Raw genomic sequence first — 138,709 nt, 5'->3', positions numbered from 1 at the left:
CTGAACCAATCCATTGTGAAAGAGATCATAGACCGTTCTTGGATCTGCTCCTGGGACTACGATTGCTCTTGGTCCATACTTGGTCATTCTAGGATAGAAGCCATAAGTAGTATGGATTTCTTGATAGTTCATCAAGACTTCCCAGTAAAACTGAAATTTTTCCAGTGATACCGATAAGTCTTCATCTTCTATTTCTTTCTTTACTTTGGTCTTATTCCTTCCAGTGATAGGAATTTTTCCAATGTTTACAAGCTTTGGATTTTCTCTTTTTTCTCCTGCTCGTGCTGGGTTTAGGGCTAAAACCTTCCCCCATGTCTGATGGTATGCCTTGAGAGCATCAACCTTCTTGTCAAAGGATTCATATTTTACATCGTCTTTGATGTGCTGACTAGCAATATGCCAATCTGCATATAATCCTTTGAATGGACCTGAAAAGATAACAAACCATTTTTTGTTAATTGACTTATTATCTTTTTCTTTTTCTTTCTCGTTTTTTGATGACGAGATTTCTTCTTCTTTCCTGACTATTGGAATAGCCTTAGGAACCTGTTCTTCACTTTTGATTACCGCTGTAGTAACCTTAGGAGTTTCACCGTTCCTAACAGTTGCTGAAACTGTCTTAGGAATAGAAGTTATTTCCTTTGAAGTCTGGACCTTCTCAGGAACAACCTCTTGTTCTTGTTTTCCAGAGATAAGAGAAATAGCGGTTTTAATGCTATCCCTCTCCCCCTTGAAAATAATTAATTGTTGCTCTGTAGCATCAATTAATCGTTGTTTTTCCTCCAGCTGCTGCTGAAGCTGATTCAAGATTGCCTCCATTCTCGTGTGAGAGTGTCAGCAAACGGATTATTCTCCGATTTGATGAATTTCAAGTATGGCTGAAACTGATGAAGCTGCAACTGCCACCTAATCAGTCTTCCACTCTTGTGATCTTCAGATAATTTATATCTCCAGAATCCTGTGAGATATTTTGAATCTGTTCGTAGCTCGAACCTTGTTGAAAGAAGTTCAAGTTTCCATTTCTTTAGCGTTCTGAGGCACGCTAAAGTTTCCTTTTCCTGGATGGGATAATTCAGCTCCGCTCCAGTGAAAGTACCTGATATGTACCTGCACAAAACAAACTTTAGCTTCTCCGTAGAAGGAAGCTGGTTAGTTTTGGCACTTGAGTCAGACCTCAAGTTTTTGACTTCTGTTTCCAAAAGCCTTCGGGATTCATTACGTTCAGATTGTAATGTCCTAGTATTTTCAGATTTAAGCCTCTGAATAGGCTGATTAGAACTTTGCAGTTCCAATGTATTCTTATTGTCTATAAGCGGATTGCCCCAACAATCCAGACCCAGAATTTGTTTTCCATTTTGTATGGCAAGCATACAACCTGTCCATGTACTATCTGATGCATCTGTTTCGATGATCAGAAAGTCCTTATCAGTTGGGTTGTAAAGTTTTGGTAAAACTTTACAATTAGCTTTGATCTTTCGAACAATAGCTGTATCAGCATCTGTCCAGTTCCATCGAACTTTTTCTGATATCTTCTTTTGCAAAACTCGTCGTTCACCTGCAAGATTAGCAAGAAAACCTTGTTCTGCAATTCAAGAATAATCCTGCATTTCAGGAGGAATATATTCTTGGAAAGGCACAGCCAAGTAAAGGATATGTTATGAATGGAAATGAACATGTCTGTTCACATGGAGACAGATATGGAAGTGATTTTCCACACATATTTCATTCCTTTCATCCACAGCTTAACAATATCTCAGATATGTTAATGGAGTTAGTTGACCACTGTATCGACAAAAAGAAACAGAGGATAACTAATGACTTAGCTAAATCAAGTGAGTTAATCACTGAGATTATTGAACGGCTAAGAAAGGATAAAAAACCAGAAGAAGAGAATTATGCTTCAACTATAAAAGACATAATTACTCAACTTCAAGCAATTCTTGTTTCTCAAGAACAGGAAAGATGTGTTACTGTAGCTGACCTCAAAAAACATTTTCAGAGGGGGGAGGATGCTACTAGTTCTACACAAATTGTTCCAAGAACAATAAATAGATTTGAATTCAGACCCTCACCATTCTCTCAAACTCAATGGAGATGAAATGGAGGAGTTAGGAAATCAAATCGAACAGTTATCCACTTTGTTGGCTGCCTTGGATATCCCACAGGATAATGAAGAGGAAGTCTACGAAAGTGACGATAACAATGAAATCATTTTTGATTATGAAACTGAGGATAAAAACCCTTATGATCAACCCTGTTTTCCTAATCAGGAGTTAGCACCATTCCAAGCCAATGAGGATCCAAATCCTTTTGGTGATGAAGAAATGGTTGACCCACCAAGGTCACAAGAGCAAGGAGAAAGCAGCAATCCTGCTAATATCTACCCTGCTCATAGAACTCCAATTAGAGGAAGACTAAATGACGAGGTAATTACTGGAGACAGTAATAATATGCCTTATCATCCCTCAAACTTAGGATATATTGAAGTGGCTGGAAAATGGCAAAAAATCCCACCTCAATACATCCCAAAGTCTGATGTAATTCTAGGACGTTCTCAAAATCAGCTTAATGTTGATTGCGAAAAAGACGTCTATAGAACAATTGTAGATTGGGGTAATCGTATGGGTATGCTTATCCATATGAACACTGAACTACAAAAAACCACTCCAAATGGTATTTTCAACTGGATGTCATACAACTGCACAGGTAATGCATTCACCTATCTTAACTCCCTTTCGGATGAAAGAAAGGCCTTGCTTTATGGTGAAGATGTTTGGCAGACATACATGAAAATATTAAATCGTCTCATAGAGATATTTTCTGGTAGAAAAGCTTTTGATCCAAAAGCAAATGAAGTCTACAACAAAGAAAGCATGTGGAAAATACAGAACTTAAAAATCTGTAACATGTGCTATGTTGATAATTTCATTTGTGAATTCTCAAGCTACTATCACAAACTATCATGGAACGATAAACCAATAGCTGAAGAAATGTTTTACAGAAAACTTCCCTATGAAATAGGAGAAGAAATGGTAAACATGTTTCAATCAGCTGTAAACGAAGGAACAATTGCTAACACCCTTGGTGGCCGCATTGAAATCCTCCGTTCATATCTTAGGCAAAAATGCATTGAACGAACTATTCGGAAACGAGTAGAATTCGGAATATGCTGTGAAGCCCAAGATAAAATTGGCAACTATGGTTGTAAGACTGACAGACGTTTGAAAAAACGAAGGAAGTTAGTCAAAAGGAAATTTGTTAAAATACCCTATAAAAAATATAGGAAGTATAAAAACAAATATCCAAAGAGATACTTCAGGAACAGAAAGCAATTCAGGCAGAAGTTCTTGAAGAAGGATGGTGCAAAATACTGTCCAAAAGGGAAGAAAACTTGCAGGTGCTGGTCTTGCCAGGAGATTGGACACTATGCAAGCGAATGCCCAAAAAGAACTACTGAGAAAACTCAGGTTTTAAGACTTGCATGGAACGCAGGGTTTGAACCTATTGAAGATTCAGACGTGGATTCCGATATAGAAATATATGGATACATTACTGAAGAATCAGAAGGATCAGACTCTTCGTAAAAGAAAAGTCTTGAAAACTGGTAATCCAGTGGCAACCTTCATCAAGGTAAGTATAGGTACAAAAAGAATTTTGGCCTACATTGATACAGGTGCATCTTTATGCTTTGCTAAGAAATCTATACTTAGTAATTGGGTAAAAACACCAGTATCAAAAAAGATTGTTATTGCTGATAAGTCTGTTCATGAGATATATTATGTGTCTGTAAATGTTAGACTTATCATAGAAAATAAAATCTTTATTGCTAGAACTGTTTATCAATATGATGCAGGAGTTGACATGATTATAGGAAACAACTTCCTAAAACTATATCAACCCTTCATTCAAAGGATAAACACAATATCAATAACTTGTCCAGAATTGCAGGGACAAAAGAAGCAAGTTGTAACAACTCGCATCATCTCTAGGAATGAAGTTCTTCATGCTCTTAGAGATAAGATTCAATGTAGATTAACTTGTTTATTATTTGCAGTAAATGAGTTGGACAATCTACTGGATCAGGTATGTTCAGATCACCCACTAGATAGTATTAAAAATACTAACAAAGAGTTGGTTGTGATCAAGCTGAAGGATCCAAATCAAGAAGTCAATGTCCCTAACAGGATACCATATGGACTTCGCGATGTTGAAGAATTTCAGCAGGAATGTGCAGAACTCCTTGAAAAAGGAATTATAAGGGAAAGCACATCACCACATAGCGCACCCGCTTTTTACGTTGAAAATAACAACGAGATTAAGCGTGGAAAACGGCGTATGGTAATCAACTATAAGGCTTTGAACGATGCTACCATCGGAGATAGTTACAAACTACCTCGGAAGGATTACATCTTAGAACGCCTTAAAGGTAACACTTGGTTTAGTACTTTAGATGCTAAGTCAGGGTATTGGCAGCTTAGGTTATCTGAAGAAACTAAGCCACTAACAGCTTTTAGTTGTCCGCCACAAAAGCAATATGAATGGAATGTCATGCCATTTGGCCTAAAACAGGCTCCATCCATTTATCAAAGATTTATGGATAAAAATCTTGCAGGTTTGGAAGATTATTGTCTTGCTTATATAGATGATATAATTATCTTTTCTGCAGGAACAGAAGCTGAACATATTCAGCTAATTACAAATTTTTTAAACAGATGTAAAGAAAAAGGCTTAATAATTTCTAAAAAGAAATCAAAGCTTTTACAAAAACAAGTTGAATACTTGGGGTTAAAGATAACCAGCAATGGTGAAATCGAATTAACTCCAAATGTTCAAGAAAAACTTGAAAGTTTTCCAGATGTTTTAACTGACAGAAAACAAATTCAAAGATTTTTAGGATGTTTGAATTATATTGCAGAACAAGGTTTTCTTGCTAATCTTGCAGGTGAACGACGAGTTTTGCAAAAGAAGATATCAGAAAAAGTTCGATGGAACTGGACAGATGCTGATACAGCTATTGTTCGAAAGATCAAAGCTAATTGTAAAGTTTTACCAAAACTTTACAACCCAACTGATAAGGACTTTCTGATCATCGAAACAGATGCATCAGATAGTACATGGACAGGTTGTATGCTTGCCATACAAAATGGAAAACAAATTCTGGGTCTGGATTGTTGGGGCAATCCGCTTATAGACAATAAGAATACATTGGAACTGCAAAGTTCTAATCAGCCTATTCAGAGGCTTAAATCTGAAAATACTAGGACATTACAATCTGAACGTAATGAATCCCGAAGGCTTTTGGAAACAGAAGTCAAAAACTTGAGGTCTGACTCAAGTGCCAAAACTAACCAGCTTCCTTCTACGGAGAAGCTAAAGTTTGTTTTGTGCAGGTACATATCAGGTACTTTCACTGGAGCGGAGCTGAATTATCCCATCCAGGAAAAGGAAACTTTAGCGTGCCTCAGAACGCTAAAGAAATGGAAACTTGAACTTCTTTCAACAAGGTTCGAGCTACGAACAGATTCAAAATATCTCACAGGATTCTGGAGATATAAATTATCTGAAGATCACAAGCGTGGAAGACTGATTAGGTGGCAGTTGCAGCTTCATCAGTTTCAGCCATACTTGAAATTCATCAAATCGGAGAATAATCCGTTTGCTGACACTCTCACACGAGAATGGAGGCAATCTTGAATCAGCTTCAGCAGCAGCTGGAGGAAAAACAACGATTAATTGATGCTACAGAGCAACAATTAATTATTTTCAAGGGGGAGAGGGATAGCATTAAAACCGCTATTTCTCTTATCTCTGGAAAACAAGAACAAGAGGTTGTTCCTGAGAAGGTCCAGACTTCAAAGGAAATAACTTCTATTCCTAAGACAGTTTCAGCAACTGTTAGGAACGGTGAAACTCCTAAGGTTACTACAGCGGTAATCAAAAGTGAAGAACAGGTTCCTAAGGCTATTCCAATAGTCAGGAAAGAAGAAGAAATCTCGTCATCAAAAAACGAGAAAGAAAAAGAAAAAGATAATAAGTCAATTAACAAAAAATGGTTTGTTATCTTTTCAGGTCCATTCAAAGGATTATATGCAGATTGGCATATTGCTAGTCAGCACATCAAAGACGATGTAAAATATGAATCCTTTGACAAGAAGGTTGATGCTCTCAAGGCATACCATCAGACATGGGGGAAGGTTTTAGCCCTAAACCCAGCACGAGCAGGAGAAAAAAGAGAAAATCCAAAGCTTGTAAACATTGGAAAAATTCCTATCACTGGAAGGAATAAGACCAAAGTAAAGAAAGAAATAGAAGATGAAGACTTATCGGTATCACTGGAAAAATTTCAGTTTTACTGGGAAGTCTTGATGAACTATCAAGAAATCCATACTACTTATGGCTTCTATCCTAGAATGACCAAGTATGGACCAAGAGCAATCGTAGTCCCAGGAGCAGATCCAAGAACGGTCTATGATCTCTTTCACAATGGATTGGTTCAGACAATCTATTGTAATGATTCAAAAATGTTTGAGCTATTCCCTAACAAGTTCAAACAAATGATAAAGAAATTCATTAATGTCATCATTGTTAAAGATTCAATGATGACAGTTAAATGTTTTCAGTCATTTCCTTTGTTCAAAGGAGAAGAAGGCAAGGAAGTGCAGTTTCCGGTCATGACAGTGATCAGCTTGGGAAAGAACAACAAAGGTTCATACCCAACTAGAGACATTATTCCTGAGGGTTTCAAACTCAAGGATAATATCAAAATGAAACTTCTCTCAGAAGTGTTCAAAAAATCACAGGAAATAAATGCTACCAATTGCAAGGTAAATTATTCCAGTGATTACACTATTGCAACTTCTTGGTTTGCTAAGAAAATGTCCCAGGAAGAAATTGCAGCAGTCATAAAGTTCGAGGAATCCTTCTATTCCATGGAAGGAAAGCTTGAGGAGCTTCGTGAAGAAGAAAGAAGAGAACTGTGCTCATTAATCAGATCTTCCAAAGATCACATGTGTGAGCACTGTTTCGAGGTCCCAGCACATGTGGACACTACTGAGTATCCTTCTCTTTCTGAGTCGACAAAGTCACCAGCCAGCCAGGATGAAAATGACTTGACGAAGAAAAAGGAGTGATAGAGAGTAGGACACGTCTGTGTCTTATCGCTTCACGCGATAAGAAAATGTAGACGTTTTTGTATATTTTGTCGTTTGTAATAATGACAGAGTAGGTGGGAATCTACTTTATTATCCTACCCCACTCTGTCTCTTTAGACTTTTTTAGCTTTTTGTGCTTTTGATTATAGTCGTCCACGTATATGAGACGTGTTATAATCTTGTGGTCCGTGTCAGGAGCAATAATGTAGAGGCCGCTCCTCCTCATCTATATAATGAGGCCTTCATAGAAGGTATTACTCAGAGTTTAATAAAGAAGTTTTCTTTTATTCTCTCCCAAATTCCTGACTGTAAGGTTTTGGTCGCCGAAAGGCAAGAACCCTAGGGGGTTTATACCCTAGATTTGTGCTTGAGTAGCCACTGCTACTCTGGAGGTGCATACCCGTCGGGGATACGACAAGCTCGGAGGAGCCATACTCGCCGGACAAGGACGCCGGAACAGAAAACACTTGGAGAAGTTATACTCAACATCAGGTATAATTCAGTACGTGTCTACACATGTATAATTATGTCAGATTCAATAGAATACCTCGAATAGGTTGAAGGTTCATCAGGATTCTTTACAGAAGCCTTAATAGATCTTAACAAAGTTAGACAAACTGATTTTGATCTAAAATCTGAACACAATTTTAAACAGCAACTGTTTGAAAAATTCAGAAATATATTTTCCCATAAAAATATTATAAAATATGGGTTAATGTATGGAGAAATCCCAGTTCCAATTGAGAAGACACAAGGGAATGTTGAAATCCCAGTCGTGTCTATTGATCAGCTGGAAAGAGTTATAAACTCAATAAAAAATCGTGAAGAAAGAAGTAAGCTTGCTTACATTCACGTAAGTACTATTCAAATCATTTTGAAAAGTACATTCATGGAAGGAATTGATTCACCAATTGAATTAATTGTTTCTGATAATAGACTTATAGATCCTGTAGAATCTATAATCACCAGAGGTCAGGGTAACCTGAAATATGGTAAAATCAAGTTTGATATTAATCTACAACAGAGTATGAGTCTCAGAGATTCAGATCTAAGTAGATCTATAACCATAGGTTATAATTTTAAAAGGAAAGATTTCATGAAAACTGCTAATCATCCTTTTTCAATTACTTATAAGGTCAATTATGCTTTGACTAACAGTCATCACATTCTGACGTTTTTACAAGACGATCGGATATGTATAGACAAACTCTTTAAGCCTTTTTTGCAGCTTGAAGATCCATCTAGATCTTTATCTAGAAAAATAATAGATCGGAGCAGATCTCTAAGAATAGAAGCACCCAGTGTTTCTACTCAGCAACCCCTACTAGAGTTGAAAGATACTCTAAAAAGAATAGGAGGTCATATATCAAAATAAAGGTATATCGACTGGAAACCAGTTTTGTCAGACGAAAGGATCCTTCAGGAGATCCGTAAATCTGGTGTAACAATGCCACGTATCCTTAAGATTGATATGTGATCAAATATTTCCGCACCATTTCCCCTTGGTATCAGAGCCTAGTCAACGGTTCAAAATGGAGAGTCAAGAAGAAGATATTCTTCTAGATGGTCCCATAGGAGATGTACAACTTCTATTCGAAGGTACGCATTTAGTTATGTATCATACTACATATACTAGACGAAGGTGTTTCTGCTACCAACTTCGTCCTCAGATCAAATCTTGGATAAGATGTTTTGAACTCATAGAAATTCTACGAGCATTAAAACATCTACCAATTGATCTAAGAGAAAAAATAGTATATCAATTAATTGATACATACATCATTGAACTCTACGATGCAGAGGAAGAGTTCAATAATTTAGATTTTCATGATTTAAATTATGATTATGAATATGATTGGACTGATATAGGATCCGATTAAAAATGGAGAAGAAAGTTTTGCCTCTTGTTGAACAACAAGGGTTTGCAAGAATTCCTTCTCTAGCATATAAGCAGAATGCTGTAGAAATACCACAGAATCTACTGCCAGGAACCCAGTACTCGCTAGGTTCTAACCAGTATGAACTTGGTATTCCTCAGACCATTTCTACTTTGAAAGGTATGATGAACAATATGACAGAAGCTCTGTCTTATCTCATATTGTATCAACAACCTGAAAGATTTGATGAACTCAGTACTACTACTGATTCTATTAAATCTTTAGTTGAAACACATTTTTCTGAAGTAGTCAATCTTGTTCGAACTACCGAAGAAAAATATGTTGAAATAATTAATAATCAGACGCAAATTATTAATCTTTTGAAAAATGAATCAACAAATTCTCAATTTCAGAATCAACAAACTATTCTAGAATTGGTGAAGAAAGATCTTGAGGTAACTAAGGTGCAAGCCAAGGAAACCCAAGATATGTTGAAACATGAGTTTTTTAAATTAAAAAACTGGCAAGAGAAGTATTTTGGTAAAGATGACTAGTGATTTACCAAACACTCTCAAAAGTATCCAAGAAAGGCTGGATAAAATTGAATTGAAGATAATTGAGTCAACCGCATGGGAGACAAAAAATTATCTAAGGACATTCAAAGAGCAATTCAAGAATAATCCTGCATTTCAGGAGGAATATATTCTTGGAAAGGCACAGCCAAGTAAAGGATATGTTATGAATGGAAATGAACATGTCTGTTCACATGGAGACAGATATGGAAGTGATTTTCCACACATATTTCATTCCTTTCATCCACAGCTTAACAATATCTCAGATATGTTAATGGAGTTAGTTGACCACTGTATCGACAAAAAGAAACAGAGGATAACTAATGACTTAGCTAAATCAAGTGAGTTAATCACTGAGATTATTGAACGGCTAAGAAAGGATAAAAAACCAGAAGAAGAGAATTATGCTTCAACTATAAAAGACATAATTACTCAACTTCAAGCAATTCTTGTTTCTCAAGAACAGGAAAGATGTGTTACTGTAGCTGACCTCAAAAAACATTTTCAGAGGGGGGAGGATGCTACTAGTTCTACACAAATTGTTCCAAGAACAATAAATAGATTTGAATTCAGACCCTCACCATTCTCTCAAACTCAATGGAGATGAAATGGAGGAGTTAGGAAATCAAATCGAACAGTTATCCACTTTGTTGGCTGCCTTGGATATCCCACAGGATAATGAAGAGGAAGTCTACGAAAGTGACGATAACAATGAAATCATTTTTGATTATGAAACTGAGGATAAAAACCCTTATGATCAACCCTGTTTTCCTAATCAGGAGTTAGCACCATTCCAAGCCAATGAGGATCCAAATCCTTTTGGTGATGAAGAAATGGTTGACCCACCAAGGTCACAAGAGCAAGGAGAAAGCAGCAATCCTGCTAATATCTACCCTGCTCATAGAACTCCAATTAGAGGAAGACTAAATGACGAGGTAATTACTGGAGACAGTAATAATATGCCTTATCATCCCTCAAACTTAGGATATATTGAAGTGGCTGGAAAATGGCAAAAAATCCCACCTCAATACATCCCAAAGTCTGATGTAATTCTAGGACGTTCTCAAAATCAGCTTAATGTTGATTGCGAAAAAGACGTCTATAGAACAATTGTAGATTGGGGTAATCGTATGGGTATGCTTATCCATATGAACACTGAACTACAAAAAACCACTCCAAATGGTATTTTCAACTGGATGTCATACAACTGCACAGGTAATGCCTCCACATAATCTCAATAATTAAAATTGACAATTGTTTTTTCTATGGGATGTGTGTATTGAGAATCTTTAAGGGTACTTAAACCTCATTCTTCTGATAAAATAAGTTTTTTGATAATAATCTTGGAGTAATTAAAATAAGATTTATTAGAGCCTCCAGTATTGTTGTGGGTAATCTCCACTGACCGTGTAGATGTTAAAATCATCTCAAAATGTAATTTAGTTTTATACGTTTGCATTGGAAATAATGCATTACTTAAATATCTTTTCATAACAACCCATGAATTGGTTTTCCATAGCAAATCTTTGGGTTATATGTATAAAATTATTTCCTTTTTGGAGTTTGTGTCAAAAATCTCTTTGTCTGTTTTGCCAATAACTGAGGCAAATGAATCTTCTTCAGTAATATCCTCAACAGGGGTGGGTAGAATGGTAACATTGTTACCCCAGTAGTTCCAGCATTGCTGGCATTAATAAAATTCAGGTAATTTTGATAAACTTCATAAGAGGGTCGAATACTGACATTGCCAGCTGTTGAAGACTCTACTCCTAGAGTAGAAATAGCTCTGATTAATCGATTTGGGCTTGGGATCTAGCCCAATAATTGAAATCTGTTCTGGTTGCCTTGGGCTCTTCCTCTATTAGAGGACCCGGACCAATTTGGGTGCATCCTGTACATAAAATAGTTAATTTAAATATTTTCTGGTAAGAAAATCAGGTAAACTGCTTTCAATTCTTTTTTTATATTCAATATTAAAATCAAAAGGGGATAATAAAGCTTGCGATCTTGCAAACATTTGTTTAGAAACATTATGTTTACAATCTTTATTAAACATAAATTTAGCAGCTTGACAATCAGTTTTAATTAAAAACTTTTGGTTATATAAATCTGTTTGAAATTGTAAAACACACTTAACAATAGCTAAAATTTCTTTTGCAACAGTCGCATAATTCTTTTGACTGTTATTTCATTTACCAGAATAAAATGGAATAATAAAATCTTTTTTATCAATAGGTGAATATTGAGTTAAAATTCCTCCATAACCAATATCCGAAGCATCAGTTTGAACAGTTCTTACCCAATTAGGATTAGCTAAAGTTAAATAAGGTAGTTCTTTTAACTTTTATCTTAATATTCCTAACAGCATTGGTATGTAATTCACTCTATGCTTTGGGATTCTTTTTTAATATGTACGTGTTTTGCAAAATGATGATTTATATTCAAATTCTGATCGATCTTTTTCTGATGATGAATATGTGCCCTGTCAAAAGGGTCTGCCTTGTAAAAAAGATGATAATCTGTTTACTTTCAAGATTTAACTGTGATTGTTATAGATGATGATAAAATGTTTGATATTTTAAAAACTGTTAAAAATAACAATTTGAGGATTAAGATTTTTGATACTATTTTTTATGAAGATTCTAGTAGTAAACTAGAAGAAAAGTCTGTTGTTATTATAAGTCAACCTGCTTGTTATTTTATGTCTGATTTAAAACAGATTTTGAACCAAAGGAATTTTATTACAAAAGAAATTACTATTTTTGATTTGCAACAAGAAATTAATGTTTTAAAAGAAGAAATCATTCAGTTAAAAAATCAAGATAAGATTTGTGACAAAAGAATTTCTAATTTAGAAGATAATAAAATTTTTGATTTACTTTTACAGGCTAATCAATCTGAAGAAAAAAATAAAGCAATTTTAGACCCCAATCTGAAAAATCAAGATGAGGATTTTTTTGACAAATATCAGATTTGATGATAACAGTGAATTTTTGTAGAAACCGAATATTATTACCTCGCAGGAATTTTACACTAATATTACTTTGCAAATAGATTATAATTTTCGCAAAGAATTTGTTGTTTTATTTGATAGTGGTGCTGATGTTAACTATGTGCAAAAAGAGATTATTCCTTCTCGATATTTTTATAAAACTACCCATTGTTTACGATCTGCTAATGATAGCAGAATGAAATTACGTTATAAACTATCTGAAGCATTTCTGTGTAATAATGGTGTTTGTTTACCGCAAAGTTTTATAATTGTTGAAGATATTTCTTGCCCTATTATTTTAGGTGTACCTTTTATAAATGTTATTTTTCCTTTAAAATATTGGGATAATCGTAAATTAATTGGTACATATAAAAATAATGATTTTCAGTTAACTTTTATTACTCGGTTGTTTACCAAAACTATTAATCAGATTGTTGATAAATTAATTTTAAAAAATCAACAAATCAATTTTATTAAAAAAGAGATTTCCCTAATGGAAATAGATATTATTTTGAAAAATTCTAAATTACAGGAAAAAATAAATTTATTAAAAAATCAGTTTATTCTAAATATTTGTTGTGATCATCCTAGTGCTTTTTAGAATAGAAAAAAACATGTTGTTACTTTACCTTATGAAGATTCTTTTGATGAATTAAATATTCCGACGAAGGCTAGACCTTGTCAAATGAATTTTGATTATTTAGAACTATGCAAGACTGAGATTAATAATTTGTTAAAAAAGAATTTAATTAGACATTCTAGTTCTGCATGGTCTTGTATTTCCTTTTATGTTAATAAACATGATGAACAGGAAAGAGGTGTTCCCAGATTAGTTATTAATTATAATTCTCTTAACAAAGTTTTAAAATGGATTAGATATCTCATTCCAAATGAAAAAGATTTATTAGATAGATTGCATGATGTTATTATCTTTTTTAAATTTGATTTAAAATCTAGTTATTGGCAGATACATATTTCTTAGTCTGATAAATATAAAACTGCTTTTAATGTGCCTATGGTACAGTTTGAATGGAATGTTATGCCATTTGGTTTAAAAAATGCTCCTTCTGAATTTCAGAAAATTATGAACAATATTTTTATTCCATATACTAATTTTATTATTGTCTACATTGATGATATTCTTGTATTCTCTAAAAATATTGAGTCACATTTTAGATATCTTGAATTATTTTAAAAAATTGTAATTCAAAATGGATTCGTTATTTCTAAACCAAAGATGTTTATTTTTCAAACAAATGTTAGATTTCTAGGTCATAATATTGAAAAGGATAAGATTAGTCCTATAAATAGGAGTATTGAATTTTCTTCTAAATTTTCTGATGTTTTGACTGATAAAACACAGTTACAAAGATTTTTAGGAAGTTTAAATTATATTTCTCCTTTTGTTAAAGATTTGGCTACAGATACTGCTATTTTGTATGACAGATTGAAAATGGATCCCAAAGCATGGAGTGAATTACATACCAATGCTGTTAGGAATATTAAGTTAAAAGTTAAAGAATTACCTTGTTTAACTTTAGCTAATTCTAATTGGGTAAAAACTGATGCTTCGGATATTGGTTATTGAGGAATTTTAACTCAATATTCACCTATTGATAAAAAAGATTTTATTATTCCATTTTATTCTGGTAAATGAAATAACAGTCAAAAAAATTATGCGACTGTTGCAAAAGAAATTTTAGCTATTGTTAAGTGTGTTTTACAATTTCAAACTGATTTATATAACCAAAAGTTTTTAATTAAAACTGATTGTCAAGCAGCTAAATTTATGTTTAATAAAGATTGTAAACATAATGTTTCTAAACAAATGTTTGCAAGATCGCAAGCTTTATTACCCCCTTTTGATTTTAATATTGAATATAAAAAAAGAATTGAAAGCAGTTTACCTGATTTTCTTACCAGGAAATATTTAAATTAACTATTTTATGTACAGGATGCACCCAAATTGATCCGGGTCCTCTAATAGAGGAAGAGCCCAAGGCAACCAGAACAGATTTCAATTATTGGGCTAGATTCCAAGCCCAAATCGATTAATCGGAGCTATTTCTACTTCAGGAGCGTCGTCTTCAACAGCTGGCAATGTCAGTATTCGACCCTCTTATGAAGATTATCAAAATTACCTGAATTTTATTAATGCCAGCAATGCTGGAACTACTGGGGTAACAATGTTACCATTCTACCCACCTCTGTTGAGGATATTACTGAAGAAGATTCATTTGCCTCAGTTATTGGCAAAACAGACAAAGAGATTTTTGACACAAACTCCAAAAAGGAAATAATTTTATACATATAACTCAAAGATTTGCTATGGAAAACCAATTCATGGGTTGTTATGAAAAGATATTTAAGTAATGCATTATTTCCAATGCAAACGTATAAAACTAAATTACATTTTGAGATGATTTTAACATCTACACGGTCAGTGGAGATTACCCACAACAATATTGGAGGCTCTAATAAATCTTATTTTAATTACTCCAAGATTATTATCAAAAAACTTATTTTATCAGAAGAATGAGGTTTAAGTACCCTTAAAGATTCTCAATACACACATCCCATAGAAAAAACAATTGTCAATTTTAATTATTGAGATTATGTGGAGGCATTTACTAAAACTCTTTACTATGAAAATGATGACAATAAACACTCATGGTTCATCAAAATTTTGCCCCCAGATTTTTAAAAATACAACAATCCCTACTTGGTTTGTGAAATGGTGGTTTTTTTTTGGACCCTCCAGCACAATTCTACCAACATTATTTTTAGATCAATTCTCCCTGTGGATTGAAGCAACTCCTAAGATTTTGGAATTAGAAAAAGAAGATAGATTATTTTCAGGAAGTCCACTAATGAATTTTTTCATGGAATTTTCTATCCCTTAGATTTTCAAATGGACCATTGAAGTTACTTCTGATTCCGATGGTGTTCCCTGCATCCGCAGATTGTTTCATACAAAATTCTAGTTCAAATTGATCCAAACTGCCAAGATTTACTAAATGATATTGGAGAAGCTATTATTAAATATGGCAGATTTGCTAAGATTAAAATTCCTGTAGAGGAAAGCCATTATGTTAAAGTAACCAGAAAACTACATATTAAAAAGGGTGGATTATTAACCCAGGAAGAACTTGTTGCAGCATATATGGAACAAGTAAAAAGGGACATTCAGACCCAATTTGGTACTAGCGATGATGATTCTATGCCAGACAATTCTAGAGAAAATAACCTGTTTAATGATGCCCAGAGCATACACAACACAACCTCAGATTATAAAAAAGGCTGAAGAAGAGATTTTACAGTTCAAAGCCAAAAAGAAAATTTAATCGGAATATACAGACAGCGACACGCCGACCAACAAACAGAGTTTGATGGCCAGCACAGTAGATTTTACTGTATCAACAGTGATTTTACTGTTGAAACGTTGAAAAAAGTGTCATTACTGTACACTTTTACTGTTTAGGCACTGTGCATTACTGTTGGGCACTGTAGCCTTTTTGACCTTTTAATTTTACTGTTTATTTTTTTCGTCTATTTAAGAATGCATTTTGCATTCTTTAAGGCAGATTTTTCCCAACCCTTTTCCTCTTCCTTCTCTCTACTCTCTCTCTAGCTTGTAATAGTATTAGGAGTTCGTACTACTATGTATTATAAATAAAGAAGTGAAGTTTGAAGAACAATCTCAGGAGACTAGTGGTGTCCAAGTACTTGTTTCTTTCTTTCTTTTATTTATTTTTGTATAACTTAGACCCATGATAGGCTAAGTATTTAAGTGTTAAATAATAACTAATATAGATTGTTAGAATATAACGTGGCAATGACTCTAAAATAAGAGTTTTTCTTCAATGGGTTACGATTTTAGTCAGGTTGAAGTTAAAATAATTTTATAGTAAACGAAGCTTAAACCATGGCGTTGAAAAGCCCTAAAAGGGGCGTTTCTGACATGATTAGTAATGAATTAATTGGGTTAAAAAACCTTGTGATTCCGTTGGAAAGTCCTGAATGGCTGATAAAATCGTCTAGGGATGTTCTCGGTTGGGTTTTTGGACGATTAATTTGCAATTTACATAAAATACAGTTGACTTTGTAAAATTAGCAGACTAAGTAAAAAAATTTCAATAACCACTAAGGTCTTGCTTAACACTTTCTGGACCCTCTACAAAACTTTTACCACAACAGTTTCTAAATCTATACTCTCTTTGGATAGAGTCAACTCCCAAAATTTCTAAACTAGACAAAGAAGACAGATTGTTTCCAGGGACTCCTTTACTGAAATTTTTTCTATAATTTTCTATTCCATGGATTTTTAAATGGACTATCGAGGTAACTTCTGATTCGGATATTATGCCTTGTCTTTATAGAATTTTTCATACCAAATTTTGGTCTAAGCTAGTTCAAAAAGATAAGGATGGCAGATTATATGCCCAAGACTTATTAAATGACATGAGCTCCGCAATTGTTAAATATGGAGAAAAAGAAAAAATCCAGATTCCAACAGAAGAAAGTCATTTTGCGAAAGTTACTCGCAAAATTCAGATCAAAAAGGGAGGATTATTAACCCAAGAAAAACTTATTGCAGCCTATATGGAACAAGTTAAAAGAGATATACAGTCCTAATTTGGTACTGATGATGATATTTCCATGCCAGACAATTCTAGAAATGATAATGACAACCTTTTTGACAGTTCACAAAGTGTTAACAACCTAGCCTCAAATGAGATTACGAATATTATAAAAAGACTGAAGAAGAAATTTTGCAATATAAGAATAAAAAAAAAATTAAAGAGTCATAGTTGGAAAGCGACAGGCAGACAGATTTTGACAACAGCACAGTGGATTTTATTGTGTCAACAGAGATTTTACTGTTGAAAAAATGACATTACTGTATGTTTTTTACTATTTGGCACTGTGCAACACTGTTTAGCACTGTAGCCTTTTTCATTTTACGGTGCATCTTTTCTTTTATATAAGGATTGAAATACATTTCAATCCTTATGCCTTCAGACCCCTTTCCTTCTTCCTTCTCTCTAGTTTCTCTCTCTAAATTTATTATTATTAAAAAATTCTTATTAAATACGAAATATAGTTCTAGAGCACAAAGGTATAGTTAAAAAAACATATTAATTTTCGTCTTGAAATTTTAAGATGAACATTTTTTGGGGATTTTTTTAAGATAACTCTTATTTTGAGAAGAAGAGAAACACCCCTTTAAGGGCTTACCAACGCCATTGTTTAAGCTTAATTTACTATAAAATTATTTTAACTTAAAGCTGACCAAAACCTTAATCCATTAAAGAAGAGCTCTTATTTTAGAGTCATTGTCATTTTGTATTCTAACAATCTATATTAGTTATTATTTAACACTTAACTACTTAGCCCATCATGGGTCTAAGTTATAAAATAAATGAAATAAAAGAAAAGAGAGAGTACTTCAAACTCCTTTTATTTATATCAAAGTAGTATTACAAACTATATTACAGTAGTGGAGAGTAAAGAGATGGAAGAGAGAAAGGGGTTTCCCCAAAACTTACCCCGAATGAATGCAGAATGCATTCTTAAAAAGAAAAAAAATGAACAGGAAAATTAAAAAAGTCAAAAAGGCCATAGTGCTAAACAGTAATGCACAGTTCCAAATAGTAAAAGTAAACAGTAATGAATGTAACACCCCCAAAAAAAATTCTACGCCAAGACCCGAAGCATTTTTCATATGCGTATAGGATCGAACTCGATGACTTCTAGTTGGATATATGAGTTAGAATCAATTCTTAAGTATTTGAATTGTGTTTGATGTGTTTAGAGGTCATGAGGGATCTCTAACACCAAGTCAAGTCCAAAGAATTTCTATCGGCTAAGTTTTCGAATGAGTTCGTATAAGGGTCAACTTCAAACGACCATACCTCTTAGTATATAACGAATTGGGTGTCCCATAACCTATCAAATTAAAGATCTTGAGTCCTCTTTCCAAAGCCATCGAGTTTGCTTCATTCTGAGTTTGGAGTCAAAAGTTATGACCTTTTTACCACAGACTATCGCTGCAGTGGGCTTGGCGCGGCGCGCCAGCAGAGCACCAGAAACTAGTCTCAGTAGTTTGGCCCATGGTGCGACGCGCCACTATAGCTCCACCAGGGTTTTTAGCCCATTTTCCAGATTTTAGGGGCATTTTAGTCTTCTCTTATGTTATAACCAAAAGTGAGGTCGTTTTGTAGGTATATTTCACCTATTAAGAGGCCCCTAAGTCTTCTACACTCATTCACTCTCACTTACACTCTAAGAACAAAAAAACCCTAACCTCCCAAGTGCTCTCAAAGTCTCCTTCTTCCTCCATTTCCAAGAAGATCAAGCCTTCATTTCTTTTCAAGTTTTTCATTCAAGAGTTGACTCCTCAAGGTATGTGGGTTTTCATCCATGGGTTCTTCCACCCATGGAGCCCAAATATTTTCTCAACTTGATATTTCAAATTCTAATAGTGAACCTTCATGGGCTTTTACACAATGACTCTTAATGCATATATTATGATATATTTTATGCTTATTGACATATATTGATGTATATTGACTCTTAATTTCATCAAATGAATGATTTGTTAAAATGCCTATATGAAAGTTTGAAAAGGGTTTAAGCCATATATGGTGGGTTGTTTTAAAATGTGTATTTTGATGCATTTCCATCACCCTTATGCATGCAAGTATTCTTTAAATGTATTTGAAGGTCTTTATGAATTGAACTCACCTAGTCTTCTCATATTGAATAAAGTCGAATTGAAAGTTTAGGAAGCAAATGCCTAGGTTTAAAGGAGTCTTGTGAAATGATTGAATGATGACGAAAGGGCTTTTAGCCAAAGAAAGGATTCAATGTGAAGGGACAATTCTCACATATTTGAATCAAATGAAATGTTTTAATGAGCTATTCCACCGATGAAGATGTGATGTCTAAAATTATACAATGCCTATGTCATTATGATACTTAAATGTTATTCCGTGGGATTGACCTAGCACCGAATGTAGCATGTAGATGGAGACTCGACATAAGGGGTCCTTAAGTAAAGTCTCGTGTTGCATTAACTATGCGCCAACATAGGAGCCCTTGTAGGCTATTTAGGTTAGTGGATCCACAATTAGCCAATAAAGTTAAAGTTAAAGAACGTTAAAGTTAACGGAGTCCTATTCGACAAGTAGACTCCCCGTGCCAACGTAGGGGGTTATGTTAGATTTCATGTAATAGCTCGCATGGTCTTAAATGTCGGTTAAGGTCACTTTCCCACAAAAAATGAATGTTTTAAGGTTGTTTTATTGATGTTCAATGCATGCATTCATTATGCATATTGCTTGCTCATGTCTCTCTTATGTTCTTCATTTCATATCATGCTCACATACTTAGTACATTCAAAGTACTAACGCGTACTTTTGACTACATGATATCACCATGTAGGAACCGATGTCACTCCTCGACCCCCTCCACGTGGCTAGCTCGAGTTAGTTTGAAGATTGCTTGTGGTGAGTTCCCATATTTCGGGAACAACATCCTTTTTATTCTAAGCTTATGTTATGTAAAATAGTAAAACCTTTATTAAGGCATTTCTTAACACTTATTTTGAGGGTGAGCTAGGGACATGTCTTAGCCCCCGCCAAATCTATTAGTAGAGGTATGTTTGGACACAAAAATGAAAAATGTTTTTAATTTCCGCTTGTTATTATTTACCATTACCAATAAAATGCTTAATGAATGCTAAGAGGCTTGGGTGAGATACCTCCGGATGTCTCATTCGTCGTGTCACGTCTAAGACCTAGGTTTGGATCGTGATATGGCATCTTTTTCAATGCTGGAACAGTAAAATCATCATTGGCACAGTAAAATCTACTATGCAGCTGTCTAAATCTTATCTGTTGTCGTTTTTATTCCTGTCCGGTTTTAAATATTTTTCTTATTCTTGTATTGTAAAATCTCATATTTTGCCTTCTTAATTATATCTGGAATTTCACTAGAGGCTATGTTATTCACACTCTAAGAATCTCCAAAATCATCATTATTATTATCAAAATTATCTGGCATGGAATCATCATCACTGGTGCCAAATTGGGCCTGAATATCCCTTTTAACTTATTCCATGTAAGTAGCAACAAGTTCTTCCTGGGTCACTAAACCTCCCTTTTTAATCTGCAGTTTTCGGGTAACTTTAGCAAAGTGGCTTTCTTTTGCTAGGACTAGAATCTTGTCTTTTTCTCCATATTTGATAATTGCGGAGCCAATATCATCCAATAAATCTTGCCCACAAAGCCTTCCATTCTTATCTTTTTGGATTAATTTAGACCAAAATTTTGTGTGAAAAATTCTACAAAGGCATGGCGTCTGATCATTATTAGTAGCTACCTCAATTGTCCATTTAAAAATCCAGGATATAGAAAACTCAAGAAAAAAATTCAACAAAGGAGTTCCGGGGAATAATCTATCCTCTTTGTCTAGTTTTGAAATTTTCGGAGTAGATTCTATCCAAAGAGTGAAAAGATCAAGGAACTGTGATGGTAAAATTTTGTTAGAAGGTCCAAAAAAAGACCACCATTTGACAAACCAGGTTGGGATAGTTGTGCTACGAAAAATTTGAGCACAAATTTTGATGAACCATAATACAAAGTTTTGAAAAAGGCTTCTACGTAATCCCAGTAATTAAAATTTACAACAGTTTTTGCTACTGGATGTGTATATTGAGAATCTTTTAAGGTGCTATGTCCCTACTCTTCTGACAAAATCAGCCTTTTGATAATCATTTTAGAATAAGTAAAATATGATTTATTTGGGCCTCCTGTATTGTATCATCGCTAGCTCATAAGTGATGGTTGTCGGTTAGAGAAACTCCCAACTGAACAAGCATTTCTTATTATTATTTTAAATTTGCATTACATATTAATGTTGAGATGATGTTGAGTTCTGAGCTGAGTTTTCCTGAGAGAAATTTCTTGATATATGTCCTTACCTTCATGCCATTTTACATACTCGTACATTCCACGTACTGACGTCATTCGACCTGCATCATTTTATGATGCAGATACAGGTGTTAGAGATCTTCAACAGGCGCATCATTGAAGATCATTATTTTTCAGCTATTTGGTGAGTCCTTCTTGTATTCGGAGGAACTCTCTATCCTTTTATTATTTTTGAGTATTATGTTTTTTAAAGGTAGCCATGGACATGTCATTGGCACCATCTAAGAGTATTAGAGGCTTCATAGACAGAGTTTGATGATGTAATCGGAGTAGTTCTCCTTAGAAACTACTTCTTTTAAGAATTATCTATTTTTTCTTTGATGTTGATGATGACAAGCCCACATTAGTATTCTTAAGTCTTCCGCTGATGAAAAAATGAGTAATGAGACCAAGTGGTTCTCTTGGAAGCTAGAGATGGTTTCTGAGTGCCGGCCACGCCTAGGTTACCCACTCGGAGCGTGACAGATAGGCTAAGTAATTAAGTGTTAAATAATAACTACTATAAGTTGTTAGAATAAGAAATGACAATGACTCTAAAATAAAGGCTCTTCTTTAATGGATTACGGTTTTAGTCAGTGGTTTAAGTTGAAATAATTTTATTGTAAACTAAGCTTAAATCATGACGTTGGTAAGCCCTAAAGGGGGTGTTCCCTCCATAGTTAGTGATGAATTAATTGAGTTAAAACCTCGTGATTCCGTTGGTAAGTCCTGTATGGCTGGTTGAATAGCCTAGGAATGTTTCCTGTTGGGTTTTAAATAATTAATTCGCAGTTTACATAAAATACATTTAACTTTATAAAAATACCCGACTAACTAAAATATAATAATAATAATAATAATAATAATAATAATAATAATAATAATTATTATTATTATTATTATTTTCAAAAAGACATTTTAAAAAAATATATAGTTTCAAAAAAGAAAAAAAATGAAAAAATAGAATTCATAATTAAACAGACTTTAGAGCAATTCTTTCAAAACCAAGGACAAGATAAACATATTATTAGCAAAGACAGTTTGAGTCCCAGTACAGATAGACTAGTTTCAAAAACAGATAAAGTTAATAGTCCAAACAGAACTCTTAGTTCAGGAGAAGATGAACACTATGGAGACCATACTTATTATCAAGACGCTCAAGATCCGTATGAAAATGATGATTCGGAAATGAGTTTTGATTCCATAGCTTTACACAATTTAGATACCTAAAGTAGAAAGAAAAACAAACGACAAAGAAAAGAAGATGATAAGACGATAAGAACAAATACGTGGCAACAGTATTATCACATATTATGTAAATAATATTATGAAGTCTGCCATATGGGTATGTCCACATTTGTCCTGTAAAGTGTGCTTACCTTATCACTGCCCTCCAAAGAGGGAAAAATTATTTAAGCATGCGTCTGTCAAGTCTGTCTATCAAAAAGAAAGATATTAATAATGCATGTGATGATGGGGCCCACTGCACACCTGACTTGCATTATTAAAGAATCTTATCTTAGTTTGTCGGCCATTAATACTTGGACCACGTTGCTTGTTTTAAACCATTCGTTTCCTTTCTCTTATGCCTATATAAGAGATAGTTGTGTATGCAAGAAAATTAGAATAGAGAGAACAACAGCTAAGAGAAACCAACCTTCAACCCTCATCAATCCCCGTTTCCTCTATTTTAATCACCCATGTCCAAAACTTAGCTATCTCTGTTATGTAATCAAAGCTTGAATAATAAGAAGTGTGTGTTTATTTTAATTCAAATCTCTTTCAAAGTTCTTCGGGGGTTTCCGAAAGGGAAACCTCTCTTAATTAAATCATGTAAGTCTTTATGATGTTTTATTCCCTACTCCCCCCCCCCCCCCAAAAAAAAAAATATTTTATTATGTATTTTATTACTTTAGTATGTGTAAATTACTATTTTGATATGTAAATTTCTGTATGATTTTAATGTTTTACCCTTAGTATACTTAACCTCTTAACTTCTTAATAACAACGATGGATTAACCTGTAAATTCTTAGAACTCCTAGTCTTGAAAGTCCGCATAATAACCAAATGATGTATTTGTTGTCAGATACATATTCGGGATACGGTTAAAGAAAAAGTTGTTAAGGACATAGGTTAAGAGAGAGAGAGATGAACAGGGTAATATAAAAAAATAGAAAAAATTAGGATTTACATCACAGAGGAAATGATAAAACTGAACGAGAGAGGGAGTTATATAAAGTTGATTTTTAATAACAATTATGTTGTTAATCCTTGTCATTACTCTCTCTCTCATTTAGTCTTATCATGTTTGGCTTCATGTTAACCTATGTTTCTCCCCTTTTAATTTATTATTTAATTTTTAATTTTGTTTTACGCTATTCCTCTCTTTCTCTCTCTACATTCTTAATAACTTCTTTAACCTCACCCCGAATATGAAAACAAAGATGTCCTTTCAATTATGGCGGACTTAAAGCCTTAACATCCTAGAAATTTACAGGTTAATCCATCGTTGTTAATAAGATATTTAGAGGTTAACCATATACTAAGATAATTCATAATACAAACATAATATACAAACAGTTCAAAATATTTTTACATAATATTAAATATTATTTCTGGGGAGAGAATATAGAAAATATAACATATGAGACTTTCGAAAAGCCCGACGGACTCATACAAAGCTGTATTACAGAAAGAGGGAAGGTTTTAGGCGAGGAGTTGTAAAAAACATGGAGGAAGGAAGAGGAGTATGTTGTGGTTTCTTGGTTATCTGCTCGTGTGTTTTTGCGAATGAAGAAATGATCCTTAAATAGATGCCTTATCTTTCTGAGTGTGTGTTCACAGAAAATAAAATTAGTGGCCCTAAATACATATGGCCGATATCTTAAAGATAAGATTCGATTATAATGCAGGCCGGGTGCTCAATGGGCCTCATCTCACATGCATCATTCATTTTTTTATTTTGGTCTGACGCGTGCTTATTAATTTTTTCCTGTCGAGTAGTGATAAAGTAAGCACCCACACGATAAATGTGGGCATACGTACATGGCGCACACTATTATTTACAGCCTCTTTAGTTTTCTTCCGTTTACATATGCTACTTTTTATCTTCTGTCACTTTCTCTCTGCTTCTTTATCTCTTTACTTTGAATTTCGTTCAAATCCTGTTCATCCAAGTGTCTCCTTATACATTGTCCTCAATTATTTCTGATTTTTTCTCATGGTGCTACTATAATATGCATCGCCATGTCATGAAGTATGTGATAAATTTGATGTTCTGCCATACCATCAGCATTCCATTCTGATAAACTTCCTCCATCAGTCGCTGAGGTGAAGGGTATCTTCTTCAAACAGCATATTTGGCATGGAAGGTCTGTAATAGTAATTCCTTTTTAACACTATAACGGTCTTTGCTAACATAATGGATTTGTTCCTTAGAATTGTTAATCACACTAAGCTTACTTCTAGAGGCCTGAGTAAGGTTAAGCTTGGATAATTGGTCATTAATCTTTTCCAAAAGATCCGGGAAATTACTGAATTTTGCAGTAAGCTTGGGAAAATCTTCTCTAGAGAATTCTAGGATTTTAAAGATAGGATTGGTTTCCAATTGGGGATTATATTTTGAGGAGCTCAGTTTATCTCCAATTGAGATAGTTACTTTAGGATTACTTCCTTTAGAATCTTCAATTTGTTTGGAAACAACATAAAGAAGATGGTTTGTATAATTGTTTTGTTCAAGGAGTTTGTTGACATCCGAAATGCTTATCAAACTGGTAACCTTTCTAGTAATGGTTTTTTTTTAAAGGGGTAGCCTTGATAACATCTTCCCTATAAGGGATGCTAATACCACAAAGAGGTGTGGTGGTCTTTTCGACATCCTTGGTATACCATTTGTTTATCAGCAACAACAATAGCTGCAGCAGCAACAACAACATCAACAATAACCACAGCAACATCAGCAATAACAACAACAATAATAATAGCAACAACAAATTTTGGAATTGTCCATTTGTTTAATAAATCAAGGTACATCTACCTCTTCTAATCTAGTACTTTTAGTACTAACTTCTCCCAAATCCATAACAATAGAAATCATATCTATGATTTTTAATTTTTTTCTTAAATCTGTTGTACTAGTTTAATATCTTCTATATTAAAATACTTTTGTCCTTTACTTCCTGTTTTAAAATATAATAGTCCTGCTTATTTTTTTAAGTCTTGAATAAAATTTCTTGCATAATTTATTAATCATAGGAATTTTTGTAAGTCTTTAGTATTATCTAATCTGTCGCATATCCACTTTTTTTAGCTATATGAGGTTGTAGTTTTATTTTTTTCGTCTTCTAATATTATCCCTAAAAAGTTTATATGTGTTTTACATAATTTCATTTTCTTCTTACTTATTATCATCCTATTTTTTACAAATAATTTTAAAATGGTTTGGAGATGTCCTAAATGTTCTGTCATGTCTTTACTAAATAGTAAAATATCATCTATATATAATAAGGGTCAGTTTGGAAAGACACCTTGTAATTGGAATTGGTGTAATTACTAGTGTATTAATTACACAATCTAATAATTACGATAATCTATTTATTTGCCCCAATGTAATTACAGTATAATTACAAGTGTACTATTTGGTTGCACAAGTGTAATTGCAAGGTTATATTAAATTTAAAAAACAAAATTTAATTATCTAAACTTTAAATTCATATTAGACAAATAAAGACTTTTATAAATGATATTAAATTAAATATTTAAGATATAAAGTGTCTTTTTAAAAATGTATTAATTAATTAACATACGTTCTTACTTCTTACTAATATTATTATAAAAATAATTGATTTATATTTTTTAAATTAGTATATTTTTATTAAATTAATCATATAAACTAAAAACACAAGATTTCTTTGATCATCATGAAATGTATGTTTGACAAAAATATTAATATTATAAATATAAGTCATAAAATTATTAATACATTTGACAAAAAGATAATCTATCAAATCTAACTAAAAAATAACTAACTTGCAATGTGAAATATCATTCAATATTAATAAAATAAATGAAACTGAAAATATAACATAAGTTTTAAATGCTAAATAAATTTTTTAGCATAATACTACTCTTATGTCAAATTTCAACATAACGTACATAAATATGATTTAAAAGAAAACAAAAGCGTAAGGCTATAACTTTATTCAATAATAACTTCTACTTTAATTTAAAAATTAGAAAACCAAAAAAATTATACTAATGAAAAAAATAAACATAAAATTAAAAAAAGGGTAATACAAAATATTGCACAGAATCACATGAAGTAAAAGTTGAGAATGAGAATGACATGAAATATAAATAATAAAACTAAAAAATATTTTTTTTTTAAAAAAATATTAGAATAATAAGATTTAAAATAGTAACAAAAATAAATTAAAATAAAAAGATAAAAAATATAAATAAAAGGAAAAACTAAAAAGTAATCAGCATATAATTATACTATGTACAATAGACCCTTGTGGTAGCGGGAGCTTTAGTACACCGGGCTACCCTTTATATAATTATACTATGTAATTACACCAATTCGCAGCCTTCTCCTGAGAATTAGAGAGTGTTATTACCTCCTGTCAATTACACTCAATTACCTGATGACTAAGGGGTGTTCAAAACCGAACCATAACCGATAAGCCAACCGCAAAATTGGCTTATTGGTATTGGATTATCAAATAAAACATTGGGTAACGGATTAAAATTTTATAATTAACGGTTTATTGGTGTGGGACAGATTGTTAAATTTTCTTATCGGATAAATTGTTAACCCATTAAGAATTACCATATACTTACACTTCTTTTTCAGTCTTTAGCCAATTGACACGAGTTTTTTACTCTGGTTGTGTGCAATTCTGTAAAAATATGAGTCACCAAGTTAAAGCCAACGTATTCTTGACTTTTGCTTGTATGGTATACCATCTCTTCAATCAGCTCCACTCTTTCAATGTCAACTTAAGTTCTTTCTCATTGTCAAATAGTTTACGAACTTCTTATAGGTTATCCGATACACCGTTCGATAATTGGTAATCCGTTATCGAATCAATCGATATCTTATAGGTTGGCTAGCGAACTAGTAAATTTAAAAAGCGATATCCGATAGGTTAAACCGTTAAGTGAAATTATCCGGCCAATCCGCCCGATAAGCAGCCCTACTGCTGACCATGTAATTACATGGCCAACCAAATATGTCAGACAGTGTAATTACACCAAATTCAATTACTAGAGTGGCTTTCCAAACAGGTCCTAAGACAAATTTTTTAGAGTCTCCAAATATTGTATCCATTTTTTTCTGTAATATTCGTGGAGCTGTTTTTAATATTCTATACACAATCTAATTTATCTTTTAGAATATTATCAGAATGTATTATAGATAGACCTCATAAATGATTAGTAGACAATTTATTGATAGCATATAATAAAAAAGATAATAAATATTTTATAGCAGCATTAAATGTATTATGTCAATACTTTACAGATAAAGTAGAGAAAATAAATTTAAATACTATGTAGTTATACACGAAAAAAACTAATGATATTTTTCAGACATGGATAAAGGTATTAGACTCTATAAAAGGAATGCAAAAACCACTTTTAAAAGGTTTTAATGAAGCTTTAGACAAAGCCAAAATTGAAGTCATACTCCAAGAAAACACCAGATTAATGGCGCAGGTAAGGCACTAAAAGGCAAAGTCACATCCCTACACACGAATGATAGTCAGAAGACTGTAGAATCGAGTTGTTTATCTCTAGAAAAAATGGATGAGAAACAAAATGCAAAGAAATTCACTATATCGAATGTAGATACAGCTAGTTTAGGTCAAACGGTAATCGGTAAAGACAAACAAAATTTGTTTATGGTTGTCACTTTGCCAAAAAGTGAAGATGAAGATTCTTCATCCAGACGAAGACTACCAAGAACATTAACTCTAGGAGAAGTACTAAAAAAGAAAAACATACTCTCCAAAAAGAAAAACAAATAACAAAATAGAAGGTATAATTAAATAAACTTTAGAAAATTTCTTTAAGGACAAAGAACATGATAAACAAATAATTAGCAAGAACAATCCCAATCCAGACAAATTTAATCACAATCCAAATCCGGAAAGATCCAAAACCCAAAGCTCAAGAGAAGATCAAGATGGTGCAAATTCATATTCTCCAGATGTTCAAGACCCAAATAAAGATAATGATTTCGGAATGAGTTTTGACTCAATTGCACTACATAATTTTGATACATAAACCGTGCATAAAAGTACAAGAGAAAGACGGACTAGGCCGCAGACAAAATACTGTAGCAACATGGGAAAAATCCAGAAATAATTGAGAACACTGTATAAGGAGACACTTGGATCAATAAGATTTGGACGAAATTCAAAGCAAAGAGACAAGAAGAAGACAGAAAGTGACAAAAGATAAAAAGTAGCATATGTGAATGGACGAAAACTAAAGAGGCTGTAAATAACAGAGTATGTCATATGAGTATGAGTATGTTCACATTTATCGTGTGAGTGATTACTTTATTACTATTTGACGGGAAAAACTAACAAGCACACATCATTCCAAAATAAAAAAAAAAATAATGCATGTCACGATAGAGTTCAATGAGCACCTGATCTGTATTATAATTGAATTTTATCTACCAGATGTATTTAGGGCCACTACTTTTATTTTCTTTGAAAACAAACTCGAGAAGATAAGGCATCTATATAAGGATCCTTTCTTCATTCGTAAAAACACACGAGCAGAGAACCAAGAAACCACAGCATATTCCTCTTTTCTTTTCCCCATGTTTTTTACAATTCTTCTCCTAAAATCTACCCTCTTTGTGTAATCCAGCTTTATATAATAACAAGTGTGATTATTAAAAGTTCAAGTTTGTAAGAGTCTGTTGGGGTTCCCAAAATGAAAATCTCTCTTAGTCAGAATCATGTAAGTCTCATATGTTATATTTTCTATATTCTCTCCCCAAAAATAATGTTTAATATTATGTAAATATACTTTGAACTGTTTGTATATTATGTTTGTATTATGAATTGTTATTAGTATATGGTTAAACTCTTAATCTCTTATTAACAATGATGAATTAAGCAGTTAATTCCTACGATGTTAAAGCTTTAAGTATGCATAATTGAAAGAACATCTTTGTTGTCATATCCGGGGTGAGGTTAAAGAAAAAATTATTAAGAATACAATTTAGGATATATATATATATATCTTACTGTTTCACTAAACAGCAAAATCAACTTTTCCATCTCCAGAAAAAATGGATGAGAAGGTGTGCATTCCCCAATGAATTCAACAAAATCCATTGTATCAGAGCTAGTCCTGCTCAAATGGTAACCGATAAAGACAAATCAAATCCGTTTACGCTTGTCACTTTGCCAAAAAGTGAAAATGAAGGTTCATCTAGAAGAAGACTACCCAGAACACTAACACAAGGAGAATTGTTAAAAAAATGACAAAATAGAAGGCATAACTAAACATACTTTAGAAAATTTCTTCAAGAATAAAGAACATGATAAACATATGATTGGCAATATCAATCCCAGTCCAGAAAAATTGAATCCAAGTCTAAAAAGAACTAGTCCAAGTCCAAAAAGATCTTACCGTACAAGGAAAGATCATAATGAAGATGGTGAAAAATTCAAATTATCAAGATGCTTAAGACCCATACAAAGATGATTCAGGAATGAGTTTCGACTCAATTGCATTACACAATCGTGATACATAAACATTGCTAAAGAACGACAAAAACAGACTAGTCAGTTGACAGAAGACTGTATATACATGTGAACAATCGGAAATAATTGAATATAATGTATGTGATGAGAAGAAAAGTAAAAGGATATACTTGGACGAAAGAAATCTAAAGACACATAAAGTAAAGAGATAAGAATAAGAGAGAAAGTTACATACGTGAACGAACAAAAATTAAAGATGTTGTTAAGTTCATGCAAATAGTATAGTTAGAGTGTTCCATATGGGTATGCCCACTTATGTTTTGTGAGTACTCACTTTATCACTATCCTAAGGAGAAAACTAATAAGCACGCGTCTGTAAAAGATAAAGAAACGAATAATGCATGTAACGATGGGCCCAATGAGCACTCGACCTGCAATCAAGAGCATGATAAGGCATCTATATAAGGATCCTTTCTTCATTCATGAAGGATGGAGAAATGAAGTGATATATTTGAATTGATTGACATTGTTGACTCGTTGTGAAAAAACACTATAATATTCTTGATATGAATTGTGCATGGTATTGGACTTCATCATATTCTCATTTATTGCACGAGTATTTTCATATGCATTGGATTTGAATCTTATTATTGAAGTCCAAAATGATGATTATGTCGATGAAAAATGATTCCGTTTAAAATATAATGAAAGAGAAAATCAAAAAGGATTCGAGGGACGTGACACATGTCGTGGTTGTTACTTTATGATATTCGAGAGACGTGTCACAAGTTGTGGTTGTTACTTTATGATATTTGAGGAACGTGCCACACACTGTGGTTGTTACTTTATGATATTCGAGGGACGTGCCACATGACGTGGTTGATAATAATAATCAAAGGTCGTGCCACACACCGTGGTGGATGCATGGACATACTGTCACGATCCAAAATGGGCGTGAGTGGCACCCACACTTAACCTCCTAGGTGGGAGAACCAACGATACAAACCCCAACTAATAAATATAACAATAACGCGGAAGCTCAATTAAATACATTTTCTCAAAACTTGAAAGTCATCACATGAAGGACATCTAAATTCTAAAACTAAGTCTGGAAATATCACACACCAGAATAAACAAATAACAAAATGTGTTCGAAAACTAAAGACACCATGCCATAACTGAGAGAATTCATCACGAGCTAGAAGGATAGCTCACCCTGAAATCTTCTAAATTAGAGACTGACTAGAGCTGAGGTCGAGTCAAAGCCGATGGAAAACTCGCTGCACTCCACAAAATAAAACAAAGAAAGATACACGTAGGGGTCAGTACCGGGCAACATGTACTGAGTAGGTATCATCGGCCGACTCAAAATAGGAATCAATATGCAATAAGTAATAGCGGGAAATCAACCGTAGCGCTTAACAGGTGGCAACCAAAAGATCAAGATCAAGTGACAACACAATGAATAATTTCATAACCAATCAACAATGTTAAGATCACAAATGAGGACTCAAGCCTCCATATCACACTCTTTTGGAAAATGAGTTATTGGAGATTGGGTAGTATTACGTCATTTTAATTGGTTTTCCTTTAATATTATCGTGGCGGAACGTGACACCCGATCCAAATATACCGTGTCGGAATGTGACATCCAATCTAAATATATCGTGTCGGAATGTGACACCCGATCCAAATATATCGTGTCGGAACGTGACACCCGATCCAAATATAATTAATTTATCATTCTTCATGATTACATTCCACTTCATTAACCATATTTCATCAAGCCTTCTTTATTCAAGGCACCATTTTTGATAGGAAAAGTTCAAGATTATGGATTTCACGGTCTCGGGATTTCAGACCAATCACAGCAACATATCAACCATCCAAACCACAACAATTAAATGCATAGTAAACTCCACACGTTACTCAATGAATATCAATCACTATTAAAAGTTTATTTATGATATAGAATAAAACCATAACCTACCTCCACCGAAGAACCAAAGTCAAGCAAGCTAATTCACCGGTGATTTCCCTTTCTTCGATGCCTCAGATTGTTTTCAATCTATCAAATATATTATATTTATAAGTAAACTAGTCCGTAGACACCAATATTATTCATATGTTTAACCTAGACCCAACAACTCACTCAATTCTATAATCAATTTCCCTAAAACTCAAGCCTAGAGTTTCAGTTTCTCAAGTATTAAAAAAATTTAATGGTATTCATAAAATAAAATACACCTAATATTTAATTACCTATTTTAATATACTAAAAACTTAATTTTATAGAGTACCCATAACAAAACAAGAAAAGAAGAACGTCAAATTATCCTCAAGTTACAAGACAGTAACTTGAACTAGACAAAAGCCATTAACTATCCATCATAATAACTATTTTATCATTTGTTAATAACTTTCTCACTATTGCCAATGATTTGCTCTCAATCCTGAGCCTCAATTTCCAACCAAGCATCAATTTGCAGTGCTTTATTTTACAATTCTAAAAGTTATACTAATTGTTAATTACGTATAGAAAGACTTGAAAGGTTCCACCCAATTATATAATATTCATATATGGGTTATCTAATCTAGCCCTCAATTTACACATATTTAGAATGAGCTTTACCTGGCACTCGTCAATTTCTTGGTTTTCTCTCCTTCGACGCACGTAAGCTGTTTTCTCTCTTTTCTTTTTAAAATAATTATGTACTAGAATTAATAAACCCTATCCTTTTCCTTTAATAATTGGTATATAATGTTAAATAAATTATTAACTTAGCCCACTAATTAAATTAGTTATTTAAATTTACCCCTCAACTAAATAATTATAATTATGGGAAAGTCCAAAATACCCAATTAAAAATTTACGGGATGAGTCTTTTATAAAATAAAAAGTCCTAATACTCAAAACGACCTAACGGGTCGTTACACATACATCATTTCATTGTGCACTCATTGAATTGCATTGCATCTGTTTGATTATCAAAGAATTTGCCTATACTATGTGTAATTGTGACTGATATACATGAGATATTGTTGATATCTATCTGGCCTATCTGAATTGTGGAGATACACTTTGACTTACGTGCTACATGAGTCATATATTGCTAGGTTGGGCTATCTGCTTGCAGGTTGTAGTTAAGGAGGGTCGTATGGCATGTTAAGGGTACTTATTTCTATTTAGCTTTATATGTGTTTAGTGTCTTGCTTGCTAAGAATCGCGTTGTTTGGTACTCGTTCTTTGCTATCTATACTTGTGTAGGTTTCGAGCTCGGACAGTTATACAACTTTCTCTTCTTCATCCGAGGCTATTGGAGGATACTTGTGAGGTTATTGTCGACGCTAGCAATCTATCTTGTCTATTTTTATTATGCTTTGTTCTATTTGAGAAACAAAGACATCGAGACTTGTAATTATCTTTCATTTTCGTTCTGCTATAGACTTGCACATGTGACAATTAGTCTTTGAGGTAGTATAGTTGACTTAGAGCCAGTTTAGATTAGCTTATTTTAAGTGCTTTAAAGCTAAAATAGCTTTAAAGCACTTTTGGAGTGTTTGGGTAATTAAAGATACTTATAAGCACTTAGTTTTAAACTAAAATGCTAAAATTAAGCCAAAAGTTATAAGATAAAATTTTTAATTTATGGCTTTTGACTTATAAGTTAAAAATGAAAAGTCAATCCAAACAGACTCTAAGACTTTCGCTTTTCGTATCTTTATCTATTGAAATTGCTTCCGCATCATATTTTCTGTATTTCGCTGGATTTAACTGACTTATCCAGTAAGAAATGATAAGTGTTATCTTGCCCGGATTTAAATTGTGACTTAAGGTATCGACCTTTCCTATTTTGAGTGTGACAACTTAAAACCAATGCAAATGCAATGATATGCTCTTTATCATTTTTTTAAAATTTTAAAATATCGTCATTATTAATATCTCATGCATATGTTTCAACAATTTTAAATGCAGATAGACAAGAAAAATCTTCGACCTTCAGTTTTTTTTCTTTAACAACACTGATGTGGATATGAGTCCACGAAGGAGGAAATTTTTCAACCAATCATGAAGAGACTAGTAAATTTTTAAGTCTTGAAATAAAATATGTTATATAAAAGTTTTGAAATAAAATATGTTATATAATTGACGCACCCAAAAAAAATTGGAGCAGCATTTTATTTAAAATTTGATCAAAAATTTATCAACAGATTAAATGAATCATAAGATAAGGATAATAGTACCTTGTTGGATATTATATCCAAAAATTTAATATAAATTTGAAAGAGATTATACTTAATTTTGAATAAAATTAAGTCGTTTTTAACTGACATCGAAAAAAACACTTATTATTTAAAAGGGAAAAGAGCCAGAAATGCTTTTATTGTTATTTAATGGGTTAAAAAGCCTTTATTGTTACAAAATGGATCAAAAATATCTTTTTCCGAATAAATATATTTTTTTAAAAAAAAATCTTATTCTTTATAAAAATATTACTTTTAAGGAACTTCATTTTTGTTTTCTTTCTATTTAAATCATTTTAAGTAATTAAAAATATAGAAAATTATTTTATTCTTCGTAGTTTCATTTTATCAATTAAAAGAAAATAATTTCATCTACTATAAATTGTAACGGATAATATATGTCAATGTATAAGATCATAATAAATTCATCCATTAATTTTTATTCAAATATCAATAAAAAATAACTATAATAAACACAGAAATATTTTTAATCTTTAAATTTTTTTTTATTGAAGTAGAATAAACATAGGCTAATAAAAGAAATATTATTAGGAAAAATATATGTTAAAAAAGAAAATAAATAATATATTTATTTGATAAAAGACATTTTTTGACCTATTAAATAACAAGAAAAACATTTCTGGACTAAAGTATGGACGGCAAAAGCATGTTTGGACCAAAGTATAAACTGACGGCATTTTTGTTAATTTCAAATAGTTTAAGAACATTTTTGACTTTTTTCCCTATTTAAAATATTGATCAATGCTAATAGAAAATACCACACATCATTAATACAAACTATTAAAAATTTTAAAAAAGAATTAAAAATATCACTCATTTATCTTTTAAAATTTTGAAGAAGCAATTTTTAGTCCAAAGGATCTAACACTTTATTCATATTGTCTAAATGGCACCATAAAAATAGTTTTATATCGATCCCTAAAGTCAATTTGTCTTTGTAAAAAAATTATAGTTTAGATCAAATTGAGAAATTGTGGTTGTGTAAAGTCGTTCGATCTTTTTCTTTGAAACAGAATGCATAATCCAGCGAACGACAAATGTAAAGATTAATAATTAATGACTAAACGAAAGATTCCTCATTCAATAACTTTTATTGACACAAAAGGACAACTCCAAAAAAATAATTTATTTATTTAGAAGATATCATTGATTTTTTCTTGGCAATGGATTTTTAGTTCGTAATTCAGTTGGATAGGATAAATTTTTCTGAGAATAGTTTTTACATCAAAGTTGGATTTCTAAGGAAGACTAATCATATGTTTTTTTTTTTTTAATTTCTTAAGTTTGTGGATAAATTTGCATAGTTGTAACGCTTTGAAATTCTTAATCTTATCTGACCTCTTTTTATGCTTTTATTGAGCCGAGGGTCTTTCGGAAACAACCGTCCTACCTTGGTAGGAATAAAATCTACATACACTTTACCCTCTCCAGACCCCATATTGTGGGATTTCACTAGATTGTTGTTGTTGTTGCTGCTGCTCTGTAGTAGTTGTAACCTATGAAATACTACTTCTTCTTTGAAAAAAATGATCTGAGTCCTCCTGTTTTATGGTAGACAAGACTTTTTTTATTAAAGGTTTGTCGAAAGGAAGAAAAATATTGTTACTCAATTTTAATGCATTGATGATGACCATGAATGAGATGAGTTCTTCTATGAAAAGAGTGTCTAATATTACAGAATTAGTAATACCATTTACTAGTACGAATGGATTGGAAGTTGATAAAGTAGAATTTTTTATGAAAGTTTGTACTTCGACATCAGAGAGTTTGTAACGAATTCATAGTCTAGTGTCATTAGGAGCTCTAAGGGATTTTTTAGTTTTCTCAAAATATTTAGTGGAGATGAGTCCTTTTTGTGTGCAATTGAGGTCGGTATATATATATCAAATAAGATAATAACATCTAGGATGAATGATTTGTTGACCCATTAGGATTATCCTAGTATGCCATAGTTGTTGGTAAAATATGAATAGCCCAACTTATTTTTTTTGATTTATAAGCTGTTTTCAACTTATAAGTTGTTTAAAATAAGTACATCCAAATAAACTTAATTATTTATTGGGGCTTATTTTAAGCACAAAAGACTTTAAGTTGGTCAGTCAAACACTCAAAAAAAATTGAAAATATCTTATAAATAACTTATAAGTCAATCCAAGCGGGCTCTTAATCTGCACATTTTAGTTAATTAGCAACCTTTAAGACTAAATAATTGTTGAAACATAATTTATTCCTAATATTGAATAATTATAGCTAATCTTAATTTTCTGTGGCATGCGATTTCAAACTTAAAATTTAATTATATATATAGTGATCACTAATTCTTTTTTGGTATGAGTTTTAGGCGTGATCAGTTGACAACTCCTTAAATTTTAATATCTCATATGATATTGTAATATTTACAATTTATTATATATAAATTTATAGAATGGTTCAATTTGTATTAAATTCAAGATATATTAATCCAAATAAATATTTTGGATTAATAAAATTGGGTCAATTATTTAAGTCCAATAAATGTGGATTTAATTAAAAATTTAAATCCATTGATTTGGGCTATAAAGATGACCCCACTTTGTTAAGTCCAATATCATCTCATCCTAGAGGCCCATTTTCATTCACATGTCAAAGTTATGTGGCAATCCAAATCAAATTAAATAAGCCACTAGAATTATGCCATTGCCAAAGTTAGGTGGCAATTCAAGTCAAATTAAATAAGCCACTAAAATTATGCCGCATGTCAAAATTAGGTGTCAATTCAAGTCAAATTAAATAAGCCACTAAAATCATGTCACATGTCAAAGTTATGTGGCAATCTAAGTCAAATTAAATGAGCCACTAGAATAATGTCACATGTCAAAGTTATGTGGCAATCTAAGTCAAATTAAATGAGCCACTAGAATAATGTCACGTGTCTATGTGACATATTCTGACCAATCAAATTAAAACTCTTCAACAAAGAAATCTGATTGGTCAGTTCAAACCAACCAATTATAAATCACACCCTCATACCACTTCCTACAACTATAAATATGGGTCATCATTATTCTGAAAGGGGGACTTTTGAAGAACAAGAAGCAAGAAGAGAGCTCGTGGATCAAAGGCTGCAAATTCTCTACAAAGTTACAAAGTTCAAGTAATCAAATTCAAGTTCAAGTTCCAGATCAAGAACCAAGGCAAATATCAAGAAGTTCAAGATCCAATTACTTGTTCATATTTGTTATTCGTCATAACCATACAAGTGTTCGTGACGAATAATTCAAATCCAAATTTGAAGACAAAGATTCAAGATCAAGCTATTCAAGCCCTTGACTCTAAATCAAATTCAAGTTCAACATATTTCTTATTATTTGAAGAATCAGAGGATTATCATAGAGATTGTAATACGTATTACATTTTGAAATCAAATATTACACTTTGTTACTCCAATTTTTCGGTCTTGATTATTTATTTTTCTCGGCTCGAAAATTTTGTTACAGATATATTTAAAATCATAAAATTAAAATATATTTTGATTATATATATATGTCCTCATTTAGTTTAACACTATATTTTTTTATTATTATTTTTTAAAATTTTATGTTAAATTAAATAGAGAAAAAAATAAATTAAAATGGATGCTTTTTTATAATATTATGTGGATAACTTTTCTCCACGTGTATATTCTATCCATTTGATTCGAGACATACTCGAGAACATTGCAATTGATACACGCAGCCGTTCAACAGATACAGATATCATTTCTGCCTCGCCTTATTGGTCCTCACAGTTTCCCAAATTGTTTTTCTTATCCTACCTTCGCTTTACATTATTTTATTGAGATAAGGCATAGAAATTGCTTAAATAATGATAAAATTATTCACTATACATCTAAATTATGAGAGTTTTATGTTCCTGTTGAACTTATTATTTTCGTATTATATACCGCTTTAATTTGTTTTTTCATATTAATTATTCCTTCACTAATTACCTAATTTAAATAATAAAAAAAATTACAACACAACATATACAAACATGTGCTTATTCTATATATTTTTTTAAAAAAAGAAAGGACACCAACATGAGTTGTGGTGTAGTGATATGACTGCTTCATTCTTAACTAGAGGTCTCGGATTCGAGCCCTGAGAATGAAAAAAATATTGTTGGGAGCGCCACCCCGAATGGCCCTGCTGTGTGGATTTAATCGGAGCTCAACGGGATTCAGACACCGGATGGAAAATCAACAACGGGGGTGGGGGGCGGGGGATTATATATTTTTTCATTTGATTTTTTCAAATCCAAACGATCAAATTCTCCATCCTCCTTTCACTGTTACAATCTTCATCTCTTATTTTAATTATTATTTTTTTTTGAATCACTTGATGAGGATTTGATCGATATTATAATATATATTTTATTAGATAATTAGTGAAAAGCGTAAATAATATGAAAAAATAAGTTTGACGGGTAAATAATATTAAGAAAAAAAAAGTTGAAGGAAATAAATAATAGGAAAAAAATAAATTCAAGAGAGTCATGTACATAATTTAGATTTTAGAGGTACAATTGATAATTTCACCACTATTTAGGAGTATCTCGATATCTTATCCCTTATTTATTTTACTCTTCATTTTAATTTTATGGCTTAATCTAATTACACATGAACTTCAAGAAAAAGAAAAAAAATAGGACTTTGTAATTTTAAATATATCATGAGATTTCTATAATTATAAAAACATTTAAATTATTTTAAATATAAAAATACAATTCTTTGTAAAATAGAGTAATACGAATATAATGTCATATAAAATGAACGTTTTTGGCCTTACTTACGAGGGTCACTCCTTGCTTCTATTTATGTAACATAATTTAAATCAATGTAAAAAATTTAAAAATGAAGTTATTTAAAATTTATAGATTTAAAATATACATTTGTATGATGATAAAAGATTTCATTAGGAGCCAAATAAGCGTAAAGTTAATTAGTTTCTGAATTTAGAAGGGTATATTCTTCTTAGAAATTAGAATATACTAAAAAGAAAACTGCACTATCACATAAACGGTAATGAATGTTTAATATCATTAATTATAAGAGTACTTCCCTAAATATTTTTAACACAGTTTTTTTTTCCTTATTTCAACACAAATTTAATTGTTCACTTTATTTCATGTTATGTGACATTTTTTTAGTCAATCACAACAAAGAATTGTAATATGTTTTTATATTTATTATTTTTATTATTTCAATTTATGTGACACATTTTTTTAATTGGTCCAAAATAATATCGCCCTTGTATAATCAGAAACAATTACATTTTAAGATTTATTTTAAATCACGAATTTTAAAAGTCTTTTTTAAAAAAAAATGATATCAATTTAAATGATATCACATAAATTAAAATAAAAGGAGTAACATTTTAACTTCAAAATCTAATTTAATCCTTAATGAAATAATTTCTAGTTATAAAAATTTCTCTAACTTGTGTCAAAAATACAAGTTTTAAGTTTTTCAAAAAAAAAATTATATTCAATCAAACACATTCACATATTTTAGAACTAAAGGATAATATTTAGGAGCGAATATTTTTTCCTTATTATAAATAGGTCATGAGTTCAAACTTTAAAAATAATCTCTGGCGAAAATGTAAAGTAAAGCTCCGTGCAATAAGCCCTTATAGTCAAGACTTTTTTTTTTTATGAAAAGAAAAATCTGCAGTTGCTACCCTTTTGGGTGCGCACAGAATAAAATTTTCGCTCGTATGCAATAAATCGCAAACCACACAAAAAAATAATCTACACTAGACAAATCTTATGCGATAAACTCGAATCAAAAGACAAACTCTTTGTTTTTATTGACAAGAAAATTCAAACTTGAAACCTCCAATAAAAATTCCAAATCTAAATCACCGGCCACCCTCAAGGTTCTTGTAGTCGGTTTTTTTCCCAAATCCTACGCATTCACGCGCCTGGTAAATTATCTTAATGCAATGCCAAACCGCTAGGTCTTCTTATGTGTCAACTCTCAAGTAGTGCACATACAGTCTATATAAACTTTGTTGTCCCCCTATAACCTTTCCATTGTTTATACTTGTTCTTCTAGACTTCTCGTGAAGAACTTCTTCCTTTTTCCTATTTCTTGTGACTCTTTTTGTGTATACTTTTATCAGCACACAAAAAGAGTCTTTATCTGTTGTACTCCTTGTAATATTGAGCTCCATTTTGAAACAGAGAGAAGAAAATTAATGCCCATGGCTCTACCGAGACATGTTGTAGTGTTACTTCTTTTGGCTTGTTTGTTTACATCTTCATATTCTTACCAATTCACAGTTGGTGGCAAAGATGGTTGGGTCCCTAACCCTTCTGTAAGTTACAACACTTGGTCTCAACATATGAGATTCCAAATCAATGACTCTGTTTGTAAGTCCTTTCATCCCTCACAATTTATGGCAGCTTATTCGAACCCTCTAAAAATACTGTCACATCTCCACATATGTATAGCTTTGTTGGAGGATTTGACGGATACTCAACAATATTTTCGAAGAGTTTGAGTAATATAGTTTTATATAAGTAATTATTCTACGTGTTACACTATTTGATAGTATTTTTGTGTGTAATTTTTAGTGTTCAAGTATAAGCAAGGAGCAGATTCTGTGTTGGAGGTGAGCAAGGATGATTATGAAAAGTGCAACACAGGCAATCCAATCAAGAAGATGGAGGATGGAAACTCCATTTCCACGTTGGATCGTTCTGGTCCTTTCTACTTCATAAGTGGCAACAAAGATAACTGTGACAAAGGCCAAAAGTTGCAAATCGTTGTAATCTCTGTTAGGAACCAAGGTAAACCACCTAAAACTCCGGCACCAGTGGCTGCTCCGCCTAGTACACCTACTACACCATCACCCACGGGCTCACCACCATCTCCTCCTTCCGGAGGTAAACGGATTCAGAATTTAAATTTTTTTGGTTCAATTTATTTTTTTGATTTTTACTTGGTTTATAGTATGATTTGATTCAATTGAACTTACTGTTAATTACTTACATGATTAATGCAGGCTCCTCTCCGGCAGCTTCTCCGCCTAAAGGATCGTCGACACCTGGTACTCCATCGGCACCTTCCGCCAACTCTCCGGCAGCTGCTCCGCCTACAGGATCATCCACACCCGGTGCATCATCACCTAATGGGGCACCAATATCTACTCCAACAGGTAACTTATAAATGAATTTAGAATATTTCAATTTGATAGATTCAATGTTAAATTTTCGCATTGCACTTTTGAAATAATGAATTCAAAGTTGAAATTCAAGTAAATCATATACTTTCTCTCTGTTCAGGTAAATCACCAGTATCATCACCTACACCTGCTGGTTCAACCGCATCTCCTCCATCTCCTCCGACCATGACTCCGGCAATTTCCCCGGTTGCAAATGGACCGTCAACTAATACTCCAGGTTCTTCTTCACCGGCGGCAGGCGGACCAGCTGGAAGTATGTCACCGGCAGGAGGACCATCTGCAGGTGCATTAGCGCCAGCAGGCGGACCTTCGGCAGGTGCATTAGCACCGGCAGGAGGACCATCTGCAGGTTCATTAGCACCAGCAGGCGGACCTTCGGCAGGTGCATTAGCACCGGCAGGAGGACCAGCGCCGGGAGGTGCTGCTTTGGGTCCCGGCGGCAATACTCCGGCGGACATTAATTCGCCAGCTGGATCACCAGGAAACCCCAAATCTTTTGCAGTAAAGGCATTTACTCCATCAGTTGTCCTTGTGTCAGCCGTTTCACTCGTTTTGACTCTGGCTTTTGGAGAATTTACTATTTTACCTTAGTGTAAAATAATAATAATAAGTAGAATTAATTACTCGATATTATATTTAATTTGTGTTTCTGCTTTTTCTGTATTTTATTTTAATTTTCTTGAATAATCCGGAGATTATTGGAGTGTTTAGATATACACGGGATGTATTTAATTGTTTTTTTTCTTTTTAATTTTTGTGGGTACTTAAAATTTGAATTTATGTGAGTATTTATCAGTTTAATTCTAGTTGTTTCTTTTTCTTGTTTGTGATATTGTTTTTCTAAGAACATTTTTAGAGAAAGTTTTTAATGTCTTAGCTATTCATAACTTTCTTCTTCCTCTCCTTGATCTTTAAATTCATCATCAAAAGCTTATGTTGGATCAAAAAAATTTAAGTTGAGATAATTAAGGAGCAAAATGTCTATTTGAGTCTTGGCCATCAAACTACAAAAGGTAACTAAGCGTTTCTAACATTGTCATAACCCCTTAGAGATGGTCCTATAGCCATTAAAATCTCCTCCAACGAATTGAAAGAAGCAAAAAGAAAACGAATTAAAATAAAAGTTGATAATAGCAATTTAAAAAAAAAAATCAATTAAGATAAAAGGGAGTGGAGGGGGGAATGTCATTTTTCTCAAAGTTGAGGAGAAAGGTTTTAGTTAAATAATTTTCATCTAAGAAAATTAAAAATACGATAGATAATTTAAATCGACGGTCATGCCTATAAAGTCAAAATCATGCAATATGTTCCAAATTTATGTACGCAAACATATGGTTGGAAAAACTAAATTCATTAATGTACAAATGTGAAGTCGTTTCTTTTCTTCTTTTACTCATGTACCTAATTTTTGGCGTAATAATAATACGACGACTTAAACTGAAGTTATTTTATCGTCTCAAAATAAATATTATTTTAAGAATTTAAGATAAAAATTAATATGTTCGTTCTAACTATATTTTTATATTTATTTTCTTAATAATATTCATTTTTAAAAAAATATTTATTAATTTCATATTAATAACTTTTGTGAAAAATGATGAAGTATCAATTTTTGTAGACTAGCCTTCCAAAAATTAATGTGATTTATGGCTGATATAAATGGTCCAACTACACAAGGGTGTAGTATGAAACTGCTCCATCTGTCACAACGTTTTGGAATTTAATTCTTCTCGAAAAAAATTAAAGTGAGCATTTTAATTTTGAAAGTTATTAATTTATGTCTATATTTATTTATTTACTGTATTAAAAAATAGATATCCAATAAAATTTGTTCAATTTATGAAATTAAGAAATAATTTTCACTTAATTTCAAATTTATCCTTATCATTAATTAGTAATCATTTTTCTATTACATTTTTCAAGATATTGTATATTATTAAGAAAATAAATATAAAAATATAGTTAGAAAAACACACTTTAAGCCTTAAATAAAACTCCTTAGCTATACTTTCAATATTTGTAAAACACAACTATATTTTTATTTGTTATGCCTCCAAATTTTATATTTTTCTCGTGATGCATACAAAAAAAAAAGAATACAACCTAACTAATTGTAGTAAATTGAGGATTATATTTGGTAAACTTTCTTAATTTACTCTCTCATTGTTTCTGTTACATATAGGACTCTAGATTCCTCATCATCTCTCATCTTCCATGAAATTAAAAAACTTATCAATTTTCTTCTTTTGTTTTTCTAAAAAATTCAAAAAACATTGATACATCTAACAAGGAAAATTAGAGCAGTTCATCATCGCTCTTTCACCATACTCTTACAAAATGAGGCTCGTTTGGAGACATCACAGTTGTTATACAAACCAAAATTGTTCAAGAAATGACTCCCCATTTTCCCTCCAAAAATAATCTAATTTGTATTTCAAATCATAATTGAATCTTTGTTATTCATCATTTATTTGTGTAAATAGGAATAATTACGAATACAAAATTGTGAGATTTATATGTCGAATAAGTTGTGAATACAATTTTGATATATCATTCGAATTGTATATTGAATGTTTTTTTTAATTGGGATTCCTTGTTAATATGTATGTTCAAAGATTCGAATACAAAATTGTACATTATATAAAGTTGAATTTGGATACAACTTTGATGCTTTGGTGGTAAATTAAGTTCGGAATACAAAAAGAAATGTATTTTTATATAGTTGAATTTAGATACAACTTTGATGCTTTGGTGGTGAATATACTTCTCTAATTGAGGAGAGAGAGTATAGTTGAGAGGGAGGGGAATATTTTAGGATTAAAATTAAAACTAAATATTTTGCTATAAAAACAACATATAGTCTTTTTTTATAATATTTTTAAACTATAGCTATTCTATATTAATAAGTTGATAATTTTGCCTAGTTTTATAATTTTTTCTTTATTATATTCAAAGGATGATATGATAAAATTACCCTTCTATTTATAATTTCTTTAAAATTATGTAAAGTCAATAATAGACAAGTATTATTGATAAGCCACTCTAAATTTAATGTTGTTTAATTGCTCACATATAATGTATCAAAACCATAGTAACTTAGCAAGTGTGCAAGGATTATGTGGCCCAAAAAAAGGTGCAAGAATTACTCATTTTTTTTCATCCTTGGGACAATGGGACTCTTCATATTATTTGATTCTTATATTAATAATAAATATTTTATTATATTTATTTAATTTAAGTTTATTTTCAAAATAGCATATTTTTTCTTCATATCCTTAATATTATATAAAGTAGAATCTTTTTCATTCATTTTTATTTGTCCATTATATTAAAAATAAACGTTCATTTTTTTGTCTAATTTAGAAAATCAAGAGATAATTTATCATTATTTCTTAATTTTACCCTTATTATTAGTTATAGTTTTTTCTCAAATATTGATTTTATTATATTCAAATAGTGGTATTGTGAAATTGCTTTCATTTATTGGTTCTTAAGAGGAGGAAGGGGGTGTCAACTTAATACTGAACAAATTAAAATGAACGGAGAAAATATTACATTATTTAAATTTTAAGTTTCAAAGTATCTTAATAAAATTAATCTAGTAAAATACACTTTTAAAAATAGTTTTCTTAAGAATCATGTCAAATCAACATGATTCAAGTTATATAAAATGGGAAAAGTAATATGAAATTTCATTTTACTTGACTCTTATATTAAACATAATTTTTTTGTTTGTTAATTTTAGAAAATTAAAAAATATATATATATATTTTTACTATAACAAGAATTAGTCAATCAAGGATTTTTAAAGGATAATTAATAGAGATAATTTAGTAAAATAATTTTTTAATAAATAATTTATTAAGAGGAATGTTAAGTCACAAAAAACAAACACGTAAAATAGAACGGAGGTATGTAGTATGTTTTAAATATCTATAATTTTGACTACAACAATAATAATTCAATGAAATTTCATAACGTGGATCTGAGATGGATAAAGTGATCTTTGAATAACATCTCAAACAAATTGGAAGAAGGTAAAACTTTTTCTCCATGGAAGGTGCTTATCAATTCGTCCATGCCACACATTTGTTGGTTGGTAAGTAGTAGTAACATTAATTAGCTTATTTATTTATTTATTGTATTCACTTCTCTACTTACCCTACCTTACTATGGTAAGAAATTGATGTATTTTGTTGTAATTTCCAATTTAAAAGTAAGAAAGTACCACATTTTTAAAAAAAAATTGTAAGAAACGTGGTTTATAGCCTAGGTTGACATGCACGCAGTGGCGAATCCTGAAATTTGATTAAAAAAATAAAAAAATAAAAATATAGTATTAAGATTTGAAATTGAAAGTTTAAGTTGATTTTTAAAATCAACATCTATTTTATATACATAAAAGTTTTTAAAAATATATAATTTATTGGGTGGACCCTTCACTGACCCTTGATCCGCAGCTGTTGGACTAAAGTAATTGCTACTTTTTTTTCTTTACGTTCATTTGAAGATAGCGCTCCAAACATATTTTTTTTTTATATTCAGGACTTAAATATGAGCCCTTTGATTAAAAGTTAAATAATTTTATTATTGCAGCACAACTTATGCTAATACTTTTTTTTCTTTTTATTACATGAGGAAAGGAGAATATATGCTGCTTGTATATAATTGAATTTAATATTCCTACTTGTGTAGTGGAACTTGGATATCAACTCCATATTAATATGAAATTAGTTAAAAAATTATCAAATCCTTGAAACTTGTCAATTCAAGGGGAATCCAATTCTCTGCAGCATTCTTTTCAACAAAAGGTATTACAAAGCATTTATTAACGAAAAAGAATGATTTTTAATTAAGTAAAAAGCATTTTAAAAAGTAAGAAATATTTTCTTAACTTTAGCAGGGAACATAAAAAAGTAATAAGCACTAAAGGATTACTTTTTTTCTGTATTATTGTCTAAATGGAGTGAATGCTAATCAGATACACTCTCTGTTTCATATTAATTGAATTTCTAAAATAATACACATATATTAAAAAAATTATTTAAGAACAAAATTTGAATCATACTTTTCACTATTATCTTTTGTAAAATCAAAAATATAACTTTTCAAGTAGTGTGATTTATCTCCTAGAAAATATAAAACTTCAATAAATGAAAAGGCAAATATGAAAAAAGTTTCAAATATTCATCTTGAATTTTGAACAATTCAATTATTTTGAATAATGAAAAATTTCTTAAAAATTCAACTAATATGAAATAGAGAGAATATTTACTAAACAATTTAATCCCACCCCCCACCCCTTCTTCCACTCCTTGCATTAGTTTTTTACTCCTTGTAGTATCTTAAATTGACTTATAAATATGTTATTTTAAAAGTCGTTTGATAAAATGTATAAGAATAATTGATATGAATATATCCTATTTAACTTGAGCATCCAATTGACCTGATTGAAATGGAGATATGAGTTGTCCATCTTTTGATTTTGCGATATTTATGATCATTCGTAAATTTCGAATCAATCTACTTAATTTTGCATATTTTAAGAATATATTTGATCTTTTTTAACTATTAATAAACCAATTAAGTTAATTAAAGAGCATATTTAGCCAATTATTGAACATTAAGGGCATGTGTGAACTATGAGATACATTCCTTTTATTTTGAATAGTTTGAAGATATATTTTGTCCTTTTCTATACTTCTAAATGATGATAGATTGACAAATAATACACTTTTTTCTTGATAGAAATTTGTGTGCATCTGCTATCTATATCAAATTAAGGAAACATGATATTTGCCTTCAAATACACAATTATTATTAAATTGCAGTTAATTAATAAGTATTCTTAAATTTTAACATAACTTTATGACTTAAGAACCATGATATATTAACATGATTTGATGCAAACATAAATATGAATGAATTATTCATTTTCTCTATGTCGCGATCTCATAATGAATGCAAATTAACAGCTAAATACATTTTTTTGTGCTTATCAAATTTATATCTAGTTCTTCAGGTATAGTTTTTTATTTATTTTAGACCAACAAATAACCCCATATTTTCCCTCCATGGTAAATTAGGTCTTAGGCCTAACACATACTTTAAAAGCTAATTCAAAAGGGAAGAGAATTACCCAAGTCTTATAAGGAGTTCACTTATCTCATTAACCACTAATATGAGAATTTCGTTATTCTTCAACACCCCACCTCACGCCCAGTGCTTAGTATCTGATGCTGGACAGTTTTAATTTTGGAGGCCCAATATTGGGTGAGACGGGTCGTGCTTTGATACCATGTTAAATTAGGTCTTCGGTCTAACTCACACCCCAAAAGCTAGCTCTAAGGAAGATGTTAAATTAGGTCTTAGTCCTAACTCACGCCCCAAAAGCTAGCTCAAATGAAAAAAAATTATTCAAGCCTTATAAGGAGTCCACCCATCTTATTAACCACCACTGTAAGACTTTTTGTCATTCTTCAACATCCTACCTCACGCCCAGTGCTTACCATCTGGTGCGTGGGCAATTTTAACTTTCGGGGACTCAATATTGAGTGAAATAAACCCTATTTTATGTTAAATTAGATATTAGGTCTAACTTTTTAAAACTTTTGTGTCCCCTTACAAAGACATTTAACTAATATTGTTTTAAACCATTAAATAATTTGAATATAAATTGAACTAGCCAAAACGGCTAATATTTATTTATAACCAGAAGCAATAATATCTTTGTACTCGAGATTCATCCTAATCAATGATTTGGACATTGCAATAAAACTGATTGTGTCAACACATGGTAGCAACAAGGTCCATAGAGTTACTAATATCAACTTTTTACAAGTGGACAAACATAAGTGGGCTAGTTTGGTACAAAAGAGGAACAAATTTTGAAATTAATTTTAAGATGAGTTTATCTCATATTTAATTAGAATAAAATTATGAAATAACTTAGCTATTCCAAAATTGTAATGTTATTTTTATTTCATATTGAAAATAGAATAACAAATTTGAAATAATTAATTCCAGAATAATTTATACCTGGACCATATGAATTTATAATAAATGGGGCGTATCGACTTGTTATGAATGATACCCTTTGACGTGTTCTTCCTATGTGAACTGTCATAGACTATTCATTCATCTATTAACACACAAAAAAAAACAATGGGATGCATCAATCAACAAGAGGTCCTATATGAAAGGGGAATACTTGTATATGTGCAAACAAAATGACAAAAATGGTACATTATGTTTGAGGTTTGTTTTGAGTTTGTTTCTTAAATATGCGTTTGATAAAAAAAAATTAGGAGAAAATTAGTGTTTAGAGCTCTACTAATTATAATGAGCGTTACTGTTTACTAATTAACTTAGGGGTAGTTGGGGGTAAGTAATAAAAAATAGTTTAGGGATAAAATTTTATTATCTTGTTTGGTTGATAAGTTTGAGATAACTTATCCTACCATTTATACTATAGTGATGGGATAAGTTATCTTATATATATGGTGAGATAAGTTATTCCACAGTTTTCCTGGTATAACTTGTTCCCAACCAAACGATCCCTTAATAGATTAATAATACTACTCCCTCCGTTTCACTATATGTAGTACCCTTTGACTTGACACGATATTTTTTAAAAAATAAAGATTTTTGAAATTTATAGTCTAAAATAATCCTTATATATTAGTTTGGTTGTAAATGATTTCATTAAGAACAAAAAAAATTAAAATTAAATTATTTCTAATTATAATAAGTTAACTTTTTTGGGACGAATTAAGAAAAAAAATGTCATATAAAATGTGTGCGAGAGAGAGTAGTTTGCAAAAGCCTTCATAATAGTTGAAAATGAAAAGCTTTCGTAAAGAAAAAGGAGAAATTATGGGAAATGACAAATATTTAATGATTATTATGTACTTAAATTATAGTTTTGGTTAAAAATTAATTGCGGTTATAGTTTAATCAATTTTGCTATTTAATTTGTATAATTTGGTTCCTAATTGTACAAATTTAGAATTTGTATATTTTGGTTCCTAATTATATAAATCCAGAATTTGTATATGTTTACCTTAAATGTTTGTATATGATTTGTTGATACATTTGATTTGTATAAGTTATTATAAATTCATAACTGTATAAATTCATAATTTATATATAATTATCTTGTTTGTCTATGATTTGTTGATATACTTAATTTGTATAAGTTTTAAAATATTTTTAAATATATAAATACAGAATCCGTATGTATTTTACCATGTTTGTTTATTGGCAAGCGAAATATACAAACGAAAATACTAGCAAACAAAACTATAAATATAGAACATAATTAAACAAACTATATCTAAAAATTATAATTAAGATATTTATAATAGTTATTTCTAAAATTTCATCAAAAGAAAAAAATATAAATACCACCAAATGATTATACAGTGGACAAAATTATTTATTTCTTAATTAAAAATTTTGAATTTGAGTTTTTGATAAAAAGTCCTTGAGTTTTTGGCCAAAATCATTCTTAAACTATACTCCAAACTTAGATTACATCCTTAAAATATTATTCTTAGCAGAAAACATCCTCCAAGTATTTAAAATTTAACAATTTTCATCCTTCTACTAAAAATTTTCAGAAAACTAACCGATGCTACAAAAATCAAGTCACCCATTTGTATTTACTATTCTAAAATACGCCAAAAATATTATCATGAACTTTTTGAGCAATTGAGTTTAGCATTATGCAAAATCTTTTAATTAACAGTTTTTTTTATTTATTTTTCATGTGATTTAATATTAAAAAATTACCAATTGAAATATGTTTCTTCTCAACTAAATCTGCTTAAGCGGTGTTTGTAGGAGACTTCCACTTCTAATAATAGAGAATGAAACTCGAATGCGAGACATAATCAGAATTTTGATTAAAAACTCGAATGCGAGACATAATTAGAATTTTGATCACCTTAATATCAAATTGCACCAAAAAATTATTGATCTAACTATAATTTGACTTTAAAAAAGGTGAATATAATTAAGCTTCAGCTTCTTTTTCTTGGTAAAAGAGAAGAAGAGCAGATCATGTGTCCTCACACCTTCATAACATTTTTTCTTTCAGCAAGCAATGGTGTCCACGATTTTTAATATTCTTTTTTTTCAAGAGCTTTTTATAGTATGTAATAAATTATGCAGAAAAACTTTTTATTCACATGAATTGCACATATTTTTGTAGGATTCCTTAATTTTTTGACAATATCTAACTGAAGGAAGAAAATTGTTAACTTTCAAATATTTGAAGGATATTTTCTATCAAAAAATATATTTTAAGGATGTAATTTAAGTTTAAAGTGTAGTTTAAAGATATTTTTAGCCAAAAACTCAAAAATCCTTACCCTCAAAAAGAGCATTACGGCACATGAATTTAAATTAATCGAACTCCAGCAAAAATTAGTCAAGAAAAAAATGCACATTTTCTCAAACACGTGGCACTCCTCAGTCCACTAGAAGAAAATATCCCCACTTGAAAGTAGAACTTTACACAGAGGCCACAGCCAGACAACACTGTACGTGACCACACGGACTTTCTTTTCCTCTTCCAACTTCTTTTGTCGACATATTTTGCGGTTTGATAAAATTTAATATTTTTTATCGATTGAGAAAATTAAAATAACTTAAATTAATAAATGCATGAATTATTAATTTATTTAAAAGTTATTTGGATTGAAATTAATTTTAAAAACGGATCAAAACTTAACTTATTCAAGTTTTGTTAAGTTTTAATTATTTTATTTATCTATTTATAAATCTTTAGGATCTAATAAATGTTTAATTTTTTAAAAATAATTATATATAATATATTAAATAAAAAAGTTTTTTTAAACTACATTTTGATAAAATATTTCATGGATCAGTTTAAATTTTTATGAGCAAAAATAAATAAATAAATAAATATATTAACAATTAATTCAAACTTCAAACTTCAAACTTGAACGTTTTGAACAGATTATGATTTCATATCTAACTAAATGTCTTACGTACCTATTAAGTTTAAGTTCAACGTGTATATGCATCAATTTGGAGTGGGGACGACAGAAAAAGTTGACTGCTGACTAATTGTTTCATCATTGACAAACCATTTGGCCAAATCTTTGGAAGTTCTTGCTGTCGGCAAACCAATTTATTTGTGTATCCATGTGTAATGATTTTAAAGGTTATTTTTGATAATTTTTATAAAATGATCATTTTATCCTTTTTTATAGTTGTTTTGAGTCATGTTTGTTTAGTAATTGAAGTCGGTTTGGTGAAATTCTTTGAAAAGTCAAGATTTTTGGTAAAATTTGAAATTTGAAGGCTTAAGTTGCTTAAAAATAATATTTAATATCATTCGGAGTTTCGGGTCTCGAAATAAAATTTCGTCGATTCGATCAGCTTCGTAATGTGAAATTTGGTGTAGGAGAGTTGAAAGAATCAGATTCAGGGTTATATCGGAGATTTGATGTTCTAAGTTGGAAATTCTTCAAATTTGGATCATAGTGTTGACTTTGGTCAACATTCGTAGATCCGCTACTCGGATTTGAATTACGGAAACTCCGTTGGATTCGGGGGATGATTTTAAGTTTAGAAGTGGTCTTCGTTGAATTTTTAGAAATTCCGAGCTTGATTTAGTGTTTTGAGGCCTAAAGTTATTTCGTTGCGACTTATCGGATTCCCAGTAAAGAAGACCTCAAATTTGAATTTTGATGGTTCCTTTGAGTTTGGAACGTCGAAATTAGTATGGTAGCATATAAGATTTGTGTGCACGGGATTCCGAACGAATACCGAGGGTCAATTCGAGAACTTTGTGACTTGTTTGAATTTGTTGTCAACTGGTATATTTCTTGTGCTCCGCGTTCGCGAAGTGGAGGGTAGCGATCGCGGAAGGCACATTGCTTAGCCTTCAGGTTCGCCGGAGCTCTACCGCGTTCGCGAAAGCCTACCTTTTGGCCATCGCGTTCGCGGAGCTCGATTGCATTAGCGATGACGCCTAGGCATGACCTCCACGTTCGCGGAGTAAGTGGACAGCGATCGCGGAAGGTAATTTCCGCCTGAAAAAAGTGTTTTCTTTCAAAGTCGAGAAATGTCCCATTTTACTGTATTTTTGAGTTCTTGAGCTCACTAAAGACAATTTTGATAAGAGTTTTTCGTGGGATTTCATTGAGTAAGTAATTTTAATTCAAATCCTTCAATACCCAGCTTCTATAATGTGATTTTAACCTTGAATTTATGGTTTTTGAACTTCGATTTTGGGGGTTTTGCCTTGAACTCAAAATTTTACAACAATTGAGCTTATGAACTGATTTCCAACTCCAAATTCAATTTGATTTTCTCCATTGGTTTTCAAATACTTCAAGGAACGTTTTCATTCAAAAAAATTCAAATTTGAAATCCGTTTTTGAAATCGAATTTTTGAACCGTTTTGACCCTTTTTTGAATTTCATGATTTTGGTGTTGTTAGTTCCGTAATTTGATTGTGAATCATTATTTGATTAGATTCTTATAATTCAGAGTGTCGATGAAAGGGCAAGGCTCAAATTTTGAAGTAGTAGGGAGCGATATTAAGGCAAGTGAAACTCTAAACCTTCGTAAGCTTTGTAGAATCTTGTATTCATGTTACGAGCTACGTATATTGATGTGAACTTGAGTTTGGGTTGATTATGAATCATGAATACACAAAAGGCTGATTATTAGGGATATGAAAATATAAATTTGATCTAATGAATTGATGTATTGAATTATTTGACATTGTTGATTCGTTGTGGAGATTACGTTGTGATATGAATTGCATATGGTATTAGACTTCATCATATTCCCATTGATTGCATGAGCATTTCATATGCATTTAGGTTGAATCTTATCATTGAAGTGCAAATTGATGATTATGCCGATGTGAAATGGTTCCGGCTAAGTTGTGATGAAACAGAAAAACAAAGAGGATTCGAGGGACGTGCCACGAGCCGTGCTTGTTACTTTATTGTGTTCGAGGAACTTTTCACGAGCCGTGGTTGTTACTTTATTGCATTCGAGGTACGTTTCACGCGTTATAGTTGTTACTTTATTGTATTCAAGGGATGTGCCACACACCGTGGTGGATGCATGGACATATATACATAATCTTATTGGGCATTCATTGCATTGCATTGTATCTGTTGATCGCTACCTGAGTGTTTGCCCTTACTATGTGTAATTGTGACTGATATACATGCGATACTGATGATTCCTATCTGGCCTATCTGAATTGTTGAGATGCAATTTGACGTAGATATTGTTAGACTGGATTGTTTTGCTTGCAGGTTGTAGTTATGGAGGTTCGAATGGCGTGTCAGGAATACTTGTTTCTATTTAGCTTTATCTGTGTTTAGTGTCTTGCTTGCTGAGTACCATGTTGTTTGGTACTCACTATTTGCTATCTACACTTATGTAGGTCCCGGACAGTGATACAGTTTCCCTTCTTCTTCATCCGCGGCCACTTAAGGATACTTGAGATGTACTTATCGACGCCGATGATCTTTCTTGTTTCTTTTATTATTCTTTGTTTTGTTTGAGAAACAAAAGCATCGAGACTTGTGTTTATCTTTCATTTTTATTGTATTAGAGATTTGTACATGTGACAACCGGCCCTTTGAGGTATTATAGTTGATTAAGACCTCTGCTTTTATTTACTTATCTATCTATTTAGACTATTTTCGCTTTATTTTCGTATTTGTTTGTGTTTGGGGTGACTTGTCTCGATGGGTTGAGACAAGTGTCTTCATATCCGATTCGAATCATAATAGTATGTGTTATTACCAATAATAAGTATTGAAAACAATATAAACTCGGTGTGAATTGTTAGTTTCATAATTGAATTATTGACAGTCTTAAAAACATCTTTTACTTAGCTAACTGAACTTAAATACACTCTCTATCTTGAAACATGAGTGAAATACACCCCTAAATTCTCATGAAGTTTAGAGGTGTTATTCAATAATTCTCTCGATTTTTTATTAAGAACTCTATGCTTCTACAAGAGTTTGAGATTACTTGTTTTGTCATGTGGTAGATCGGAGTGTATCTAAATTTAGTTAGTCAAATAGATGAGTGTTGTTAAGCCTGTCAATAGTTTGGAGACGAAACTAATAATTTGCGTCAAGTTTAGAAGTGTTTTCAATACTTCTCTCATTAGATAATATGAATTTGAGTTTTTGAAATGATAAAGATATTAATACAAACCCCTTTTTCGGTTAATAAAGTCTTATGCAGCACTAATTCAAATTAATCAGGCAATGAATTCAGAATTTGAATCGTTATAAAGAAAAAACAATTCTTCTAGTATAGGATTGTCATAATAGGTCATATACATGTAAACATTCACAGTTTGGAAGATGAAACAGCCCAGTATTTGTGAAAAAATGAGATATCTGACAGTTATTTAGAATGTGAAGATTCTAAGAACATACTGTAATTGTAAGAATGTAAATTTTATTAGATTTAAATTCATAAATTAATTTGAATTATATTAAATTTGAGAAAATAAATTAAATAATATGACTAATATTATCGAATTAATTATTGAATTATCCAAAATATCAGTTCATAAATTTTACTTACCATCTTTTTAGTTTACAAAATTTACAAAAAATAGTCATCCGTCCTTCTTTATTGCAGCCGAAGTGCAAGTCTAATACTTGATGCTTCATCCATGCCGATCCCTTTACTGCCTCCTACTCCTCCTCCTTCTTCTTCTTCTGCATTCTAGTTATGCGTTTTTCTTCTTCTTCGTCGTCCTCCTTCTTCTTCTTCATCTTTTTCTTCTTTGTTGCTTTTTCTTTAAAATTCAACCTATAACAAACGTAAATCGCTTCGAACGAATTATATATCAAAAGACTAGAAATATCAAAAAAAATCATATCTAAAATTTGAGATTATTTAAAGGTGATTTTGAGTTGATCGAAATTAAATAGTCGGTATATACTTCATATATAATTAAGTTATATTCAGTTTTTTGAGTGTATCATAATATATAATCAGTGTATAATTCATGTATAAGTAAACTATATTGTATACTCAATGCATGCTTTTTATAACTTTTGATGAGCTATTATATAGTCAGTGTATATTTTCTGTGACTTTTATTTATTTTTTATGTAAATAAAAATATGTCTATATTTATTATAAACTAATTACTTTATTTTATATATTTAAAAATTATCAATTAATCATTGATCACTCAAATGCATTGTGCTAGTCTATTGGTCTATGTCTTAAATAGCTAATACTTCATCCGTTTTTATTTACTTGTCAAATATTTTTTAATTTAATTTCTTTTTTTACTAGTCATTTTTGACAAATCAAAAAAAGATAATTTTTCCTCATATTATACCCTCAATTTATTAACATAAAGTTAATGTCTTTGAAAAATGTACTAAGTAAATACATTTAAGATTCTATCAATTAATAAGGGTAATATAGCTAATTCATATACCAATCATTATTTTCATAATAGGTATACTCAAATCAAAATTTGACAAATAAAAAAAACTAAGAAAATATTAGTTTATCTTAAAACCCAGTCTCATGCCATGTGTCAAATGACATGGTAATTTAAATTAAATTAATATGTCATTAAAATTATACCACATGTCAGTGAGGTGTCAAGTCAACTTAACGAGACACTGAAATCTTGTCACTTATTAAATGAGGTGACAATATAAATCGACTTATTGAGCCAAAGAATTTGCCATGTATCAAATGATTGTTGCAATCCAAGCCAATTAAATAAACTAATGAAATCATGACAAATTTTATTATCTCTGTCTCATATTAAATGAATATTTTAAATTTTATACGATAATTAAAAAATTATTAATATATTAAAAGTCTTTATCATTTTATTCTTTGTTCATATTAATTAATCTCTTAAAAAATAAAATTTTTGGATCTGCAAAATTTATTTAAACTTCCAAAGCATATTAATTATAGGGATAAAATGAAAAAAAATTAATTAATTCTATCTTAATTTAATAAATAATCAAATAATATAAAAAAAATATTTTTAGTAAAATGTTCATCTAATATGACACATAAGGAATAATAGATGATTCAAAGATTAAAACAAAACCACAGTTGCCTTATTCCAATGGCGGGCAGCCAAACTATTTTACATTTAAAACGATACAATTGAATTTATCAATATAGTTTAAGGGCCCGTGAGTTAGGTCGATTTTGTAAATGTAATATTACTGAAATGAACCACAACAAAAATAATGTAAATACATATAAGATCAAGAAAATGACCAAGTCGTGTATTAGATCCCATACAAAATTAATTAAATTTTTGAATCCAGGAGAAGATAATAGGTGGAGGTATATTCAAGTATTGACGTTTTTGTCAATTTTTTTGAAAAAGAGATCTTGCATAAATAAATTCCAGGTATAACATAAGATAAAAGAAAAGCTTTTAAGTTTTGGAAAAATGAAAAAAAAATAAAAAATTATAGCTTCGATTGAAAACCAGCTTTTTGCAAGAACTCGTTTTCAAAATTTTAAACAAAATACCAAAGATTAGAATAAATCAAATAACTTTCACAAAAACATATATGTTAAAATCAACTCATGTAAGATAAAAAATAAATTGTATACCTTGTTATTTATTTTCTTTTTGGCTCCAAAATTACTTATACGAAAATGGTAGAACAATAAACAAAGGAACCACATTTATCATGTTAAATGTCATTCTCTAGATTCGATAAAAGAAAATGATTTAATAGGAAAAAGGGGGTCAAGCCATGAGCTTTTACCTAAAGCAAAAATAATGAATATATCATGTGTTGTTCCTGAACGGATCTATCGTGTAATCTACGAATTCATGTGAATCTGATTTTAACAAATTTTATAATATATTAAGAAATTCATTAAATATTTATGAATATTTAACTGTGAACAAGAACATGACAGAGCTTTACCACAAAGGTCAATAAGTTGGAAGATTAAAACTTAAAATTCACAAAAATATATTTCAAATGAGAAAATTTATACTAGGTAATTATCCATAGTAGTACAAAGAGATATGTTGCATCATTTGAATTCATTAAGAAGAGAGTTATTTAAGTAGATTCTTTATACAATCATTTAATTGAAATGATATATGTCTAATGAAGCTTAACTATGCTAAAAGTAACAATGCGCTCAAATTAACCTAATATTAAAAAATAAAAATAAAAAGGGAAGACCATAGTTGAGTATTTATATTTTGTCTCGATTTCTCCTATTATGAATGTTTTACATTTATCGATTTGGATCCTATTGATATTTTTAATAAGATCAAGACTGTCCATTGATTTATTTAGCCCATACTTGCATATTCGCCACCTCCTTATACTTACGTGATTTACTCTACATCACAAATATTGCCAAACCACAAGTTTGTAACTTAAAACACTCATCATGTTACAACAATAAACTTCACCCTCTTTCCTCTTTACCTTCACTCTTCCTTCCTCCTTTCCCATTTTTTCACCTAAAAAGGAAAGGAGATTAAAAAAAAAAAAAAAACTCACGAGTCAATTTCACATCTCTTTCTCTCTCACTCACAATCCGGCCTAAAAGATGGCGACTAGGTCAAGATTGGCGGTCTTGCTCCTGTTGACAACCCTAGCTATGGCCATGGTAGCAGAGTCGTCGTTCTCACACTTGGACTCTACCACCATAGCCTTTGTCCAAGGGAGCAATGACAATATTGAACATGTTGGAGACATGTTGTACGAGGATGAAGAGATGATGATGCCATCCGAATCAGCTCGGAGAACACTCAACACACACGATCACATCGCGTATAGAGCGATGAGGGCGAATCAAATCCCATGCAACCAACGCGGTGCATCTTATTACCACTGCAACCGCATGTCGAAGATTAATCCTTATAGACGTGGTTGTCAAAGAATAACTAATTGTGCGCGCAGAAATAGTTAAAATTAATCAAGGTAACGCATGCATAGAATAATTCTATGCATGCGTTCACACGATAAAATATATTTAGAAAACATGGATTGGTAACTTCTTTTTTGATAACTAATATTTTTCTTATTTTAACTATATATTCGTAGAGAATAATATATTAAGAAGATTACCAACAACAAGGAGATAATTAACTTTTTAAGTGTTTTATTTCCCTTTCTGTTGTTTAAACTATACTGTATACCATCATTGAAGATGATTTTTGTAATTAAGTATATGGTGAAATAAATTACAGATTGTCATTGTACTTTGTTATTACTTTCCATGATTTTCAATTGTACATCTTATTTAATTTATTATGTGTATGCTTTGATAGACCACCAGATCGGTCAGTAATGGAGGAAATCATACAATATAAACTAAAAGAAGATGATTAAACAAAAAATTGTGTATTTTATGTTATCGATATATCTCCATGTGGCATTTTTAAAAATAAAATAAAAAATATTTTTACCTTTTTAATTTCTCTAATTTTTAATTTATCTTTTCTGGGGTCAATTTGTAAAAATAATTGTAACGACCAATTATTTTGAGAATTAGGATTCCTTTCACCTAAAAAGATATTTCTCATATGTTTAAAATGTGATTTAAGACTGTCAACAAAATGAATAAAATGAGCTCGGAATTGAAATTGAGAAATTTACATAAATGAACTATATTAAGAAAATATTTACCATTTATAGCAATAATAAATTTTTTTCACTGAACACTTATAATACAATTTTAATACATATTAGCGAAAATAATTAATAAAACTCATATAATACAAATTTTATTCATGGATAATAATTTATAAAACTCATATAATACAAATTTTATTCATGAATAAACAAAACATAACTATATTTGCTGTAAACTAATTAATTTATTGTATATATTTAAAATTATCCCTAATATATATGTATTGGTAATTTTCCTTAAATATGATTTGTGATTGATAAGTTTTATAATTGTTTAACTATTTGTTCCAACCATTAATAAGTTGCTCCACTATTACGTTATTCGTTCTAATAACAAATCAGTTGACCAACAACTAAACACAATTGTCGAACAACTTCAGTAGTTGTTGAGACAACTTCTATAATCATCTAACTATTTCTTCAAACAACTACGGAACAACTTCTGTGAATTGAGTCTCTTCAATCACTTGTTGAATCTTAATAATCTTCTGCAAACATTTGTTGTTTTGTATGGTAACATAAAGATAAATGGAAGGGGGGGGGGGGTTGACTTCTCTCTGCTACGTACAACAAACACTTGAATAGAAGAACATAAAGGGGGCAGGAAAACTAAAAAGAAAATGGTGCAATCTACACAAAAGCTGCTATGAGCATTAGAGTTCCCAAGAGTCTAGCAACAATTGTACTGGCTAAGTGCCAAACACAATCAGAACAACCACCATCTCCTTCGTCCATGCTTTTTCTGCACATAAAGTTAATATATTCTTAAAGTGACTGCTTTCGGATGACAAAAAATGACAAGTGAAGGGCACAATTTACGAGAAATCAAAAATATAAAAGATCAATGATTTTAGAAAACAACAGCTTAGCCTTAATTCCAATCAAGTTAGGGTCAGTTATATGAATCCCTACTTATTTGGGCATCCAATATAACAGTAATGCCGAGATTTAGTCAACAATAATGCCAAGGTTAAGCCAACTCAAAATTGAGATTCAAAAGAAGAGATTGTTCCTCATTGTAATCACAGGAAATATTTTATTCATGTATAAAATTAATAAGACATTTGGTTGACAATTTAGAAACATGCATAATTAATACATATATAAGTTATGAAGAAATCTATGTATTATTTTACGCAAGATAGAAGATGGAATAACTAATACATGGATAACTAATTATTGCATAACTAATACTTGTATAAAATAATACATAGATTCCCTCATAATTAATCCCTACATTACTAATACATGCATAACTCTAACCAACTACCAAACGACCCTTTGTGCACACTATTGTCTGAATGCAAACTTTTCTAAAGCAAAGCTTCACCCATGAAGCGATAATACCCTTGATTTGCATCACTTCATCGCTTTAAGCTACAAAGCGGTGGCACTTCATCGTTAAGCAACAAAGCGGTGGCTTTTAATGACAACACTGCTTAGCACCATCTACTTATTGTTGGAAAAGTAACAAGAGTAATGGAGTAGCATGTTTGGCCAAGCTTTTGGGAGGTCAAAAATGTTTATTTTAAATAAAGTGAGGTGTTTGGACAATCTTTTGGGAGATTTGGACAATCTTTTGGGAGAAAACAAGTGTTTTTATAGAGTACCAGAAACTATTCTTTCAGAAGCTAAAAAAAAATCCCAAAAATACTTTTTTGAAAAACACTTTTGAGAAAATACACTTAAAAACACTTTTAAAAAGTTTGATCAAACACTAATTATTGCTCAAAAGTGCAATTGATTAGTCAAACACAAACGGCTTCTCCCAAAAATACTTTTTTGAAAGCATTTTTGAAAAAAACATTTTTCAAAATAAGTTGATTTTAGAAACTTGGCCAAGCAAGCCATAAATGTGAGAAGTGACCACTACAGATTTTTAAGTAATCCTAAAACCAATCCCCTGATGGATTTGTAGATGAAGCATATTAATCAACTTAATGTTTGAAGATACAGTCCAATTTAAATTTTTGCATTCATGTGTAGCACCAAATGAAGTGCTAGTCAATTTGCATTCATGTGTAGCACCAAATGAAGTGCTGGTGTATACTTCTTCCATTATTGCAAACCGATCTTTAAAAGCATTACTTCCAGTGTCTTAAGGAAATCTGAATCTGAAGTGATTGTTTGGTGGGATAGGACACTGTTACCATCACACTTATCAAGTCAACTTATTTATTTTGTTAATGCGTCATGCATTTCAGGCTTTTCTTTACTTGATTTCACTTCAATCTAAAAAAAACCAACAAATATAAACAGATCCATTTATTTCCCGAAGAGACAAAAGTACCTTTTGATCCTGATTCCTTTCTGATTCCATAACAATAGGTTGAGGAAGTACAGTATTGTCGATATTCTGAATGTATGGTCGGACCTTCTCCTCCAACATTTTGTTAAGCTGAGATATAAACAGATGATCACAGAGGAGAACATATCAGCAACTAATATCAGTAATATAGATGTTTATTTGCCCGACAAAAGATATAGGGAAAATATATGAAATAATTGTTAGTTCAATCAAATTGTAGACACCAACTACCCACACGAAAAATATGGATCAAGATGCATGCTTCAGATGCCAGAGAAAGGTACCACACATACAGCATTGTCAGTCATCTGCATTCCAGAGATATGACTTTAAAGGACTGCGTGTCTAGAACGCTCTTAAAATTGTTTTCATGAAGTTCAAGAATCTACATATTACAGATAATAACTTTGAAGGAGATAGTCAAGACTTTTGCTTGAATATCATTTAGTTAAGGTGCCAATTCATAATATATTGCACCACAAGTTGTCTTGGAGTTTGTCACACACTTAAAACTTTTGAATACTTTCCTAGAAGAAGAAATAAGTTGAACAGCAGAAATATTACATTCCTGGAAATGAAGTCATTCAATCTGAGGCAAAAGAAACATTGATTATCAGGAAAATGCTTAACCAGTTCAAACTTGAAAGCACATACTAGCAGGCACAAGAATGAAAATTTGTACTTCAGTAAAGTCGCTATGTAAAACATTGACACTTTACAAGGTCAGCAAAAAACCAAAGCAAACAGTGGGTATAAAAAATTCAGAAGCCACATATATCTAATATTGATCTTTGAAAAAAAAATATATGAAACTGGAGCCATACATCTAATTTGTTTTTTTGCGTGCTTCTGTGATTGAACAAGACATCAAATTCTATCCTAGCAATTTTACCAGTAAAATCATTAGGGAAACAAGAGTGTCCATGTTTATGGGAGAAGGCTAAATTTGTGCAGATGAACAGGGTGAAAAAATAATCAGAAACCCATGACATTTTTTCCCCTTCATATCTAGACGAACAGCAAGTATGCCTTAGTCTTAAACAAGTTGGGGTCGGTTATATAAATCCTCAGTAACCATGTTTCTCCATTTAAATTCATTCCAGTCCGAAATTGAACAAAATAAAAATAGAAAATATTAGAAGTTCTCTCTACTTTCTACTGACATTTCAGGAAAAAAAATCTCTGATAGACCAACCTTTTCTTCTCTCCACTTCGCTTCCCACTGAGCATCCAGCATCTTTTCAGAAATTTCTCTCTGTGCATTAAGAAGAACTGTCATCTCATAGAGTTTTTTGGGGTCTTTCAGGTCCTTTTCACTCCAAGAAGATGCGTTTAATGGAAGTTTCAACTCCTGCAAATAATTGTATTACCCCATATGAATAAGGAAAAAAAACCAATAATGATAGAAGAGCAAGAGAGAATTTCCTGACAAATCAAGAACACGCTAACCTTCCAAATTAATCACTTAAAACTATTGACCCGGAGGAAATTTAAATACACACTTAAGACAGCCAACAGAAGCAGAACTTTCCCGTCTTTTGCTAGCTTCTTTAAGGGGACTTTGTTGCAAAAACAAGCCATCTAATGTACAAAGGTTATTCACAATAACTCCAAGATAAAATTCTAACATATTTCCAAAAATTAGCAGGCATTTAAACAAGAATATAACCAGAAATAGTAGAAAAGTCTAGCAAAGATAAAACACACCCCCCAATTTTGAGGACGTGGCGGAGGGTCAAGCTTCATGACTTCTGCCTCCAGAGCTTTCTTGGCCTTGAAGTAAGGGATGTTCTTCACAATAACAGGATCTTCCCTAGCTCGGACTGGATCAATAGAGACCAAGGCCTGTAAGATAATATAGTCAAGAAAGTTGATCTGGATATTATTGAGACATATTTACCACAAAAAAATGTCATACTTCTTGCAAATACTCCCATCCAGGTTTTCTCTTGGCCACCACATCTCGAAGTTGATCATATTGCATAGATTCCTGGAATGCAACAAGACAACATAAGCTATCAGCGAAATCTGGCTCCCAAGTGTTCTAGACTTCCAGATTGTGTGAAACCCTCAAATAGGTAAAAGATGAAATAAAAAAAGGCAATCTATGTCATCTGTTATTTTTCATAAAAAGAGATGCCAGTGAATTTAGTTTGGATCGATTGGATCTATATGTTGTCTTTTGTCAATATATTTTACTTGTTAAAATGCTAATTTCTAACAAGAAGACAACTTCAGAACTTCATTATAATCATAGGCGAAAACTGAAAAGTCATCTTCTTCAATGAGTTTAACAGTCAAAATAGTTTTTTCTCTGAATGTCACTGCCAATTGTATAAGACTCGTATAGTGAGATTCCGCCATAGATAAAAGAACTTTGATAATGCAGATTGAAGAGAATTATGATACATTAATCCTTAAAGAAGGGAAGAGGACGAGAAAAACAGCAGACGTCAATAGAACACCTCATTACTTAACACTGAGTGGTGGATGTTTGTAAATAGAGCTGAATGGAGCAAACGGGTTCCTGACTTACTGTATCCAAACCCAGCAATAGGATAAGGCTGACTAGTGACTTAAGTTGAAACTCTACCACAGTTAATCTTTGCATAAGAAATTTGAGATAAAATAATCATCTGAATAGAACATATATGATTACGAAACATGAACATCTTTGCCATTGACGGAGCCATGAACTTTTAACAAAGAGTCAAAAAATGAAAAAAAAAATTATCTACTTTTTCCACTACACTGGATACTTTTTTTCCCAGGGATTCAAAAAAATTATACATACGCAGAAATATTGCTTATATCCTATTAGGGCAGCCCGATGCACTTAAGCTCCCGCTATGCGCAGGATCCGGGAAAGGGCCCGACCACAAGGGTCTATTGTACGCAGCCTTACCTTGCATTTCTGCCAGAGGTTGTTTTCAAGGCTTGAACCCGTGACCTCCTATTGCATAGAGTAATTTTTGGATAAAAGAGATTCAATTTACAAAAACTGGACTCCTTCTTTACGCGTGGTTCCGCCACTGTTCCTTACCAATATATCATTGTTCAATTTTTACCAGAGTGAACTTAGATGAGGTTCAATTTTTACCAGAGTGAACTTAGATGAGGTTCAATTTTTACCAGAGTGAACTTAGATGAGGCATGTTTCCACAGAAAGAAAAAGAATATGACAACAACAACAACAACAACCCAGTGAAATCCCACAACATGGGGTCTGGGGAGGGTAGAATGTACGCAGACCTTACTCCTACCAAGGTAGGACGGCTGTTTCCTGGAGACCCTCGGCTCAGTAAAAGCATAAATGCATAAAAAAAAATGTTAGATAAGAATAGAAAATTAAAAGCTTTATGAGAAAAACAACAAACAAATAACGAATAGATGACAAATAAATACAAATAAATAAAGACTAATAACAAATAACGATTAAATAAATAATGAAAACGTCACAGGTAAAATTGAGTAATCAAAGCATAAAAAGTAATAAATAATAACAGAAATAACAGAAATCAGAAGTCAAAGCGCAAGAGATCGTAATGCACTACTACACCTATGAATAGAGAAGAATAACGAGACTATGAACTAGCCTTCTATCCTAATGTGGGTCCTCCACACCCTCCTATCTAAGGTCATGTCCTCCGTAAGCTGTAACTGCGTCATGTCCTGTCTAATCACCTCTCCCCAATACTTCTTCGGCCTACCCCTACCTCTTCTGTAACCATCCATGGCCAGCCTCTCACACCTCCGCACTGGGGCATCTGTGTCTCTCCTCTTCACATGTCCATACCATCTCAGTCGTATTTCCCGCATTTTGTCTTCCACCGAGGCCACTCCTACCTTGTCCCGAATAGCCTCATTTCTAATCCTGTCGCTCTTGGTGTGCCCACACATCCATCTCAGCATTCTCATCTCAGCAACTTTCATCTTTTGAATGTGAGAAGTCTTAACTGGCCAACACTCCGCCCCATACAGCATAGCCGGTCTAACCACCACTTTGTAGAACTTGCCCTTAAATTTTGGTGGCACATTCTTGTCACACATCATTGAAAATCAAACAGCACAAAATTGAGCTCCGACGTTCAATTATGTGGCAGAGTTTGAATAGGAACGGAGTTTAAGAAAGAGAGGAAGATCTTATAAACCTATGATCACAATCAAGTTACAACATCTAAGATTTGTGTGGTTATAAGGCTTTTGAAGCCTGTGGTTTTAAACATTTCATAACATATGTGTGGCTATAAAATCTTCTCATTAAGGGTAAAATTGGAAGTATAACTTCAATCGTTTCCTAATTTAGAAAGTTGTCATTCTTTTAGGAAACAGGTTTTAAACATTTCATAACATGTGTGGCTATAAAATCTTCTCATTAAGGGTAAAATTGGAAGTATAACTTCAATCGTTTCCTAATTTAGAAAGTTGTCATTCTTTTAGGAAACAAACTAAAACGAAACGTTGCCACAGAAACTAGAATGGAGGGAATAGCATTACCACAGGGCGTAGGTATGTAGCTCCATGTACAACTCCTAGATTCACATACTAGATGATGAACTCTCTTGATGTTTAAGCTGATTCCAAAATATACTTTTGAGCATTAAAAAAGGAAACCAAATGAAATGACATGATTTGAACTTGGGAGATTTTGAGAAGATTTCATAGATTACTTTCAACCTTATTGCTAAGTTCAGAAATTTCCAGTGAATACTTGTGGACAAACTTCATTCCACCATTAGAGTGAATTGCATCTCAAGTTTTTGTTAGTAATAGAAATAAATTGAGTTTTGTGTTATCTCTTCCAATCTTGCAAACTTTTTTTTAGCATTAGGGATATAGGAAGCCAGACGAAGAAAATAGAAAAGGTCTACTTCAGATTTTGGCAGGACTAATTGGTTACTTAGAAATTCTCTGGTGCAATACCAGGAGGAGCAGCATTAGGAAGTAGAATTCAATTATGAGTTTCTTCCTTTTATTTGAGCATCTCATCCTTTACTGATGTGAGTTACTTCCATATTTATCAAAGTTAAACAGGCTGCTAATCAGTTCAAGTTTGTTTCTGGTGTGTGCACTTGAAATAGGGTGAGAATATTTATCTGATTAATATAGAGTTTGCCTCTTCTTTTTGTTTCGTGTTTCAATGTGAGCAATAATAGAGTTCAAAATTTACAGACATTTAAGCCTGTATTATGGGCTCAGTAAAAGGCTCAACATTCTCAAAATAACAAAGCAATTATGAATCATAAGGAAAAAAGCAGTTTTTGATAACCAGAAGATAAAGTAAACCTTGTATTGCCACCAAATCTTCTTCTTGACATCATCATCATATTCAAATCCACCCACAATCTGAGGCAAGGTAAGCAACCAAAATGCAGCAATGCTGGGGTCCTTCATACTATCAACAATATGCTGCAACAGTAAATAATAGGGAAAATGATAACGCGCAAAGTTGTAAGGGGCTTCTTATACTTGACTCTTTTTATAGAAAATATTTGAGAAGTGACACAGATACAATACAACAACAACAACAACAACAACAACCCAGTGAAATCCCACAACATGGGGTCTGGGGAGGGTAGAATGTACGCAGACCTTACTCCTACCAAGGTAGGACGGTTGTTTCCTAGAGACCCTCGGCTCAGTAAAAGCATAAATGCATAAATGCATAAGAATAGGAAATTAAAAGCTTTATGAGAAAAACAACAAACAAATAACGAATAGATAACAAATAAATACAAATAAATAAATACAAATAACAAATAACGATTAAATAAATAATGATAGCGTCACAGGTTCAATAGAGTAATCAAAGCATAGAAAGTAATAAATAATAACATAAATAACAGAAATCAGAATTCACAGCGCAAGAGATCGTAATGCACTACTACGCCTATGAATAGAGAAGAAAAACAAGACTATGAACTAGCATTCTACCCTAATCTGGTGAATAGGATGATCACTAACAGCTATTGGGAAATTGGCAATGAAGACAAATTGAGACTTTTCTCTCCCAAGTTTGGCTTGTCATATAAAAGGAAAGTAGCTAGAAAGAAGAAACAAATTTCCTTTGAACCCAGTTTCAAAATAAAAAATAGGAAGGAAATCAACTCTTCTTTATTTTACCATCCTTTTCCCACCTCCCGACAGCATGAGAATCTTTCTTCTCATCCTTTGACATATTGACCAAAAAATATATAAATCAAGCAATGATGTATGAGATGCAAGAGAAGCCCCCACCCCCATATTATAGTAAGCAGTAACCCATTGCGACAAAATAGAAACAGGGATGACATAGCACTAGCCTCGTAAGGATAATCCATCTTTCTCATGATATTATAAGCTTTCCAAGGAGGCTCCATAATCTGTAACATTGAAAGATAACACAGACATGAGAATAACTATAAGTAAATCAAAATTGAAAGAAAAGGAGGAAAATAAATTCTCCCTAGAGTTGAAATCCATGGCATCAAGAATCCAAATGGGAAAAAAGGACATTATCTAGCTCTCATTTTATTTGCCCTTCCTCTTTTCCATACTCAGAGTGTAGAAAACTATTCCTGGTTCACTAGATTCTTAGGTTTTCCCCATGGATGCATTTTTGTGACTTGTTGCTGACTACTTCCTCTTGTTTACAGATACCTATATTTTTCCATACTCCATTTCAACGGCGTTAATCAATATAGTGGAACAGATTTATGCCCAGAGAAACCTTTTAAATGAACAACTATCACTGGAAAGAAATTAAGCAGAGACGCTGCTTCTTTTTTTTTGAGAAGGTTAACTGGTATTATAAACAAAGAAGTAATCAATAGTGTGCTCCTGTAGTAATTACATCAAAAGTATATAGGGACCGGCAGAAAAGATCTATCACCTAGTCCCTCACAAACTATCTAAAAATAGGGTAATCTCCCCGGGGTCCTTAGGTACAGTATGGATACACCAAAAGTATAAGGTTGCTAAACAGTTCATTTTTAGGCTTTGGAAGGGAATACTCTTGTTCTCAAAACATTTCTGATTTCTCTCCCTCCAAATTGTCCACTAGATGTAGGCAGGGACAATCTTCCATATCTCCTTGTGTCCTGACTAATTCCCATTCCTATTCCAACATGCTAGGACTTCTGCAGTGTTCCTTGGCATAGACGCTGCTTCTTGTTCATACATTGTTACATTATTTAGAGGCAGATAAAATGGATGAGAGAAACAAGTTGAATATTTTGTCAAGATAAACACTCCATTTATGGAAGCAGAGGTTGCGGGTTTTCACAGTCACTAAGTCTTAGTATGAGTAAGAAAGGGTTATGACTAGAATTCTAAACAGTGTCAGACATATTATCAAAATATCACATTGTTTCTACAAAATGACTAGAAAATGAAAAGATAAGGAAGTTGCATTTAATAAATTTTGAGAAGTAAAATTCACTGCCATTAAAATTCTTCTTCCTTTTTTTTTTTTAATAACGGTAGCATCCGGGCCAGCTTCTACACCGCGACTATTCCGACGGATACCTCTCACAAGAATAGTACCTGATAACTCAGTCTGTCAAGGATTGGGAAGATGGGGGAAAAAGCATATAGTGTTTTTTGCCTCTATGGGAATTTGAACTACAGTTTTAAGGTTTGCAGTTTGCCACTTCATTGACCACTAAGCCGCTGCAGTTATAATTCTAAAATGGTACCCAATATATTAGCATGATGTAAGAAAATAATTCTCAATGGTAAATATATTAGCATAATTAAAAAAATAATTCTCAGTGGTTTTTAAACAATAGAAAAGAAAACGGAACAAAGAACAGGAAAGACCGGATAGAACTCACATCATCTGCAGATATCCTTATTTGCAGCTTGTCTTTGCATTCCGGGCATTTCATCACACCCTGCAGAATAAGTGGTATCATTAGCAACAGCCATTGCTAAAGTTTCAAAAAGTTTGGAGAACAGTTCTTACTTAAGAGTTAAGACCAGGCATAGGTGAATATGAAAGATCACTGTGAAGCATAATGACTGCATCCATCTTTAACACAATTGACACAAATCCAAGTAAACAAAATAATGAAGCTGGTGAGTGCAAGAAAGAAATAAAGTTCTTAACTCATAACATACTAGATGAAATGTAAGCATCATTCAAATTCATTGATATAGTATCAAAACAGCCTCTTTTTAACAAGATACTGAATAATGGGATAGCTCCAAGTCTACTCAGGTGTGCTAGATTTTCATCGTGCATATTCGAGGTGATATCAAAGCTCAAATCAGGCTACAGATAAAGGCTAGTTCTAGGTTATCTGAAAACTATCTCCATGAGCTAGGGCTATGGATTCCTCTAGTTCTAGGTTATCTGAAACCTATCTTCATGAGCTAGGGCTATGATTCTTTTGCAGGATTCAACCTATTTACCTAAGTGATTGAACTTAGGTGCTTAAATTCGTCTTCGAAGTCAACATCTAACGGAAAAATATTACCTTTTACCTAGTAGAAGCATGGTTAAATACAGTTTAAATCAAATGAAAACAGTGTTATCATAGGTGAAAAGCACAAAAAAGCTTTAAGGTCCCTTGGATATTTAAGCGCAAAGTGCAAATAAAGCGTAAAGACAATATACAATAATATATGTGTAGTCAAAGACAAATAATTCTAAGCATGAATAACAAATCAATGGACAAAGAAATTAAGATAAAGTGAAATATCAATTGTTTAGTGTTGCCTCTTCAGGATAACACTCATTGGTAGGGAGAAGTATGCCTTGGAGCCTCGATGACGACAATAAAGCCCACTAAGCGAGGCAAAGTGCTCAGTGTGTTTTGTGCCTCATTTCAGGGCTTTTGCGAGCTTCAGGCGAGCCTTTGACAACACTGAATGAAAATACATTTACATGTCACATAACTAACATGAGCCAAGTTGATTTCTGGTTAGGCTTGGCTATACTTATTCAATAAGCCCTATTCTCAACTTGGCTTGCCATAACGAATGAAACTCTATTTTCTTTACTTTAGCATTTGGGATAGTTTCTCAAGCCAAAAAACTACCAGAATGACTTACTCAGTTCATTTCAGCCCCTAAGCTATATTATGAAAATTGAAAAACTTCCCAAAACAGTTCTTACCGATCCATCACAACTGGGGCAATCTTTAGATGGCAGTGGCAAGTGAAGGTCCACTGTGGAAGGAAGGTGCACCAACTCAGCTCTGTTATCAGCTATCGCATCAGCAATGGATTCAGCTGTTGCCTTTTCTCCCCTGTAGCAGTAGTTTGGAAGCTTTAAATAGACATAAATATTCAGTGTGTTTGACATTATCTTCCTGTCCCTAGAGTATTTTTTGTTTTTTTACAACTACGATGATTAATAACATAAAACAAGAAGAAGGTGGCTTGGTACACCAACATGATGATGGTGACGCCTTGATGAGCTACCAACTGCAATTACACGAGCTACTGTCACTGCCGAATCCGAGATAAAAAAGCTGAAGACTAGAATATGCTGTTAACAGTCACATAGGACGGGGAAGAAGAAGGGGTAATAGCACCTTGGTGTATCTTTTAAGAGTATGCAATTTAGAATATGACAAAGACCACAATATTATTCTAGAAATTGGATTAATACATAAAATGTGAAGAAGATGTTCATTTTAACAGCAAGAGCACAAGTCTATCAATGATTACCTACCTTTTCAATGTATAGTTTTTCACTTGGTAATGCACCTTGCCTGAACCTTTGCACATTGTGCATTGCAATGCCTGCCATCCACTGCATGTCCGGCAGTCCCTGCAGTTAATGAATCAAGCATCTTATTTCAACTACATATGTCATCACCTTCCATATCAAGCCGTGTCAGTTGACTATAAATTTGAAAAGCATTTCAGCTTCCCCTCAGTAGGGATAAATAAGATGCTCTCTGGCTTTCACTTCAATTTGTGATTACCACATCAGCTTTTGCACAAGGACATCGAGACCACCAATGAACACAGAAAACAAATGTCTGATATCTTTCAAGCTCATAGTCAATTGTAAAGTAAAACATGAATTGGCACACCAAACTTATGAAAGAACGTGAGCATCCAAACCTATTCCTTAAGGTAATGGATGGAGTGGCCCCAATACCTTTATAAATCTTTTGATGCCCTTTTATATACAATGGGCATGAATCAGCAAAAAACAAAACTTTTGACATGGACAATTTATCAATTTCATTATTTCTAATATAAGACATTTCAACTTCAGGAATATAAATTCTAAATTTGACCCATTTTCTCATCAACTTCAGGAATATAAATTCTAAATTTGACCCATTTTCACATTGAACGAAAAGTAAGAAATAAATCAGATTGAGCTGAGACTATAAGGGCACCTCTGGCTGATCACCTTCTTTCCTAGCTCCATTGCAATGTCATAAGTACCCAGAGTAGCCACCACCTGCAGTAAAACCACCAAATATCTCTGTTAGGAGAAACCTTCATTGAACAAACATTTTCAGCTTAAAAGTCCTTGTACTAATTTCAGGCCACGACCTCTCTTACATATTAACAAATACTTGAAGACTCAGAGCCTGTTTGGATTGGCTTTTAGCTTTTGACTTATAAGACAAAAGCCAAAAGTTAGAAATTCTAACTTATGACATTTGGGTTATTTTTACCATTTTGGTTTAAAACTAAGTGCTTATAAGAACCTTTTTTATTTACCCAAACACTCCAAAAGTGCTTATGCGTTGTTTTGGCTTAAAAACACTTAAAATAAGCCAATCCAAATGGGCACTCTGTCCATGGAATACTGAAAAACACTTCCTATTCATGGGCTCCTAGTGATATATGAACAAACATTTAAAGACACAATTCTGAAAAACGCAAAAAAAAAAGAAGTAAACTCTCCAATTCATGGCCTCACAGTTGACATATGAGCGAACCAGTTGAATACCCAATTCAGAAATTAAAAAAGAAAAGAAAACGACAACTAGATTTCCCCATTCATAGCCTCTCAGTGACATATGAACAAACATATAACGCCCCAGTTCAGAAAACACTGACAATTCACTTCCCCATTCGAGGCCCCTTCAAAGAGACACATGAACATACATTTGAAGACCCACTTCAGAAATTCTAACAAGTAGACTGTGCCATTCATGGTCTCTCAACGACCCATTTCAGAAATGCAGACAATTATGGCTCTCCAGTTACGGAAAAGAAAGTGTGGTGAGCTTACAGTGACATATGAACAACTAATTAACACCCCAGTTCATAAAACACCGACAATTGGCTCCCCCATTCAAGGCCTTTCAGTGAAACATGAACGTAAATCTGTTGACCCAGTTCAGAAATGTTAACAAATAGACTGTCCCATTCATGGTCTCTCAATAACATATGAACAAACATTTAACGACCCAGTTCAGGAAACACTGACAATTAGCTTTCCCATTCGAGGCCTTTTCAGTGAAACATGAACATAAACTTGCAGACCCAGTTCAGAAATTCAAACAAACAGACTGTCCCATTTACAGCCTCTCAGTGACATATAAACAAACACATAACAACCCATTAAGTAAAAAAAACGCTGGCAGTTCAATAAAGTGCGGTGGGCTTACAAAGATGGTAGAATAAGACAGCTTAGAGATGAATTCAGGTACACCAAAACCCCTCGGGGCGGAGCCGGCGATGTCATAAGCAAGCGTAATAGGTGAGAGAACAAGCTTTATTGGAAATTCGAATATGTCAATGAGTTGCTGTCCATAGCGGCTAGTGAAGTATTTGTACTGAAGGTCAGTGAATTGCTTCAAATTCTTTAGTAACCGATCGGTACCTCGAGACATTGCTGGAACATTCAACTAGTTGAAAAGGAAGAAGAAGATGAAAAGGATAAAGTGGGAGATAGACGTATTTCAAGCTGGGTTGGTTGTATAGGGATAGGATTTGGGGTTGGGTCGTGTAGTTTTTAGATTTTGGTTTGTATTTTTTAGTAGGAGAACTTACGTAAATCACGCTAAACTACACTTCAATTTGTAATATTACATATTTAGCATATTTTTATATGAACGGATATATTAAGATACGCTCAAATACATGTGGATATATGAGATTAAAATTAAGTGTAATTTATTTTAGATATATTGTATCCAAAGTGTATTCGCATGTATTTGAAATACATAACAAATCTTACTCGCTACTCTCGTATATATCTGAGTTTGGTCTAGATACATTGTATCCAAATTGTATTCGCATATATTTGAAATACATAACAAATCCCGCTCGCTACTCTCACATATATCTGATATCTCAAATACTCATGTGAATCACGTTATATACATATAGATACATGTATTTAGTATGATTCGCATATTTCAGGGAAACATACGAATCTCACTCGCCTCCTTCCCTATCTCGCGCGCCTCTCTCTTATTTTAGTGTATCTGGTAGAAAAATACATGTATCTAAGTGTATCTTCCTCAATATGTGATAGGAACTATTAATTAGTAGTGAGATACATGATATTTTTAAAAGTATATATAATAATAGTAAATATGGTAGTAAAGTATATGTAATTATGTAGTTTTTCCTTTTTATTTTCTCACTTTCTTAGATGCTAGCATCAAAGAAAAACTACATAATATATACAAACATTTCTATTATGTGTATACAAACATACTATTTTTCTCTATAGTTTGAAATAATTACATATTATCTCACTTGTTAATAATTTCATACTAGATTACAAATCAGATACATCTAAATATATGTACTTTTTGCTATCAGATACACTAAAATATGAAGAGAGGCGAGTAAGATAGTCTATATATCACAAATACAAGTGAATCACATTAATATATGCATCTATGATATCATATATATTTCAGATACATTCTGAAATACGAATACATAAAGAGAGAGGTGGTCGAAATAGGACAAAGGTGTGCGAGATAGTTAGATACATGTGAATCCACTTAAATATAATGTATTTGGAATAAATTACATTTAATTTTGATTATATATATTCGAGATATATGTAACTGGACACGCCAAATACATGTATTCAAAATCCTAACAAAATTCGTAATATTAAAAATTCACATGAAGAAAAAAAAGTATTTTACTTCTAAAATAATGAGATTTGTGTTCTTTACTAAATAAAGTGAAAGGTAAGTTAATAACAAAAAATAAAAGTAAGAATTTCAGTGGGCACATGTTATGTTTTATTTTGTATGAATATTGAGTATGGGCACATGTTATGTTTTATTTTGTATGAATATTGAGTATTATGTAATTTTGAAGTAAACAATTGTGCTTCGTTTTTGCTGATTTTGCTTCTGTTCGTAGACACACATGTTTCAACTTTGAGGCAATAGTTAAAAGCTCCCTTTAATTTAGGCGTTGTCACGAGACTCGTTCTTCGGGATAGAAAAAGAAAAATTCCTAAATGGATTTTTATTTTTTTTCATAACAAAGTCATTATTTTCGGTTGGCATAGAAGTCCCTCGCGTGGGCGTTTGGGGAAGAACGGCGAAGTCCATCCGAACCTTCCAATGAAGAATAAGAGGAGAGCAAAGCTGGAGAGAAACAATAACAAGCTCACCATGGAAGAGGGAACTCCAATTACCGATTGACCCTGGGAGTGAAGAATCTAGGTTCGACGAGCTCTTATTCACCCCTCCTGCCTTTTCAATCAATCTCAGACCGCTCAGTGCCGCTAACCATAAAGATCGAAGAGGCCAGAGTGACAAAGGCTATAATTAGCACTAGGGGTGGTCATGGTTCGATTTGGGTCGGTTATTGATTAAAACCATAACCAAACCAATTTAATCGATTTTTAAATGTCTAAAACCATAACCAAACCAAGTAAAATAATAATCACCGATTTGGTTATTGTCGATTTGGTTCGGTTTGGTTCGATTTTTCGGTTTATGACTAGCCCGGACAATTCAAATATTCTCTCTCCACATTCTTCAAATTTCTTATGAAGCTCTTTTTTCCTCACGGGCCACAAGGGCGAACTTTGCTGCATATTGAGGGAAAGACATGCTGATGACAAATCAAGTGGACCAAACTTGTAACGCAGTTTAGATTTAAAAGAACAAGTCAATCAGAGGTTCCAAAATACAAACAACTTTGTCCATTAAAATGAAAAAATTACATATTTAAACTAAACTAACTAGAGAATCCATAATATAATCAATTTTATCTTTAATTAAATTATAAAAATTAATAATTAAAAGGTATAAAATATCTTTAATTATTTATGAAAAGCTAATATTATACATATAAATAATTATAAATTTTATGTATATAATTATCGATTTGGTTCGGTTATTTATTCGGTTATTTTTTACTATAACCATAACCAAACCAAATATTATCGGTTTTTCAAATTTAAAACCAAACCAAACCACATGTCGGTTTTTTTATTCGGTTTGGTTAAATTTTTGATTTGATTTTGGTTTTAACCAAAACTATGAACAGCCCTAATTAACACAGTATAGGGTGGGATGCTTGTGAAAAGCTGGTTTGGATATGAGTAATTCCTAAAAAAAAAGGCAAAGTCCGATATTTTGATGGAAAATGGGAAATCCTTGAGCGAACTGTTATCCTTAATTGGATGAAACAGTGGTTGACTTAGCTTTGACATTTTTTATTGAATGCATATTTAAATTACAAAAAAGTTTAATTATCTATTTAAATATGATTTTTTGAAACTATTTACCTCCTAAACTAGGAGAAGTCTTCGAGGGTATTTGGATAAGTTTATTATTAGATGATTTTGGCATTTAAACACTTTTTAATTTTAAGAGGTGTTTGGTTTAGTTTAGCCTTAAAAAGGCCAAAAAAAAGACCAAAAATCAAAAGCTACCTACTTTTGGCTTTTGATTTTTTAAGTCATTTAAATTTTTTTTATTCAAACACTCTCTCATTACCTCTTCAAACATGAATTTTTGAAACTATTTAACCACCCTCCTAAATATGCCACATGACACAAAAAAGTACTCTATCACTTTTCTTTTTGTTCAATTCCAAAATGAAATGACACATTCTCTATTTAATAAAAATTGATTTTTTAAATTTTTTATTTTACCTCTAAATTTTAATGAAATGATTTATAGCCACACAAATATTTCTGATTTATTTTAGACCATATATTTTTTAAACTTTATATCAAATCAAATTACATCATATAAATAAAAATGAAGATTAATTTTTTATTAAATTTTACCATCCGATCAATTTCCTTTTATCAAGTTGGATTGTTAGACTAAGAACTTTAAAATTCCAAAGTAACTTAGCTAAGTAGAAAAGTTCGTTAAAGATTTGGAAAGTTGAATTTGTAGTTTATTTTTTTTCTAATTAAATTTTATTAAGTAATCAAAAGATTTGAAATATATATATATATATATATATATATATATATATATATATATATATAGAGAGAGAGAGAGAGAGAGAGAGAGAGAGAGACTTGTATTGTATGTATGACAATATTTTATAAAAAAGACTTGAATAAAGGCTTAGATTTTATTAAAATAAAAAAGAATTTTATGAATCATATTACAAATATCAGAAGAGCAATCAGATTATAAGAAGGTTTCTATTTGAACTAGGCCTCAATTATAATATTTTTATTTGTATTGTCCTATAATTTTTTTTTCAAACTCTCGTATTATTTGGGCGGAAACAGTCTTACGAACTGACAATGATACTTGTTGGTTCAATGCATCTATGTCGGCATCACTATTATATTCAATTATTAAATTTAATTATGCTTTTTGTTGGAAAGTTAACTTTGTTAGCGCATAATTTCCTTGCTCAGCGTTGATCGAATCTCTAATCAAAAGTGATATCTCCAACTTGTCTGCTGTCAATAAATATTTGTGATCTCCGATTTAAAATTCTATTGTACTAAAAGCGACCTCCAAAGTCGTTGGTGAAGTTTGAATAGTTAGCACATCTCGAACTTTCTTGGTGAGTCTTGAAAATGTATTGCCATGAATCTTTAAAAGTTAAGAATTACCTTCCTCGTTCATAATATATTTTTCAAAATCACATTGGTTAGAAGAATCAAGTATATACTAAAACTATCTTCTCTAGCCTTAGAACTTTGAAGAACATCTAATTGTTCATTTCTTTCCATTAATCTTATACATTAGTTTAGCTTGCGCTTTTATGCTATTTTTACACACATTTAAATTTGGGACTTCATGTGGTTTAATTTCTAATTTTTCAGAAATCCTCTCACTCATTATTTTAGCACCTCGTAATTTATATTTAAGGTTAAATTGAATATCAGTTAAAAAAGTATTTCTTAAATTTCTCAATTATATACTCAATAGCCGATTTAAATTTTTAAAATTTTTTATATTCGACAAACTGACATGTAATAATACAAATATCTAATAAAACGGAAAGAATAATTGGATAATAAATTCCAGAAATTATTTTTGTAACTTGATAAATTTTAAATTTTTAATAAGTTTGTTTACTTCCTCTCAATCACTTTTACTAATTTGATCAAATAGGTCAGCATTATCGACATTAAAAATTATTTATGTAGGCTTTTGATAATCACAAACAACTACAAGCATTTCATATAAAGAAGGGAGTAGAATTTTTATACTCACTTCATTCTAAAATAGTTTTTACATGGGTTTGCTTCAATTTGACTAATGTTTAAAGAAATTAGATTAAAGTAATTTAATATTTTGAAGTTAAAGTTTAGATTTCAAAAATTATATGAAAAATAACGTAAATTATAATTTTTTTTCATATTAATATGATGAAAATATATATGTTAAAGTGTTGATCAAAGCGTACATTTTTTGTCCCTCAAAAAGAAAACTGTGACATTTTGAAATGGAGGAAGTATATAAAAAATATATTTTGCTATTTTTTAAAAATGAAATTGAACATTTGAATTGCAAAATTACCAAAAGGATGATTTCTATAAATAAAAGCACTTCAATTTTTGTATTGAAAAAGCTAACTTGATTTTAAATAGTGCAGATTGAATTTAGTGCAGGATCTCTTAATTTTTGTTGATAAGAAAAAAGACGTAATTGATTTTGTTTTTGTATTTGCAGCATCATATGTGCTAACATAATGCTTAAAAGTTAAAATGAGTGTGCGATATACAATTAAGAATTGACATAAATTCTTATTCTATTGTGATATTATATTTACAGTACCGAAAGGAGTTTTATTTTATATATCGATGAAAATGTGATCATCGATCAGAAGATGAACAAATCTATTCATTGCAATAACAAACATTTTTTTTCATCTATTATTTTATTTGTTTTACGCCTTTTATTTTCTATTTTGTTCTTCTTTATTTATTGTGTTTGTGAATGAAAAAGATTGATAATTCCTTCATATTCAAAATTTATTAAATGAACCAAACGACCCTTGAGGGCTTGACTGACTTTTTAAACGAACCAAATCAAATCTTAATATGATTACTTTTTTATAACGTGAATGCTACATATAAAAACAGAAAAATATAGCTTATAAGCTCTTTTCTTGATTAATTTTGTGAGTTGCACACAAAATTAGTAGCACGGAGACAAATAAGTTTGGTTTGGCTTGGCTTTTATGTAAGAAGGACTGAACAAATATATGAGTATAGCGAAATTATAATTACATGAGATATGTGACAATATTATCTTTTAAATTTAAATGGAGTGAAATATTCTTAAAAGATACTGATTTTTTAACAATGATTTGCTTTTTGTTAATTTTAATATTTTAAAAAAATTAAAAATTGCAAGTTCTATAAAGTAGTCATTCAAGTGCCCAAAGTGCGGACAAATTTAAATTAAATCACAAGTTTCATAAAGTAGTCATCTTCAACAGCGCAAAGCGTGAGCAAATTTCATAGTATTTAATAATTATATAAAAATATTATAAATTACAATTTTTTGATATTAATATGCTGAAAAATATATCTTATTTTAATGAAAATTGATATCGTCCGCTCCATTACCACCGTCCAAGTCCATCGCCGTCGTCACGACTCACTCACACCACAGTCCATCGCCGTAGTCAGTTGTCACGTACATATTCACTTGTCGTCGTCGACCGCTCTCGTCTCTCACACTCACAAGCAGAACTGAGAGACCTCGTCGCCTCGGTCCATCATCGACGCTCAGTGACTCAGCGGGTCAGACCACCGCTTTTCTGTCCAAGTTCCAACACTGAAACACTGAACAGTCCAAGTAATTTTTTTTCTCTTTTTGCTTTTTGATGGAATTTTTGAGATTACATAGATATGGAAACAATGTCACACACAAGGCCACATATTGCAGAAACCAGAAAGTGCCACATTTGATTATTTATCTGCTCGTTAGTGCTGTCTTGTAGCTCGGCTCGATTGTTTGAATGTTCACTATCTTTTCATTTCTGCCCAGTGTAATCTCACGAAACCAAAAAACCGAATGGAAATTGTGAAAACCGAGCTGAACTGAATTTATGTCAGTTCAGTTTCGGTTAACATTTTCACCAACGGAAAACCGAGAAACCAAACCGAACAGACCGAATGCAGAGCCTAGTAGTCACCCTTCTTTCAACAAAAAAAATGTTACTTGTTAGCTCTTTTCTTTATTTAATATTGTATTGAAAATCCATACTTGTTATTGATTTAGTTTGGTAGTTGTTGTCTAATTTGTTACTTAACTTAGTAGTTGTAGCCTTGAGGTCACTGTTAACTATAGTAGACTTGTAGCCACCTTACTCTAATCCTGAATACTGATGTCTACTCTCTTCCAGAAATGTATTCACCAAATGAACATCCTCCCACAGACTCACTTGCAGAAAACAATCTTCAGGTTCATAGCAATACTACTTTATCCAATTTCCACTTCTTTTTTTTTGTAAATATTTTTTTTAGAGAATGTAACTGCTTTTGGGTGTTTGCTCCTGTGGAAATTCACAGCCATTCTTCGTGCTACACAAGGCATCAAAGTCTTCAGAGTCTACTGCAATATCTCTTGGAAAACCCTCCAAAATAAGACTTGACTCTTCACCAAAAGTATCATTAAACAATGAACACAAGAGTGAGAACCTGAAAATGGAAGCTTTCCAGTGTGTATGGTCAAAAATTGAATCCAAGATTAAGGTTCTTCTTTTCCATTTTTGTTTCCTGAAATGTTATTGATATTTTTTTTAGTCCAATTGAGTGTAAATTAAGTGATGCTAAATTGCCTGATGTTTGAGAATTGAATTTAGGATGTCTTGAGGAGTATAAATGCTGACGTGTTTGATGAGATAGGACGATGGGTTCGTGAATCTTTTAATGAAATTTGTTCGTGTAGAGGGCCTGTTGATCCATCAAAGTCAAGTCTTCCATACCCTTTTGTTCATAATGGTGGTTTAGTTAAGAAGCTCTTCACTGCTCTGGTCTTCACCAGTAAGTTCATCTTTCATTTCTTTTAGATGTTTAGATTGCAAATATGAAAGTATGCCGATGGTAACCAATATCTGAAATCTTCTATTTTGTTTTCTAAAAAGATTTCTTATCTTAATTCCTCCCATAAATTTGTCGTGTTTCTTTCCAAGAATTTTGTTCAATTGTGTGAATTATGACCAGACCATCTAACCCTGATTTCCAATGCCCAACTTTACCTGCACTGTTCTGGTGGATAACAGTTGACTGTTGATAATATTTTATCAATGGCTAGTGGTTCACTCGTGTTGATCAGTACATCTTGGATTATTTGCAGAGAATATTGAAACTGTCGATGACATATTAACGTTTGCTGAGCTTGGTTTAAACTTGAAATCTCGTGGATGCTATGTGGCCAATATTTCCTCCTTGGATTTTTCTACCAAGAATGGCATTGGGGGCTGTCTCAGAGCGTTTCTGAGACAATTGCTTATTGTTGACATTGAAGTAAGTAGACAATTTAAGTCTATAATTATGCACATATTTAAGTAGAACTAAGTCTTGTGTGACATCTTTATTGTTATTCACTATCATTCTTGTTTTTGATTCTAAGGCAGCTGATGTTTCACTCTTAGCATCATGGTATAGTGAACATGGCAAGTATGAGAAACCAGTGGTTGTAATTATTGAGGATCTAGAGAGGTGTTCTGGGGTTCTATTATCAGATTTCATCAATATGTTAAGGTACTGTCATATATTGTCAGTGCATCTCCTTTTTACACCATAGCTATCTACTTTTCAAGCATAATTATAACTATTATTTAGGTAGACTAGTGACCAATAGCTAAAGAAAGTGAAAGAAGCCAAGAGAGCGCTGCTTTACGTTTGATCCTATGTACCCATAGAATGCTATGCGTTCTCCACTTTCGGATCTCGCAAAGAGAGAACGTGTTTTTTCCTTCTGTTTTTTTCAAGCATAATTAAAGCAACAGATTCTCGGAACTTCTTCAAGATGATGTATTTTACAATTTTTATTATGGAAAATATTTGCCCCTCTACTTTCAAATATTATTCATATTTACCCTCCGTTTCACTATTGAAATATAATTTTCCCTACCGTTATGCTTTGGGCCAAATATACCCCTTATCTGTTAAATGTCCGGGTCCCAGCCTTAAAATAGACACGTGGATTTTGAGATTTATTTTAAGGACCCAGATCATTTTGCCCCATCCTGCTTTTGTTTTCTAGTTAAAATTTTGTTACTAGAATCTGGTTTCTGCAGGTATGTTGTTAGAATTTTGTTACTGAATTTTGGGAACTTTGGAGATCTGATTCGAATTTTGTGAAAGTTTTGTTGGTTGCTGCCTGTAAGGTTTCTCTTTCAGTATTTGCTTTGGCTACTGTAGATTTGTTTAAAATGACGGATAACAAGTTTGATGTTACCGAAATAGTCCTTGCCGTGTCCAAAATTACAGAACATAGACTATATGGTTCTAACTATTTGGAACTTAGACTTTAGTTACCAATTTCCAAAAAAATATTTGGGATGAAGTAAGAGTGTAAGTCTATTGGGTTTATTTTAGTTTTGGAAATATGACCATTTGGTTGAATAACGCCTTCAAATGAAACTAAGGAGGCGTTTGGATCTGCTTTCTTAAAGTAGCTTATAAGCTAAGAGCTGGTTTTTTCTAAGGCGAAAAGCGCACAAAAGCTCTAAAGTCCGTTGGGGCTTAAAGCGCAAATAAAGTGTAGGCTTTAATGAAAAAAGGCGCAAAGGGAAAAAAATACAAATATATATGTTTAGTCCAAGACTAATAATTATAAACCTGAATGACAAATATATGACCAAAGAAATTGAATCTTGATGACGTCACTAAAGCACACATAAAGCAAGGCGAAACGCTCAACACATTTTGAGCCTCTCTTCGGGGCTTAAGCGCACTTAGAGTGCGCATTTGACGACACTGCTAAGAGCTAAAAGCCATAAGTTGGTCCTACCCAACTTTTTTGGCTTTTAGCTTATTTTTGTTCTTTTTTGGCCTAAAAGTAAGTGCTTAAAAGCACTTTGTCTTTCCCAAACACCAAAAATAAAAAAAGGTTAAAAGCCAAAAGCTACTTAAAATAAGCGAAAATAACTTTTAAACATTTTTTGTAGTGTTTGGGTAAAATAATAAAGTGCTTATAAGCACTTGTTTTTAAGCTAAAAAGACAAAAGCTATAAGCCAAAAGCCCATCCAAACAGGCTTTAAAATAAACATAGATGAGAGATAATGCATGATTACAACAACAACAACATACCCAGTGAAATCTCACTAAATCCTATTGATAGTTAAGTTGGTTGACTACGCATTGTGAATTTGTCAAAGGATTAATGGATTATTTGGAGTTTTTATATTCTAACAAAGGGAATATGTGGTCTCCCTTTTGAATTTGAGACGGCTAAATATCAAATTCTTTCTAGCTCCAAGATTACCTCTCTCAAGGATGTCTTTAGTACGTGAGATAGTACTTCATTCCAAGTTTAACTCAGACGTAGCTCCCTTCTTTTTTTTGGGGTGTGAAGCAGTGTCAAACCAAAATACCCAACAAGCATTAGCTCTCCCTGAAAAGGAGGTGATCCAGCCGCACCTTCCAGTACGTCTACCTTGTTACGACTTCACTCCAGTCACTAGCCCTGCCTTCGGCATCCCCTCTTTGCGGTTAAGGTAACGACTTCGGGCTGGCCACATAATATTTTTGTTGTCAAAGGAGGAGGAAATAATATAGGAAGAAGGTACGACCACAACGAAGGAGGAATTAAAACTATAAAATCTAGCAGTGACGTTTGTAATCATTACCACAAGTCAAGCTGTTGGAAGCGTAATTGTAAGAAGTGTCTAATCACAATCAGTGTTATCAAAAGCAAAAGCGCAAAAAACTCTAAGGCCCGTTGGGGAGCGCAAATAAAGTGTGAGCTTTACTGAAGAAAGGCATAAAAGGAGGAAAAATACAAATATATATGTTTTGTTCAAGTCAAATAATATAAGCATGAATGACAAAAAAATATGAACAAAGAAATTAAAAAATATTACAACAACAACAACAACAACAACAGACCCAGTATAGTCCCACCATGTGGGGTCTGGGGAGGGTAGAGTGTACACAGACCTACCCCCACCTTGAAAGGTAGGGCGACTGTTTCCGAAAGACCCTCGGCTTAAGAGAGAAGAACAAGGGAGGAGAAACAAGAAAAACAAGAAAAACAAGACATAGGTCAGTAGAGCCAAGCATATAGAAAATAATATAAAAATATGAATAATGAGCGCGGTAAAGTCAGGGTAGAAAGATCGGGGATAAAGGAGCATTAACTACTATAGATAAAATAAGATACCCAAAGTGAATTGGGCCAACAAATATAAGCAGTATTCACATACAAGAATCAAATGTTAATAAACAAATGAGCGCAACTACGACTACTATGGAGAAAAGATAGGCCACCTAGCCCACTATCTTAGTCTGAGTCCTCCACAGCCTCCTATCTAAGGTCATGTCCTCGGTGAGCTGCAACTGTGCCATATCATGTCTAATCACCTCTTCCCAATACTTCTTCGGCCTCCCTTTGCCCCTCCTGAAACCGTCCATAGCCAACCTCTCGCACCTCCGCACTGGAGCATCTGTGTCTCTTCTCTTCACATGCCCAAACCATCTCAGTCTCGCTTCCCGCATCTTGTCCTCCACCGATGCCACTCCCACCTTGTCTCGGATATCTTCATTCCTAATTCTATCCATTCTAGTGTGCCCACACATCCACCGCAGCATTCGCATTTCCGCGACTTTCATCTTCTGAACATGAAGTTTCTTGATTGGCCAACACTCCGCCCCGTACAATAGAGTCGGTCTAACCACCACTTTGTAGAATTTGCCTTTGAGTTTTGGTGGCACTTTCTTGTCACACAGCACTCCTGAGGCGAGCCTCCATTTCATCCACCCTGCACCGATATGGTGTGAAACATCGTCGTCGATATCCCCATCTTCCTGTATAATAGACCCAAGATACTTGAAACTTCTTTTCTTTTGAATGGCCTGGGTACCAAGCCTCACTTCCCCGTCAGCCTCCCGCGGCAAGCCACTGAAGCTGCACTCCAAGTATTCTGTCTTGGTCCTACTCAATTTAAATCCTTTAGACTCAAACGTCTGTCTCCAGCCCTCCAACTTGTCGTTAACTCCGTTGCGAGTCTCGTCAATTAGGACTATGTCATCCGCGAACAACATACACCAAGGCACCTCACCTTGCATTTGTCTTGTCAATTGATCCATCACCAGGGCGAATAGAAACGGGCTAAGAGTCGATCCCTGGTGCAACCCCATCGTAACAGGAAAGTGCTCCGAGTCCCCCCTACCGTCCTTACCCTGGTCTTAGCTCCATCATACATGTCTTTAATCGCTCTAATGTACGCCACAGGTATACATTTTGCCTCCAAGCATCTCCATAGGACCTCTCTTGGAACTTTGTCATAGGCCTTTTCTAGGTCAATGAATATCATGTGTAAGTCCCTTTTCCGCTCCCTATACTGCTCCACCATTCTCCTTACAATATGAATGGCTTCTGTAGTCGAGCGCCCCGGCATGAATCCAAACTGGTTCTCTAAAATAGACACACTACTCCTCACCCTCATTTCCACCACCCTTTTCCACACTTTCATAGTGTGACTTAGCAGCTTGATACCTCTATAGTTGGTGCAACTTTGAATGTCCCTCTTGTTCTTGTACACGGGAATGATTGTACTCCATTTCCATTCTTCCGGCATCTTCGATGTCCTGAAAATGACATTAAACAACGCAGTCAGCCACTCCAATCCTACCCTACCTGCATTCTTCCAAAATTCCCCAGGGATCTCGTCAGGTCCGGTCGCTTTTCCCCTGCTCATCCTACGAACAACTCCCTTAACCTCCTCAACCTTTATTCTCCTACAATACCCAAAGTTGCGACGCCTATCCAAGTGCTCCAAGTCTCCCAACACAAAGTCTCTGTCCCCTCCTTCGTTCAAGAGTTCGTGAAAGTATGACTGCCATCTCTGTCTAATGCGAGATTCCTGTACCAGTACTTGACCATCCTCGTCCTTGATGTACTTCACTTGATCCAAGTCGCGTGCCTTCCTCTCTCTCGCCTTGCCAAGCTTAAATAACTTCTTATCCCCGCCTTTGTCCTCTAGTTCTGCATAAAGGCGTTCAAAGGCTGCCGTTTTAGCCGCCGAAATTGCCATCTTCGCCTCCTTATTCGCCATCTTATACTTTTTCCTGTTCGTTCGCTTCTCTTCATCATCCTTGTTATCTACCAACTTTACATATGCCTGCTTCTTTGCTTCTACCTTTCCCTGGACTTCTCCATTCCACCACCAATCCCCTCGGTGCCCACCATGGCGGCCTCGTGAGACCCCCAGCACCTCTCTAGCTGTTTTCCTAATGCAGCTGGCCGTCCTATCCCAAATACTGCTCGCATCCCCTCTACTATCCCATGCCCCCATAGCTATCAGCTTCTCCCCATCTTTAGGGCACTAGACGGAGTCAAACGACCCCACCTAATCCTCGGTCGGTCATCCACGACCCTCTTCTTCTTCTTCTTTCTTATCTCCAAGTCCATGACCAATAGTTTATGTTGGGTCGTAAGATTCTCACTTGGTATGACCTTGCAATCCTTACAGAGGCTTTTATCATCTTTTCTAAGGAGCCAGAAGTCTATTTGCGTCGCCGCCCTCGAGCTACGAAAGGTTACCAAGTGCTCCTCCTTCTTTGGGAAACTCGAGTTGGCCACCCTTAAACCAAAAGCTTTTGCGAAATCCAGGAGTGAGGCTCCTCCACTATTCCTGCACCCGAAGCCAAATCCTCCATGCACCTCGTCATAACCCGTCGAAACAGACCCAATGTGCCCATTGAAATCTCCTCCTATGAATAGCTTCTCAGTAGGCGGTAGCTTCTTAGTAGGCGGTATACTGACCACCACTTCGTCCAAGTCCTCCCAAAAGCGCCTTTTTGTCTCCTCGTCCAACCCCACTTGCGGCGCATAGGCACTAATAATGTTCAAGGTGAGCCCTCCAGCGACTAACTTAATCGTCATCATCCTATCATTGGTCCTCCTAACCTCTACCACCTGATCTCTAAGCTCGCTATCTACTAAGATCCCTACTCCATTCTTATACCTCGACTTGCCCGAAAACCAAAGTTTGTACCCGTCCACCTCCTTAGCCTTAGGTCCTACCCATTTAGTCTCTTGGACGCAAGCTATATTAATCTTCCTCTTCTTAAGGATCTTAACTAACTCTATGGACTTTCCCAATAAAGTCCCAATATTCCAAGACCCTACTCTCAATCTAGAAGCTCCCTCAGCCCCTTTAGCCCTCCCAACCCTGGCCCTCGATCCCAACCGAGAACATGACCCTAGTCTATCATCACTCACTAAAGCCAGAAAAGCAGAGATACGCTACTGAAAGGAAACTCTCAGATAAACGGCCGATCAATAGTATAGCACAAGTTAGCAATTGTTTAATAACAGTGAGATAGGTACTTAATTAGGCAATGCAATCAATATTTATAGGCTAAAATATCGGAAATGGGCTATTGGAGGTACCAACTCCAAGTTAGTAAAACCTGTTCACTATTGAAACACTGTTCACCGCCGGAAAGACACTGTTCATCGCCGGAGCACTGTTCAATCGCCGGAAAACTGGATACAAATATATGGTCAGCCTCGGAATGCAGAGGCGACCACACTGGGAGAAAAAACGAAGTCAAAAACTGGCCGGAAACTGCCACACGCGCCGGCGTGTGCAGCGCGTGGCGTCGCAGATCTGCGGCTTCTGGCGGCGCGTGGATGATCAGATCTCAGAGGATCTAACTGGGGTTTGCTCGCCTGAGTGTTCCGCACCTCGTGGTGTTGTTGGTTTTGGCAGCAAGTGCAGAGAAATTGAAGAGAGAGGAGAGAAGAGAGAACTAGCCGTTAGTCAAAAATGAAAAATGATGTAGATTAAAGTGAAATATCAATTGTTTGGTGTCTCCTCTTCAGATGCGCACATTAAGCGAGGTGAAGCGCTCAACATGTTTTGAGCCTCGCTTCAGAGCTTAAGCAATCCTTTGACGACACTGATCACAATCAGAGAACTGAATCGGATCATGTTGCAACTGCTCCAACTCTTTCTTCTAGTAAAACAACCCTTGTTTTGGCTGATGAGTTTGCTGAATCCTCTCAGTATTAGGAATCACTAAAGGAATCCACTTTAAGTCACTGTTGCTGAGTCAGGTAAAGCATGTTTCCATCTCAAACAAATGGGTGATCAATTTTGGTGCCTCATATTAGATGAAAAGCAAAGCAGTACTTTGGCCAGCTTTAATCCCCATAAATCACCGTTTTTTGTGATCATATTTTGATGGGTAAAACTATAACGCTGTGGGTATGGTATAGTTTAAACCAACATCCTTTTTTATACTATAATTTGTCTAAGTCTACCAAGTATCGTCTTTAATACAATCTCTGTAAGTAAACATACTAAATGTCTAAATTATTATATCTCATTCTTTACTGATTGTTGTTTTAATAAAGGATATGTATTTGATAGTCTCTATATCTTTAATGAGTGGGTACCTCCATCAGTTGCTTGCTTCAGTCTTGTGTCACCATTTGGCTCATTGCTAGTTGGGACATCCTTACCTACGTATATTGGAAAAGCTTTGCTCTCAATTCCAAAATGTTTCTTCACGAGAATATGCATCTTGTCACTTTGAGTAACATCACCATGGCTCATTAAGTCCAAGAGTTATTAAATGAGCTAACTCTGCTTTTGAATTCGTTCATTCTTATGTATACCAAGTCCAGTTGTGTCCAAAATTGAGTTTAGGTATTTTGCTACCCTTGTGGATGATTTTTCTATTATGACTTTGATTTACTCTATGAAAATCGTTTTGAAGTGTTTTTCCACTTTTGTGCCTTGGAGGATCCAAAACGCATTCGACAACATTTTTGAAGTGTCGAAGCACCATAGGTGAAAACTCAATTTACTATTGGGCATATACTGAGGAATGACAATGCTAAATACTACATGTCAGAATCATTTCAGTCCTACATGAGACAACAAGGGTTCTTCATCCATCATCATATGTTGATACATTCTTTAGAAATGGAGTTGATGAGAGGATGAATATGTGTCTACTTGAGACTGATAGGGCATTTTTTTTAGACAAAGGTTCCTAAATAATTTTGGGCTCATGTTGTCTATATGATTATTTTCTGTTTAGTCGCATGCCATCTACTATGCTTGTTGGTGGTGTGCTTTACAATATTCTCTTTCCCAAACAGTTCACTAGTTTTTGGTGGAGCCTAGTGTGTTTTGAAGCATATGTTATTCAAGATGTTCGACCATCTGTTTCGAAGTTATACCCGAAGGACTTGGAATGGTTTTCTTGGGTTATTCTCACCTTTAAAAGGGGTAATCATTGTTTCTTTCCTAAACATGGAAAATATTTGATGTCAACTGATGTTGTATTTTGAAGAGTACACTTTTTTGTGCGCCTCTCTCTTCTACAAGTCGAGGGGAAGAAGATCAATGGTTAAACTATTAGGTCACATATGCTTTGACTGAACAATCAACAACATCATACCAGTGAAATTTCACAAGTGGGGTCTGGGGAGGTAGAGTGTATGCAAACCTTATCCGTATGACCGTACCTTGTGGAGTTAGAGAGGTTCCCGAAGGACCCTCGAGTATAGCAAATCAAAGTAGGTATGAAAAGAAAAAAACTAGAGTGAACAAAACATAGCAACTAATAAGGAAACAATAAGGACGACAAAATAGTGCGATACTAAAACACAATAAACAAGAGATGATGATAGAAGTCAAAAGCAAAACACTACAATAATTAGGCTAATACTACGATTGACACCACCAAGCCTAAACCCGTCGAAAAGCAAGACAACACTCCACTTCTACTCTAATTCGTGACCTCCACACGCTTCTATCTAAGGTCATGTCTTCAGTAAGTTGAAGTTGCGCCATGTCTTGACTGTATGATTTTGTGGCTGAGCTTTACCTCAATTTCCTTTTCTATTTTAAAGTTCATTTACCAGATTATATAGCTGTTCTCACATATAAAACCACTTCTGTATTATGATTCTTAAAAGTCATGTCTGCTTTTATCAGTGAATGGTCTGTTAAGATTCCAATCATCCTAATTGCTGGTGTTGCTACAAGTGCTGATGCTCCCAGAAATGTGCTCACTTCCCGTGCACTTCAATATTTGTCTACATCAATATTCTTTCTGAAATGCCCAGCTGAAAGGTTGGATGCAATCATTGAGGCTGTTCTAGTAAAAAATTGTGCCAGCTTTACTGTTGGCCACAAGGTGGCGACTTTCTTGAGGAACTATTTTTTAAGACAAGATGGAACAGTTACTTCATTTGTTAGAGCCTTAAAGGTCTGAAACATATAAAACTGTTTTCTTGTAATTATACATTAGAACTATACCCATCATGTGTTTTTCAGATCTGTTTGATTAGAAATTCGAATGTACATATGTACCCAATCATATACTTACAAGTAACATAATGGTTTCTCCAGATGGCATTAGTCCAACAACTTTCCATTGAGCCTCTTAGCTTTTTGCTCAAGCTTTTAGTTGATGAGGGAGATAGTAAGGTGAGAACTACTTCTCAAACTTTACACTTGTTGGGTTCAATTATATTTCTGTTTGGTTGGTGTCTTAGTCTAAATGGGGGATCAAATATTTCCTTGAAAGAGATAAACTTCTGTACTCTGACTTCTATAGGATTTAGTCCATATATTTTCCTAGTTCTTCAAAGAGCCTTTCGTAGTTGTTGAGATTGAATAGGTGAAACATCCCAACTTAGTTAGAATGTTTCAGGCTGTGACCTAAACCAACTTTCAATTGCAGGTTATGTCCATGATGTCAGATACTGTGGAATGATAGTTAGGCCATTTTGCTATTGATATTGTGCTCTAACATGTATTGTTAATGGTTATTACATTCACATGGTCACCATTTGAAGATCAAGTTGCATCATATAAGTGACAACCTTGTATAACTATTTTTTTCCCTATGATTGTTAAACCTTTACAGAGGTCATGGTATGAGGATCTTGCTAATTTGCCAGACGAATTGATTAAACATTCTTTTGAGCTTCCATCTTACAGGAAGTATTCAGTTCATCGGTTTGTATCATAATATGCCCCCTTTTAATGATTAAAAAGTGAACTTCATATAGAGGAGAATGTCTCTAAATAGCCTATGAATCATCTTACCAGGAATAATCATGTAGAACTAAATGCGAGGAGTCTAGGCCATGGACTATCAGAACTGCAGAGGCTGCAGGAACTATGGAGATCTCGCCTTATGGTAAGGTTTTATTATTCATTGGGTCTTTACAATTAATGTAATCCATGCCGGTGCCTAGTTCTGGCGATGATAAGATTTGGAAAATTATTCCACAACTTTTCAATGCTCCATGTCTTTTTGTAGGTTCTTTACTCTTTTGGTATACTTCTTGTATACGGTCGGTTTTGGCCTTGTGATTAATGAAATTGTTTACCTGATAAAAGAATGCTCGTGTTAAAATATCTCAATAACTTAAAGTTGGAATGACTTCATCATTTTTAAGTAATAAATGTAGCTAAATATATTTGGAAGTAGAAACCGCTTATTCCTTTGCAGCTCTCAGTATCATCATTGAAGTGCTTTAACACCGTGTTTGGATGGTTGTTACCCGTTGTATTGTATGTATTGTTAGTTTAAATACAATGTTTGTTTTGATTGTTACTTAAATTCTATTGTATCGTATCGTTTAAATCCATCGTTAGGTAACGACGAAAAAAACCATTTTATGTAACAACTGATTTGGTATGATCGCTTCGTTACCTTAATATTTTTTTCTCATTTTGTATTTATTTATTATTTAATAATTATAGTTCATCTTTTATCCTACATTTTCATAGTAGCTTTACCACGTATCCTACTTTTCTTGTAAGTTTATCATTCAAATCATAGATGTGTGACATTATATAACGACGGAGAACGATACAATATATCCAAACACTGTATTCATTAAAACAATCCAGTACGATACAATACAACACAATACAATACAATATGATACATTAGGAAACAATACGTAACAACCATCCAAACAGTGTAAAAAGTTATGATGTTATCCTGCAGTTGCACAGTGAACTGTTATCTAATACTGCAGTTGTGGAATTGAAACCCTGATTCTACATGGTATTAGTTAGTTATTGGTTGAGTTCTTCAAATACATGGCTACATCTTTTTTGGATTTTCTTTAATTTTCTCTAGATTCTACTGTTTGGTGTTGACAGCCAGAAAGATCAAAGTTTGTTTCTTTCATTATTTCTTCCTTCAAGACTTGCCATTCCCTCAGTATGCCATCTCTTCTTCCATTTTCTGTTCTTAGTTAGTTGTAGTCTCTTACAAATTTTAAGGTCTGACAACTAATATCTAATGAATCTCTTTGTTTTTCTACAATTATGTGGTTTGCGAACTATTGCATAGGAGCGGGGGTTTTACCCTGTGCGCACCCAAAGGGTAGCGGCTGTGGGTTTCCCTTGTCATCAAAAAAAAAATTGTTTCTATTTGCTGCTTGAATATTATGGACATGCCAAATTATGGCATTGATGAAAAAGCTAGTTATTTTTGCAATACGGGGAAGATTTCTATTTCGTGACAAAATTATTATTTTAGTGTTTACATGAAGCTGGAAGGTACCATAAAGTTGCATTATTGGACTTGTATATGGAGGCATTGGATCCTGAGTTATACAACTCCAGGTTATCTAATCATGGCTGTGATAGAGATAAGAGCTTCTTGTCAAATAATGATGAACTTTTCAAGCTACAAAAGGCTGAGGTTACCAATCAAGTCATCCGCAAAATAAGGTAGTGGCAAGTCTTAGCCTTATTTCTACACTCAGCATTAGCTTGTTCCTTACTTCACCTGGAAAGTAAACTAAGAAATTCCATGCAGATGGAATTTTATTACAGTACTTCTCTATTCTTTATGGCTGTAAGGAGAAAACTACTTCATCCATAATTAGATTCTTTAGCGAGAATGGTGTTTGCAGGAAAACTGAAAAGGATTCAGATGATTCCTTGTGTTAAAAGTTCCTGTATTTTTGTCTTATTCCTCTAACCCTTCTCCCCCAACCAAATGTTGCGCATGATGCTTGAGTTTTTGATGAACCAGGGATCTACCAGCTGCGAAGCTATCCCAGTTGCTTAAGAGTTGGGAGAGGCTCACCAAAGGGACAATTGAGGTATAATCACTGCCAGTTCATTTTTAGCGGAAAACCCCTTATAGTAGTTATAGGTAACACTGCAATTAGGTTGGTGCACATATGGATTTTATGTTTATAGGAATAAATATGGAAAAATATAATTGGTCAATGAGACATGTTAATACTTGAGAAAAGGAAAACTAAATACCCACGCACACAGGAAAAAATTTAGTCAATAGAAACAGCTAAGTAAATGTACGTCAATCAGAAAGCATATGAAGAGGCAAACGTATTTTATTTTGGAGTTGAGCTGTTTTCATGGTTAGGAAACGTCTTTAAAAGTTTTCCCAGGTCATGCAAGCCTTAATGATCTTTTCTTTCTTTCCCATATTTCCTCATTTAGCTTAGGTCTATGGAGGATGCATTCTCCCTAGAAAAAAACTCCCAAGACATAGGTTGCTGAGTTGCTACTTAAATAACAAGAGGGAGAAATCAAAGAAAGAGAGGAGGTAAGAGGGAGCTCTCGAGCTGTTTCATCAATAACAACAACATACCCAATGTATTCCCACACTGCGGAGGGTAGAGTGTACACAAATCTTTCCTCTACCTCAGAGATGAGGTAGAGATGTTATTTCCAATAAACATCCTCGACTCAAGACAAAAACATACTAGAAAAATACGCAATAGAAGTACAAGAGATAATAAGTAGTAACAAAACAAATATTGTAGCAGAACAATACTACAACCAAATAATACTACAATCGAACTACACGAAACAACAAAATTTCAACAAAATCGAACAACAAGAAACTACAAACATAACACTATGATTACTAGTAAGGGCACCAAGCCAATGCACTCCTACCTACTAACCTTCTACCCTAATGCGCATCCTCCACACCTTCATATCTAAGGTCATGTCCTCGGTAAACCGCACCTGTGCTATGTCCTGTCTAATCACCTCTCCCCACACTTCTTTAGTCTGCTTCTACTCTGTTGAATACATCATGTCAACCTCTCACACCTCTGCTTTGGAGCAGTCGTGGTTCTCTTCATCACATGCCAAACCATCTCAACCTTACTTCCCGCATCTTGTCTACCATCAAAGTCACTCCCACCTTGTCTTGGATATGCTCATTCTTAATCCTATCTCTCCTAGTAAACTCACACATCCATCACAATATCCTCATCTCTGTCACCATCATCTTTTGAATATGCGAGTTCTTGACTGACCGATAGTTCGCCCATATAACATAATTGGTCTGTCTATCTTTTTGTAGAACTTGCCTTTAAGTTTAGGTGACACATTCTTATCACACAAGACTCCAGATGCGAGCATCCATTTCATCCACCCTGCACCAATTCGAGGAGCGACATTCTCTTCTATCGCTCCATTTCTCTAGATAATAGACACAAGATACTTGAAACTACCTCTCTTTTGGATGACCTCTGTATTAAGTCTCACTTCCACGTTAGCTTTATGCATCACCTCACTAAACTTGTACTTTAAGTATTCAGTCTTGGTCCTACTCAACCTAAATCCTTTAGACTCTAGGGTCTGTCTCCAAACCTTCAACTTAGCATTAACTTCTTCGCGAGTTTCGCCAATCAAAACTACGTTATCCGCAAATAACATAAATCATAACACCTCACCTTGCATTTGCCGCGTCAATACATTTATCACCAAGACAAATAAAAACAGGCTAACGTTTGATCCTTAGTGCAAGCCCATCAACACAGGAAAGTGCTCGGAGTCTCCTTCCACTCCAGTCTTGGCTCCATCGTACATGTACTTAATCGACCTAGTGTACGCCACATGTATGCCTCTAGCTTTCGAGCACCTCCATAGAACCTCCTAGGGACTTTATCGTAAGCCTTTTCTAGGTCGATGAACACCATGGGTAAGTTCATCTTCTTCTCCCTATACTGCTCCACCAGTTTCCTTACGAGATGAATGGCTTCTATAGTCAAGCATCCTGACATAAATTCGAACTGGTTCTTGAAAATAGTCACTATACTCCTCAACCTCAAATCCGCCATCCTCTCCTAGACCTTCAAAGTGTGGCTTATCAACTTGATACCCCTATAGTTGTTGTAATTTTGAATGTCACCCTTGATCTTGTACAATGGAATCATCGTACTCCATCTCCACGCTTCGGGCATCTTCGCCGTCTTGAAAATGACATTGAACAACTCAGTCCTTTTGGCAATTCTATTTCCCTTTTTTTTGAATTTACCCGAATTGAGCAGTGTTGCCAATGGAGTGTATAAGCCCGGAAGCGAGGCTCAAAGCATGTTGAGCAATTCGCCTTGCTTAATGTGTGCTTCAATGTTGTCATTAAGGCTTTGAGACAATTGTTTCCTTGCGAATGAGCGTTTCATGAAGAGGTGACACTAAACAATTGATATTTCAGTTTATCGTAAAAAAATTTCAATTTCTTTGTCCATATATTTGTTATTCATGCTTATATTTATTAATCTTAGACTATATATATATATATATATATACATATATATACATACTTTTTTTTCTAGATGCACCTTTTTTCATTAAAGCTCCTGCCTTATTTGCGCTTTGCTATTAAATCCCAACGGACCTTAGAGCTTTTTTGCGCTTTTTGCTTTTGATAATACTTCAAGTCTAATTTTTACAACAACAACATACCCAATATAGTCTCGCAAGTGGGGTCTGAGGAAGTTTTGGGTACGGGGACCTTACTCCTACCTTTTTTGGGGTAGAGAGGATGTTTCAGATAGAAATTAGTTAATCCCTTAGTTCACATCCTGTCGTAAGTCCGTTTCTTTCAAATCTATCAAAAGCATATAATCTGTCTGTCTGTGTTTAGCCAAACGTAGTACTGCACCCTTTGTTATTGATAATGGTGCACGTGGTAACAGGGCATAAATATATGACTCACATCGTATGAATGATTGACTGGATGTCCTTTATGTCGCATATCTAACTTTTAATCATTTTGTTTTGTCTTGAACTTTAAAATACTGAAGGGGAGCCTTGGAGTAACTGGTAAAGTTGTTGCCATGTGATCAGGAGGTCACGGGTTCAAGCCTTGGAAACAGCCTCTGGCAGAAATGCAAGGTAAGGCTGCGTACAATAGACTCTTGTGGTCGGGCCCTTCCCCTGACCCTGCGCATAGCGAGAGCTTAAGTGCACCGGACTGCCCTTTTTTTTTTTTGAACTTTAAAATACTATTTTCTACGTCCTAAGGCTTTGATATCATAAATATGGTAAATATTTTTGAGTGCTATTTTTGCAGCTATGATGTACTTGGGCAAAATGCGACATTTAAGCATTTAAGAGTTAAGACTGCCTTGAGTGTTGCGTTCCATAGAGTTATTTTTGTTCCATTTATCTGTCATTTAAAATTGGTGTATAGTGGTCTACAACCATCAGACTTATTGATGAATTGGAAATCTCTTTTATGTTTTGCTCCTATATGTTAGGGAAATGATAATATATTACTGCTTTCTTCAAGAATTGAATTCTTTCGGTGTCATATAGTGTCATGTGCTCATAGGTCACCTTTGGGTAGTGGGTACAACAACTATGCCTTGATCCCAAGCAAGTTGAGTATATGAATCCACTGTCCAAGATGCGGGAAAACCACACTTAGGATACGTAAATCTTGGATATGGTTATTAAAAGATTGTCCAACATAGGATTTTTCTGCTATCAATGATTTAAAGTGTACTGCAAAAGAACCATATCAATCCATATTATTTAGTATATGAACGGTCTACCTAAGTACACTAGCTCATTCTTCTTTCTTTATTGAGCTTCTGTGGACAAAATCCTCCTTAAAAATAATTGCATGGGACAACAAATATTTTATCTACAATAGTGCCTTTCAGTTTCAGATGCTACTGAGCCACTAATTATGTTGTATGAGTTTCTCTATCTACAACCAAGGAAATTTCAGTAATCTTGTTGTTTGACATCATTTTCTTCACATACATGTTTTCTTTAGCATAGTAACCAGTTAACAGGAGATTTGTGCAGGGAACTGGGACTTCATGTGTGAAGTTGACAGCCTCGGCATAATGCCAAATAGGGATCTATATACAGACATAAAATAACAGATATATGTTATGAAAATACAATGAGTATGATAAAGGTTGTCTTTCCTATTTGTGTATTATGAAGCTAATACAAACATTGAAAGTGTTATCCTATAAAAGCAGATTATGAAGCGCACGTAAATACCTTATTTCTCAAGAAGGTGCTTACTAAGCCTTCTATTTAGCTGAAGCGAAAAGGAAGAATGAAGCATCTTATGTAAATGTTGATCCAGCTACTTTCACTTTCAAACTTTTTTTATCATGGTGATTGATTAAGATTTTAATGATAAGTAGGTTATTGAATTGCCTCTGAGTGGAAAGGCTACTGAGAAATCTCATCTTTCGGCAGAAATCAGATACTTGGATTAACTTATCTGTTTGATTTTCCATGTTTATCTTGTAGTGAATTGTCTGAATTTCTGATACTTCTGCAGCAGTTTAATTTTACCATTTTACATGATGCTACAGCTTACATCGAGTGGATTCTGATATAGTGCTCTGCTCAGTCATTTTATAACTCTCTGGTCATTGCTTCAGGTTCATGAGAAGATTATGGAGCTACAGTCTCAAATGATATCAGAGGATGTCAAAAGTCACAAAGCAGAATTAACTGATATATCAAAGTATGTGGTGAATCCATAACAGTATGTGTTGTATCCTTGCAGCATTGTATGAATAACTTGACACAATTTGTTGAGTTGTAAGAATTTGTTTCCACTTTCCGGCATGTCAGTTGTCCTTGGGCTAGATTTAATATATAGGAGTGCCACTTATTACAAGATAATTGCATTAAGGTTGTTATATCCATTGGGTTAGCATCTCTAATTTTATGACTGGTTGTTGGAATGCCATTCTCCTGCCAGAAAATGTTTCGCACTGTGAAGTCCAGATGGACAATTTAAGTCCTTTTATCTGCTCTATAGATTTTGTAACCTTATGGTTGGTGACTTGGGGTGAAGGTTGCGAGGAAAGTTATGTGTATAAGCAAGCCAAAGAGGAGGAAAGAAAAAGTGGAGGGGTTAGTACCCTCCATGTCAGCTTTTCCATCCATTGGATCTATATGACTAATACTCCACCTAGGGAAGTAAATGCATTAAATTCCTCCTTTAGCCTTCCACATTATGGAACCAAACAAGTAGAGATACTTTGGTACAAGTAGTTGTGATTTTTCTGAATATGTCTTAATCTTATTCTTCAAGTTACGATGTTATGACTTGTGTAACAGGAGGCATATCAATCGACGCTGTTTAAATGTGGAGAAAGATGAATGCACATCAAATGAGAAAGCTGTGACTTTAGCAGGTCAAATGATAAGGTAGGGGCACATAACCTGTATCCTCTACCTCTCTCATTACTGTGCTTGATAATGGGAATAGTGAGGATGTATATCTGCTTATCTTGCTTTCCTTTCTGTCCTTTGGAGGAAAAAGTCCTTTGTCTAACTACATCATGGTCCCTTTCTGTGATGGCATGCCAGATAGGAAAATATTTTTCTTTACACTTTCTTTTTAAGCAGAATATGTTCTTTAGCCAGCAGAAGATCATGACACGTCTGCTTTTAGATGATGTGTCGGCTGCTATGCAGGTTTTTGAAAGAAGCATTAAGAATACGTTCTGATCATTTGACTAAAAGACATAGGTGCTAGAATCACGTCAGCCATGAACATAGACATAGTGATACTCTAAGATTGAACTTTTGTGGCATGATACAAAGGAAATTAAAAATTCTATTCTTATGTTTTGGCTGATTTATGAAAAAAGAAAAAAAACATTTGAACTATTTCACCCGCTTCAGGTACATACTCCGTCACTTCCATAGGTTATAAAATAGCTCAAAGTGTGATAAAGAACCTTGAATACATGTGCAATCTACATAGAGAATTATCCTCCTCTGCTCTCTTATTTAGGACTTGTGAGAATGGTAAATAAACGATAGGGAACTTGGTGTTTCATGAATGTTGTACTGTTAGAATATCATGAGAATTATTTGTAAATGTTGGCTGGAATTGTCAAGATTCATTGTTATCAGAATAGAAGAATATGTTGGGATAATTCATATGATATTCTAGAATACTCTTTGCGTGATTGTTCAGAAATAATTACTTTGTGGATTAAGAAACCTATATAAAGAGTGTTCTGTTTACAAAAAAACCCTCCTATACAGAGAATCCTTCTTGAAATAACTGAACCTACCTTTTACAATAAGAATATATAAAGTATCCTTCTTGTAGTGTCAACAACTAAGTCAATAAGGGTCCATCGAAAACATCTCTAGTTCTCTACCCTCACAAGGTAGGGGTAAGGCTACGTACACCAACCTCCCAGACCCCACTTGTTGGATTACGCCGGGCATGCTATTGTTGGAAGTTGAAGAAGGAACATGCAAGCTCCCTTTAGCTTCAAAAGCATGTGGCTAAAGGCGAAAGACTTTGGAGATAGAATAAATGCATGGTGGAACATCTATGAAGTTATATGTGATCTATTTTTCCTACTCGCAATGAAATTAAAGTTACTAAATGGGGACATAAAGGTGTGGAATAAGGTCTCTCGAAGGGTAGAGGTGTAGATGAGGGAGCTAATAGATGAGTTGGGGAAGGTGGAGAGGGTGAAAGAGGTGAAGGAACTGAGGAGAGAGAAAAAGGAGGAAAGAGGAATTGAGGAGTTAGCAACAGTGGTTATATCTCATAGACTAGCTTGGGGCAGGAATCGAGGACGTTGTGGTTAAAGAAGGGTGCTTGAGTAGTTTTTTATATGGTAGCAATAATAAAAGGAGAAACTTTATAGTCTATGGAAGTAAATGGGGTGGTCTACGAGGGGGAGGAGGTAAAGGAAGCAATAATGAGATTCTATGAACATCTATACAGGGAGGGTATGAGGTGGAGGTCCAAGTTTTACAAGAGGGGGATAGTGTTTAACCAAATATGGGAAGATATGCTGAATGTTGGACAAAGCTATTGGGGATGAGTAGGTGTAATGGTGAATTGTGTGGGTAATGAGTCACCATGGTCAGATGGTTTTACTTTGACTTTTTTCTACCTATTCTAGAGTATGGTAAAGGAAGATGTGAAACAATAGCTGCATTTCAATAGACCGGGGACCTCAACAAAAACTTAATAAATTCTTTATCACTATTGTGCCAAAAAGAGAAGGTGCAATGAGCATCATGGACTACAAAGTGTAGTGGAGAGCATCTATAAGATAATTTCTAAGGTACTCCCCAACAAACTATAGGAAGTGTTGGACGAGACAATATTTACTTTCTAGAATGCATTCATAGCAGGGAGAAATCCTAGATGTGATGCTGGTGGCAAGTGAAGTGGTATATTGAAGAAGAAAAAAGGAACTTCGTATTTTATTGCAAGCTGGATCTTGAAAACGCATATGATCCAGTGTTGTTAAAGGCTCACTTGAAATGCGCTTAAGCCTTAAAGCTCGGTGAAGCTTCTTGCTTAATTGGCGCTCGTGTAAGCGTCAAGGTATGAAGACATGTGCATCTTCATCGATGGGTTTCATCATTTAGGGAACACCATTACATATATGTATAACTTAATTATATTCTCTTCATTTTAATTTGTTTGGCTTACTTTTCTTTTTAGTCCGTTTAAAAAAGAATGCCTCTTTTCTTATTTGGCTACTCTTTAATTCTAACATTCCACATGACATGTTTAAGACCATTGGTACTTTCTACATATCTTTAGTTTAAAACCACAAGATTCAAAAGTCTTCTTTACTTTCTTAAACTCCGTTTCAAGTCAAAACCAGATAAACAAATTGAAACGGAGGGAGTATTTTTTTCATTCTTGTCTAAATAGTTATTTATTTGCGCTTAAAGCCCCAACAGACCTTAGAGCTTTTTTGTGCTTTCCACCTTTGATAACACTGTTTGCCACCAGTGATGCATCTAAAATTTTCCTAGTTTCCACAAAAGCATTCTATAAGGTAGTAACTTTCACATGTAAGACATTTTTTAGTCTATTGGAAAGCACCACCTTAGAAATAATCTTGTAGATGCTTCCCACTAGACTAATAAGCCTATAATCCTTAATATTCGTAGCACCTTCTCTTTTTGGGATAGTGGCAATGAAAGAAGCATTAAGGCTTTTTTCAAATTTACTGGAAACCTGGAAAGCTTCAATGATCTCCCATTACTTCAACTTTGACTACATTCCAACAATGCAGAAAAATGCCAGTAAAACCGTTGAGACCTGAAGCTTTATCCACACACAACACTCCACCACCTCCCATACCTCCTCTTCCCTAATACTTGTCTCCCAGCTCACATCTCCTATATGTTGATCATACTTTAGTGCTTTATGATGTCGATAGGTCTCAGTTGGAGTTCTTGAGGAAAGTGTTGGCATGGTTCCAGGTGGTGTCAGGTTTAAAAATCAACCTAAAAAAATGTGAGATCATCCCAGTTGGTGAGGTGGAAATATTGAGGTCTTAGCACAGGTTCTGAATTGCAAGATTGGGGTTATTCCTACTACTTATCTTGGTTTACCTCTAGGTGCCGCTAATAAGGACCTGACAGCTTGGAACCTGGTGGTAGAAAGGGTAGAAAAGAGACTTGCAGGTTGGCAAACAAGATTAATCTAAAGGGGGGAGGGAAGTGTTAATTAAGAGTACGCTGTTGAGCATTCCCACATGTTTCATGTCTTTGTTACATGCCCCATTAAGTGTTATAGGAAAGTTGGAACAACTTTAGAGAGATTTTTTGTGGGATAGCTCAAGCGGGGAAAGAAAGTTTCATTTGGTAAATTGGGCGATTGTCACTACACCAAAGTGTTGGGGTGGGCTTGGGGTTAAAGATCGTGTGGTCTTTAACAAGGAATAGCCTTCTTTTCCTTATTTCTTTTTGGTGCACCCATAGAATTCTTACATGCATAGATGAATGGTTGTTATTTGTAGAAAACCATATCTTGTTGTAAGGGTTTCTACTTTTGGTATACTTGTATATGGGCAAACTTTTGCCCCTTTTTAATGTAATTTATTGCTGTATCAAAAAAAAGGATGTACATAGCGATAATTAGGCAGCAGATTGCAGGAATCCTTCTTTATTTTCTTTCCTAAGTTAACACCTAATGTATTGTATTTATACCTTGCTTATCTGTTGGAATAAGATAACGTCTTCCATTCAATTACAGTTTTCAACAAGGCACTTCCTAAAAAGTTGCTATGGAGGTTTGGGATTGAGAATCATGCATTATTGAGGGAAAAGATAACCAGAAAATAAGTTGTGGATAGAGGATGGAGGTCTAAGAACATAATTTTACTTTATAAATGTTAGAATAGGAATAGGTATATACAATTCTACTTAGAGTAGGAATAGAAATAGTAAATAGTATCCTACTTGGTAAAGGATTGTATTGTAGTGTCTATAAATAGGGTCTCTGTGTAATAATGTATATACACAATTCAATAATCCAGTGCATGAGCATGTTTCGACCAGTTTTACGATTTACTTTTACCAAAAAAAAAAAGAAGAAGAAGGTATACTCAGATATTTGGGCTAAATTACAGTGATATTTTCTCTCCTGTGGCTAAAATAACATATGTCCGTCTTTTTCTATCTATAGTTGTCGTTCTCCATTGGCCTTTTAATCAGTTGGACATTAAGAATATTTTTCTCCACGATGATCTCTATGAAGAAGTCTATATGGCGTTAGAATAGGAATAGGTATATACAATTCTACTTAGAGTAGGAATATAAATAAGAATATTTATAGGAATAGAAATAGTAAGTAGTATCCTACTTGGTAAAAGATTGTATTGTAATGTCTATAAATAGGGTCTTTGTGTAATAATGTATATACACAATTCAATAATATTTTCCCTCTATATTTCTCACAATAAATATAGTTTGTGGAGAAATATTATGAAGGTATGAGAAGATTTTAGCCACTTAGTTACATGTAAGGTAGGGAACGGAAGTATAACAAGCTTTTGGGATCAACATGGTTGGGAAAGCACGTTGAGGACAATCTTCCCTGCTTATCTAGGGTATTGTGCAGAATAGAGGCGATGGTGTAACATATTTGGGTACAAGAGGGAGGGGTGAGATTCACGGGGACTTAAGAGTCATAGAAGGAATTTACCAGATTGAAAGGTGCCTGAGGTACAATGGTTGGTGGAAATGCTCTATGAATAGACTAACATACTCATTGGTGAGGGTGGAGGCGAGAGGCAAGAAGTGATGTTGCATTTTTCAGTACATCCATACTACCATAAGCTTTTGGTGAGAGAGGAGTGAAGTGTAACATATGTCTCTGTAGATTCTTAGAGCACTTGGGATGATGTTCTTCTTTACTTGGTTAGTTGGTTATCAGCAAAGGAGGCGATTTTGACGGCAGAGAACATGGAGTTAGAAGAATTACACAAAACCGATATTTGTGTAAATGCTTCGGAGAAGACGTGGATCACTTCTTGTTATATTGCCAGGCTGCTTCACATTTGTGGTGGTTTTATTCTAAGCTAGTTTGGGTGCATGAGATGATGTTGGTTTAAGTAAAGGATACACTACATAGCTGGACCTCTTGTAGGAAGAGAAGATGCAAGGCATGGGAGATTGCCCCTTAGCCATCACATGAGAAATAAGAGTGTTCTTTTTTTTTTCTTTTGACTAAAGAAAACACAGAGAATTTTGAGGAGTTAGAGAATGATTTTTTACATTTGAGAAATAACCTTTTCTTCGTAGTAAGTTTTTGGTGCATCGATGTTGTTCCTATCTGATAGAAGATTTGGTCATTTGTGTATTGTGTAGGTTCTTTACCTTTTGGTATACAACTTATATAAGAGAACATGCAAGGCATGGGAGATTACCCCTTACCCTTAGCCATCATGTGAGATAAGAGAGTTTCTGAGGGGTTAGAAAATGATTTTGTAGTTTGTAAATTTGAGGAATAACCTTTATTCGTGGTAAGGTTTTGGTGCATCATTGAAGTTCTTGTCTGTATAGAAGATTTGATACATCTGTAGAGAACCATATCATTGTATAGGTTCACTACTTCTTGTACAGTTTATACACAGGAGGTTTTCATTATAAATCTAATTATATTCCTTATCAAGGAAAAAACTGTTATCGACAGTAACTTATTCCCTGATGGCTTCTATGATGTCCCTCAACACTTTTAGTTCTGTTACAGCTGTTTAACTTCATTTGCAAAAAATGAGCAAGTTGCTTGCCACAGTAGTGCTTCTTAATCTAAGTCTCAAAGTTTTAAATTTTTTGAGTCTGAAAATTCCGCAAATTATCTTTTGAAGTCTTACTAAGATATTGTACTTAAGCATTAGAATCTGGAAAATGAAGAACCCAAGAAATTACGTTATCATGTGCCTTCATGTTCCAGACCATGCTTGATTGTCCTTTGTCTGTATCTGTGAAGGTTTATGGCTCAAGTTTGGGATGATGATTCCTTTTCAAGAGATAAATTTAAGAGTCTTCACCACTAATTACCTGTTGTTGAATTGCTTACAAAACAGGGACACCATGCAGCCCATTGAGTGTATACCATTTCATGAACTTATTTGCTTCAAGGATGTTGACAATCTCCAATCAGTTAAGTTTCCTGATTTGCACTCAAGATATGACCGATCACAGTAGGATGCTGCTATATTTATCATCTACACCAATCTAAAGACGTGTGCTTACTTAAGGGTTTCTGGTAATTCAAATTTCCTTGGTGCTTCATCCACCTCAATCTCTTTTTCCAGCAAGCACATGGTTACCTAGCAAGCATGATTACTATTACTATTTGAAGTGAGACAGTTCTTGTAACCTGGTAAAGTTTGATGCTAATTGCATTATACTATGTTTAATAGATATCTTAACTGTAGCTATCAACTTTGTCGTTGGTCAGACCAAGTTTCAGGAATGCCTTTGTATTTTGATTCTTATATGTGCAAGAATTTAGATAGTTCAATATATGGTACTATCAGTAATTCTAAACTCATGTGTTTAATACTTGCTTTTGTATTTTCTATAGTTTTCTTTTCTTTTTCTTATTTTACTTGTCGACGGTGAGTCAGAAATCAAGGTTAGTAAGATTGGGTAAGTACAATGTTTTTGTGAATTTACAAGTCATTGATAGCTGGCACCACTTTGGATTTCTAGAGCATGGATATATCTTGCTTGAGTTAGAGATCAAATTTTCTTGGCCGTAATTCTGTGATAACAAGGAATAGCCTAGTGGAAATGAACCTCTGCCTCCCATCATAATGTTGGGATTGAGTCACCAAGAGAGCAAAATGGGAAAGAACCAGCCACCCAGATGAGACTCCTGCTGAAAAAAACACTTTTTCCGGGGAAAGAACCTCTATTTGGCTCCTGCCTTGGGGGGTATGGCTTTGCCATGTCACCTATGTATGTGACTCTTTCAGTTGGTATTTAACATAAAAAGCACCATTGTGAAATTACAAGTTGATTCGTGGGCTTACAGTTGTTTTTATGCTTCTGCGTAGGCTTTGGCTGGTGATCCAAGAAGAAGAATACAAATTGATCTCTTGAATTTCTACAAAATTCTCAAGTGTGGATGTTGCAGCAATAGTGGTGGTACACTATCGCCATCTATGCATGATACCTCAATAATGTAAGACTTGTATGAGCACCTCTACTCATTGTTCACAATGATGCCCCATTAGAGCTTTTACATGCCAGGTGGCATGTTCCCCAAGTTTGGTCACTTGATCATGCACCAAATATGACCCAGACTAGTTTGTACCTTTTTCCCTTCATTGACGTGCTATCATTCTAATGGTATATTCATCCTGATTAACTAGGCTACTTAGATGGACATTTTGCGTCCCTTTTCCAATAATATTGTATGCTTTCCTGCCAATGAAAGAAGTGCTGTGAGTATTCTGGGTCTTTAGTCTCATGAAGTGGAAAACATTACCAGTTCTATTCTTTTCCTCTGCATGCATCAGATAGACTTTGTTTCTGAATAGGCATAAATGGCTTTAGTTAGGAAAGTTTCTCACTCATGTGAGGTTTACATGACTTCTTTTTTGGTGTGTGTTGTTTGGGGTTCAAGTCATACCCAGCGCACTACTCCTGTCATGCCATCACAGCAGGTGAGCTTTTTTACATAAAAAGGTTCGTATAAGTAAATTGGAGCTTAAATCATCTTTCATAATTTTCCACAGATAAATATTGCTTTTTGGTAGATAGATGATGCTTTTGGACTTTGTGCTTCTTATCAAGTATTTCATCCATTTCATTTCGCGTCTTAGTTTGGTGTGCATGAAGTTTATGAATGTAAAGAACACTTTTGAATCGTGTGGTCTTAAAATAAAGGTGTCTATAACATAGCAAAAATGCGCCTTGAATCTGTGGTTTTAACATGCCATGTCATTTGGTAATTATTAGAATGAAATTAAAAACTTACTAAATATATAAGGCGGCATTTTTTTATGGACAAACTAAAAAGAAAGCAAGACAAATTGAAGAGGAGGGAGTAGTATTTTTCTTGGGGAGAGTCAGTTTCATATAAGGTTACGTACTCTGAAAGCTGAAGTCTAACTCGATATTATATATTGGCAACTATTTGTAACTTTAGATTGCATATTTTTTCAAGTGATGAAGCTGCTATGCTATAGTTTTCTCATTAGAACCAATTTTATATTCAACATGATTTTTTTGTATTCACGTGGATTAATAGGAGAGCTGAAGTTGTTTTGAATCCTCTCACACAGGTATACACTGGCTCAGGAGCATGGTGATCTCATTAATCTTCATGACTGGTTTCAATCTTTTAAAGCATCTATTTCAAGCTCAGGAAAGAAAGGGTTGAAGAAGTTGGCTTCACCGAAGAAAAGAAAAGAAAACACCTATTCTCAAAACAATTCTGATGCATTGTTTCAGTATCCTTTTATCTCTTCAGCATTTTCTTGGCTGTTAAAACAGGTGCAATAGATGTTAATATTAAAAATCACTTGATTAAAATTTCTCAAAAGAGAAAAAAAATCACGTATTAGGCACTGCCTCACACCATTTAGGTTCATTCAGGAATTGTAATTGCTGTTGACTGCTGGAAAATTTCTTATTATCTCACATTTTCTCTCTTTTTTCGTCTTACTGGTTTGACTTGTTTTACCAATGAAAAAGGTAAATGTTTAATGTTACAGTTTTCTGTGTATAGTCTGTTTGATATGTAATACATCAGTTGGTTGATCAAATTTGTTTTCTTGATGAAAGACTTGATCAAAATAAAGAGTTGTTTTCAATTAGATCTGTCCAAAGCTCGATCACATTAGAAAATAGAAAGTAATAGAGTAGAAGGAAATTCAAGTGGTGAAGTTGTGTCTTGCCAATTGTTTGTTTCAGTATCGTTTTCCCTTTGAGTACTCGTTACAGATTTTCTTTCATAATTGTATGTTATTATGGTCTTATGTGAGGCTTGAGCATGGAAAACCCAATGGAACCATTCTGGATCCTTGACTTAATGTTGCATAGAGCAAGGTTTTGCAGAGCTGTGATGGAGCTGCAGATTACAGGGTTGCTTCGTATGCCAAGCAAACGGTGCCCTGATTATGTGCAGAGAGTGGCTTTTGGAGTGTAATATGCATAATGGCATGTTGTGGAAGAGGTTCTTACTCTTCACTTAGATATCCTGTCTCCTATTCATACGACAGCCAGAAATTTTATTCCATGCTAATTTGTGTAGTGACTGATGATCAACTGCTAAATCAAAATTATGTGAAAGCAGCTACAAGATATCATCACAGGTCCTGGTATGGTAAACATAATTTGAGCGTTTAGCAAATCAATGGAAGGCATCACTAGCCTCAACTTCGCGCAGGATCCTCATTGGCTGAAATGTCATCTTGGACCATAGGTAAAAGGTTTGCACGTACACTTAACTAAGTATATTAAATGTTACAAAACCACCTTGGATGGAGGCTGTTCTGACAAATTTGATTTTCAGCTATCATTTATCTTGAATCATGTCACTGTGACTTGGATTTTCACCTAGTCATTTACCCTTCTTTGGTGATTTTCTTGAATAAGTATCACTAGCATTTCTTATCATAAATTGCCTTATTTCTTTGCCTCGATTATCCTCTCTAATTTAGATGAACCAACTGATATGTGTTCTCTTTACTAATAAATGCGCTGAAAAAACTGATGGAGTAGAAACCATTTGCAAGTTGCAACTAATAACTACATCCAAGTCATTTGCTGTTATAGTATACATAGGAACGGTCCTCGTTCATGTTTTATTTTGACTTATGGGTTGATGATGGTGAAAAATAATTTACGGTTGAAAAAAAAAGGTAAAGTAAAAGTAAATTTTCTAGGCGCGGATATCTTGTTTTCTCTAAGGAGGTATGGCAATCTTGTTTTGTCTGCTCCAAGATTAATAGTCCGACAATTTTATGACTCAAATAAAGTCTAGACTGGTTGAGCCAAAGCTCCACTCCGAACCCCTTTAAACAAAATAATATATATTTTTTGAAGTGTAAGGGTTACTTGCACCTTTTTTCCCTCGCAACTCATTTTTTTTTCTCACATTCATAATAACAATATTTTTCTTGCACCACATACAGAAGGAAGACTCCTATTTATAGACGTAATTTTTTCATGAAATGAATAAGATGGTAACGGGATAATAAATGCGTAATATTATGTGATAATGGGTTATTGAACCATTTAGTAGATAAGTAGTGGGATAGGTCATGTCTGAGTGGATAAAAAATATGACTGGTTTTTAGATCATGGATAATTATTTGGAAGATATTATGATCATCTCAAATTTATACTCACTAAAATATATAATAATGTACACTTTAATATTAATATTTTTAATATTAAAATGCATCTAGCACTTTTCCCACTCATTTAAATATTAAAAATAAGAAAATTTATCAATTGAATGGAGACTACTATACACAAGAAAAGTGTATTCTAAGATAAATCTCCACTTAGTAAAACATCAATCCTTATTTTAAAGTTGTAGTGGTTTCACACTTGTGATTGCTTAATGGATTTTTTTTTTAATTCTTTCACACAGGGGCGGAGCCACCTCGTGGTTAGAGCTTCATTCGAATTTCTTCGACGAAAAATTATATTATAATGGTTTAAATAAATTTTTATGTATATATAGTAGATGTTGAATATCTTCGACTAGTTCGTATGTCTTAGCTCTTCAAATTTTAAATTCCTTAGTCAAAAATGGAATCCACCACCACTTCTATAATAATTAAAATGTTGACATGAACTTTATTAGAAAACACATTACAGCTTTGTGTTGTCCCATTTTTCATGAGTGCTTCTACGAACAATCCCAATTTCCAATGGATATGACATATACTTCCGCACTAACATAAGTGAAGTTTACAAGGGTGTGCTTGTAACTCTAATACCTTATACATACGAGTTACAAGTTTTCATTAAGGGACCATTTGGTTATGGGATAAATACAAAGTTAATACATGAATAATTTTGGTTATTCATGTATTAATCTTATACCACCATGTTTGATTTGCAAATAGGATAAAAGTTATTCACGTATTACTTTTATACAATGTTTGGTTGCATTTTTTGCAATCCTACATAATACTTACATAATTTATGAGAGAATCTGTGTATAAGTTATGCGGGATAGAAGGTGGAATAAGTTAGGTGAGTATTAGTTATACATGTATTAAAATAATAAATTACACATTTACTCCTTTTTTGTTTTGATTGCTTAATCCTATTTAACACAAATTACTTAATCACTTTTCGTTATTTGTTATTTACTTTATTGTTTTAGGTATTGATATTTATTTAAATTTTAATGTGTTATTTATTTTAATGAGTATAATAAATAGTAGCTCACTAAACATTTTGAAATTAAAAAAATAAGAATTAGCTCAATAATTTTTTTTAAACCCTACATAACTAAACCCTGCATAACTAAATCTTACATAACTAATATCTACATAACTCTAACCAGTAACCAAACGGTCCCTAAGTGTTTATAAACTCAACTTCCACAAATTACAAACGATTACATGATAGATGCCCTCACATCACAAAGAGGAAATATAGTTAAATATGTTAATGCATTTCAAAACAAGTTATCATATAATTTAGCTAAACTTCATGAAATTTCCCATGATGTTTTACTACCCAATTACAAAGACTAAGTTTATGACTTTTTGATCAAGGGTGTAGTTATGCAGACTTCTTTCTTTACACAATTTTTACACGTACCTCATGTTCCTTCGATAAATGTAGTAAGTTTCCATGCACTAAAAATACTAGGATTAATGTATAATTTTCAATATGCAGTATAACTATGATTCTCTAAGAAGAAATTTGACGGCTTTAGCTCTTCAGATAAAATTAACAAATAAGGATATAGGTTGTAATATATTTTATTCTTTAATCTTCAACATTTAAAACAATAATAATGATACACATTCACATTTAAAAGATTTCTTCCTAAAAAATAGCTATCTCAGAGATTTTTCTAAAAAAATAAAATTTAGTGCCAGCTCACAATCTGGCGCGCTTAGGGCTCAGTTGAGTTAGTATTTTGGAGGCCCTTTCAAATGAAAGGTTGGGTTGAGCTAGGACGTTGAAATCTGCAGCCCGCTCAATCTGGGCCAACCCGTTTTAATAGCTCTACTCCTTACACTCACATTTGTTTCAAAGATCAGATGTCTAGGCTTGAGTTGTGTGCACCTAAAGGTCACAAATGACCAACAAGAGTTGTGGTGGAGTAGTAAATACTCCTTCATTCTCAACCAAAGGTCTCGGGTTCAAGTGCCCCTGCTACGAAGTTGCCTTTAGTTAGGGAGTGCAGAGACATGGCAAATGAGGGCTTGATAAGTATCTACAGCAGCCTTTAAGTAGTTGGAATCAATATCGCCAAATAACTTCATGTTTTACAAATACCGGATGAGCTCAACAGCAAACTTTCCCTTCCTTGTTGAGCTTATTTCTCCAATCTGTCATTAAGAGATCCATTAGTCGCAGAAACAGCAATCTCATTTCATATTAACAATTCTCTATAGCCCCAAAATGAGCTAGCGATGGTTGACTGCATATGCTAGTTTTCGCGACAAGTAACTCTCACAACATAAACCCCCCCCACCTCCAAAATCACTGAACATACCATCCCCAGTAGTGAATTTTCATTAAATCTCTTATTCATACTTAACAATACCAAAACACCAAACTTAGCAGGAAAAGGGAGTCATGTCATCGAACAAGCTAAGCATTTATCTGAATGAAGTCTTGATAGAGATTCAATAAAAATGAGAACTCTTCAACCAAACCTAAATATTGCCCCAAGTAAAATTTTTAACAACAAGAAGTTCAATCCCAAACTAGTTGGGGTCCGCTGTATGATACCTCACCAACCATGTGGCTTCATTTTTATTTTTATTTTGTTCTGAATCAATCAAATAATTGAGGATTTAGGTTCTCGGGCACTAAAAGTTCTCTATATTTTCTGTTGGCATACAAATTTCTAACAAGACAAAGGCTCCTTGCAAACTAATCATGACTAATTAGATCACCTGTATATATCTTTTTCTTCTATATTTTGCGCCAAGTCTACATGGACTCCAAGAAGATGTAGGTCTTTTAGGATAATTCACCATCTGATTTTATGTCTATCTCGTCCCTTTTAGCACCTTAAATCACCATGGTTTCACACTTACAAATTGATGTGTTAGAGCATAACTAATCTCGTGCGACTTTTTTTCATTTTATCCCTCCATCTGTGCTACTGCACCTTCAGCCAAATGTGATAATTCCTAATCTTGTACCGCCGCACATCCATCTTAACTGACGCATTTCTGCAACACTCATCCTATGAATATCCTGCAGAAATTCTCTAAATTACAATCACCTAATTAATCTAAAAACTATTATCACAAAATTTGCATTATAGCAAGGCATCCAAACATTATACCAATATTTGACTTTTTTCTCTAGTCACTTTTTATTTGCTAATTTGCTAGCTTTGTTTGAAGGTTAAAGAGAACTTTAAAATTTGAAACAACGTTTTTGGTAGAACTTAGTTGAGTGATAATATTGGCAAAGGATACTTCCAGTAGTTAAGGATTTCAATGTCAGAACTTATAGGAAGAGATAAGTATGCCCTTTGGTCGGCCAACCAGAGTCGGATCTAGCCCTGTACCTATGGGTTCACGGGAATCCAATAGCTTTCACCCAAATCTTGTATATGTATGAGGAAATATTCTAAAAATCTATATATATTTGATTGTAGGAACCCATAAGCTTCAAATCCGCCTCTGCAACCAACCAGCCAATGAGAAGAGCATATTTAAATCAATATTGGGAAAGCTTATAAAATTTAAAGCAAAAACTACTTCTTATCCATAGGTTATTTGTTGTGTGTGTGTGCACGCGCTATGGGAGGGGGGTTCATTCTGATTCATTCACTTTACCAGCTATGGAAGAATTTTATGAGAAGTAACTTACTTTAAGTCTTCCTTCTCCGCTAACTGATATCATGTCTCCAGTCTTAATGGTAGTATTGCTTTTTGTCACAGTGCTCCAATTGACACGAACATCTCCATTACTAAAAGGCCAGCAATATAGAGCGAGACAATATCAACTTAGGTAACAATGTATTTGGCCAAATACATCTGTATTATCAAAGCAGAAACATATGGAAATAGTAACAAAATCAACACTTCTTTTTATGATGGTAATATGTGTTCCAGGTTGCGCGCAACTCGACTATTCTACCGAGTACTTACAACCTCGCATCGCACAGGTACTAATAAAGACTTAGGCAGATGGAAAAAAACCACCTAGTATTTTTTGCTTCCACTAAGATTTAAACCATAAACCTCACGGTTCTCCTCCCACTTCATTGACCACTAGGCCACACTCTTGGTTACAAATCAACATATCCACATTGTTAGTGATTCATTCAATTTTTGAGACTATAACAACAAACGACCTCCAAATATCATCCTCTCCCTTGCTCTCCTCCTTAATCCATACAAAAATGAATCAACTGGTCAAGTTAGTTATCTTTGCCATATCAGGAGTTAGTTACGAGCTGTTGAATTAGTTCGAAGCAATTAGCAAATTAGATTCTTTATCATTTCTATAAGAGGCATTGTATCATTACAGATTGAATATACAGGTACACTTTCCTATTGAATTCTATTCTTCATCTTCTATCTTTTCATCCTCCATAGCTGTCAATTCGAGTACTCCTGTCCAGCTACTAATGTTGGGAAACGCAGAATAAACACAAAAATATACACGGTAAAAATAATGACAAATAATTTTACGCAGAAACCCTTTTAAATAAGGGAAAAACCACGGGCCAAGAGGAGCAACTGATATCACTATAGCAAAGAATTTTACACAGTGTAGTCACAAGTATAATACAAAGTGACTACTACAAACTCAAAAGAAATAGCTCTTTTTTGATTTCCACCTTACTAAAATATCGCTCACACTCTATTTTTCTTTCACAGTCTATGAAATACCTCACTGCTCTCTATATTTTTTTCTTCTCTGTGTGTGTATCAACAAATGAGCAGAAGTGCTCTATTTATAAGAGAAATTTGTTCCTATTGACATCAATGAAAAACATTATTTCAAATTTTGCACATTTCTTCTTTGAAAAATGATGAGATTTGATTTGAAAAAAATGGTGATATTTGGTTATATTCAGGGAGAGCTATATCATGACAGTCGAAGTTGCAGAAGTGTAACAGATTATCTACAACTGAAGCAGAATACATTGCGGCTACTGAAGCTGGCAAAGAGATATATGGCTCAAGCGATTCCTTCAAGAACTTGGATTGCAGTAGATGGAGTATGTTGTGACAGTCAGAGCGCAATAGACTTGAGCAAGAACTCCATGTACCATGCAAGGACAAAATATATAGATGTGACATATCATTAGATTCGTGAGCAAGTGGAGAGTGAATCATTTCATGTCAAAAAGATTCACACAAGTGAAAATCCTGCAATATGCTGACCAAGGTGATACAAAAGACAAGTTTGACTTGTGTAGAGAACTTGTCGGCATGAACTCTCTCTAAGAAGACAGAGATACCTCTTTCAAGTGCATGAGACTGGAGCGGGAGATTTGTGGGGTCCAGCCCCATATCCCATTACACTTCTTCAACGGTCCCCGTATGCTTGGCATGCCGGCCCGCTCTGAAGAATTCATGACTTATATATTGAAGTCCACATTTGTTGCAAACAACCAAATATCACCATTTTTTTTCAAACCAGATCTCACCATTTTCAAAGAAGAAATGTGCAAAGTTCAAAATAATGTTTTTCATTGATGTCACTGATGACATCAACAAGAATGAAATTGTCTTATAAATAGAGCACTTCTGCTCATTTGTTGATACGCACAGAGAAGAAAAAAAATAGAGAGCGCAATGAGGTATTCATAGATCGTGTAAGAAAATAATCTGTGAAAGAAAAAGAGTGTGAACGATATTTTAGTGAGGTGAAAAATCAAAATAGGATTATTTTTTGAGTTTGTAGTAATCACTTTGAGTATTGTACTTGTGACTACATAGTAAAATTTCTTACTGTAATGATATCAGTTGCTCCTCTTGGCCCGTGTTTTTTCCCTTATTTAAAAGAATTTCAACGAAAAATTCTTGGTGTCATTATTTTCCCATTTTATCCCCATTATTTTGACCGTGTAGATTTTTGTGTTTATTCAACGTTTTCCCAACTGCTAAAACCTCGAATTCCTCTAAGAATCCCTGCATTTTGGCTACCATACGGCACATAAACTGCAATTGTGTAAAATCCTGGACCACTTCATAGATTTGTGTGAGAAAATCAAAACCTACAATAACAATCTTCTCCCAACAAGTGACAAGCCCTCACAAAACAAAAACCCTCTTGCTTGTGTCGGTTCAGTGCTAGTGTTTTCCCTCATTTTTGTTTTTTGATAAATTACTGGATCTTCTTTTCTTTTCGATTTCTTTTTTAGGAAGTGATTAACAAATAACAACTTCCTTCAATTTGTTAATTATTCACCTGATCTTCTATCAGTATAATACAACAACCCAGTGAAATCCCACAACGTGGGGTCTGGGGAGGGTAAAGTGTACGCAGACCTTACTCCTACCAACATAGGACAGCTGTTTCCGAAAGACCCTCGACTCAATAAAAGCATAAAAAGAGGTCAGATAAGGCTAAGAAGTTCAAAGCGATATGGGAAAGCAAATAACGAAAGCGACACAGATAAAATAGGGTAATCAAAGTACAAAAAGTAATAGATAATAACAGAAATCAGAGCACAAGAAATTATAGTGCGCTAATGCACCTATTAATAAGGAAGAATAACGAGGCTATGTACTAGCCTTCTACCCTAATATGGTCCTCCACACCCTCCTATCTAAGGTCATGTCCTCAGTAAGTTGTAACTGCGCCATGTCCTGTCTAATCACCTCTCCCCAATAATGCATGAACTAATTTATTTCTCTGCTTGTGCATCCTTTCCTCACACAAAAAGCTACTTCTAGAGGCATCGTCCATTTATATCGCCGTGGAGCAAGGAGAAATAAATCATTTTTAACAGCCAACTCAAGCAGGGCACCATAAAAAGAGACTCTTCAGTTCCTTGCTTATTAATGGAAATATGCATTGTTACTAGCCCTTCAAGAAATTAGTTTTGCTGTAATGAAATAAAGGAGAATGCAGCAGCAATGCAGTGAGATTCCCTTCATGTCAATTGTCATAGATGTTGAACCTAGTAAAGATTATGGGTTGTGGATCTTTTCAATTACCTTGCTCTTTTGCAGGTGAAAATCAAAATGATACCCTACTTTAAAGCCTATAGACTATAGAAAAGACCTAAACAATGTGGGAATCAACGAGAAGTTGAAGAAATTTCATAGAAGGGACCCGTTTGAATACAATATATATAATTTCAAGGTCATACTGTACTGGAAGGACAGCTTATCCACAAATCCATTGTTTTTGGCATCAGGATAGCTTATCCGCAAATCCTTTGTTTTGGGGATAAGGATAGCTTATCCGCAAATCTATGACAATGATTACAGATAGCACGTTGTTCACAAATTGAGGCAAGGACCATTTTTAATTATCCATATACGAAAAACTAATGTAAGGATCATTATGTAGTCATTCACCACGCCAAGCTCACAAGCAGCAAAATATGTTTGGACAGCCTAAACATATACAAAGGGGGATTACCTAATCAAACTGGCCATTTTAGTTCGTGAAACTTTGAATCCTGCACTAGCTACGGCATCAAGTCTCAATGATGCCTCTATGGATTTTAAGGACTTCGTCCTGGAAAGAGAAGCAAAAATGGAAATTTCCTGAATCAAAATGTGACGCGTATGAAGGGAAGAGACCAAAGGAACTATAACTGTAACATTTTTAACCTTGGTGGTTCATATTCAAGGGCAAGCAATGGAATCTTCTTGCAAGAGACAGAAACATTTCCAACCTACAAAGAAAATATTAAGGAAGTGGAAAGCCTTAACACAGTCCAGATTTTTAAAAATTACAATTGTTCTCTTCTTTGGGATTTCTGTAAACTACTCTTTCTGCCCATTTAATGTGGCACCGTTTGACTTGGCATGGTGTTTAAGAAAAAAAGAAGACTTTTGAAACTTGTGGTCTAAAACAATCCCTATATATTTGTGTGGTTGAAAATCATTTTATTGAGGGTAAAAGGGGAATTTTAAATTTTTAAAGTTAAATTGTTTCTAATTATAGTAAGGTGACATTCTTTTTGGGACGGACTAAGATGTAAATGGTGCCACATAAAATGGGACGGAAGGAGTATTTTTTACGAAGAAAATTCACGCCCAATCATTCTCCTATTCAATGTAATTACATGTGATAATAGTGGTCGGTGGCAGTGTGTACACTATATGTTGATTTTCACAAATAACAGAGAAAAAATTTCACTCTTAATTGGCTAGTAGAAGCAAGTGCAGAAGAGTAGGGACAGAGAGTTATAATGGAAAAATTACAGACACATAAAGGAGGCAAGTTATTTTCTTTCATTTGGTCTGGAACATTTTGGAAATTCGAATAAAGGTCCTGAAAAGACTTGTGGAAAATTTTGTACATACTACCAAATGTCAATCATGTGTGTGTGTAAAATACCAAAGAAATCAATCATCTCGCAGCATAACTTTTCCACCCTATCCACACCCATGAAAAAGAGTATCCAAGAGAAAGTATTTTCCATTGTCCAACCAATTTCAGCTAAGGGAACCTCACAGGTTTAGAGATCCCACAACCATAGAAATGCAAATGACAAGACAGGCGTGCTTCAGAATGCGTAGACTAAAGTACTATTATGAAGAATAGGGAAGAGACTGTATGTGGAAGCAATATGCAAAGTACCGTTACCTTGTCCAATGCTGATACAAGGAAGTCAGAAAGTTCTGGAACAACAAGAACATGAGCTCCCTTTTCACCCTAAACATCAGAAAGAGATGTTCAGGACAACCAAACACTTCGAAGAAATGGGAAGAGGAATATGTCTCAACGGTCACACAAATAGAGACACAAGACCAACATCATGAAATATCTAGAGGGTTAATTAGTCAGAACGTGTGAAAGAAAGTAGGAATAAAATATAATTTCAAAAGAAAAAAAATCAAAAACTTTAAATAATCTGAAGTGAAACTTTGATATTAGTTTAAAACAGTCAATCAGCAATCTCTAAAGAAGCTCAACCACTATTCTATTTTAGGAGTTAGTTTGCTTTTAGAGAGTAGCTAAGCAAGGTTTCTTTGTCATACTCTGGTTCTTTCTTCTTCTTTCTTTCTTTTTTTTTTCTTTTTTACGATTGTGGCATTCAGGACAACTTGCACGCATCTCGACTATTCCATCATATACCTGCTACCTCCCACCAACACAGGTATCGACTCTGTCCCCTAAGGTTTAGGTAGATGGAAAGAGATCACCAAGTGTTTTTCACTTCCGCTACAATTTGAACCTTAGACCTCATGGTTCTCCTCCCACTTCATTGTACACTAGGCTGCACAATTACATGCATTGTCATACTCTTATTTTCTATGTGCCTAAGATAACTTTGCAGTATGTTCTCGCTGCTAAAGGAACATTTCAATAATCTATCTTGAATGTTGCTTCATTCATCAAGCTTGCTACTTCTACATTTCATTGTAGATGTTTGAATCACCACTTCCACACCAAAACAAAGGGCTCATTAGGAGATCAAAGTCTTGAGCAGCAACTTAACTTTGTACTATATACTACCTCCACGTATAAGTTCTAAATCATCATTTATGTTCTATTTTACTCGGCCCTTGGTGATTTGAAAATTCTCTTAAGAAACTATTTATTAGGGGTTTATTTTACTAAATTATCCTCATTAATTATACTTTGAAAATCTAAGTTTCACTACTATTACTTCATATAGTTATTTAATGATAAGGTTATTACAACAACAACAACAACCCAGTGAAATCCCACAGCGTGGGGTCTGGGAAGGGTAAAGTGTACGCAGACCTTACTCCTACCAAGGTAGGGCGGCTGTTTCCGAGAGACCCTCAGCTCAAAAGAAGCATAAAAAGAGGTCAGATAAGGCTAAGAAGTTCAAAGCGATATGGGAAAGCAAATAACGAATAACGCAAATAACGAAAGCAACTCAGATAAAATAGAGTAATCAAAGTACAGAAAGTAATAGAAAGATTATAATAAAAGTCAGAGCACAAGAAATTATAGTGCGCTAATGCACCTACTAATACGGGAGAATAACGGGACTATGTACTAGCCTTCTACCCTAATATGTGTCCTCCACACCCTCCTATCTAAGGTCATGTCCTCGGTAAGCTGTAACTGTGCCATGTCCTGTCTAATCACCTCTCCCCAATATTTCTTCGGCCTACCCCTACCTCTTCTAAAACCATCCATGGCCAACCTCTCACACCTCCGCACTGGGGCATCTGTGTCTCTCCTCTTCACATGCCCAAACCATAACCTTAATGATAAGGTTATTATAAGAAGAAAATAATAAGTCTCTCTTGATTTACTGAAATTGAAAAATAAAAATAAAAATCTATTTTTTAGTACAAGGGCCAAGTAAAATGGAACGGAGGGAGTACATAATAACTCAGCTACATAAGAGGTGGATCCTCTCTTAGGTGTGATGCCCACAACTCTCTGCCCAAGAGCCCTCTATTTGATCAACTTGGTGTTGCCAGAACTTGCAAGAAAGAGATAAAACCTCCCAAAAAATAAAGAAAGAAAATACCTGCAAGAGTATATCTCCCAGCTTATTCCTTGCAATCCCTGTACCAAGGATTGCACCAAGGAAATCACTGTGAGAACAAGGTTGAAATGAAAAGTTCCCTGAAATACTGGAAAAAGGATCCCTTTTCAAATAATAAAGAGGAATTTTTGATTGGTTGTTTTAAACAGCAGATATAACTGAACAATGACAGGACGACCTACCTCAAGGCTGCAACATTATCTGGATCACTTGTTAATGCCTCCGGGTGTCCAACTGAGAGTCGGCATCGTTCGGCCTATTTAAGGAGACAGTAAATATAAATTCAAGCAGCTTTATTGCTCAAACAAGTTTTGTAAACCAAACTGTGTCCAACCTCTGGGTATCCTCCTTGTGCAACTATTTTGAGGTCAGCTAACCTTTCTAAGACTAGCATTGACTCTTTTAAGACAGGCGGAGTCAGAAAATCAGTATGTAAAACTTCTCGTCTTAATGATGCCCGTTTCGCCTGAGAAGTACACAAGTGATAATTAGTTTAGAGTAAGACTTAGGACAATGTTTCGGCTCTTTTCCTACAACAGGGAACAAAGAGGTGAAAACCAGACGACTTTTCAAATGTTAATTGAGAGGAGAGTGATCGGTCTGGTAGATGTATATGTACCAGTTCAACAATACGTTTCACATCTTCAATGGTGTTCTTGTCTCCCACTCCTTTCAGTAAAACATCAGCATCACCCTTAATAGCCTGTGGTAGGCTGCATATTCCGAAAGCTGTTTTGAAGGAGGTCCAATAACATGTTGGTCATCAGCTATTAAAGTTTATAACTAAAAGTAGAATGGTTAGGTCGATAGATATTCCCAAGGAATCTTCCAATCCTAAACAACTTACTCTGATGTAAGAAACAGCAAATTTATCCAAATAGCCCTTAAACTATTACACATTGTTTCATGCGATCTTTATGAGGAAGTTGAGACATACAAATATATGCTAAAAGAAAAGGTGGCCAAACTAGTACTTAGAAGTTTCCACCTTGGTATTATTTGGTCACTATAATTTCAAAATGACTCATATTTTCCATATACTAGTCTGCAAGTGACTGAATTGGCCCAGCCGGTAATACACCCAAAACACTTGCAGCCTCTTGATCTTCTGAAATACACATGAACGGCCAAAAAGCATGTAGTCCTTCGTAAAATGCAACTGACTCATTCTAACCTTTATTATACCTCAGGCACCTGTCATCTTGTGGAACTACAAGTTAGAGACTAGGTGCAATTCAGAACAAATCAGCACCATGGACTGCACAGTTCAATTCTCAGAAGTCAATCGAGCATTCACCTTTGCACTGGTAGCTTTCAGTGAAATTTCAGCTTTTCAACAGAAGGTATGATTGATGATGACAACTAATTGAAAGATTGAATCTGATGATCTGCATTGACACTTCACTAGTTGATATGTTCTATTAATGGGTCATTTGGTGGGAAGTGCAAGGCAATTGTTGATAAAATGCCTCAGCATGATGTTGCAGCTTTGAATATAGATATTTTGGACTTCTTGAAATGAAAAACCAAGTCAAGGATATTATTTTTTCAACCATATGCAATTTCAATTCCATGCTATTTGCAAACAATAGTTTGCAATTGTGTTATCAATGAGTTAACCAGAACTTCCTTTGTTTCGTTTAATACGATAGTATTAATTGGAGATGAAGTTTAAGATGTCAATTTGACTTATCTAATATATTAATGATGAGATAAGAGGATATCAGAGTAGTGGTTGACAAGCGAGCAAACGTCACATCAAAGCTAAAGTTTGAATAGTTTATAATGAATTTAAATTCTTGAAAGTTGTACCAAAATAGAATTGTGTCAACCATTTTGGTACATCCCAAAATGGAAACAAATCACACATATTGGATCCAAGGGAGTACCAAACAAGGGGAGGTCAATTGCTGTATGTTATTTGATATAGTGGATTTCCTTAATAATTATTATTTGTTGTTGTGTTAATTGATGAAACAAGTGATAGAGTCAACAAAAGCTTAATATGGAGAAATACTCCTAAAGAGTAAAGGCTACGTAATAACTAAAAGCAAGATAGAATATATTCACAGAAAGTTGATATGAGATAGATGGGATATAGTGGAATCTATGGTAGATAATTCAAATATATAAGCTCTCAATCTTTCAAGAGAATGGCATGCTATATGAAAATGTAACTCAAAAAATCAAAACAGGACTGTTGAAATGGTAGAGTGCTATGGGAGTGCTACGCGACATGAAGATACTTGCCAAAGTGAAGGAAAATTTCTATAGTTGTAAGACTAACAATGTTGTACATGAGTGAATGTTGGCAAGTACGGCCAAGCATATCTACAAGATGTGTCATAGGAATCTGAATGTCAAGATAAATGTACAATAATACTAGATTAGAAAAAATTAGAAATGATCAAATTTGATAGAAAATGCAAGTAGAACAGAAGGAAAAAGATGAAAGAAGGTCGCATGGATTGTTGGTTATATCTTATGTTGACCTTTAAATGCACTGGTCCTTAGGTATGATACCATAATACTTGAAGGTGTTACGAAGAAGAAGGTAAACCTAAAATCACAGGAAGGAAAATTGTTTCATACGGACCTAGTGAAGACCAAAGAAAAACGGAAGCAAAATGTCCATATAGGTGATACCAACAAATTGAGATTACAGTACAATAGTTGTTGGAACCGTTTTTTAGATGAAGTACAATAGTTGTTGGAACTATCAAACAGGTACATTAGTTGTTGACATACTTACTTTAGGTCCAGTGTTTGACTGTAATACGTATTTTAATTTGCTTAAAGATTAGATGTGACTCCCTCCGTCCCAATCTATGTGAAAGTGTTTTATAGAGCACAAAGTTCAAAAAAAAGGAAGACTTTTGAAACTTGTGGTCTAAAATAAGTTATAGACATTTTTGTGGCTATAAATCATTTCATTTAAGATAAAATAGGAAGATTATAGTAAAATTGTTATTAAATATGGAAATATGTCATTCTTTCCGGGACAAACTAAAAAGAAAATAGTGTCACATAAATTGAGACAGAGGGTGAAATAGATATTCAACAACAACATACCTAGGTTAATCCTACAGGTGGAATCTGGGGAGGATAGAGTGTACCCAGACCTTACGGAAGTAGAGAGACTGTTTTCGAAAGACCCTTAACTCAAGTAGCACATAACAAAGCAGTTTGAGGGAGTATTGATACTATGAGTGTGAATTTAAGGAATTGCTAATTTTTGAGAACTTGTAGTTTGTCCTAAAAGATAAATGATTGAGTATAGGGATAAAAGGACCTAAATACAGTGAGATGATTATTTGGATTTCATATAGCACTGTCTTACATCCAAGTGTGTGATCAATGAATCAGGTGCAAACCTTGGAGATCAATGTTCAACTCTTAACACTAGGTGATTTCTTTCATTTGCCTAAGTCTTAGTGAGCAAACTTACTCGATACCTACCAGGTACCCGAAGGAATAGTCGAGGTGCATAAAACTTGGTTCGACCATCACTGTTATAAAAGATTATATAAACCCTTAGCTAGTCTGGAATTGAAACATAGTTGTTCTTGTATGTAACTTCAATTGTGAGATTTGTGATATTCCACAAACCCGCTAATTTTCTTCCTGTATAATAACGAATTAGGGAACATGCAGGTGTATACACTGTACCTATGTACTATGTTGTTTGGTTCAAAAGTGTTTCCGGGTGTGTGGCAGATTCTTTAAAAAAAAGTACATATTTGGAGGATCCAATACAGGTTCGGCAATATTTTTGGAGAGTCCAAACAACATAATCTGTGTAGAATAGAGTTTTCACTTTCCATTTTCAACGGGGTAACAACATGTCATTAGTTAAGCCAGTTCCTCCAGAATCTTCGAATAAGGACCCTATGGGTAACTTGTTAACAATATGAATCAAATGAAAGTAAAACAGAATAATTATAAGGACTACTTGGGTTACTTTTCCGATTTCACTTGGTCCATAGTCAGCTAGAGACCGAGGTAAGAATTTGGTCAAACCCAGTAATGTTGGTCCAAAATCTATTCATTTAATACATTTTAGAACTCAATAACTTAAAAAAGGGCTAAAATCAAGCTTCAAATTCTAGCTCCTCCTCTTTCCATAGTAGATACACAATCGCACTCAACTATTTCAGCTCATATAAATTGACACTAAAATCATCAAAAAGTAGACACGAAAGAAATAAGGAAATTTCCATACCTGAGGGGTGTAGAGGTGTTCGGAGGATGAGGGTTGTACCGGAGAAGAAGTCTCTGGCGACATGAGTGGTGGGGGGAATAGATAGAAATGAGGGAACTACTCTTCTGAGAATCGATTGTGCGGCAAAGCCAGTGGCAGCCATGGCCAGTACACGTATTGGGATGGTTTCAACGATTTTGGATGAATGGAGATGCTTCAATATTGAGAAAATCATAAGTACTACAACAACCACAAACAACGAGTGAAATTCGCAACAACGAGTGAAAGTTATTTTTGGACATGTATTTTAGTTGAAATATTAAAAGGGGTCAAAAATATTTTTAAATTATTTAAAATGAATAAAAATGTTCTTTTTCTTATAATTTGGTTAAAAAATGTTCTTACCTTTAATACTTTGATTCATAAATATCCTTATTGTTATTTAATAGGCCAAAAATATTCTTTTTTAAATAAATATACTATTTATTTTCTTTTTGAACACATTTTTTTTTAATAATATTTTTTTATTAGCGAATATTTATTTTACTTTAATTAGAAAAAAATTTAAAAAATAAAAACATTTCTTATTTTATTATAATTATTTTTATCGTTATTTGAATAAAAATTAATGATGAATTTAATATGATCTTATATATATGACATATAATATCCGTTGAAACATAGAGTACATGAAATTATTCCTTTTTAATTGATAAAATGAGATTACGAAGAATAAAATAATTTCCTATATTTTTATTACTTAAAGTGGTTTAAAAAAAGAAAGAAAATAAGAAAAGTGTTCCTTAAAAGTAATATTTTTTTTTATAAGGAACAAGATTTGTTTTTTTTAAAAAAATATATTTATTCTGAAAAGGGCATTTTTGACCCATTTTGTAACAATAGAGACATTTTTGACCCATTAATAATAATAAGAGAATTTTTGGACCAAAGTATTGACGGCAAGGGCATTTTTGGATCAAACTATAAATAAAGGACATTTTTATTTATTTCAAATAGTTTAAGAGTATTTTTGACCATTTTTCCTTTTTAATTTTTTTTTTGTGTGTGGGAGTGAAATTTCAATTAAATTGGTTTGGACAATTTTTGAAAGGGAATTTTACACAAAATAGACCAAAGGAGTAAACTATATACTAAGAATAGACCTAGCCCAACTTATTTATCCTAATTGGACCAAAAGCCCAATCTAATTACATCACTGCCCCACCTTATTTAATTGGGATATTTTCAATCTTTTTCGCATGACCTGGCCCACGATGCCCTAATTTCCAAGCCCATATTCGCTTGACCAGCCTCGCCCTAATTCCTTTTCTTTACTTTTCCTTCTTCACGTGACCAGGCCTTTCTCTTTTATATTTACTCCCTGAAAACATGGCGAACAGAGAGAAAAAAATCGCAAAATTGAATTTGAAAAAAATCCGTAAAATTGCTAGAAGCAAACCGCTTAAACACTCCATTAGCGGGTATATACATTCTCCATTTTTCTTACTTGTTTGCAAACTTTTATTGCACACACATTGTTATTACAAATATCGAAATTTATTTTTGACTTTTATGCAACAATAAGATATATATTTGTTCATTTTGTTATATGGGATGTAAGCAGCGGGCAGAGAGTCGTTGGTGGGGTCATGCTCCTTTCATTAGTTTTTGTATGGATGACGATGTAGGTGAAGAAGAAGAGCATATTGATTCAGCTATGTGGGATCCTCTAAGTTTTACATTGATTGGAGATGATTCGCAGCCTGTTGACATTGGTAGTAGGAATCCCAGGGATGGGTAAATGTTGAGGCCGCCGAAGTAAGGGACGTGTCAGATGTCGAAAATGTTCCTAAAGAGAATTTGAATGTTGAGATGAAGTTGGTGATGTGCGAGATGTCGAAAATGCTCCTGATGTTGGAGTTATGTCTGAGAAGGATGATCATAAAAGCAAACGAAAAGTTTGTGAAATAGAAGGCGAAAAAAATGTAAATGATGAAATTACTGGTAAGAAACGAAATGCTACTGCTGATACTCCAAACTGTGGCGCCGAATCGTCCCCCCTGGTGATAGTGGAACTCAAACTATTCATCTAACCACTGAAGGCCATTTGGGTGATGAACACTCTTTGATACCATGAGAGTATAATATACTCTAGTGGTATCAATGAGTAAATGAGTAGTATTTTCACTTTTCACCCTTGATATCATAAGAGTATATATACACCATGATGGTATCAAGAACCAATTGAGCAGATTTTGAGTGAAGCATTACATGTAGAGTGAATTTACGTTTGTGCTTTCAATTATTTATGTTTCAAATAATGGATACTGTGATGGTATATATACTCTTACGGTATTATGCAATAAGTAATCATTTTCTTTCTTAATTTTTTGATTTTGTTGATTCGTTTGTGTACTTTTATTGTGTGGGCCGATAGGTGATTTTTACATCAAAATGGATGTTGATTACAAGTCAAAAGTTGACTGCTCTAAGAATTGTGCTATAGTTAATGATTTGCATGATGTTTTGTTGGATGCACAATTTGAATTGTTTAGACAAACTTGCTTTGATAAATATCTATATATGTTGCCAATTATGGTGCAAGAGCGCGTGGTGCACAATTTGTTGATGAGGAAAGTGTATTCCGAGGAGGATCATGTGATGAATTTTTTGGTAAGTGGTGTGCATCTCCGTTTTGGGTTGGATGAGTTTGCCCTTGTTATAGAGTTAAAATGCAAGGGTAATACAAGTATCGCGATGGTGTCAAGAGATAATCGTTTGTTGTAGAGGTATTTCAATGGTTCTACCACTGTGACATGGGGTGAAATGGAACATTATTTTAAGAATTCGATATTTAGGAAGGTTGCTGATGTTGTGAAGATGACAATTTTTTATTTTGTAAATACGTTCCTCTTTTGTTCAGCGAAAAGTCAGGCGCTTGATATGTCATATTTTGATCTAGTTGAGAGTGGAGACTTCAACAATTATGCATGGGGAGTTGTTGTATTCGAGGCGACATATAATAGTTGTCATGATAAGTTAATGACAAAACTTGAATTTTAAGCAACTATTATATACCATTAGAATGTATATATTCCAAGGTTGCTTGCATAGTTTGTGGCCACAAGGGCTTTGAAAATAGAAAAATATACCTTGGACAGCTATAGAAGGTAACTTATAAATTCACCCGAACCAATAGTACTTTTTGATAGTAGTACTTAGTTCATCAACCAAATTAGTGAAATATAGAGTATTGAAGATGTGTAAAATATATGTCGTTGGTGTAATTTATAACAAGCAGTGTAATTGAAAATATATTTTGCAAAAATGCATTTGAAGTTTTCTGCAAAAGCAGTTTGATATTTAATGTAAGAAAGTATAAACACAGTAGAGTTATGAAAACTAAAGAATTAGGTATTGCTCTACCATACTCATTTATGAGCAATATATACATATCAATGAGTTTGAACTAATTCCATAGCAAAATAGTACTATAACATCATGACTTTCCCATTACTATTATTCTTTTCTCAAAAATACTAATTTTCCCATTCTTTATTTTTATATTTATCAAAGAATTAATAAAAAGAGATATAGTATATCGATCCCCTCTTATACGTCTATTATAAGGTATTAGTTTAGGATGTTATTTTTGATATTTAGAGTAAGGAAAAGGGACACGCAAGTTTGATCGTTAAAATTTTATTTATAAAAAGGAAGAGATTATCGGAAAGGTCACTCTCAGCCAGACTCAAAATAAAAGGTAGTAGCTAGAATGTAATATTTCTTCTTTATATAATAGAATGACAACTATTATATATACTTTGTTGTTATCAATATATACTATGCAAGCAATGTTTTTCACTGTAGTATTTTTCTTTCATGATACTATCATAGTATATATATATTCTAATGGTATTAAGAAGTAATTGGACATTTTCCCAGTGATTGGTTTCTTTTCGCTCCTTGATAACAATACAGTATATATATACCATGATGATATCAAGTAATGCCATATGAGTTTTTGTATACCCCGTGGGTATCATACAGGACTGACACCTTCATTTTACACGATATCCTGTGAGTATATATATGCCTTTTTGGTATCACAGAGAGTGACAATTTTTAATCTATTTCAGGCGCAACAGAAAGATGAGTCTACACATTTTGAGAAAGGGTATACAGATTTGGACAGAAGTGATCATAAAAATGTTCCAGATAGTGCGCCTACTGTTTATGAAGTTGGTATCGATAGTGAGAAAACTAGTAAAGATAAGTTTGTTGGTGAAAGTAGTAAAAATATTAATGATAATGAGGTAGCTCCGTGTCCCAATTTGTGTTTATTTCTATGAGTGAGTCTACCATTGCTGCTATCACTCAAGATTATTATAAGAGGAAAAAAGAAGGTGCGATTTTTTTTTGACTAGCACGAAGTTGAATTATGACCCCTTATTCGATGATGACTTTTTTTTTAGATTTAAGTGAGACAGATTTAGCAGCGATAACTCAAGTTGATGTTCATCTAGGTACTGATGTTAAGAAACACCAAACTGTTGGGGATGATGGTGCTGAGCATCAAACGATCGATATTGATGTTGATGCAAACACAAATGTTAGGCATGACACATTTGTAAAATAAGTTGATGATGAAGGAGCTGATATTAGAGGTGGTAATAGTTTTTGTCAGTTGAATGTAGTCCTCTTGAGCTGAGCTCTCTTTGAGGGCGGATTACATACACGATCCAAATTCGGGGGTGATGGCACTCATCTCAACTCACCGAGACAAGTCAGCCTAAAACTCAAAGAAAATTGAATGCAGAAGTAATTGAGATAAAACAAGGTTTAACTTAGTCAAAAATAAATAGATAATCTCAAAATCTCCCAAGACTGGTTGTCACGTATACAAGCCACTAATAAATTACCGAAGTACGAAAGAAAATACAGTCACAATGTCTTTGTCTCCAGAGTAGGACTAAAACATAATAAAAGAGTAAGAGGTGTCCGCTAGATGGATGTAACAACTACCTCAATACTCAAAATAATAGCCTCGGATGTGGTGGAAACATTATGAGATCAAGCAAGTCCGGACTCACAACCTATACAAGTGTAGAAGCAAGGCGTGAGTACCAAACAACACGGTACTCAGCAAGTGGACAGCTAAAACTAAGCAAAGCTCAATAGATACAAGTACTTCTGTCCTCTCAACCGAACCTCCTTAACTACAACCTGCATAAAACCAGCCCAACTCTACACTTGTACAATAGTAACAGTAATACAGTCCACAAATACTCATCAATAGTCTCATCAATGAATTATATCAAGTCAAGTTCAACATATACAGAGCAATAAAGGGGTAAACACAAATTCACAAATATCTACAAAATGCGATGCAATGCAATGAGATGATACATGTCTGTCCTATCGGTACATATCCGCTAAATTACAGTCCGGAGCCCATAGGGGATATTTCTGTCCATGTAACCTGCCACGGAGTGTGTGGGCCTTTCCCTCAATACATATATCCTGCCACGGAGCGTGTGGTTCGACCCATTTATTTCATAATACCTGTCACGGAGCGTATGGCCCGACCCCTTTATTTTATAATACCTATCATGGAGCGTGTGACCCGACCCCTTTGTTTCATAATACCTTCCACAGAGTGTGTGGCCCTACCTCTTTTGTTTTATATCATTTTTAGTCTCACACAATATGTCAGAATCAATGTAATCAATTCATGTTCATATAATTCACGAGAATAACATGACAACAATAATTTTTCCTATCTCACATCAACATAGTCATTTGACATGTCCAAAATAAACCCATAATCACAATATATCAATTCCACCAATACATGTCATTAGATCACTATTTTATACCCCTCATCTCCATTTTTTAAGGCCAATCATAAGTCAATAATCCAGTCCAATTCTCATTACTCTCCAGTATACATAACACGGAAATACAAACATCTACAAGCTTAAACTGAGGTTTAGAAATTTACTTGCCTTAATTAATCAAGTAATTACTCCGGTACTTGAGCTTTTCCTTTTCGTTGGGCCTCCAAATCAACGTAATCTAGTCAAATAAATAATCACAATAAGATTTCAAAACTAACAACACCCTTATTACCATATGTCTAGCCTAGATCCAAAAATTTAAGCAAATCTATAAACACGTTCCTAATCTTAATGTCACTTAATATGTCAACTCCCATATTTTCTGAATTTCAAAAGTAGGATTAAACCTCAATTAATTTGAATAATAATTTTAAAACTTGAGTCTTTCGTAACGCTTTCGAATGATCAAAATCTGTTCAAATACATAATCTTCATAAGAATACGAATCCAATGACACCCATATTGCTATATTTATTTTCGGATAAAAAATTAGGTCGAAAGTCATCCCAAGTCATTGAAGTCAAATCTGAAAATTTCTTTTCGATTATGTTCACTCATGATAAATAAACCCACATGTCAAATTTAAGCTAAAATGGATCGTTATTCGACTCTAAATCAAGATTTTATGTGAAGAACCCTATGGTCATATTTTCTTATTTCAGCTTTATTTCTCCACCAATATACCCTAAAAATATTCATAATCACATAAAAATATAATTAAAAGTATGAGAATAATTACCTTGACGTTTTGGAATGAAAATTCCTATTTTTCTCTTCTCCTTTATTTTTCTTTTCTCTTTTCCTCCATATTTTTTTCCTCATTTTTTTCCAATTCTGCCGCTGCGTTTCTCGCTTACATATATATATATATATATATATATATATATATATATATATTCCTTTTATTATTATTATTATTATTATTATTTTATTTTTTTAATTATTATTTATTTTCTTCTTTTTCTTTTCTAAATTAATCATATACTAAAAGTGACAAACCCTACTAACCTATTTTATTAAATATAAGAAAAGTGGTATAAGTATTAAATAAATTAACACTTTAGCGCACCAATTAAATTAATTCTCTAAAATTATCCCTCAACTAATTAACCGAAGTTACCGAAAGGTTCAAAATTTTCAACTTAAATTTACGAAAAGGATCTTCTATGAAAGGATGAGGACTCGTTCTAAAAATTACCTAACGGGTCATTACACATTGAAACCATAAGAGTATATATCTACTATGATGGTATCAAGAAATAGTTGAGCAGTGTTGTTCACTGCAGTGTTTTTTCCTTCATGATACTATTAGAGTATATATATATTCTAATGGTATCAAGAAGTAATCGGTCATATTTTCAGTGACTATTTTCTTTTTGCTCCTTGATAACACCACAATATATATATATATATATATATAATTAAGAATTTTGTCACTGCAGTGTTATTCAGACTTAATACCTTCATGAAACTGTCAGAGTATATATATATATACTATGATAGTATCAAAGAATAATTGAGCAGTGTTGTTCACTACTGTGTTTTTTCCTTCATGATACTTTTAGAGTATATATGTATTATGATGGTATGAAGAAGTAGTTGAGTAGTGTCTTTCACTGCTGTGTTTTTTCCTTGATGATACTATAGAGTATATATACACTCTTATATACTTTGATGGTAACAAGAAGTAATGAAGCAGTTTATCCAGTAATTAGTTGCTTTTTGATTAGTTGATGGAATCAAGAAGTAACTGAGCAATATTTTCCCTTCTTGATACTTTCAGAGTATATATATATATATATATATATATATATATATACTATGATGGTATCAAGAAGTAATTGACTAATGTCTTTCACTGCTGTGTTTTTCCTTGATGATACAAATATGTATACTGTGCTGTTATCAAGGAGCATGGTCATTAAAGTAAGACAACAATCAAAGTAAGATAACAATTAAACAATTTAATAGTACCAAAATACGAACTTATACTGTCATGTCAATATGAGAAAACATAAGCAAAAAAATAGAAGAAAGTGTTTGTAACTTCTGAGTTAAGACACACATTATAGTATTTTAATGTTTCTTTATCTGATATAATCTGAGTATATCAGCAACTATACTATTTCATTGTTTCTTTGTAATTCTATCAAAAAATTTTCGATTGTGTCCTTGTCCTCCACACTTACTACATGTTACTGTTGTTGTATATTCAAATCCTCCTTTTACTCTCTTTTTCCTAGGCCTTCCCGCTCTGATTTTGACATTAGGTGGGAGGACCACTAGTGAAGACACCTCCTCAGGAATGGGGTACATATTGGTATATGGGAGAGGATGTATTATTGCCTCATATGTTTTAACCAAAAACTCTCTGATGTAGTAAGGAGAGCAATGTGTATATTTTGGGAGATGATTTTTGCTCAAAACTACCATTGTATGGGCACATGGAAATTTATCTATTTGAAACTTTCCACATGTGCATGTTTTTTTTTGTAGACAGACAATGTATTTGACATTACCATCTTTCACTGTATAGACATATTAAGTTGAAGGGATAATTTGTGTTTTGTGTGTTTGATGAAAAATATAAGTTAGTATATGATTGGAAAACTAGAAATATACAGTTTTGACAGTAAAGTACTGATTAAATATCTGACCTCCATCATTTGTGATTCTTTGGTAGCTTCATTCAATAACATCTCATACTTTTCGGACAATGTTGTATTTGAATGCTTCGCAGCTTAACTATTTTTATAATTTTATTTTTGTACCATTGTGGTCATAAAGTCAAGTAGATCTATAACTGGGAGATCTCTTGCATGTCTGTTTACTGCATTGACTGACTCTACTATGTTTGATGTTATTGTTGTTGTTCGATTGGCTGTGCAATGTGAGCGGGTCCACTGGTGATAACAATATCTTGCAAGTATGGTATGACTCCTTGATGAATGCCATCTAGTACTCTGATGAGTATGTTGAATTCCTGGACAGTGTATGCTCTTGCTAGTGCAAAGTATATGTGTTTAATATTTTTTGCACTCTTTTTAAAATTGTCCTTCACATTGTTCCACAAATGAAACACACACACAGAGCGAAATCGTTGGATAGACTAGTGCAGCTTCTTTCGCTATGCTCTCATACCTATCTGACACTATGCATTTCCTCTCTCTCTGGATATACTTCTTTCAATTTTCTGAAAAATCATTGCCAAGATGCATCATTTTTTGAATCAACTATGCCATAAGAAATTGGTATAATTTGGACTGAAAAAGGATGATGACATTTGATTAATATGAGAAACAGTTGGCCATGATATCCTGGGGGTATATTGATACTAGATGGGTATCATAGAGTATAGCAGGAAAGAAAACATATAGCATATGAGCATATATTACCTTGTGCATATTGTGTGACAATGGTTAGAATTGTACCTCTATATGTTGCCTTTAGGAATATTTTATCGACTATCATAGTAGGTTTGCAATACCTCCACCCTTGAATTGGGACATTTAATGCTATGAAAAGGTTTAAGAAAGAGCCATCCTGCTTAGTGTGTAGTCTTGTAACTGTCCTCGAGTTTGCATATTGCAATTTGTACAAGTATGTTGGTAATTGTGCATATGCATCTTTTTGGTTGCCTCTTATATTTTGAATTGCCCTTTTCTTTGCCCGCCATGCTTGCAGATATGTCAAATTGATGTCGTATGCATTTTTGAAATCGCGTTAGATATATGTTGGTGTGTACACTATTTTTGGATCAGCAATTTTCTGTTTGATAATGCTACTTACAAACAACACAGCGGCATAAGTGTCTGCGCAAGATTTCTTATGTATGGGGAAAGTGTGGACATCCTTAAACTCTGTTACTTGAAATAGATCCGATCATTTGATGCTCCTTGCTCTAAGTGTCCAATCACCATTGTTGTTTATACAAATAATAGCATACCTTTCATAAGACAGATGCTATATGATATCACTTCTAGAGCAATAAATGAATGCTACATGCTACATTATTTGTGATACTATCATAGTATATTATACTGTGATGGTATCAAGGAGAAAAATAAGGTAGTGTTTTTTCACTAAAACTGCTGGTTTCATGATACCATCAATATATATATATATATACTGTTGTGGAATCAAGCAGTAAATTAGAAGTCTGTTTGTGTGAAGGACTATCTATTTATCTTTGATACCATCAGAATATAATATATTGTATTGGTATCAATGAGTAAATGAGTAGTGTTTTTAGTGAAGAGATGTGTCTTCACACTTGATACCATAAGAGTATATATATACCATGACGGTATCAAGAACTAATTGAGCAGTTTTTGACTGAGGGATTACATGTCTCTCTTTGATGCCATCAGAGTATGTATATACTCTTATGGTATCAATGAGTGAATGAGTAGTGTTCTCACTGAAGAGTTATTTCTTCACACTTGATACCATAAGAGTATATATATATACCATGACGGTATCAAGAACTAATTGAGCAGTTTTTGACTGAGGGGTTACATGTTCCTCATTGATGCCACTAGAGTATGTATATACTTTAATAGTATCAAGGAGAAAACGAGTGGTGTTTTTACTGAAACAACTCCTTAATACCATCAAAGTATATATATACTGTTGTAGAATCAAGGAGTAAATTAGAAGTTTGTTTGTGTGAAGGACTATCCATTTATCTTTGATACCATCAGAGTATATATATACTTTGATGGTATCAATGAGTAAATGAATAGTGTTCTCACTGAAGAAATATTTCTTCATTCTTGATACCATAAGAGTATATATATATACTATGATGGTATCAAGAACGAATTGAACAGCTTTTGAATGAGGGATCACATATCTCTTTTTGATGTTATCAGAGTATGTTTTCTATAATAGTATCAAGGAGAAAAACGAGTGGTGTTTTTACTAAAACAGCTCATTAATACCATCAAAGTATACATGTACTGTTGTGGAATCAAGTAGTAAATTAGAAGTGTGTTTGTGTGAAGGACTATCTATTTATCTTGATACCATCATAGTACAGTAAAACCTCGATAAAATAATATTCGATAAAGTAATAATCTCGATAAATGGATATTTTTCTTCGGTCCCGATTTGGGCCAGTTATATTAAAGTAATATTCTCGCTAAATGCATTAGATGATAATTAAAAATAAAGTATTAAAGCCCCCCAAAAATATAAACTAATAATTACTAGAATACATCAAGAATTTATATATATATTTAATCAGTCAATAATACCAGACCAATAACTATTTTTTTTAAAATGTGATTCTATAGTTGATTGTTTTTTCTTCCCACCAAAATTAAAATTAATCTCATCCTTAACTTTTTGAACAACGAACATAATTTCTGGAATATTTTGTTCGTGTTGTACCAAATAGTTTACAATGTAGTCATTATGTGAAATGCCTCTTTTGACGATACATGTGGGACAATGTTACTATCATTTTGTTCAGGATCATTCTCGTCATCATTATTCATTATAGATTGAATAATCTCTTCCTTTGTAGGTAATTCTATAACTGTATCATTCTTGATAGGGTAGTTCAAAATATGTTCAACATCTATCACATTTCCTTTTATAGTTAACATAAAATCTCTTCATATTCTATATACATGAATACAATTAGAAACATTGAACTTCACTAAATTCGTTTAGCTTTTGTAAATTTAAATAATAAATATGCAAAAACTACACTTTTTAGTTTTCTAGATTTAAACTTTGAAATTCTTAATTCAAATATTTTTTTTTCTTTCTTATGGCACATACTGCAAAATACTCTCTAAAATAATAAATATTTATTTATCGATAAATAAATATTTTATGCATTTATCGATAAACTAATAATCTCGATAAATGAATATTTTTTTCAGTTCCAAACATATGCATTTATAGAGGTTTTACTGTATAATATCCAATATTGGTATCAATGAGTAAATGAGTAGTGTTCTCAGTGAAGAGATGTGTCTTCACACTTGATACCATAAGAGTATATATATACCATGACGGTATCAAGAACTAGTTGAGCAGTTTTTGACTGAGGGATTACGTGTATCTCTTTGATGCCATAAGAGTATGTATATACTCTGATAGTATCAAAGAGCAAACACGTGGTGTTTTCACTGAAACAACAGTTTGATGCCATCAAAGTATATTTATACTTTAGTAGTATCAAAGAGCAAATGAATGGTATTTTCAGTGCAACTGTTTATTGATACCATCAAAGTATATATATATACTTTGTTTTCAGTGAAGCATACCTTCTTTTACAAGATTTTGAGTTCTATATTCAAAATTTTCCTGCATTGAATGTTGTCGCAGTGCTTTGATCAATGTTTGTTTATGTAGATCTGGTGAACTTCAATAGATTGATTGCTTGTGTCCGTAATGATCTTTTGGCCCTCTATGTGTTCATGATGAATTGCAACACTTTCATTAGGATTGAGCTCAATTGCGTCTGCAAACTGGATTATCTGTGTATCTTTTGATGAACTTTCAATGCAATTGAGGCTGGGCATGCACGTGGAGCTGGTTACTTCATCGAATTCTACGGCCAACAGATATGAAGTGATAGCAGGATTTTGTTTCTTCAATTCATAATAGACTTTTTAAACCCATGCTATTCTGAATTTTCAGCACTGAAATCCGTGTGATATTGCATATTTGATTTTAACATTGCTTGCAGTAGGGTCCTTTTGTAGTTGTGTTGCTATTGTTTCAACTAATTCTGTGAAATTGATGGTAGAACTGGCTAAAATAGCTTCAACATGATAATCATTGTAGTGGTTGTTTGAATCCCAAACTCCATTGTGCTGGACTAAAATTGCAACGTTATTTCTGAACAAATTAAAATTTCAAAACCAGAGGTAGCTTGGGGAAGAAGAAGTTTGAGAAAGAACACTGGGGAAGAAGAAGATTGTCGCTAATTGTTTGAGAAAGAAAACTGGGGAAGAAGAAGACAGCGTTGAGAAGAAGCAGCAATTTGAAGACGCGCGCAAAATTAATATAATTGGGGCATGAAAGTAACGGGGCATCCCATTGTAAATAGTTTTATTTTTTGGTCTATAACAATAATTTTCTCTTTTTGAAATTTGAAAATTTTTCAAAGATAAATTATCAAAATTGAACAAATTTTATGAACAAATAATGTTATAATTTTTTTTTAAATCTACTCTAAAATTTGTGGTCAAAGGGAGTGTTGAAGTGTCATAGCTATCTTGATGTTTGAATCTACATTCTTGTTTGACTTAACTTATTTTTTTGGCTTATAAGCTGTTTTAGATAAGTTAAGTCAAACAGACCCGATTATTTTTTTAGGTTTATTTTAAGCACAAAATGACTTTAAATTAACTAGCCAAACATTAAAAAAACAACAACTGAAAACAGCTTATAAGCAACTTATAAGCCAATCCAAACAAGCTCTATATGTTATTTTGATTATTGATAAATTTTGTACAAGTGACAATTCATATACAAGGAAGAGAGTACAAAAACAAATCATGTCCTTGACAGATCTCCAAAAGAAACCAGTAAAGCACACAACATTGAAGAGGAACTACTGAGCCGAACTGGTCCTTTAGATTAAAAAAATTGTGAGGATTGCTTGTTTTAAATTGTCTGAAGTTGACTTTGGCAAATCAAACTTGCAAGTGTCTAAACTTTAAAAGCCACATGTCTAAAGTTGATTTAAAGCAAATTAGCTTCAAAAGCTTAAGGAACTCCTAGTTAAGGCCTGCTTTGTTTGCATTATCGAAGGCATTAATTTTAATATTAATCATTCAAATCTCAATTATAAGTCTATTTTTTTAGGTCTGGATGTATATAATTCAAATTTTAACTATTAAGTGTGTTATTTTTTTAATATTATTATACTACATATTAATATATCTTAATACATCTGAATGACTAAGATCTAACTAAGTCTTAATATCATCAAGATGTGTATTCAAGGATTTCTAAAAGATAATAGTTCATCACTACTCCATCCAGCTTCATCGTTAACCACTGCTACCCAACATTATCAGCGACAACTACCCACCGCTACCAACAACTATCCTCAACCACTCACTACCATCACCACCAATCACCACTTTCAGTTGTCACCGTCGTTTGTCATCATTTACAATCATTTAGAATTTCATATCGCCCCAATAATCAATAAGAAAATAGTGTTAATTACTTACAGAGAAAAAGAATAAACCAAAAGGAAATGAGGCATTTAAATGAGAGAATATGGTTAGATGAATGGGATAGAGGGCTCATATATAGTACTACTAACACATCTACACAATGACATCAAAGGAGCCTAAACCGGCCCTTTTCGCTTTTTTCTAAAGAAAAAGAAGTAAGAAGTAAAGATATTAAACTTTTGGATGAGACTAAGAAGCTACTAACACAAGTCTGGGCATGCTTCACTCAACATAACAGAGAACAGACTTTGTTTCAATGAACAGAATGTAGGCAGATCATAAAGAACTTAGATGTATACAATTAATGCCAAGATGAAAATCTTTAAGCAAATGTCAAAAATTGAAACTACACCAACCAAAATCAAACATGCATAGTTACTCTTGAATGCCTTATCTAACAGCAACATTATGACTTTTCCATCCTCAGTCAAGGATGCGAAAAAAATAGGCATGACTTAAGATTACAAAAAATAGACCTTGATATTGCAACTCTGTAAGCAATACCAAGTGTTCCCCCTCTATTTCTTGACTTCCATAATATCCTAGAGAAGATGTGAGAATGCTAGAAGAAGTAGCGGAACTACAAGCGCAGCAGGAGCAGCCAATAGCCAATAGTTAATTGCCTTTTTGCGCTTTAGTATAGTTTTAGGAATTTCTGTGCCTTTTGCACGTGTTGGTCGATGCTTGACAG

At 33.4% G+C, this 138,709-nt stretch overlaps 6 protein-coding genes and 2 long non-coding RNA genes across 13 annotated transcripts in view; 5 read left to right on the top strand and 3 right to left on the bottom strand.

The window, feature by feature from the left end:
- Positions 1-26,466: 26,466 nt before the first annotated feature.
- LOC129871734 (uncharacterized) lies at positions 26,467-34,149 on the top strand. Its single transcript, XR_008762305.1, has 2 exons — positions 26,467-29,545; positions 33,566-34,149. It is a non-coding gene; the product is annotated as an uncharacterized LOC129871734 (long non-coding RNA).
- Positions 34,150-40,617: 6,468 nt separating this feature from the next.
- Positions 40,618-42,577, top strand: LOC129871185 (early nodulin-like protein 2). The gene is made up of 4 exons (XM_055946065.1): positions 40,618-40,956; positions 41,161-41,472; positions 41,592-41,744; positions 41,872-42,577. Exons 1-4 carry the CDS (start codon positions 40,782-40,784, stop codon positions 42,360-42,362), a joined length of 1,131 nt encoding a protein of 376 aa, XP_055802040.1. The 5' UTR covers positions 40,618-40,781; the 3' UTR covers positions 42,363-42,577.
- A 15,799-nt stretch (positions 42,578-58,376) lies between these two features.
- Positions 58,377-58,739, top strand: LOC129871075 (protein RALF-like 22). The gene has a single exon (XM_055945939.1). It carries the CDS (start codon positions 58,377-58,379, stop codon positions 58,737-58,739), a length of 363 nt encoding a protein of 120 aa, XP_055801914.1.
- A 1,154-nt stretch (positions 58,740-59,893) lies between these two features.
- LOC129870315 (uncharacterized) lies at positions 59,894-73,696 on the bottom strand. The gene is made up of 12 exons (XM_055945049.1): positions 73,343-73,696; positions 72,116-72,180; positions 71,434-71,532; positions 70,873-71,005; positions 69,587-69,646; positions 68,075-68,134; positions 67,059-67,181; positions 63,691-63,762; positions 63,480-63,617; positions 62,968-63,123; positions 61,755-61,862; positions 59,894-60,206 (listed from the first exon to the last, which is right to left on the bottom strand). Exons 1-12 carry the CDS (start codon positions 73,565-73,567, stop codon positions 60,171-60,173), a joined length of 1,275 nt encoding a protein of 424 aa, XP_055801024.1. The 5' UTR covers positions 73,568-73,696; the 3' UTR covers positions 59,894-60,170.
- A 5,980-nt stretch (positions 73,697-79,676) lies between these two features.
- On the top strand, positions 79,677-109,637 carry LOC129869987 (origin of replication complex subunit 3). Of its 5 annotated transcripts, XR_008762012.1 has the most exons (20): positions 79,677-79,951; positions 80,502-80,560; positions 80,668-80,850; positions 80,961-81,141; positions 81,455-81,624; positions 81,731-81,861; positions 90,286-90,559; positions 90,703-90,780; positions 91,223-91,314; positions 91,408-91,498; positions 92,858-93,051; positions 93,359-93,428; positions 98,004-98,089; positions 98,692-98,781; positions 104,946-105,021; positions 105,924-106,051; positions 107,157-107,324; positions 107,917-108,049; positions 108,128-108,298; positions 109,475-109,637. XR_008762012.1 is itself a non-coding variant. In XM_055944536.1 (19 exons), exons 2-18 carry the CDS (start codon positions 80,504-80,506, stop codon positions 108,020-108,022), a joined length of 2,175 nt encoding a protein of 724 aa, XP_055800511.1. In that variant the 5' UTR covers positions 79,677-79,951; positions 80,502-80,503; the 3' UTR covers positions 108,023-108,049; positions 108,128-108,514. The 5 variants fall into 5 exon arrangements, 1 of the variants encoding a protein (XP_055800511.1); XM_055944536.1 differs by lacking the exon at positions 109,475-109,637 and having other exon boundaries at positions 108,128-108,514; XR_008762015.1 differs by lacking the exons at positions 107,157-107,324; positions 107,917-108,049; positions 108,128-108,298; positions 109,475-109,637 and adding an exon at positions 105,577-105,825.
- A 1,151-nt stretch (positions 109,638-110,788) lies between these two features.
- Positions 110,789-124,170, bottom strand: LOC129870082 (uncharacterized). Of its 2 annotated transcripts, XM_055944668.1 has the most exons (10): positions 123,930-124,170; positions 120,327-120,436; positions 120,042-120,173; positions 119,890-119,963; positions 119,690-119,795; positions 117,820-117,888; positions 116,838-116,902; positions 116,644-116,742; positions 112,906-113,005; positions 110,789-111,401 (listed from the first exon to the last, which is right to left on the bottom strand). In XM_055944668.1, the coding sequence occupies exons 1-10, from the start codon at positions 124,141-124,143 to the stop codon at positions 111,339-111,341; spliced, it is 1,032 nt and encodes a 343-aa protein (XP_055800643.1). In that variant the 5' UTR covers positions 124,144-124,170; the 3' UTR covers positions 110,789-111,338. The 2 variants fall into 2 exon arrangements, with proteins under 2 accessions (XP_055800643.1, XP_055800644.1); XM_055944669.1 differs by lacking the exon at positions 112,906-113,005 and having other exon boundaries at positions 123,930-124,157.
- A 1,116-nt stretch (positions 124,171-125,286) lies between these two features.
- On the top strand, positions 125,287-126,097 carry LOC129871251 (uncharacterized). The gene is made up of 2 exons (XR_008762218.1): positions 125,287-125,389; positions 125,597-126,097. It is a non-coding gene; the product is annotated as an uncharacterized LOC129871251 (long non-coding RNA).
- Positions 126,098-138,269: 12,172 nt separating this feature from the next.
- The window catches only part of LOC129871134 (proton pump-interactor 1-like), a 4,186-nt gene continuing 3,746 nt past the window's right edge, over positions 138,270-138,709 (bottom strand). Inside the window, exon 7 of the mRNA XM_055946014.1 lies at positions 138,270-138,709. This exon is cut by the window's right edge and continues 139 nt beyond it. Coding sequence (XP_055801989.1) covers positions 138,561-138,709 — 149 coding nt within the window. The 3' untranslated portion in view covers positions 138,270-138,560.

The sequence above is a fragment of the Solanum dulcamara genome, chromosome 10, assembly GCF_947179165.1.
Source record: "Solanum dulcamara chromosome 10, daSolDulc1.2, whole genome shotgun sequence".
NCBI lineage: Eukaryota > Viridiplantae > Streptophyta > Magnoliopsida > Solanales > Solanaceae > Solanum > Solanum dulcamara.
Note: the sequence above shows the minus strand (reverse complement) of the source record. Positions and strands in the feature narration are given on the sequence as shown.

Bases quoted from the DNA above. Each gene is read 5' to 3' on its own strand.
- LOC129871185 (XM_055946065.1), top strand. From the start codon at position 40,782: ATGCCCATGGCTCTACCGAGACATGTTGTAGTGTTACTTCTTTTGGCT. The intron at 41,473-41,591 runs GTAAACGGATTC...TGATTAATGCAG, and splicing joins ACCATCTCCTCCTTCCGGAG to GCTCCTCTCCGGCAGCTTCT. The intron at 41,745-41,871 runs GTAACTTATAAA...CTCTCTGTTCAG, and splicing joins ACCAATATCTACTCCAACAG to GTAAATCACCAGTATCATCA.
- LOC129871075 (XM_055945939.1), top strand. From the start codon at position 58,377: ATGGCGACTAGGTCAAGATTGGCGGTCTTGCTCCTGTTGACAACCCTA.
- LOC129870315 (XM_055945049.1), bottom strand. From the start codon at position 73,567: ATGTCTCGAGGTACCGATCGGTTACTAAAGAATTTGAAGCAATTCACT. The intron at 63,763-67,058 runs GTTTACTTTATC...GTTGCATTCCAG, and splicing joins AGATTTGGTGGCAATACAAG to GAATCTATGCAATATGATCA. The intron at 61,863-62,967 runs GTTGGTCTATCA...TTTATATCTCAG, and splicing joins CGAAGTGGAGAGAAGAAAAG to CTTAACAAAATGTTGGAGGA.
- LOC129869987 (XM_055944536.1), top strand. From the start codon at position 80,504: ATGTATTCACCAAATGAACATCCTCCCACAGACTCACTTGCAGAAAAC. The intron at 91,499-92,857 runs GTAAGGTTTTAT...TTATTATTTTAG, and splicing joins TATGGAGATCTCGCCTTATG to TGTTTACATGAAGCTGGAAG. The intron at 93,052-93,358 runs GTAGTGGCAAGT...TTGATGAACCAG, and splicing joins CAAGTCATCCGCAAAATAAG to GGATCTACCAGCTGCGAAGC.
- LOC129870082 (XM_055944668.1), bottom strand. From the start codon at position 124,143: ATGATTTTCTCAATATTGAAGCATCTCCATTCATCCAAAATCGTTGAA. The intron at 116,903-117,819 runs GTAACGGTACTT...TTTTCTTTGTAG, and splicing joins TTGTATCAGCATTGGACAAG to GTTGGAAATGTTTCTGTCTC. The intron at 111,402-112,905 runs GTAAGTTACTTC...TCTTAATGACAG, and splicing joins GCGGAGAAGGAAGACTTAAA to ATTGGAGAAATAAGCTCAAC.